The sequence below is a fragment of the Ranitomeya variabilis genome, chromosome 2, assembly GCF_051348905.1.
Source record: "Ranitomeya variabilis isolate aRanVar5 chromosome 2, aRanVar5.hap1, whole genome shotgun sequence".
In the NCBI taxonomy this organism is placed as follows: domain Eukaryota; kingdom Metazoa; phylum Chordata; class Amphibia; order Anura; family Dendrobatidae; genus Ranitomeya; species Ranitomeya variabilis.
The window spans coordinates 951,748,377-951,892,555 of NC_135233.1; the positions used below are offsets into that span (position 1 = coordinate 951,748,377).

Consider the following 144,179-nt stretch of genomic DNA (forward strand, 5'->3'; position numbering starts at 1 on the left):
GCTCCAAATTACCATTTTAAAAAATGCAATAGGCTTTTCCGGCCTACTAAAGGTGTCTGTCTGTGTGCCCCTGCCTGGTGTTGCCCTCAACTAAATAAAGCTGAGCTTCAACCTTCTGCTCCAAATTACCATTTTGAAAAATGCAATAGGCTTTTCCGGCCTACTAAAGGTGTCTGTCTGTGTGCCCCTGCCTGGTGTTGTCCTCAACTAAATAAAGCTGAGCTTCAACCTTCCGGCTCTCATTAAGTGGTTTTAAAAAAAAAAATGGTGGTTAGGGCCTACTAACGGCTTCTGCCCCTCCCTGGTGTTGCCCTCAACTAAATAAAGCTGAGCTTCAACCTTCTGCTCCAAATTACCATTTTAAAAAATGCAATAGGCTTTTCCGGCCTACTAAAGGTGTCTGCCCCTCCCTGGTGTTGTCCTCAACTGAACAAAGCTGAGCTTCCACATTCTGGCTTTCGCCCTATACTATCAGATATTAAACTGCATTTGGCCTACTAGTGTGGTTAGGCCCTTGAAACAGTGTCTGCTGCTCTTGGGTTTGCTACTCCACTGAACAAAGCAATGCCGCCTGTTTAGTCCTGTTACCAATTTTGAACTGCATGTAGCCTACTTTATTCTTTGGCCCTATATCTGTTTCCTCCTCATCCTGCCCATTGCCCAGCCACTGCTAAATGAGTCTGCTGGTACATTGACCTAGACCACTACATTCCCCTTGTACTCTACACAGCCAGAATCTGTCCCTGCTGAAAGTAAGGTTCCCCTTCCCGCATGTTATACCACCTTACACAGGGACAAAGAGGAAGGTGCAGATGAAAGTGCAGGTTCCTTCATCAGGTGGGGGGGCATACTCGTTGGCGACGTCACTGGCACAGGGCCCCTCAGAGTACGCAAAAGTGTCGCTGCTGGTGGGAGGCGCCCCCGCCATGCAAACACACCGCCGTACTTTGAGGGGCCCTGTGCCAGTGGCAATGCGAACGAGTGGGCCCCCCCCTGCTTGCTCAGGATCACAGCACTTGCAACTTTTAAATACTTACCTTTCCCTGCAACACCGCCGTGACGTAGTCCGCATTTCCTGGGCCCACGAAAAACTTGAGCCAGCCCTACTCCCCCCACAACTTTCCCCCAATTCCCTATGCCCAACTATTATTATACAGTTAATTAAGATTGGCAAGCTTCAGAAACAAGAATGGATGTTTTTGGCATTAAAATGGGCACTGTAGGTGTTTTCCTGGCCTCCACTCACTGCCGACTATGCTTCCCCATTGACTTGCATTGGGTTTCGTGTTTCGGTCGATCCCCGACTTTTAGCGATAATCGGCCGACTGCACTCGACTCGACTCTGGACAAAATCGGGTTTCCCAAAACCCTACTCGATCTTAAAAAAATGAAAGTCGCTCAACCCTAGTTTTAGCCAACAGATCAAAGACAGTCATAATTTGAAATTAATTTGGCCCTTTTTGACCGAAAAATCTGTGCTGATGAGGTTATGACCTCACTTTCTTTCCAAGATGCATACACAATCAGCAGGTATCATGCCATTGTCTTACTCTAATGAACGTGACATATGCCTTATACCTGCCAATTGTGCACATGTCTTGGCAGGTACAGTATGTGGGGCCTTAACAACATCTATTCAAAATGGAAGTGCGCGGCGCTGGACAAAGCCAGTGACAATGAACAAATATTTTAGGCAACAGATCACAGTCATCATTTGAAATTAAGTCAGCTCTATTTGCTTTTTAGGACCAAAAGATCTTCTGTTTAAAGAATGATTGGTAGGCTGTGAATTATCTTTTATTGGTAGAACTTTCCCTAAAATATCATTCATCCCCCGGGGTCACTAACTATGTATTGTCAGATTGAGCAGCTATAACGAGCAATATATGTATTAAATGTGTAGGGATACTTTGGCACTATTTATCAGAGAATCTGTCAGCAGGTTTATGCTATGAATCTGAGAATAGTATGAGGTAGTGGTGGAGACACGGATTTCAAGGATGTGCTACTTATTAGGCTGTGTGTTGTTGTTTCAATGCAATAAATGTTTTATCACTGTTAATAAGTACGTTGATGCAGCAAAGCAGAAAATGAGAAGACAGTGGTACTTAAACCAACAACTATTTATTTGAATTACACAAAGGGGTGCCTTGGGCACAATATCAGGGAACAATGTAAACGATGAAAAGGAAGCAAGTTATGTTACAAGGAGAATACAGTAATTAGGATAAACACACACAATGCAATTTACATACTATCATCCTATTATTATAACTAAACAACTGTTATGGCTAGTGAGGTCTTAGTACCCTAACCAGCAGGGTATCATTACAGGGCCCATCATCGTTGTCACTCTCCAGGCAACATAAAATGTCCCAAAGGCACTGACGGGGGTCGAAGACGCTGCTCGCTGGGCTACAAGTCCCATATTGGTGAGATACTCAGCACACTCGTCAGGCTGGCTGCCTTCATTCCCTGAAGCATTGGCCCAATCCCCTCTTTGCACAGTACATCTACACTGGAAGCAACAGCTCACGCGAACATCCCTCTGCTGTGGCCCAGTTGTTTCTCTCTCAGCCATGGATTTGCTCATTCGTCTCAGCTCCTCCAGCTCTGGTCTCTCTTGGGTCTTCACTCGGTCTGTTTTCTTGGTCCCTTTACTCAGGTTTGGTCTCAGGTTTTCACTCAGGTCTGGGCTCTCTGTTACTTTACTCGGGTCTGGTCTCTCATAATGGCGGCTATAAACCAGTTCCGCTGCTCACACGACCTACACAGCTACACAAGCCTACAGGTCCAGGCGCCGACTCCTCCTCTTCTCTGCCTTCCTGGGCCTTTTATAATTATCAACTGCACCACAGCTGTCATCTTACCTAGTGTCTCCTCAAATCTATTCCCTCAGGGGACGTGTACGTCAATCTTCAGTTCCTACTAATGTAGTTCTCTCTTCCTTCTACTTTCTTATCATGTTTGGTCAGCAGATGGTGATGTTCACTTGCAGACCCTCAGCTTAGGCATTACTGTGTGTGTGTCTTTTCACTCACTCATCTCCTTACATCATCAGAGGATTATCACTACCTAGACAACATGGCATGTGAGCTCTGGTCCGACCATGCCTCGTCCTATGATAAGCAGTTCGCTGTTAATAGATAATGTACACAGAAATATGTGGTGTGGGAGGAGGCAGCTTTCTCAGCTCTGCTACATATTACATCTAAAAAGTTGGTGTAGCAACAGCTCAGTAAACTAAGTGATACACTGTTAAATCAGGGCCTATATTCCCTACTTTCCCTACATTATGCTGCTCTCAGATGAGGTAGCAAAAACCTGGTGACAGATTCCCCTTAAACAATTGTTCAAGTAGCAACATGCTTTAATCTAATGTGTATAGGAGCCTCTAGTCCAATTCTTTAAAAGTAAAAAAAAGATAATTGTAAGAAATATTAGTATGTTGAATACAAAATGCAGCAATAGATATAATGAATGCACTTATTTCTTTTTTTACTGATGCATTGGAGCCATTCTTCTCTTCTGTCCTACTTAACAGTATACTAATCATGTATGAGATATATTTATACTTTTAGTGATTGCTCTATACAAATTAGCTTTACAACTAATAATCTTGCATTTCTAATTCCCAGAAAAGAATTTTGATGTAGATGATTACCACACTTGTCTCCTTAAGGTGTTGAAAGAATCACATTGCTATCAAATCCCCAGGCTTTCCTAGGAGGCAACACCTCTCTTGCTTCTGACATCAGGAATGTTTTCATCTTTCAGACCTTTAAATACTCCTGTCATCCAATTCTAACAAGAAGGAAGCCTGGATTTGTCATAACAAGCCAGATATCGGTATGTGATGGATTCCATTTGCCTTGCCCCTGCAAAATAAATTGCTCATAAACTTGTCCTCTGAAATGTAATAGCGTTCAGAATAGTCATGTATATTCCTTAGACAGGGGATAAATTCATTTTGCAACTGGAAAGTGATTTTTCACTCAAGGGGAGACCTGCAGTGAGTGCCCAAACTCAAGTCTATCTATTTACTTTCTTGTAATATTTCCTGGAGGAAGTATTTTTTTCATTCCGTCACCTAAAGGGTTAAGAAAACAGAAAGACATAGTTTTGAAGAGCTGTTGTTATGGATGTTACCATGGAAAGCATAATTGGAATGTTTAAAAGTTTTGTTTCTCCGCAAACCCACAGGGGTGTAGCCTGAGAGCCTCGACGCGTTTTAATCCTTGCAATTAGCTGTGATGTGGTAGGGCTTATAAGGCTTGATCAGATTAGGTGGTAGCCTGTAGTCATGTGGTGGCAGACTCACTATAATGTATGGGCTTATATGTATTCACATGACCAATAGACGGTCAAAAGTCGAAGGCACAATTTATTACATAACGCTTATATAAAAGGTACAATACTCTAAATTGGGCTGTTTCTGACTTCACTTTTAAAGTGAAGCTAAGGTCACATCAGGTTTCATCTTTGAATCAGATGACATTAGAACTGCATTGAGAAATTATGATCTGTTCTTAAAGCCCTAATTTATCCTACTCAGATAAAACTTTATAGCTTTAATTGTAACACTCTTAAAATAAAGTTACTGCACACAATTGCATACTATGACAGTTAGGAAAAGCTTAAATATAATCTAAAAAAAAGGAGTCTTTGGAAAAACAATGCTTGCCTTAAAATTACAACTTTCATCACTAAAAAAGTCATAATATTATATTTTGTATCACCCCCTTCTTCATGATAGATTGTAAGCTTGTGAGTAAGACCCTCTATCCCAGGAGCATACATAGAAATTATGGGGCCCATAGCAGAAATTCTAATTGCGCCCCCCCCCCAAAAAAAAATAAATAAATAAAAAAAATAAAAAAAAATAATTAATAATAATAATAAACAAAATAAATAATATTTGTTAGGATCATAGAAGAACATATCACAAAACTTTGCAGCTATCACAAAGTAATTTACCTTGCATTGAAGAATCTAGATTCCTCTTTCATTGCCCCCATAAAGTATGATGCCAACAAGTGTCCCCCAAACATAGTATGATACCCCAATGTGAATTCATCCACAGTACCCCCCACATGCACGGTATAAGAAGCCTACTGAACCCCATTGTCCAGGGCAAATCATGGAGACTAGAAATGGGCGGACACCTGGATGTTCGCGTCCGGTGGATTTGGCCGAACAGTTACAAAAAGTTTGGGTTTGGATACCAGAACAGTACCAGGATCTGAACCCGGATCCCATTCACTTGAATGGGGGGCAGGAACATCTAGTGTTTGCCACGCTGTCATGTGCAAACACCGCTTCTGATCAGCAGTGAAATCATTCCCACCGGTCAGAGAGCTGCAGTTCCCATGCTGTCAAAAGACAGCGTGATCGCTCAGCTGTGATTGGAGGTATACAGTTTACCTCCGTTTACTGGTGTCAGCGGATGGGACTACAGCTCCCATCATCCAACACCTGTGCCGCCAAATATAGCAAGAGCAGGAGTGGCTGATGGGTGTATTTAATAGCCAGCTCCTGTGCTGTAAATAAATAATTAAAAGAAAACTTGGCGTGGGTTCATCTGTATTTTTGATAACCAGCCAGGCAAAACTCACAGCTGGGGGCTGCAACCATCAGCTATCACCTTAAACAAGGCTGGATACCAAGAATAGAGGGGTCACCACACCATTTTTTTAAATTATTTAAATAATTTTATAAAATGGTGTGGGCCCCCATTTTTAACAACTAGCCTTGCTAAAGCAGACAGCTGGGGGCTGTTATTCTCAGACTGGTAAGGGGCCATGGATATTGCCCCCAGCCTAAAAATAGCAGCCCGCAGCTGCCCAGAAATAGCGAATCATTAGATGTGCCAGTTCTGGAGCTTTGCCTGGCTCTTCCCACTTGCCCTGTAGCGGTAGCAAGTGGGGTTCATTTTTGTGGGGTTGATGTCACCTTTGTATTGTCAGGTGACATCAAGCTCATGGATTAGTAATGGAGAGACATCTATAAGATACCTATCCATGACTAATCCTATAGTCTTTTATTAGAAATAAAACAAAACACACATTTCCATTTTTATTTAAAAATAACAAACAAAGTTATACTCACCAAACGCCTATGCCCTCGTTCTCCTGTAATAAACCATAAATAAAAAACAAAAATATCCCTCACCTATCTGTCGTTCTGTCCCACACCATAATCCATGTCTTGGGGAAAAATAGTTTTCAATGTGGACAGCGCCAAGATGCGACCGTCCAGGCTGAGAACCACTGGTGAATGAGCTGTTACAAGTGCAGACTCAGTGACCGGTGGTGATGTCATCAAGGATACCTCCAGTCACTGAGGCTGCGTTCCCAGCCAGGCTGAACTGCCGTGACCTCGATGAAATCCCCGCTAGCACCGTGTGAAAAACTCCATGCAGCATAATGGCCCCCCACACAGTCCTCTAAACAGTATGATGGACCCCACACAAACCTGATGCCCCAAATGTGACCCTAACTCCCTCTGCTGCATGCATACTCTATAATGGCCCCCATTAGCCCTCCAAACAGTATAAGAGTATGTGCACATGTTGTGGTTTTTGCTGCGGATCCGCAGCGTTTTTGACACTGCGGATCCGCAGCAGTTTTCCATGCGGTGTACAGTACAATGTTAACCTATGGAAAACAAAACCGCTGTGCACATGCTTTTTTTTCCGCAGCATGTCAATTCTTTGTGCGGAATCCACAGCGGTTTGACACCTGCTCCATATTAAAAAACAGCAGGTGTAAAACCACAGCAGAATCCGCACAAAAACCGCAGTAAATCCGTGGTAAAACCGCGATAAATCCGCAGGAAAAATGCAGTGTTTTTGCCCTGCGGATTTATCAAAATCAGTGCGGAAAAATCTGCACACCAGGACGCAATGTGTGCACATACCCTTATAGCCCTGACAATGTACTCATTGATTAAAAAAAGCAAAATGCTCACTTCTTGTACCCTTGCTGTTCTGATCTCAGCAGTGAGTGTTCTGAAGCTCTGCACTATTTGGTACAGTGGGCGTAATGTAGTGACATAATTGCATCTGCTGAGCTCAGACGCAGAGAAACAATGATGTAGGACGGCGCTTAGGAATCCCTATTTCAGCATAGCTTTCAGTGGATGCTGATACAGTTGAAAGTGCGATGCTGGGCAGCGTGGAATCTGGTGCCAGTGTTGGCACTGGGCCACCCCCCCAAATCATCGGCCTGATGGCAGCCATGTGGCCTGCCACTAGTGGCATTATGCCACTGTTCAATAATCTTGATATGTGTTGAATTATGTGTTACTCAATAATGTCCAATATTGTTTGTAAATGTCCCTCCTGAATTGTAATATGCTGTGGAATAAGGTGGTACTACTAATCACTCATCTCTAAGAGACTCATTTAAAGAGGATATTTCACCAGTTTTAGCCTGTTGAAAGGAATGTGTTAAATAATTTCACCCTCCAGCTATTTATATGTGCATGTAGCTATTTCAAAGACAAGTTCAACAATAACTTTATATGGCCAGTTCATTCCTCCATTACTGAGAAATCAGCTTGAAAATTGATTTGCAAATGAGACCAAATAATTATTTGTAGATCTGAAGCCTCCGTCACTTTAGCTCTATTCCCTGACCAGCGCCGCCTCTTCTTTCTTGACTGACAGCCTCCATACTCTGTAACTTCAGGCAAAGTCAAGCAGAAGTAGGCGGTGCTGGGTAGGCAATAGAGCTGCCAGAACAGATCTATTATTACTACCAGAGTATTTCAATGAATGAGAGATAAAAAAATATCCAGAGACTGTATTTACACCTAATATTAGCTTTCACTGCAGCCTCTTCTGATGATGTGAGGAAGAGTGCAGTAAACATTGGAAATGCATAATCCAATAACCTTGAATAAGATGCGACAACATGATTTTAATGGTCCACAAAATAATTACCAGTAATGTAATGCTATACACCCATGTACAAGGCAACTCGCTAAACTATGCTTAATCACGGAGAAAATCAAGTACAAAAGCCAATAATATAATACCAAAGTTTATTTGTATAAATAATATTGACACAATAAATCAAACAAAAAAGGGGAAAAATATATCATAATACAATACATGTTTTTTTTTTAATATCACTAGATGATTAGACCTAAGGTATGAAAAAGAGGCCGAAGTTAGGTCAGGACATATGTATAGGTATAGTGCAGCTATGGGGCAAATAATCTATCACTGAGGCTTGCAATATGACTCACATATCCAGCTAAATGTGCTTCAATCAGTTGCCATAACATGCAATGCAACAGACCCTGCTGCAGTATCCAAAATCAATATAAGATAGTATTAAGTAAAGCCGGGATAATTACCCATGATGGTGACTGGTCCTGCCTTTGCCTCGGCCACGTACCCCGATGCGCGTTTCGTGTTCAAAATACCGCTTCTTCGCGAAAACCGCGTTGGGGTATGTGGCTGAGGCAAAGGCAGGACCAGTCACCATCATGGGTAATTATCCCGGCTTTACTTAATACTATCTTATATTGATTTTGGATACTGCAGCAGGGTCTGTTGTATTGCATGTTATGGCAACTAATTGAAGCACATTTAGCTGAATATGTGAGTCATATTGCAAGCCTCAGTGATAGATTATTTGCCCTATAGCTGCACTATACATATACAGTACAGACCAAAAGTTTGGACACACATTCTCATTTAAAGATTTTTCTGTATTTTCATGACTATGAAAATTGTACATTCACACTGAAGGCACCAAAACTATGAATTAACACATGTGGAATTATATACTTAACAAAAAAGTGTGAAACAACTGAAATTATGTCTTATATTCTAGGTTCTAAGGTAGCCACCTTTTGCTTTGATGACCGCTTTGCACACTCTTGGCATTCTCTTGATGAGCTTCAAGAGATAGTCACCGGGAATGGTCTTCCAACAATCTTGAAGGATTTCCCAGAGATGCTTAGCACTTGTTGGCCCTTTTGCCTTCACTCTGCGGTCCAGCTCACCCCAAACCATCTCGATTGGGTTCAGGTCTGGTGACTGTGGAGGCTAGGTCATCCGGCGTAGCACCCCATCACTCTCCTTCTTGGTCAAATAGCCCTTACACAGCCTGGAGGTGTGTTTGGGGCCATTGTTCTGTTGAAAAATAAATGATGGTCCAACTAAATGCAAACCGGATAGAATAGCATGCCGCTGCAAGATGCTGTGGTAGCCATGCTGGTTCAGTATGTGTTCAATTTTGAATAAACAGTGTCACCAGCAAAGCACCTCCACACCATCACACCTCCGCCTCTATGCTTCACTTTGGGAACCAGGCATGTAGAGTCCATCTGTTCACCTTTTCTGCGTTGCACAAAGACACGGTGGATGGAACGAAAGATCTCAAATTTGGACTCATCAGACCAAAGCACAGATTTCCACTGGTCTAATGTCCATTCCTTGTGTTCTTTAGCCCAACAAGTCTCTTCTGCTTGTTGCCTGTCCTTAGCAGTGGTTTCCTAGCAGCTATTTTACCATGAAGGCCTGCTGCACAAAGTCTCCTCTTAACAGTTGTTGTAGAGATGTGTCTGCTGCTAGAACTCTGTGTGGCATTGACCTGGTCTCTAATTTGAGCTGCTGTTAACCTGCAATTTCTGAGGCTGGTGACTTGGATAAACTTATCCTCAGAAACAGAGGTGACTCTTAGTCTTCCTTTCCTGGGTTGGTCCTCATGTGAGCCAGTTTCTTTGCAGCGCTTGATGGTTTTTGCCACTGCACTTGGGAACACTTTCAAAGTTTTCCCAATTTTTCGGACTGACTGACCTTCATTTCTTAAAGTAATGATGGTCTCTTGTTTTTCTTTACTTAGCTGCTTTTTTCTTGCCATAATACAAATTCTAACAGTCTATTCAGTAGGCCTATCAGATGTGTATCCACCAGACTTCTGCACAACATAACTGATGGTCTCAACACCATTTATAAGGCAAGAAATCCCACTTATTAAACCTGACAGGGCACACCTGTGAATTGAAAACCATTTCTGGTGACTACCTCTTGAAGCTCATCAGGGGAATGCCAAGAGTGTGCAAAGCAGTCATCAAAGCAAAAGGTGGCTACTTTGAAGAAGCTAGAATATAAGACATAATTTTAGTTGTTTCACACTTTTTTGATAAGTATATAATTCCACAAGTGTTAATTCATAGTTTTGATGCCTTCAGTGTGAATGTACAATTTTCATAGTCATGAAAATACAGAAAAATCTTTAAATGAGAAGGTGTGTCCAAACTTTTGGTCTGTACAGTACATATGTCCTGACCTCACTTAGGCCTCTTTTTCATACCTTGAATCTAATCACCTAGTGATAATGATGCAAGTAATCATACAGTGTGAAGGTTTGTGTGGCGTCCATCATATTGTGTGGAGGGCTGTTTGGGGGCTATTATACAGTGTAGAGCCATTATACTGTATGTAGGCCCATTGTACTGCATGGAGAACTGTGGGGGGTCACAGTTGTGGGGGGATCATACTTCTTGGGGTCACAATAATTTTCCGGGGGAGTTGAGGAGTGGCGTACATACTGTGTGTGTGGACAGTACTGTGGAGAAATTCACTGTGGAGGTTTCTTAGACTGTTTATGGGGCACTTTTGTTGACATTATACTTTATGAATACAATGAAAGGGGAATCTAGGGCACTAGTAGGAGGAAAATTACTTTGTAAAGGCTGCAAAAATGTAAGGTATGCTCTACTGTGACATATGCACTGGCACTTTATGTCTAAATATTATTAAATGTGAAGGCCCTTCAATCTGTGTTCAAGCCTATGGGGTGACACCACTTTTTTGGTGCACCTTTGACCAGATTTGAATAGCTCTGTGAATGACTAATCTGCTGTGATTAGTGATGAGCAAGTATACTCGTTACTCGAGATTTCCCGAGCATGCTCAGGTGGTCTCCGTGTATTTCAGCGTGCTTGGAGATTTAGTTTATGTCGACACAGCTTCATGATTTGCGGCTGCTAGACATCCACACTTGATGCTCATCCACACTCAGGTGGCACAAATATCAGTTTTGTATATTACTATTGTCATAAAAATGTAAGGATACTAACACGGGTAGTGGACTCAAAGAGAGTGGAGGACGGCCGGTATCAAAAGCCTACTGCAACAGGCAGCACACATGAAGAAGACCCAACCAAGAATCTACACATTTACATACATTTATTGTCAGACAACAACAAAGTGACATCAATTTCACCACAGTAGAAATAGTAATAGGGACTGACAGTTCTTCCACTACACCAACCTAGCAGATTGACACCCAAGCAGGACTGTTCACAATTCCACAAATTAGTGTTAACATCTTCAGCAGCAACAGCAGGCACATAAGTCCCACTAAAATATCAGAGAATGCAATTACGTGAGAACAATGCAGCACACTAAAAACTACAACATCCTGTAACAGAAGTTGTCAGTTGTCTTTGGATAGGATGTCACGTTGTTGGTTCACTAGTGCTTTCAGAAACATTTACACCTACCCCACATATAACTTGAACACCAAGGCTAATCCCCCTTCCACCATGACCTTGCTTTTTCCCAGTCATAATGCTCAGATAGTGTGCCAGGAGCACAATATTAGCAATTTGATTTTTTTTTACTCTGCACAACCTCTGCACACAGCTGAACTTCAATGGCACAAAATTGGAAGGTGAAATATGGCATGATGAATCACGTTACTCACAGAAGAAATAATTGTTTCAGTGTGGATTAGGCCCGTATGACAAAACATATCCGCTCCAAAAATTTTTTAAAGTGACATGAGGCCGGGATAACATTGATTACATGTTCCAAATAATTTCTAGGTGAGATGTACCCTACTGTATTACATTAGTAACAGAAGAATTTTGAGGGGCCTGGTGATGAGGCCTGTGTAACATAGACAAGATGCACAAAACAATTTCAAACTGAGAGCTCCCCTTCTGTATCACATTAGTAATATAAAAAATATTTTTAGTGTGAATGAGGCTTGTATAATCTAGAAGATTGTCGGTGGACTTGGAACGCCCTCTTTCCTACAGCTGCTGCTGGTAAAGTGCAGGTTTGCTTGAGAAATATGGCCGATGTATCGTTAGATAAACTGATCAGGAAAAGGGACATGATGACAGTGGGAATGAAATCATACAACAGGATCTATAACAGCACGGCTATGGGAGGTATGAGGTCCATGATCCAGCCTACAATGATTACTCGTTTACCCAAACACCAGTTACCAGACAGCGTTTGATGCTCATCAGAAGATCGGTGTAACAGATGCGCATCTCAAGCTAGGCATAAAAGATGCCCATGATAAATTGGATGCCAATCATGCCCCTAATCTAGAAGATAGGCTAAAAACAATTTCAAACTCAGATATCGGCTGATGTATCACGTTTGTAAAAAAAATAAAATGAATTTTAATGTGCAACAGCTCTGCACACAGAACAATTTAATCGCCACTAAATGAAAAAGTTGGACATAGCGGGCTATATCATGTTTAGCAACAGAGAAAAATATATATTTTAATGAGCCTTAGGTCTGCAGACAGCTTCATATCACCGCACTAAAATTACAACGTGGGATACGAAGGGCTGTATCACCTTTTGCAACAGAAAAATTATAATTTTTTAATGTGCATTAGATCTGCAGACAGCTTCATATCACTGCCACAAAATGACAACATGGGATACGAAGGGGTGTATCCCATTTTGCAACAGGAAAAAATATAATTTTGTTTTTTGAAGGTGCCTTAGGTTTGCAGACAGCTTCATATCACTGCCACAAAATTACAACGTGGGCTACAGCAGGTTGTATCACATTTATCAACATAAAAAATTATATTTTTTTAATGTGCTTTAGGTCTACAGACAGATTCATATCACCGCAACAAAATGACAACGTGGAATACGGTGGGCTGTATGACATTTAGCAACAGAAACAATTTATATATTTTTTTAAATGTGCATGACTGATGCACACTGTTGAATTTTACCGTCATTAAAGTGAGATATGGCATTGTGAATCATGCTAACAACTGCCCCCAAAAATATTTCTTCATACACAACAGCTCAAAGCACATAACAATGTCACCACAGCACTAAATGACAAAGTGGAATATGGCATGCTGTTTCACATTTAGCTAGTGAAAAAATAAGATTTAGAACGCTATACTTGTGCATGGAGCACAATAGAAGCAGTGCACGGAGCACAATAGAAGCAGTGCACAACACACTTGTATGACATGTACCCTGCTGGTTTTGTCTGTAGACCTCAGCAATGGCAAAAAAATGCTGGAAGGTCAATTTCACAGCCACACAAGACAGGAACTAGCTAAACTTTCTGACTAATAAACAATTACCTAGCTTACTAGCAAAAATCTTGCTACTAACAGTGTCAGCATCAGGAGCAGCTTCTCTGCACTATTACAGTGTCAAAATGGCACTAAAACAAGATATCTGCTCTTTATATATAGAGGAACATGTGATTTCAGCAGCCAATGACACAAGCCGTTGTGTCAGGACATTGTGGATGTTTCCTGCGCCTTGATTGACTAGCTGCAATGTGCACACCTAAAGTTAGGGGAAAAAAATTACTGTTTACAAGAACATCACACCTCTGAACTCTGGAAACCTACTCCCCTCATCAAACATGTGACAAACGCTCATGACACACCACCATGCTAAAGTGCTGAAAATACTTTTGTGGCAGAGCAAATACCGTATTTTCCCGCACGTTTTCCCGAATGTCACCTGCTTTTTCCAATTTTGCAAAATTTTGCTCATGTTTCCGATCGCGAATCCAATTGTGCCATATTCATGCCAAATTTATGTTTGGCGATCGATTTCTGAACAAATTCGCTCATCACTTTTAAAGAGGACATCATTAGTGTTGAGCATTCCGATACCGCAAGTATCGGGTATCGGCCGATATTTGCTGTATCGGAATTCCGATACCGAGATCCGATACTTTTGTGGTATCGGGTATCGGTATCGAAACAACATTAATGTGTAAAATAAAGAATTAAAATAAAAAATATTGCTATACTCACCTCTCCGACGCAGCCTGGACCTCACCGAGGGAACCGGCAGCGTTCTTTACTTAAAATGCGCGCTTTTCCTTCCTTCCGTGACGTCACGGCTTCTGATTGGTCGCGTGCGGCCCATGTGGCTGCGACGCGACCAATCACAGCAAGCCGTGACGTAATTTTCAGGTCCTTCTAGGCATTCAGTAGTTTAAAATTACGTTCCGGCTTTGTGATTGGTCGCGTCGCGGTCATATGGGCGACGCGACCAATCACAAGCCGTGACGTCACGGGAGGCAGGACACGCGCGCATTTTAAAATGCGCGCGTGTCCAGCCTCCCGTGACGTCACGGCTTGTGATTGGTCGCGTCGCCCATGTGACCGCGATGCGACCAATCACAAGCCAGAACGTAATTTTAAAATCCTGAAGGACCTAAAATTACATCACGGCTTGCTGTGATTGGTCGCGTCGCGGCCACATGGGCGGCACGCGACCAATCACAAGCCGGGACTTCACGTAAGGAAGGAAAAGCACGAATTTTAAGCAAACAACGCTGCCGGTTCCCTCGGTGAGGTCCAGGCTGCGTCGGAGAGGTGAGTATAGCAATATTTTTTATTTTAATTCTTTATTTTACACATTAATATGGTTCCCAGGGTCTGAAGGAGAGTTTCCTCTCCTTCAGACCCTGGGAACCATCAGGAATACCGTCCGATACATGAGTCCCATTGACTTGTATTGGTATCGGGTATCGGTATCGGATTAGATCCGATACTTTGCCGGTATCGGCCGATACTTTTCCAGACGGTATCGCTCAACACTAGACATCATGGAATAGTGAACGCAGAGCAGAATAAAATGTATTTTTATTTGTTTATTTGGCATATTTGTTGCTGAAATTATAGCTTGCAAAGTTTAAGTTATAATGTTGTTTTCCCTGCAAGACGTTGAGGAATCATAAGCAAGGGACATCATGCAGGGTAAAAAAAAAGAACATGCCCCCAGAAGATTAGAAGAGCATGCACTTTCTCATTAGATGTAAAGATTTAAAACCCTGCTCTCATTCTTGTTCTCCTTACCTACTCTGTAGCATAGAGCAGATCTAAACAGGATTACGAGCACCTCTAGCAGCTTTTATGTCAAGAGACGCTTGGTGTTGAGGGAAGTAGGAGTAGAGCTGAACTATGAGCCATTTCAAACAACTACATTCCAGCTACAGCTCTCAGTTCACAGCTCTGTCAGCTCTTTCCCTCCCTCCACTAACTGCTATGAAAGCAAATCTGGAGATATTTGTGATCACATTCAGTTCTGCTGTACTCTACACAGTAGCTACAGAGATCAGGGCTGAGAGCATGACTGTGTCGATACATTTCACATTGCGAGGCATGTTTATCTGAGCATCTCTGAGGACACGTTCTTTTTTCGTGCATATTGTTGGCCAATCATAAGAAGAAGGCATCACGCACAGGAAAAAAGAACAAGCCCCTAAAGACAAACTTGTGGTAAGAACCTTTTGGACTTATCATAAATTATAACCTAAACTTTACAAACTAATATCTCTGCAATGGAGAGAAGAAATAAAATAACAAAACCTATCTTTTCTGCTCTGCAGCCCTTATTCCATGATGTAGTCAGTTTATCATGCTCACACTGGTGAAACATCTTCCTTCTTTAAACCATTCCGTTATGAGGAGCATTGCCACTCCCTTGAACCTTATTGGGAAGTTATATGCAAATTATTTGCATAAAATACTGTCATTTTAAGTTCTTACAACCAATTCATACGATCTGGAGCTGCCTTTTCCTGCTTGATTGGCATCTTCCAGGTTCAATTCTGACTTCATGTTCATAATCAAAATGCCTGGTTGCTAGGGAATCCCCACATGTACTTATGCTGGCTAACAGATGTAAATCATTCAGCTGCGTTAATAAAAACTAAATCTCCGAGCACTTAAAAATACTCGTAGGACACCCGAGCGTGCTCGGGAAATCTCAAGTAACGAGTATATTCGCTCATCACTAGTTGGTAGTAAACGGGGCTTTTTCAGAAATTAAAAGGCACAACATGTAGATTTTTTATTGTGCAGGGTAGTATACAATACAGCTTTCCTGTCCAGAACAGAGGGGCATGTGACCAGATGCATATATCCCCAGTCCATCAGTCCCCAATTACACTGCTCAGGAATGAGTGTGTGCATTACGTGTGGAGTGTTATCAAAGATGGCTGCTGATTGTTAGGTCTGGTCACAAACGGGGCTGATCTCAGATGGGTCGAGTCACATACCTCTCCATCAATGATCTTTTTCTGGACAGGAGCTCCATACTTGAGAGGCATAGCGGTTTCTATTAATCTTGGTAATGCGTTGTATTATGGAATCACTGTAGTAGTAATGGCAGTGGTCATGGTGTGGCAATATTATTTGGGCTTTACTTGGTATCTTTGGCTACACTGTTTTTGCAATGTAACAGTAATATTGCTCTTGGTATAGTGCTATTTTTTATAATGACATTTGTGTACAAGTTTTCATTGTTTTTGTGGAGGGTAGCATATAAATTAGGGTACATGCCCCTGATTTTGTAGGAGCATTCCAGGCACACCATCTAAATATACTTCTCACTGTCTAGTAGGGAAAAAAATGGATTCCAGCATCAGAGTCATGTACTAATGACTAAAGACAGTAGCGTGAAACACGCTTTTTAAGATTTCTATGTTTTTACATGATTTTCTGATTTTGTATGAATAAATTCATGTATTTTATCAGAAGACTCTGATGCTGGAATCCCTCTTGTTTCCTACTTATCTTACTTGTGGTGCTTCAAGTTTCCATGCAATGCAATTTCCTATGGGTGAGCTGACTCTTTTTATCTTTTTATCACTGTGTTGTAGGTACAATATTTCAGCATTTAGGCTCTACCTTCAATTTTGCACAGGACCACACTTTGTATTTAATTAAGCTTGCCAATACATTTATATTTGTTCTCATTTCTCAGCTCTGAATGGCACATGTGTGTACACAGACATATCAGCTAGATTGCAGCTGTGCCCTTAGCCATGAAAACACAACCCTTCATCCAAATCTTAATCAGTTTTACAGAGAAGCCAAGAATGGAGGCGGATATGGGTAACATACTATAACATTATACAATATTTATTTGGGACATAAAACCTTCATCATATTATATCGAGCTATCTGTCATATAGAAGAGCAGGCTACTGGTGATTTTAATAAGATGAGCAACATATTGCACTGTTGTTTTATTCAGCGAGCACTTAAGTACTCTAGATAAAACACAGCACACCTTTTCGTTTCAAGCTATGTGATGTGGAGAATAACCATGTGATGGCTTGTGCTGTTCTCCTGTTGTATAACAAAAAAATGTTTTTTTCAGTAAATTGCATAAATGTACTAATCAGTCCCTAGCATAGAGTAATTATTATTTTAGAGCTTCAAAGCACTCTGTTTGTAGCACAACCTGGTAATGATAGAATTATGTAGAACTTTTGATGCACTAATAACCCAAAAGATATATTTAGGGCACGATTCATTAGAGCTGTTATCCTGTTCTGTTGTAAAAAGTTTGAAAAAGTCTCAAAATGTTGGCACAACGCAAGGCTGCTCTAAAATTTTGCAACTTTTGGCATTCTCATGCCAATTTTGCCCAATTCTGACAAAGTAGGAGAAGTTGGGGTGGGATGGGGAGTAGAGACCCCCGATAGTCAAATTCATGACAAGTGGCAGCGTTTCTTATGTCACAAATCTTAAGGTACCTTCACACTAAGCGACGCTGCAGCGATATCGACAATGATGCCGATCGCTGCAGCGTCGCTGTGTGGTCGCTGGAGAGCTGTCACACAGACAGCTCTCCAGCAACCAACGATGCCGAAGTCCCCGGGTAACCAGGGTAAACATCGGGTTGCTAAGCGCAGGGCCGCGCTTAGTAACCCGATGTTTACCCTGGTTACCAGTGTAAATGTAAAAAAACAAACATACATACTTACATTCGCGTCCCCCGGCGTCCGCTTCCCTGCACTGTGTAAGCGCCGGCAGTACAGAGCACAGTGGTGATGTCACCGCTGTGCTTTGCTTTCCGGCCGGCACTGACACATTCAGTGCAGGAAGCTCTGAGCAGCAGCGCGGACGCTGTAGTGTTTTTTTTTTTACTTTTACAATGGTAACCAGGGTAAACATCGGGTTACTAAGCGCGGCCCTGCGCTTGGTAACCCGATTTTTACCCTGTTTACCATTGTAAAACATCGCTGGCATCGTTGCTTTTGCTGTCAAACACAACGATACACGCCGATCTGACGACCAAATAAAGTTCTGAACTTTCAGCAACGACCAGCGATATCACAGCAGGATCCAGATCGCTGCTGCGTGTCAAACACAACGATATCGCTAGCCAGGACGTTGCAACATCACGGATCGCCGTCGTTATCGCTGCAAAGTCATTTAGTGTGAAGGTACCTTTACTCAAATCACTGATAGAAGTGCACACCACTTGTCCAACAGTCGTCTCACTCAAGCACATACTCTTATCAAGACCAGCGTGAACAATGTCTGTCTTCTTGAATCGGGGCTTGTGTATATATAGGGTCGTATGTCCAGTAGTTCACTGTATCCTGGCTTGTATTCTATAAGTATACGTATATGAACTCTAGAAGTTGATTTGTTCTTAACCCACCTGATATATCTTTTATTGACACTTTAATGGACTCTGTCATCAGTATTGAGGAATCTAGACTGTTATAACTCCTGTGCAGATGCTGTAGAGACACATATTAGAGCCTATCCACATAAAGCAAATCTCTCGAAACGTATTGAACAATTGAACCATGTGCAATTTAGTTTTGAAGTGTCACTTAAAGAGGCAAGTCTCAATCTGGGCAGCAACCCCTTCCATCTGGGCTTGACTGACAGTGCTGGTGCTTCTATTGTCTCTACTGTTACCTTCAAAGGGATGTCAGTCCACCCTAGATGGTAGGGTTGTAGTAGAAATCTCTGTACACCTGCCTGCTGAGTATACAAACGTGTTCTTGGCCCTGTCTTATCAGCACTTTCAGTATGAGGTCGCTGTTTCCTCAGTAACTGCTGTGCGGGAATAAACATGTTATGTCACTAGTGCGAAAAACAATGGCTGCCCCACTTGTGATTTACAGGAAAAAGCTCCAAGCAGTGATTTGTTTTTTGAGGGATCTACTGCTGATATTTATCGAACACTTTGTGCTCAGTATGGAGAAAGTATTTTGTCACAGAAGTGTGTATGAATGGATTGAGAGGTTCAATGTCTGACCACAGGAGGTAGTAATGGCAGAAACCATAACAGCTTTTAAAAAAGGGCTGGACGATTTCCTTGATACACATAACATTGCGGGTTATAGCTAGATTAATGACGAAATGTACAGTTGGTGGAGAAAGGTTGGATTTTGATCGACCTAGGTCTTTTTCAACCTATGTAACTATGTAAGGTCTCACAAATGTCAGCCACGAAGAAGGAACCAAACGCCCGTCCACATCCACAAATGATGACAACAATGTGGGTGAATGTGAACTGATTTTTTGGGAATGGATGTTCTCCTGTTTCCTTCACTGATAGAAACCCTACGAGGACGAAGAAGTGAATACCATGGTGCATTTGTTGCTCACAACTCGGCCTAAAATAATTTAATGTAGGAATGCTAAAGTTTAGTTTAAAAAGTTTACAGCCAGAATGCAGATTTTTTTTACTCATCCTCACATATCTAGTAGACTCTGTTTGCATAACGCTATGTTCATGAATTTATGGGACTAATCATATCCATAGACGGATGTTACTTTTCTGTGTGGCGATGCATCTTGTGTATGTCCAATAGCAGACAGGAGCAGAAATTTCCTGACTACATAAATTGGAAACGACTAGTGCATGCTGTGCTTTTTTTTTTTTTTATTACGAACAAACATGAGGTCCACGTTGCTAATAACCAATTAGCTTTTTTTAAGTTTTTCTCACTTAGACTTCTTAATAGTAGTATAAAAATGGCAAAAAAATGTATTTTTGAAACAATAGAAAACCAAAAAAAATCTAAAAAGCTTGAAAAAAAAACAAAAGGAATGAAAAAGCTTAAAATTCATATTTTCCTAGTGTGTAAATACGTTGAGAGAAAATGTGTGTGGAAAAAATGTGTGGATGATACTTCTCTAGTTTGGATCATTTTCTCCTTTGTCTCCCCACCAGAAGTTTAGAATAGTGATCCAAGTAATCCATTCTATATTTAATTCTAACGCCAGGGATTAAACCACTTACTGTCGGCCTGTGAGCTTTAAGGGAAAGCATAAACCAATACATAGAGTCGCGTAATAGGTATTAGAAATAAATTTGCATTTTTCAGGTCTTAAACATCAGTGTGCTGCAAATCATTTAACCTCAGTACGCAGAACGAGGGAGAGCAGGTAAAACCCTAGAGAGGTTGTATAATAGTACACTTCAGCCAAAGCTAAAAAAAATAAAATAAATAACGTGGAAAATTGAGTTACAGTAGAAGCCTATGCTGTTTTATTTACTTCACAGTGTTTCCACCTTTCCCGAAAACATGTTAAATGAGGGCGAAAAACACAGAGCTCCATGTGGCGCATCCAAGTCAGGTGGTTGTTTGGACGCAAGGACTATACAAATGCGGTATGCTGGCTGCGGATATTTGTTTGCATAAGCTCTCAGAGTTCAATGAGGTCATTTTCTCATCTTCCTTGTGTTTTCCTGTATGTTCCACAAACCTGTCAGCCTTAAACAACAGCCTCTTTCTTCACATTGGAAATAGAAACACGTCCTCTGCAGGAATTTTCCACTTAATAGCTCCTGCTTTCCTAGCTGGTGCCTCTGAGCACCACCACTGCAATGCTGTATTTCTTTCCACTGCAGTTTGACATTTAGCAGCCAAGCACAAGGATGTGTATTCAGTCAACCTCTGTCTTAAAGGCATACACATTCGAGCAAAATCACAAAAAAAAAAGAAAAAAGCGAAGCGCGTGGCGATAGCAGACTACAGACGGATGCAGCAGAGTTGGACTGTATGAGGGTTTCCTGTTCCGTACAATCTGCAGACTGCATCAAATGAACGTATTAGGTTAATCTGCAGTCCCATGTAAAGTCAGAGGCCATAAATCACATCTCAGCTACATCTGTATGACATAACCATGTATGGTACTTCTCTATTTGTCCGAATCTCTGATTTCTGCTCTTTAAAAAATGAGAACTTTTACAACATTTACTTTGTGACTGTTTTTCCTTTTTCTATATTTATTTGCGTACGTTTGCGCTTTTTTGCTTCTCCTTTTGGTTTCATTTGTGTACATTTGCTATATTTTATATCAGATAACTGTAAGCAACCACATGCTTTTGCTGACAGATTAGGTGTGTTATCAAAACCTTACATTTTGCCCCAAAAGGGACAAATTGCCTAAACGCAGCGCATTTAGCAAACTGTTTCAGCTACCTAACTGTTGTTCTGTTCTCCCCGTGCGCCGTAAATGGGACTTTTCCATTGAGATGACAAAACTATAACCTTGGTATAATAAAGGCCTACAAAGGAACGCTTTGTGTTCTCATCTGAAGGATGATTTTAGACGAGGGTAGCAGCCGGGCTTCTACTTCAGCATGGTGTCAGAGTTCAAGGGAAACCTCTTTGGAAACCAAGGTTACCCCTGTCTGCACGTAGTGGTAGATTCTCAGACAGCTAGGTCCCACTAGGTCAGACAGACACGTTGTATTGTGTATCAAATGAAAGTAGGATTGGAGAGAAAGGAAAGGAGGGAGGGAGTTCAGTAGACATAGAGTGTGGGCTTCTCTATAAAGGAAAAAAAAGCCAAAAAAAAAAAGAAAACGATTGATGATTTGCAGGACACCTAGGGAATTTCTTTCAGTTGCAATGCTTCTACTTTTAGCTCTGAACAAGGGCTGGTAGGGGAAAAAATAAGAAGGGCTGACAGATTGTGCTGATCAAAGGATCAGCGTATTGAATGCTTTACTCAGCTCGCTATTTATTAGGATATGGGGAGGGATCCTTTGCTATTCTAATAAGGAAAGAAGGATTAAAGATCAGAAAAGCCTTGGAATGCCTCAACCGCTATTGTGAATCAGAATGTATTGCTTTATTTTTTTGGGGGGGTGCTTGCAATGTGATCTATTATTCTGCTTTCTAGCTATGGCCTTTGTGTCTGGTCTCTAGAGTTCAGAAGATGAACTATGGCATTTTTTTTATGTGGCCAAGTGGCCTCTTGGGAACCTAGTTAATTGTCTTTTAGCCTGATTAACCTGGCATATAAAGCATAACTATGCTGCAGGGATTCTCTCTGAATCATCAATTCACGTGGGTATAAAGGAGCTGGTGTGAAAAATATTATGTGGTGTTAGTCATCTCACATCCTAAAAATGATTATCCTCAGCAGCTTAAAGATTACAAGGTGAGATCTACATCAGAAATAAGGTTTTCAAGAACATTACTGCATAATATGTCATAATAACTAATCATGATGTAAGGGGTACACATGACCCATGAGCGCCTTCTCATCTTTTACCACCTAGAAAAATTCCCCCCCAAACAAATAAGACATGAAACTCCAATTGGATTAAATGGCCATAGCAGCCTTTTATTAAACATTAAATTACAAAAAATTCAACACTATCCACCCAGGAGGGGTGGTCCTCGAAGCACTGAAATAAAACACTGCAGATATGCAAATTCCACCATGGCCTCCAGGTTTAGTCTTAACCCCAGCTGCTATGCACCAGCTCGGAGGCAGAAAGTGACCAACCCCGCCAAACCAAAACCCATTAACAAGCCCCTTAATCATCCCTTCCACAGGATTATCTACCCCGTCCGCTCGAAATCCACCCAGTGGGAGTCCAGGACCATTAAAGATCCCCCCTCCAATCCTCCATTCCCCATTTCCACCAACATCGAGGACCTCACCCCATGCCATGAACATAAATGTTCTAACCCCTTAGACATTTATGTCCCTCCAAACTTTTAAACCGGTCTCAATACCCTCTTGTATGGCCAAGCTCCACATGTCAGTGCCAACAGCATACAGGTGAACACCATCCATTCTCCAAAATTCCCCCGTACACAATTCCAAGTCCACATTGCGTACCACGATGGCTCCATTTCTTGCCATAAAACGAGACATCGCCCTATTTACTTTAATTTTCACTTTGTTTACCCCTTCAATGGAATGAGCACCCCGCCAGACCTTCCTAGGGATAATATCTGACCAAATAAGCAAAACCCTTGAAAACATTGCCCACAGTGTTAACATATCAAATTTAACATCCTTGATTAACTCTCTACAAGGTCTCATGCCTATATCATTCCCACCCAGATGTACAATCACTACATCTGGTGCTTGGTCCAAACCTGCAAAACGGTGAAACTCAGGTAAAAATTGCCTCCAAACCATCCCACGTTTGCCAATCCAACGCAGAATTGCGGTCTTCCATGAGAAACCCAGCTGACGCCCATCCAGACGAACTGCTGCCCGCATTCCCACCCAGAAAACGAAAGAATGGCCCAATATCCAAACAAGCCTTTGCCCGCAGCCTGAAACAAAATAACAAAATTGTTAAGCCGTAAAAAGATTAACACACTGAATCATTGCACTAGATTTGGGCGGACATAAGAGTTAAACCTCACCGATTCCCACCGCCCAATCCTCTTCATCACTTCCTCCCCCAAACCCCTCCTGACCACCTCCGTGGCTTCACAGATCCTAAAAGAATGTCCAATGTAATCCACTGGCAAGATGCCCCCCAATCCCAAACAACACTTCAATACCACAATAAACTGAAAACGTGATAAAAATGAACCATCTACATGAATCAAAAAAGGATTAGTCAACACCCCACCTCGCCTCATAAAGTTATTTACCCATAGCACCGGACACAAAGGAGAACGTGTGACACCAAACAACACCACTTTATAACGTTTTCCACTCACATCCGTTTTGGAAGACCGAATAAACACCACCACTCTTTCACTATAAACATTCAAGTCCTCTCTCAACACTCCTCCCTTCTTTGACTTGGAGGGGCTAACTAATTCCCCCAAGCGAAAGGCTCCGAAGAAGGCTAAAGCAAAGCCACCTTAAAGAGATCCACCTCCCACTGTGATGAACACACTCCTGACAACTGATTACACAAAATTAATAATACTTCATACGAAACAGGATGTCTCGTGTCCACCACTCTCCAACCCTTTCTCCAGCCTTTTAACGCTTGAAGCACCAAAAAAGACTTAGTCACATCTCTGAGACCTCTAGCCTTGAAAACAAAAGCAAGACCTGCTAATAACTTATTCAATTTAGGTACTGACCAACCCGATTCCCTACAGTGCCCAACCAGCAACAACAATATTCTCTCATCCTCCAACCTCTCACATAAAGATGCCCTCCAATCTTCCCAAATACTCCATGCCTGACCATACTGCCTCCATGACCTAACCGACAATGACTTTGTAAACAAATGCTCTACTGCCCGCAAGGAAGACTCCACAATTCCACTGGACATTACAAGCCCGCTGAATCCGCTTGAGGTACCAGCTCCCGAAAACGATCCCCCTGTAAATGAGAAAGAGCAACAAAGACAGGATTAAACACCACTGACCTAACTTCTGCCACAATCCATAAGTTAAAAGATAACTCCAATAAAACAAGACGGTTTAACACTTTTACAACCGCTGGGAAAGCCGATGATAATGAATTTATCGCTTTCACCACCCCTTCCAGCACACATGGAAAAAGAATCTTCCTATTTTTTACTCTTCCGCCTCACAACGACAGTGCCACTACAATGGGAATCAAATGAAGCAAGACCTGATTTGGCAACAAACCCTGCTCCCTCCATAAACCGGGCCATTCTGCCACCAACCAACTGCCATGAATAAACAAGCCAAAACCGCGTCCATCCACAACATTTATAAGCAAAGCCAAGGTATCAGCATTCACTACCGGCTGGATCTAAATAGATTTTTCGTTATATTTCTTCAAAAAGATTGCCCATGCTGTCAAATCCTCCCGCAGTTCTTTTCTCAATCTAATGAAATGAACCAGTGATCGCACAACTGCTGTTGCCAATGATAACCTTCTCAAAATGTCTGGCCCATCGGCATTATTCTGCAAGCTAAATTCAGCTTGCCCAGTAAGGATCGCAACTCATGTAACATTATTTTCTTTGCACCACCTGCTCTCAACACCTCCTCATGTAAAGCGGTCACCTTCTCATCAGGTAATCTACACACCATCTCCAGAGTATCAATTTTGATATTCAAAAAACTCAAAGCAGTCACTGGCCCCATCGTCTTTTCAGCAGCTAGCAGAACCCCAAAACTCTTTGCTAACATTTCCATTGTATGCAATAACAAAGAGCAATCAGAACTCTAAGCCGGACCTATAAACAGAAAGTCATCAAGGTAATGAATACACGATTTCAGCCCTGACACATCTTTTACAGCCCATTCCAGAAATGAGCTGAAAGTCTCAAAATAAGCACAAGAGAGAGAACAACCCATAGGAAGTCAGCAGTCAATGAAAAATCCTCCATCCCAAAAACATCCCAACAAGTGCAAGCTATCAGGGTGCACCAACAGTAGCCGAAATGCCGCTTCTATGTCGGTTTTTGCCAACCATGCGCCTTTTCCACATAAACAGACCCAATCAATTGCTGCATCAAATGATGTATAAAGCACCGAACATAACTGAGGATCAATGCCATCATTCACCGAAGATCCTTTAGGAAAAGATAAGTGATTGAATAGCCTGAATTTATTGGGCTCCTTTTTAGGGACCACACCCAGTGAGTAAACCCTCAAATTATTGAGGGGAGCCACTGCAAATGGACCAACCATCCTACCGAGGCCAACCTCTTTCTTCAACTTATCAGCAACCACCTCGGGAAAATGCAAGGCCGACTTTAAATTTTTTGTGGAAATATGAACTGCTGTCTCAACAAATGGAATCTTAAAACCATCCCTAAAACCTTCCTCAAGCAGAGAAGCCTCCGCTGCGTCAGGGTACCTACTTAGAAATCGCACCATTGCATCCAGTCGAGCTGGCATCATTCCTTTTTTCAACTCCATTTCCCCCCCTTTGTCTGCCCCCTCTAAAACACTTTGAGGATCCATGTGTGCCCCCACAGGCTGAACATTCATGCTTGAATTTGCATTTTGGCCCGAATTTGCATGACCTCTCATTAAATGTGAAACACAGTCCTCTCTGCATAGCCACTGAGTGTCCTGACTGTCCCGAACCCCCAGTGCCTCCTAGAAAAGGCTGACTACTTTGACCCATCCTTGACGGAACCATAACCCTCATCCAAAGAGCTATGTCCTTGTGATCCCAACGAATGCTAGGCGGAACTGCCTTCTGCTGACGAAACTGCTCATCAGCCTAGAAGGAACCTTGGCAGGCTCTGTCACCGCCCCACAAGGCAGGCTGCTCACCGATTCTTGCAGCCATTCTGTGCCCTGAGTGTCCACCACGTCCCGTAGTCTCTACAGCAAGGCCTCCACCTCAATGCTTATAAGGTACCTCAGAGCTTCACATGCTCTCAATGATGTATGAGTATGATGGATATTCAAAAGCCATCAAACAAAGAAGAACTGCTTACATTTTTGTGCCAGAAGCAGTGTGAAAGACTGGTGGAAAGCATGCCAAGACACATGAAAGCTGTGATTAAAAATCATGGTTATTCCAAAAAATATTGATTTCTGAACTCTTCCTGAATTAAAACATTAGTACTGTTGTTTCTAAATGATTATGAACTTGTTTTCTTTGCATTATTTGAGGTCTCAAAGCACTGTTTGTTTGTTTTTTAATTTTGACCATTTTTCTTTGTCATAAAAAAAAGCAAAATGTATTGCTTGGAAATTCGGAGACATGTTGTCAGAAGAACAATTTACATTTTACTCAAAAATATACCTATAAAGAGAAAAATCAGACAAACTGAACATTTTGCAGTGGTTTCTTAATTTTTGCCAGAGCTGTATGTACATTTTATTATATACTGTATATGTACACATGCAGTATCTATATATTTATACATATAAAGCGAGAGAGAAATATAAATACAATTCAGGCCATCTCCAGGTTATAAACTAGATGCGTTTTGTAACTATGTTTTAAACTGGAAATGTATGTAAGATGGAACGTGACTGGGACAAAAAAAAATAGTACGTCACCACTTAGTGATCCGGTTGCCCTGCTACGCGCCATCCGTCCTCTTATTTCCATTGTTGGGTGCACTGCATCTCCAGGTCTCTTCACTGTAGGCCCAGAACTTATGACCAATTTGAGGTCTCAGGGGTAACTTTACATCATAAGGTTGCAATGCGTTTCAACTAGTTATGAATGAGCATGTTCGGATAAGATGTTATCCAGCACCCTCGAGTGCTCTTAGAGCATCTTCAGCATGCTGTAATACTACATTTGGGTAGCTGTGGCTGCATATCTCGCGGCTGTTGGGCAGTCCTTGCATGTGTTGCTGCTGTTGAACAGCCACGAGATATGCAGCCACAGTGACTCAAACATAGTATTAGAGCACGCTGAAGATGCTCTAAGAGCACTCGAGTGTGCTGGATATCATCATATCTGAGCATGCTCGCTCATCACTAGTTGCGACCTTATGACACACAGTGACTTCCGGGACCTGGCTTTAACTGGAAGTCTCAGAGATGTGAGGCGTTACAGCAGAAAGAAGAGGACTTTACAACGAGCAATAGGGCTGCTGGGCTGGTGAATATTATGGAGTTTTTTAACCTATAAATACCTATAAACCCTGCTGCTTGTTGTCTAGTGATGATGCTTTGTTTCAGGGAGGGGCAAGGGCTGCAGCTACATGCACTGGGATACTCGCATGAAGGGATGGAATAGCAGTTAGACAGTGTATTTATGAACAGTAGGGAATATTTAATGCAAGTATATTAGAAAATAGAGAAAACACACCGGCGCTAGAAGAAACACTAAAGCTGCTGATACCAAGACAAGCACTGTGCTGGCTATGTCCAGACCCAAAAGGGTCATACAATAAAACTCAAAAGAAACAGAATGGTACCGTGCTAAAAGTAATGGCCAATTATAAATTATTCCTGGGCCAGGAATAATTTATAATTGGCCATTACTTTTAGCGCGGTACCATTCTGTTTCTTTTGAGTTGTATGTTAGAAAATAGCTTATAAGCTTATATTATGAAATGTACTTTCACTTGGAGTTGTTGTTCTGCTGCAAAATAGATTTTGAACCAAACAGATCCTCCCAGATAGTATTATGTGATGAATAAGAATTTGCCTGCATTGAGGGCACTGTTTCTCAACATTGACGATATCATTACTAATGACCAAACTCCATTTGCTGAAATGGAGCCCCAAACTATTGACATACTGAAGGCAGCAAAGCCTCAAAGAAACACATAGGAGTAAACTAGAAGTTAAACCTTAGATTCCTCAAAGTACACTCTTTTACTCTGGTAAAAGCTTTACTCACCCTTGGTAACATCTCGAGCAGCTTCAGAAGGTAGTTACACGGAATGACGAACAATGAACAGGTATGCTTTGTTAAGAGTTCATTTGCAAAACTAACTTTCAGGAAGTGTTTGTGGACCTCAGGTGTGTTTTGTAGAGGAAATATTTGTGAAATATTGTGCTGAGGTAAATCTTGGGGCCCATCCAGCAAATAATTTTTTTAGTACATTTTTAAATTTACTAACAATTTTAATGCACCAATTCATTTTTAATAAACAGAGCAAAGATCAAATTTCATTAGAACCCAGAAAAGGTCATTCATTTCCATCTTAAGTGTAGAATAAAAAATGGATAATGGGGTGCTCACTGTGTATGGTTGTATATGGTTGATGCTCTGGAGCAAAAACCATAGTCAATAAGTCATAAAAGATCTCCGGCACTCGAAATTAAAGTTTTTAATGATACACAAATGTAAATTTGAGAAAGGCGATAGCCGAAACGTGCGTCGGGGGATACAGGGGTGAAGTGCCAATCCACGCCGTGACTTGTTTCCACATTACCTGGTATGTATAGTATTATATACTTAGTATGAAATATGCTTGTCAGCTAATCTTATGGACCTGTGTGTCCAATGCAGGCTTCTTTGAATCCTATGCACAGTCACTTTAATTTTCTGCTATACTAGCCTTGGCTATAATGTGGGCATATATATACTACAGGCACATACCCCCTGTTTCTGTAGGTGCGTGCTGAGTATAGCACGGGGACCACTTCCCTCTGCTCATTTTAAACCTGTAATAAATTGTTAATAAAGTTTGTTTACATGTGTTACATATTTATCTGGACTTTATGCTGCTTCTTTTTCCTTTGGTTGTTGATTAATTTAGGCAGTGGTCCTATATGTTCCTGCCCTTGGTCCCAGTTTTTCTGTACTGAATATACCCTATCTGGGTTTAAATACTATGTTGGTGACCTTATATTGTTCCACCTTAGTGTTTTACAAATGTAAATCCGCAGTTCCAGACCCAAATGAATACAACTATAAGCAATTCATCAGACCCAAGTGAGTACAGACATTTGCATTTCATCAACGTTTTGGCATTATGTCACCTTTCTCAAGATATATCTGTTAGGTCTGGGGTCCCCGATTTCCAGGATGAAGGGTCCAAGTGTGCGCTTAAGTGTAGGACAATATTTACTCATCTGTGTACCTGAAGCTTTTACTCAAGATTGTTCTACTATGATCAAGGGTTGACAAAAGCTAGCGGCAACTTACCTCTTCACTACTCCCACTGCCTGTTCTAGACAAAAATACAGTTGCCTTACCCGATCGCACAGATGCACCTCCTCTACAGTTCGTGAAGTCTCAAAAATACCCAACAACAGCTGAAACATCATTTCACTGCTGCCTGCCGTAATGTTCGCATTGAAGTTCCATTGCTCCATCTGACCTCCAATGTCAGACAGCTAGGCCAGCATGCTGATTGTAAATTTATGTCAATATCAAATCAATATTTTTAATTCATTCACAAAACACGTGGGATCCATAGGCTACTATGCCTAAATGTAATCCATCACTGCTGAGCTCAGCTGCACATAGAGTGTCTTCAGAGAGAAAGAAGGAAGGAGAAGGCACCTGCCCACTGCGTTGTGCATCCTCACTGACACCCAATGCGCATGGCTAAGCTTAGGCAATGTGCGGCGCGCCCCCACACCGCCGCAGGGCCGAGGGGTACCCGGAGCCGGGCCTCTAGTTCTCAGTCTCGGGGTTGTCACGGTGGCTAGACCCGGTCCGTGGCCCTGTCCGTCAGTGGGGGACGTCCGGTGTAATAGATGGTAGTAATGGTAGCGATGTAGCGGTGCGGTTGTGGGGTGTAAGTCGCGGTAAATAACGAGGACACCAGGTTGCAGTCTCTTTACCTCTTTACTGGAGATCTCTGAGTCCTCAGTCCAGAACACGGTTCACCAGGCTACGCAAGTCCGGCCGGTCCAATGGCACCTCCAGAGTTCTCCTCTCAGGTGGAAATCTGTGCCTTCCTTCTAGCGCTATGTGTTGTAGTCCTTCCCTGCTGTGCTCACGGAAAGTAACCCCACAACGGTTGTGTCTGTTTCTTAAGTTCCCTCACAACTCGATTTGATGTTCCTCTGTAATCCACCCCTTCCCTGTATTCAGGTTGGAATGGCACCCATTTGTCAGGTAGGCCTGGAGTTCTTCCGGGACCCTAGAGTCGCCCCTCTCCCGCAATTGCCCCCCAAGACTTCATAGGTGATATGTGGTAGACAGCCCGCCTGAGACCGACTGTCCTGCCGCTGTTTGGAGTATGGCTTGAAGCTGTATTCTAATCCACTCCCTCGGCGTTCCGGCCACCGGTATTGCGCCTCAGCAGGGTGCTGCCTCTTTCAACAAAACCCCTGCTGGTATTCTCCTTCTGCTTGATCTCGTTTCTCACTCAGCACAATCTATCTCGCTTCTAGTCCTTTCTTGAGTCCCGCCGCTTCCAGGAGCTTGCGCGGACCCGTTACGTTCTTTCAATGCCAAGCCTCTGCCAGGATCCCACCCCTGGCAGAGACCCTACAGTCTCTCCCTTCACAACACCCCCTGCCACAGGGTGTTGCTCCGTTCAATCCCGTCAGCGTTCTCTCTAACTTCCTGCCTGACCCCCAGTTTACCCACTATGGTGGGGAGTGGCCTAATGAATAGCACCCTTAGCTCCCCCCGGAGGCCCAGCTGTGAAACATATTGGTGTCTGTGATACCTGATTGGAGGAACCCCTTCGGTGCCATCGAACGTACCATGGCTCCCCTTAGCGGCGAAGCCACAGCACTGCAACGACCAGGACTCTGGGGCGCTGCACTCCCCCCTGGTTAAACACAGTACTCCGGGACTGGGAAGAAAAACAACAATACAGATTAGCAAAAAGACATACAATTTTGTTGAGTGCAAAACGATAAGTATACTTGAACAGGCTTCCCTTTATGGGAGGTGAGGACACTTTTAACGTTACAAACATAGTCAACTTTATAAATTACAGGCTATACATAACTCCTGTTACCCAACCGGGTATTCTACTTAGTGCAAATTCTGGAACAATAAATTAACATTGCCTTTAAGAAACATACACTCTTAGTTTACCAAAGGCCTTCCTATAATCACATTACAGGGTAAGGTAACTTCACATTCTCCTACTTTGAACCTGCAGGACCGCCTGTCCCTATGGCACCAGACCTACTGCCTCTCCTTTCTTTTACAGGACCGCCCCGTTCAGCCAGGGCCTACTGCCTTTCGCTACTATACATAGTATAGACATAACATTCCTTTCGTTTAAAGAACTCTGAGCCCGCTCTACTCGGCTCCTTTAAGGACTCACTCTCTAACCCCTACGGGTTCGCCTTCTGTCCTTAGTAACAAAGTAACTTTCTATGGGGACGCAGGGTTGACCTTCTATCCTCACCTTCATCATTACTTCCTTACTTTCAGCTATGCAGATCTCTATCTCTACCCCTACGGGCTCTCTGCATCTTTTCTTTCTGCAAAACATTATTTAGATTTCACATTTCAACAAATTCAACACATATAACTTAGCATGTAAAACAGTTACATTTCTTTTTCAAGCTTCATTATCACATTACTGTTCTGCAACAGTATCTTTCTCAAGTTCAATTTCACACATCCCCTTTAAGAGGGGACCAAGTCTTTCTGAGGTAGCTCGTCTTCTCAGCCTACCAGCCCACGCAAAGGTTCCGGTATGGTATCTTCGCAAAGTGTCTTTAACTAGAACCGGTAGGAAAGGTATCTTCACAAAGTGTCTTTGGCTCAAACCAATAGGGCAAATATCTTCGCAAAGTGTCTTTGGCTAAAACCAGTAGGGAGCACCTTTAAGAAGGTGCAAACTATTTACAAAAGAAAGTTCGAATCATGCACAGTCCATGATTACTGCAGTTTGTATAACTTTAAAACTTGTATAAACTTCAGGAAAACAACAGTGACCCCGGGTCAACAAAGGGGTCACCTATAACCCTGAACGGGTCTAGCAGCAACTTGGAAGAACAGTAACTATGTACATTTAGCAGTAATATTACTTTACCGTTGAGATGTGGCCGGGGGTCTTCTCTCCGGCCTCACCAAACCAACAGATCGTTCTGGTGAGCCAGGGCGTCGTTCCGGTCCCAGCAGCGCCAGAATCCCCCGCTGGGAGATCCTCGTTGTCGGCAACCGTACACGTTCCCCCGGGGCACGGTGAGGTCGAGCTTCTGATGGTTCCGCGGGACCGGGCTCTGCAGCTTTCCTCGCCGGAGTATCGTCTTCCGGTGCCCCTGCAGCAGCCTGGAAGGCAACGCATCGCTGCACGCCTCGGGCTATCCAGCCCGTCTCACCCGCGGCCCTCCTCCACCGCGTGTAGGTGACAGCATCACCTGGCTCTAAGTTGCAAGCGAACCTCCCGCTGCTTGGTTCCACCTCTATCCGATCCACACGGACCTGTATTGGCTCCCCAATCTCCTGGATTATTCCCCGTCCAGACTGGGGATTGAAGGCCACCACTACACCCCAGTGCGACGGTGGGATCTCTGGGGGGCTTACCAGGTCAATCTGCTCGGCGGGCTGGGGCCGGCTCCGCCAGGCTGCCATCAGACGCCGGAAGTGTTCCGCATCCGGAATTATTTTCAAGTCCGGCGTCGGTGGTGTATCTTTGGACGCGGCCAGGTGGGAAGGAGCAGGGGACACTGGGGACAGGCGGATTTCTGTTGGCTGCCCCATCCGAGCTAGCACACGGGTGTCATTCTTTAGGCGGCGTGCCAGCTGTCGGGTCTCGGCTGCAGCCGCACACTCCGCGGACATCGGCGGAGGGGGTCGTCCCATCGGTGGCCCTGCTAAGGCCGAACCCCGCAATGTGGGCGCCCCTGAGGCTACCTCAGGCTGCGTATCCTCAGGCCGAGCCGGGTCAGCTCCGCGTGGTACTCTGGATGTCGCCATCTTTTTCTCCTCTTCCACGTCGTCTTCCCGCGGTCTCTTCCGTGGGCGGCCCCGTCCCCATGGTCTCCACCCTCCGGCCAGAATCAGGAGGCGGACCTCGGCAGTTGACGGGCACGTCCTCAGGACACAGAAATATTTAGACTGGGCGGCCATTATTCTTCGCGCTCTCCAGCTCGTCTACGCCCACTCCACGCCCCTCTTCTCTTCCTGCACTTTCCTCAGCGCTGCAATGGCGGCGGATTTTGGCGGCAACTGGCGCAGCACAGTCTTTGTAATAAAGTACAGTCCAAGCACAACAAATCACAGTCTCTAGGCACACATGACCTGATTCTTCAGGCTTAAGTACATCCTGTTCGTGACGCCAAGACTGCGGCGCGCCCCCACACCGCCGCAGGGCCGAGGGGTACCCGGAGCCGGGCCTCTAGTTCTCAGTCTCGGGGTTGTCACGGTGGCTAGACCCGGTCCGTGGCCCTGTCCGTCAGTGGGGGACGTCCGGTGTAATAGATGGTAGTAATGGTAGCGATGTAGCGGTGCGGTTGTGGGGTGTAAGTCGCGGTAAATAACGAGGACACCAGGTTGCAGTCTCTTTACCTCTTTACTGGAGATCTCTGAGTCCTCAGTCCAGAACACGGTTCACCAGGCTACGCAAGTCCGGCCGGTCCAATGGCACCTCCAGAGTTCTCCTCTCAGGTGGAAATCTGTGCCTTCCTTCTAGCGCTATGTGTTGTAGTCCTTCCCTGCTGTGCTCACGGAAAGTAACCCCACAACGGTTGTGTCTGTTTCTTAAGTTCCCTCACAACTCGATTTGATGTTCCTCTGTAATCCACCCCTTCCCTGTATTCAGGTTGGAATGGCACCCGTTTGTCAGGTAGGCCTGGAGTTCTTCCGGGACCCTAGAGTCGCCCCTCTCCCGCAATTGCCCCCCAAGACTTCATAGGTGATATGTGGTAGACAGCCCGCCTGAGACCGACTGTCCTGCCGCTGTTTGGAGTATGGCTTGAAGCTGTATTCTAATCCACTCCCTCGGCGTTCCGGCCACCGGTATTGCGCCTCAGCAGGGTGCTGCCTCTTTCAACAAAACCCCTGCTGGTATTCTCCTTCTGCTTGATCTCGTTTCTCACTCAGCACAATCTATCTCGCTTCTAGTCCTTTCTTGAGTCCCGCCGCTTCCAGGAGCTTGCGCGGACCCGTTACGTTCTTTCAATGCCAAGCCTCTGCCAGGATCCCACCCCTGGCAGAGACCCTACAGTCTCTCCCTTCACAACACCCCCTGCCACAGGGTTTTGCTCCGTTCAATCCCGTCAGCGTTCTCTCTAACTTCCTGCCTGACCCCCAGTTTACCCACTATGGTGGGGAGTGGCCTAATGAATAGCACCCTTAGCTCCCCCCGGAGGCCCAGCTGTGAAACATATTGGTGTCTGTGATACCTGATTGGAGGAACCCCTTCGGTGCCATCGAACGTACCATGGCTCCCCTTAGCGGCGAAGCCACAGCACTGCAACGACCAGGACTCTGGGGCGCTGCACTCGTCAGTGCATATGTACAGATCCTTGAGTTCAGTTCAGGTAGCTTTCACTTTGGGCAACCAAGTAATGGCAATTAGAAGCAGGGAACGGCCTCAAACTGCAACTGAGGGGGCATCATGATGCACTGAGTCCTGATGGCCATGAAAAGATTGCACCAAGCATCCTTATTTGAATAGTAAAGGAACAGTGCTAGTATGATTGTTATAGCTGCCAAGTCCTCTAGATCACTGTTTAGTTACGTAGTTTAATGTCCATTTTGAGGTTTACAGACTTTAACTTCACTTATCCGGCATAAACATAGAGTTAAAGATAATCTGTCCCTAGCTTTTTGGTATTGCATCTGAGAGCAGCATAATGTAGCAAAATAGACCCAGAATCCAGCAGTGTATCACTTTGTGTCACAGCTGTTGCACCCAGTAAACTATCAGAGTTCTTAGATTTAGCATGAAGCACAGCTGAAAAAGCTAACACCACCCCCACCAGGTTCTATATGCACAAAGTCTATAGGCAGTGAGCTGCTTATCACAGGAGGTGGTGGAGTCTGTTTACCATGCACATACTGCAGTGGTCCAAATAATGATAATCACTAGGTGATAAACCTAAATAAAGTAAGTAAGTAAATAGCAGTACCAAGCCTGATATGTGACACGTTCTTGAATTGTGCTTTATCCCTTACCTCTGTGTCTTTAGAATACATAGGAAAAAACTGCTGACAAATTCCTTTTAAATAATACAATTCTGTATTCCTGAAGCCCCCACTAGAGGAAGTTAAGGAAGGAGTCTACCTGCTATACCTTTCAATTTAATATTCAAACCGCTTGCGATAGGCTTCTCAGCAGCACGCGAGCCATTAATTATGGCTGGCAATCATATAGACAGAGAAAATGTTTGTCTGATAGGTTTACTATATGTGAGCAGCCACACATAGGAGAGTAGTGGTAGCAGCTGAGGAGCAGGGACTGGCAAGTATGAATGGTGCCCTGTGTAGGCATCTGTGGATGACTCAAACATTAGGAGAATGGGCTCTAGCACACCAGAAAAAGAGCTTGTGAATTAGACAGGTGGCCTTTTGTACCTTTTGACTCTCTGCACTGCAGTTTATTGGAGTTCTATTAGGCACTAAGCAAAAAACCCATGATCTATTTTTGAGAGCCATGTCCATACTTGACCTCTTCCAAACTAACAATTTTGTTACAGGGATTTAGAAGCGGATTTTACTGCAAATCCACATAAAAAATTGTTTGAAATACTCTTTGAATACACTTCATATTAATTTTACTGTGAAATGTTCAAAATAATGTGAAAAAAACAGTACTGTTTGCACTAGAGGAGCTTTTCCCATTAAAGGGAAACTGTCAGAAAGTGAAAACCCAAAAGTCTTTATCTCAGTAAATTAGAATACTTTATAACACCAGCTTGAAAAATGATTTTAAAATCCAAAATGTTGGCCTACTGAAATGTGTATTCAGTAAATGCACCCAATACTTGGTCGGGGATTCTTTTGCATTAATTACTCCATCAATGCATGGAGGTGATCAACCTGTGGCATTGCTGAGGTGTTATGGAAGCCCAGGTTGCTTTGATAGCAGCCTTCAGCTTGTCTGCATTGTTGGGTCTAGTGTCTCCCATCTTCCTCTTGACAATACCCCATAGATTCTCTATGGGATTAAGGTTAGGTGAGGTTGCTGGCCAATCAAGCACAGTGATAATGTTGTTTTTAAACCAGGTATTGGTATTTTTGACAGTGTGAACATGTGCCCAGTCCTGCTGGAGAATGAAATTTCCATCCCCAAAAAGCTTGTCAGCAGAGGGAATCATGAAGTGATCTAAAATTTCCAGGTAGACGGCTGTGCTCACTTTGTTCTTGTTAAATCACAGTGGACCTACACCAGCAGATGACATGGCTCCCCAAGCTATCACTGATTATGGAAACTTCACATTAGACCTCAAGTCTAATTGGATTGTGTGCCTCTCCAATTTTCCTCCAGACTCTGGGACCTTGATTTCCTAATGAATTGCAAATTTACTTTCATCTGAAAACACCTTGGACCACTGAGCAACAGTCCAGTTCTTTTTCTCCTTGGCCCAGGTAAGACGCTTCTGGCATTTCTATTGGTCATGAGTGGCTTTACACAAGGAATGCGACACTTGTAGCCCATGTCCTGGATATGTCTGTGTGTGGTGGCTCTTGCAGCAATGACTCCAGCAGCAGTCCACTCCTTATGAATCTCCCCACATTTTTTGAAAGGCCTTTTCTTAACAATCCTTTCAACGCTGCGGTTATCCTAGTTGCTTGTGCAGCTTTTTCTACCACACTTACAGCACTCTGTGCTGCTTTACAAATGACCTATTGTGGCTTACCTTCCTTGTGGAGTGTGTCAATGACTGCCTTCTGGACATCTGTCAAGTCAGCAGTCTTCCCCATGATTGTGGAGCCTACTGAAACAGACTAAAGGACCTTTTGTAATTGTTCAGGAAGTTTCACAGGTGTTTTTTGTTAACTATTATAATTTACTGTGATTATGATTTTTGGGTTTTCATTGGCTGTAAGCCATAATCATCAACATTAACAGAAATAAACATGTGAAATAGATCACTCTGTTTGTAATGACTCTATACAATACATGCGTTTCACTTTTTGTATTAAAGAAATGAAATAAATTAACTTTCTGATGATATTTTAATTTTGTGAGAAGCACCTGTGTATACACTACCATTCAAAAGTTTAGGGTCACTTAGAAATGTCCGTATTTCCGAAAGAAAAGCACCAATGAAGCTAACATTATATGATTCAGAAATACACTCTATACATTATTAATATGGTAAATAGCTATTTTAGCTACAAACGTCTGGTTTGTAAAGCAATATCTTCATAGGTGTATAGAGGCCCATTTCCAACAACCACTCCAGTGTTCTGATGGTACTTTGTGTTTGCTAACTGTGTAAGTAGGCTAATGGATTGTTAGAATACCCTTGAAAACCCTTGTGAAAGTATGATAGCACAGCTGAAAACAGTTTGGCTGATTAGAGAACCTATAAACCTGACCTTCCTTTGAGCTAGTTGAGAATCTGGAGCATTACATTTGTTGGTTCCATTAAACTCTCAAAATGGCCAGAAAAAAAGAACTTTCATGTGAAACTCAACAGTCTATTTTTGTTCTTAGAAATTAAGGCTATTTAATGTGAGAAATTGCCAAGAAACTGAAGATTTCCTACAACGGTGTGTACTACTCGCTTCAGAGGAGAGCACAAACAGGCTCTAAGCAGAGTAGAAAGAGAAGTGGGTGGCCCCACTGCACAACTGAGCAACAAGACAAGTACATTAGAGCCTGTACCTTGAGAAACCGATGCCTCACAGGTCCTCAACTGGCAGCTTCATTAAATAGTACACGCAAAATGCCAGTGTCAACGTCTACAGTGAAGAGGTGACTCCAGGATGCTGGCCTTCAGGGCAGAGTGGCAAATAAAATGCCATATCTGAGACTGGCTATTAAAAGGAAAAGATTAATATGGGCAAAATAACACAGATATTGGACAGAAGAAGAATGGAAAATAGTGTTATGGACAGACAAATCCAAGTTTGAGGTGTTTGGATCACACAGAAGAACATTTGTGAGACGCAGAACAGCTGAAAAGATGCTGGAAGAGTGTCTGACGTCATCTGTCAAGCATGGTGGAGGTAATGTGATGGTCTGGGGTTGCTTTGGTGCTGGTAAAGTGGGAGATTTGTACAAGGTAAAAGGGATATTGAATAAGGAAGGCTATCACTCCATTTTGCAACGCCATGCCATACCCTGTGGACAGCGCATGATTGGAGCTAATTTCATCCTACAACAGGACAATGACCCAAAGCACACCTCCAAATTATGCAAGAACTATTTAGGGAAGAAGCAGGCAACTGGTATTCTATCTGTAATGGAGTGGCCAGTGCAGTCACCAGATCTCAAACCCACTGAGCTGTTGTGGGAGCAGCTTGACCGTATGGTACACAAAAAGTGCCCATCAGCCAAACCAACTTGTGGGAGGGGCTTCTGGAAGCATGGGGTGAAATTTCTCCAGATTACCTCAGCAAATTAACTGCTAGAATGCCAAAGGTCTGCAATGCTGTAATTGCTGCAAAGGGATCATTCTTTGACGAAAGCAAAAGTTTGAAGGAGAAAATTATTATTTCAAATTAAAAAAATTTTTTTGAACCTTGTCAATGTCTGGACTAGATTTTAAATTCATTTGGCAACTCATTTGATTAATAAAAGTATGAGCTTTCATGGAAAAGACAAAATTGTCTCGTGACCCTAAACTTTTGAACGATAGTGCATTTATTGAAAACTAAAAAAAACACCTGCAGCAGGCAGGCGCCTGTGCTGCAGCATGATCGCATGTGTAATGTGCAGTTCAATCTTTTATATCATTCTATAAAAAAATTAATCAGAAAAAAAAAGCTATCGGCAATCAGTATAATGGCGCCAACCTGGCAGTGTCTGTAGGTTTTGGAACGCCCCACCAGGGCAGTGGGGTACTCGGTACCAGGTCCGGTCTTTAAAGGGGATGTCACGGTGGCTGCGACCTGGTCCGTGGCCCTGGGCGTCCAATTAAAGGGGAAAGGTCTTAAGGAGAATTGTGGTAAATTCTGTCGTGACGCCACCTGTGGTGTTCGGTCAATAGTGGGACCGACGCTGCATTAAAGGGGTCCTCTGGGGGATGTTATCGCAGCAATGATGGAAACGCTTCCCACAGGTGAAGCGGGGTCCCCAGAGGTCCTGAAGTGTATGGCATTAATGGTGTAGGCCGGTAAAATGAGTAAAGGAAACAAGTTGTAAGTCTTTACCTGGTTTACTGTAGTTAGCAGGCCACAGTCCAGGGTACCAGGCATGGGTGATGGTGGTCCAGCCGGCTCAGAGGCAATGGGAGAATCTCCTTCCCAGTTGAGGTCCGTGAGCCTTTCCAACTAGCGCTTGCTAAAGTGAAGTCCCTGCTGCCTGAAGCTTTCTGCAGAGTCCTCTATTCCCCCTGTCCTGAGACAGGTACCTGCATGACGGGCACCTTGAGCCTTTTTACACGGACTCTATCATGCCCCGGTCTCCTGTGTCTCAGGCGTGGTGTGGGCCAATTACATACAGTTGTTGGCCCTCCGGTTCTGCTTTGTGTCTTAGAGTCTCACAAAAGCCTTGGGCTCCCGATTCCCAGGTACTGTGCTCTGGCTCAGAGGGTGTCCTCCCACTGTTCGCCTCTGAGCCCTTTCTCTCTCATCTGCTCCTTTTTTCTGTAGCTCCACCACATACAACAACCCTTCAGGTTCTCTTACTCCTTCCAGAGGCTGCAGCTCCCTCATGGCTGCCAGGCCTCTCTGTCTGCACTCAGTTCCAGACTTCCTTCTCCTTCAGTGTCTCTCCTAGACTGGCTAGCTCCTCCTCCAGGTCAGGATACATATAGCTTAGGGAAGCTCCCCTGAATCCGGGTCCTGAGCTCCCCCTCCTGGCCTGGATTTAGAGTATGTTGTGTGTGGGTACCTTATCTGGTGAAGAGAACTCCATTGCCTCTGAGCATGAGATTACTCTCCCCGAAGGAAAGGCAACATCACTGCAGCAGCCGGATACCTGGGGTGCTGCAGTTACTCAGCACAATCCTGCTGACAGGTTCCTTTAAAATCAGTTAGAAATTTATTCATAAAGTATTTTATCTAATTTTTTTATGTGGATTTAGGATCAGAATCTATTTCTAAATCCTTGTAAAAAAACCCCAGTGTGAACATATACCAGTAGAGTGCTGATTTTTGGAGGTAAGAGTCCTGTGAGTAGAATTTGTACCCCTCACACATTTATGGTACATACTTTCAGTATAGCACAAGTGTCACTGGTGTAGAGACTTTCTGTCTCTAAAGTCGGTTGAAGTTTAGCACCAGAAAACAGTGCTTCAAACACTAAAAGGAAACCAAAAATTGGCCAATGCAGATATTTGGACATTCTTTAAGATTTAAAAACAAAACACTGTGATCAAAGGTTGAAATTCACATTACATTTCCTGCATTCAAAACTAAAATGCCCGATCCTAGAAACATGAAGTCTAATTATGAGAGGATGACAACTAGATATAATAAACCTCAATCCGGTTCCCAGGAGAAGAGAAGTAAATATGGGTCTGAGGTAATAAATTTATCTAATCATATTTTGACCAAGGCACATTTAGAAGTACTCCAAAAGGGATTAACATTCTCCCCTACTAATAATTTTAATCTTTCTACAGCAACCAAAGACCTCTTCCTCTTCTCAAGGAAACTAGTAATGAAAAAACTCATGTCTCAGGATAGGACATTATTACCTATAACTGATCAGGCAGAACAGGAGGCATTGAGGGATCTCGAGTACCTCCTACAGGAACAGGAAACGGACAATATGGGTAAGTTTCCACAAAACATCTGTCCCAAATCAAGGACATTTCCCACCTTGTCGGCTGTTCCAGCTGTGGACATTTTTACACGCCTGGTGGCCCAGGATTTTAAGGAGATTACAACAAAACGTAGATATGATAACTTGACTGCCAGACAACGTCAAGCTTTACAAGAACTGCAATCTTTTGATGACATTGTTGCAGCGCCCCAGAGTCCTGGTCGTTGCAGTGCTGTGGCTTCGCCGCTAAGGGGAGCCATGGTACGTTCGATGGCACCGAAGGAGTTCCTCCAATCAGGTATCACAGACACCAATATGTTTCACAGCTGGGCCTCCGGGGGGAGCTAAGGGTGCTATTCATTAGGCCACTCCCCACCATAGTGGGTAAACTGGGGGTCAGGCAGGAAGTTAGACGGAGAACGCTGACGGGATTGAAAGGAGCAACACCCTGTGGCAGGGGGTGTTGTGAAGGGAGAGACTGTAGGGTCTCTGCCAGGGGTGGGATCCTGGCAGAGGCTTGGCATTGAAAGAACGTAACGGGTCCGCGCAGGCTCCTGGAAGCGGCGGGACTCAAGAAAGGACTAGAAGCGAGATAGATTGTGCTGAGTGAGAAACGAGATCAAGCAGAAGGAGAATACCAGCAGGGGTTTTGTTGAAAGAGGCAGCACCCTGCTGAGGCGCAATACCGGTGGCCGGAACGCCGAGGGAGTGGATTAGAATACAGCTTCAAGCCATACTCCAAACAGCGGCAGGACAGTCGGTCTCAGGCGGGCTGTCTACCACATATCACCTATGAAGTCTTGGGGGGCAATTGCGGGAGAGGGGCGACTCTAGGGTCCCGGAAGAACTCCAGGCCTACCTGACAAACGGGTGCCATTCCAACCTGAATACAGGGAAGGGGTGGATTACAGAGGAACATCAAATCGAGTTGTGAGGGAACTTAAGAAACAGACACAACCGTTGTGGGGTTACTTTCCGTGAGCACAGCAGGGAAGGACTACAACACATAGCGCTAGAAGGAAGGCACAGATCTCCACCTGAGAGGAGAACTCTGGAGGTGCCATTGGACCGGCCGGACTTGCGTAGCCTGGTGAACCATGTTCTGGACTGAGGACTCAGAGATCTCCAGTAAAGAGGTAAAGAGACTGCAACCTGGTGTCCTCGTTATTTACCGCGACTTACACCCCACAACCGCACCGCTACATCGCTACCATTACTACCACCTATTACACCGGACGTCCCCCACTGACGGGCAGGGCCACGGACCGGGTCTAGCCACCGTGACAACCCCGAGACTGAGAACTAGAGGCCCGGCTCCGGGTACCCCTCGGCCCTGCGGCGGTGTGGGGGCGCGCCGCAGACTTGGCGTCACGAACAGGATCTACTTAAGCCTGAGGAATCAGGTCATGTGTGCCTTGGAACTGTGATTTACTGTGCTTGGACTGTACTTTATTGAGAGACTGTGCTGCGCCATTTACCGCCAAAAGTTCCCGCCAAAACCGCCGCCATTACAGCGCTGAGGAGAGCGCAGGAGAAGAAGAAGGGCGTGGAAGTGGGCGTGAACAAGCTGAAGAGCGCAAAAGACAATGGCCGCCCAGTCTAAATATCTCGGCCCCTTGAGGACGTGTCCGTCAGCAGCCGAGATCCGCCTCCTGATCCTCAATGGTGGGCAGAGACAGAGAAAACGAAACCGCCCACGAAGGAGAGAGCGGGAAAAGGACCAGGAAGAAGAAGCGAGCGACATGGAGGACGCCATGGCCAGCTGCGCGGAGCCGGAGCGTGGGGTCGGAGCCGAGGACTCCCCCAGCTACCCGGAGAGGCACCGCAGCCAGACCTCCACAGTTGACGCTGATCCCCTGCAGACCGGAGCGGACAAGCTGATCCACCAACTCCTGCGGACGCAGCTGAGCACTGAGGCCGGGTGGAAGAAGACCATCATCGGGATCCTCGCCAGACGTCTGTCGGCAGCCTCGTCTGGTCCGGAGCAAGAAAGACGTTCCAGCGCTCCGAAGCCGGAAAGCGAGGTGCTGCAAGCAGAGATGACAGCGTCGCAGCACAAGGCCCCGCAGCCAGCGTTCCAGACCCCAGCGGAGACGGAGCAGACCGGCACCGGAGGAACCGCATCTGGAGCAGGTATGAAGGACGACCCTGCCCTGACGACCGACACCCCTCCAGTGACTGCTAGTGCCACAGCTGCTGACTCCGTTCCAGTGACTGATCTTGCAGCGGCCGCTACCTCTGCTGCAGCAAATGCCCATACTCAAGCTGCGCAGACCTCCATCGCTGCGCATGATTTAATCGTACATGAAAGACGGATTAACGGCGTTTGTCCAGCACTGGGTGTAACCCTGGACCTCACTTTGCCCAGGCCAAGAAGGGTTAAGTGCCAGGTGCAGCCCTGGAAGCCGTCCAACTAAGCCTCGGAAACCTGAAACTGTAAATAGTTAACTGTTTATTTCCTTGCTATTTTGCTGCTAAAACCCGTCCTGGGTTAACTCTTAAAGGGATCCCTTTGTTTACCCGGGATCTCTATTGCTTTTTATTTTTGCTTTCACTTTCATTTTTGCTTTTTTGTTCCACAATGTTATAAAAACTGCTGAATCATGAACAGTGCATGATTCGAACTTCCTTTGTAAATAGTTTGCACCTTCTTAAAGGTGCTTCCTACTGGTTTTAGCCAAAGACACTTTGCGAAGATACTTTTCCTACTGGTTTTAGCCAAAGACACTTTGCGAAGATATCAATGCTGGAACCTTTGCATGGACTGGTAGGCTGAGAGAACGAGCTACCTCAGAGAGACTTGGTCCCCTCTTAAAGGGGATGTGAAGAATTGAACTTGAGAGAGATACTGTTGCAGAACAGTAAAGCTATAATGATGCTTGAAAAGAATGTAACTGTTTTCCATGAAAAGTTAAATGTGTTCAATTTGTTTGAAATGTGAAACCTGAATAATGTTTTGAAAGGTGCAGAGAGCCCGTAGGGGTAGATGTAGAGATCTGCATAGCTGAAAGTAAAGAAGTAATGATGAAGGTGAGGATAGAAGGTAAACCCTGCGTCCCCATAGAAAGTTACTTTGTTACTAAGGACAGAAGGCGAACCCGTAGGGGTTAGAGAGTGAGTCCTTAAAGGAGCCGAGTAGAGCGGGCTCAGAGTTCTTTAAATGAAAGGAATGTTATGTCTATACTATGTATAGTAGCGAAAGGCAGTAGGCCCTGGCTGAACGGGGCGGTCCTGTAAAAGAAAGGAGAGGCAGTAGGTCTGGTGCCATAGGGACAGGCGGTCCTGCAGGTTCAAAGTAGGAGAATGTGAAGTTACCTTACCCTGTAATGTGATTATAGGAAGGCCTTTGGTAAACTAAGAGTGTATGTTTCTTAAAGGCAATGTTAATTTATTGTTCCAGAATTTGCACTAAGTAGAATACCCGGTTGGGTAACAGGAGTTATGCATAGCCTGTAATTTATAATGTTGACCATGTTTGTAACATTAAAAGTGTCCTCACCTCCCATAAAGGGAAGCCTGTTCAAGTATACTTATCGTTTTGCACTCAACAAAATTGTATGTCTTTTTGCTAACCTGTATTGTTGTTTTCTTCCCAGTCCCGGAGTACTGTGTTTAACCAGGGGGGAGTGCAGCGCCCCAGAGTCCTGGTCGTTGCAGTGCTGTGGCTTCGCCGCTAAGGGGAGCCATGGTACGTTCGATGGCACCGAAGGAGTTCCTCCAATCAGGTATCACAGACACCAATATGTTTCACAGCTGGGCCTCCGGGGGGAGCTAAGGGTGCTATTCATTAGGCCACTCCCCACCATAGTGGGTAAACTGGGGGTCAGGCAGGAAGTTAGACGGAGAACGCTGACGGGATTGAACGGAGCAACACCCTGTGGCAGGGGGTGTTGTGAAGGGAGAGACTGTAGGGTCTCTGCCAGGGGTGGGATCCTGGCAGAGGCTTGGCATTGAAAGAACGTAACGGGTCCGCGCAGGCTCCTGGAAGCGGCGGGACTCAAGAAAGGACTAGAAGCGAGATAGATTGTGCTGAGTGAGAAACGAGATCAAGCAGAAGGAGAATACCAGCAGGGGTTTTGTTGAAAGAGGCAGCACCCTGCTGAGGCGCAATACCGGTGGCCGGAATGCCGAGGGAGTGGATTAGAATACAGCTTCAAGCCATACTCCAAACAGCGGCAGGACAGTCGGTCTCAGGCGGGCTGTCTACCACATATCACCTATGAAGTCTTGGGGGGCAATTGCGGGAGAGGGGCGACTCTAGGGTCCCGGAAGAACTCCAGGCCTACCTGACAAACGGGTGCCATTCCAACCTGAATACAGGGAAGGGGTGGATTACAGAGGAACATCAAATCGAGTTGTGAGGGAACTTAAGAAACAGACACAACCGTTGTGGGGTTACTTTCCGTGAGCACAGCAGGGAAGGACTACAACACATAGCGCTAGAAGGAAGGCACAGATCTCCACCTGAGAGGAGAACTCTGGAGGTGCCATTGGACCGGCCGGACTTGCGTAGCCTGGTGAACCGTGTTCTGGACTGAGGACTCAGAGATCTCCAGTAAAGAGGTAAAGAGACTGCAACCTGGTGTCCTCGTTATTTACCGCGACTTACACCCCACAACCGCACCGCTACATCGCTACCATTACTACCACCTATTACACCGGACGTCCCCCACTGACGGGCAGGGCCACGGACCGGGTCTAGCCACCGTGACAACCCCGAGACTGAGAACTAGAGGCCCGGCTCCGGGTACCCCTCGGCCCTGCGGCGGTGTGGGGGCGCGCCGCATTGTCATCAAACCAGCTGACAAGGGGGAAATATGTTGTTCTTTGGCCTCGATCCATGTATGAATGAGAAGCCAGCAAACATTTGAGGGATGGCAATACCTATGTCAGATTAGATAGTAATCCTGTTAGTAAATTCCCAAGCCAACTTGAAGAAATCCTTGAGAGGGCTCTAGAACAAGGTATTATCCCTAAAAAAGTGTTTGATGGGCTTTTGACTAAATTTCCAAAGATACCTACACTTTACTTTTTTCCTAAAGTACACAAGGACCCAATAAATCCTCCGGGACGTCCCATTGTCTCTGGCATGGGAGGGTTGAGCGACCCGGTATGCAAATTTATTGATTTCTATCTAAAGCCACTAGTTGAGTCGCTTCCCTCCTATGCCAGAGACACGTCTGATGTCCTGACCAGAATTAATTGTATACAATTAGAGGGAGACATGATCTTGGTAACCGCAGACATCGAAACCCTTTATACATGCATTCGTCATGAAGATGGCTTGGAGGCGGTCCGCTTCTTCCTGGGAACCAGCAACTGGGATGGCCAAACATGTGAACTTATCATGGAATTGTTAGATTTTATTTTAACCAAAATTTTTTTTATTTAAAGATGTTTTTTATTTGCAGAAACGCGGCACTGCCATGGGCGCGGCCTGTGCGCCATCCTTTGCTGGCCTCTTCCTGGGATATTGGGAGCGGGGGGTGTTCGGCAGGGGCGCGGACGGCGCCCGGGGCGCAGACCATGTACAGTGCTGGTTACGTTATATCGATGATTTGTTTATTATTTGGCAAGGTACAGAAATACAATTACAAGATTTCATGCAGCAATTGAATCTCAATAATTTTAATATCAAATTGACATATATTGCCAGCAAAAGTTCAATTAATTTTTTAGATATCAACGTTCAAGTTGATCAATATCTTTTTCTACAAACTGATGTTCACAGAAAGCCTACGTCAACTAATTCATTGCTGCATGCAAATTCTAGTTATCTTTACAGTACTATTAAGGCCATCCCAGTTGGTCAGTTTCTCAGGATGAGGCGGATCTGTTCCTCCGAGTCCAAATTCCAATCTCAGGCCAATGACCTTCGTACAAGATTTTTAGAGAGAGGGCACTCTAAAAAGTGTGTCAAGGCGGGATACAATCGTGCCAAGTTGTGTGTCAGAGAGGATTTACTAAGCCCAAAGGTCAAACCAAATAAAATGGAAAACAAAATTCGGTATATATCAACATACAACGGACAATGGCAGTACATGAGAGCCTGCATTCAAAAACATTGGAATGTATTAAAAACTGATGCGACACTAGCCAAGAATCTAACTGATGTTCCCCTTATGACTTCGAGACGTAGTAAAAATCTGCGAGATTTATTGATGAGCAACCACTATGTCCCGGCCATAGATTGCAGTGGTACCTATTTTCGCTCAGGTGGTCCTATCAAAGGATGCTTTTCCTGCGGGAATTGCATAGCATGTAAAAATATTTTCCGTTCCACGACTTTTCAATCAGTTGACGGAAAAAAACTAATTAATATTAGACAGCACATTACTTGTAATACAACACAGGTAATTTACTATGCAACATGTACTTGCCCAAAAATATATGTTGGTTTGACCTCAAGGCGTTTGGGCACTCGTACACGCGAGCATGTCCGAGACATTATGGCTGCGGAATTAGAAACTAAAATCTCACTCCTCAAAACCCTACCCCATCGTTTTCGGTTATTTCATAACTGTAATCCAAAACATCTTTTTGAAAGGGGCATTGAACACGTTCAATGTGGTATAAGGGGAGGTGACATTAAACGTCTCTTGGCACAAAAAGAATGCAGATGGATTTTTATCCTTGGCACAATGGTGCCGGATGGATTAAACAAAACCACAGGCTACTCTTCTTTCTTATAAATTCTAAATACCCTGGTTGCCCAGACTTGGTAGTAGTTGGACCCTTCTCTAGATATACCATCTCCTGTTAATTGGTCTCCTTTTTTAAAATATTATGTTTTAAAAAAAAATTGTTAACTCTTTTTCTCTTGCTTTCTTATTCTATTTTAGCTTTATATTTCATTGTGATCTGAATATACAGTGATTTTGAATGACGGTTGAACATCCACTTGTGCAAGCAATTACTTCCAGGAAAGTTCATCTAAATATTCCCAACACAAGCCACCATTTAATTTTTTCATCATTAGTATTAATATTAATGTGTAATACTTATGTAATTATATCTATGTGTCACGTTTTTATGTTCTATATATGGAGATTTCACTATATTATTGTATGTTATAAATCTGTATGTGATGGCACTTTATATCCAGTCTTATTGTATAACATATATACTGTATGTGTAGCACTTTATATAATATTTACAAACAAGCTATAACACTTTTATATCACATTTTTCCACATGAGGCACTTTTTTAATGCCTCATTATAGATCATAAAATTATTATAACAGTTTTAGTTATTTGCATAACATGTCACTATAGTCTTTGTTAGGTATTTTTCTTGTGTATATGTTATTTATATGTTTTTTTAATTTCTTGATATGCTGGTATTTGCTTCAATTACGTGCTCGCTATGGTCTGGGTCCATTTATGCCCCTTGTGCCTCTGTGTCTCATGTCGGGTATCATGCGGCTAGGCGCCGGCCGCTGTATCCGGCATGTGCATTGGTGACACGGGTTACAATTACAGGACCCGGAGATAGTGTCCACGCATGATCAAAGGCAGGAGATGCTATAGGCTCGTTTCTGGTCATATGACCGGAACGGCCGTGTATTTAATGCTGACGTCTATCCATTTGAGACCACGCCCCCTTGAGGAAGCGAGAATCAGTCTCGCGAAAGGCGCGTCGGGGAGAGTGGTCGTTCAATGGACTGAACTTAATACACTATGGGTAACTAACCTTTTATTTCATTATTCTTTTGGGCAGCATTTTTTTGCATGATATGTGTGGCATTTACTCTTGGCCGAAACTACCCGAATCTTTATAAGGGAAGAAATTTCTTTCCTTTTTAGCACATGCGTGGTAAGGGACTATTTTGTTTCATGTCTATAGCTATGGCCATTTGGAAGTAAAATTTTTTTCTGCTGTCTAATCAGCCCAGGATAGCGACCACTTTGCGTTTGCACCTATTAGGATCACACTATTTTCCATGCTAATATATAATTTATTTAATGTGATATATGTAAAGAAATTCTTTTGTCTTTTGATGTTTTATATTCAAAAAATTGTATTTTTATACAAAAAACTCTAGTTCTCCTATATTCAAAAATGCTATAATTGAGTTAGTATATGTGTTATAATTTGCACATTGCTGGTTTTTTCTATATGTCCTGCATTCATGTAAACAAATGAGTGTTTATTTGTGATTTATCTAATAATTACTTTTTATACTGTCCCTTTGAAAATTTACTTGCTTTGACCATCTTTTTTTTTCATCCAAAGAAATGAAGCCATTCATGCACTAACCTGTCAAAAGTCCTTCTTAGCGGGTCTATAGACCTGATACCACATTGTGAGTTTTTGACATAATCATCAGTCAACATGGCAGGATAGGCATTTTTCTATCAAATAAATTCACTGGGCCTTAAGGTGGAGTAGACTACATTATTTTCCACTCTCTTATGCCGGGGTCACACTTGTGAGTGTGATGCGAGAAAGTCGCACAAGTCTCTTGCATCAATTCCTGGCACTGCCGCCGGCACTTGTGACCGGAGTGTGCGGCTGCATAGAAATACATGCAGCCGCACACTCCAGTCCCGAGTGCCGGCGGCTGTGCCGGGTATTGATGGGAGAGACTTGAGCGAGTTTCTCGCATCACACTCGCAAGCGTCACCCGGCCTTAGGTCAACTGAGATTATTGTATAAGATAACGCAAAAATCGGAAACAATTTGCACATGGTGCAATTTCAATGACTATAACCTGAGCATTAAACAAAAGAAGCCCATACCTGCTTTCAATCATCTAGCATTATGTGCTTGTATGACTCTCATGGTGCTCACTGTAGTTGATAGATAATCAAATCAATGTTGTATATAATTACTTTACTAAATATACTCGTTAAAGGGAATATGTCAGCAGGTTTTTGATAACTCATCTGAGGGCAGCATAATGTAGGCAAAGAGACCCTGAATCCAACTCTGTATCATTTAGATTACTGGGTGCAGCTGTTCTTACACAATCAATGTTTTGAGATTTAGCAATGCAGCAGAGCTGAGAAAACTAGCCCGTCCACACCAGGCTTTGTATGTACAATGTCTATAGATAACGAGGTGATTATCACAGAAGGGATGTGTTGGACTATCAGGCACATGCTGCTTTAGTCCAGCAATGATAGACGTCTGGGTGCTAAAACATTCAATGAAAGTAAACAGCACTGAGCTTGATGAGAGAGGCATCACTAAATGTGTGTGAACCCCTACAGCATGATGTCTTTAGATTACATATCAAATACTTGCTGACTGATTTCTTTTAAGCTATTTATTATATTCAATAGAATATATTTTGATACTAAGAGTCATTGAAGATGTGTTTAACCCCTTTCTGTCCTCGGACAGAATAGTACGCCCGAGGATAGAACCCTCGCTTTGATGTGGGCTCCGGCGGTGAGCCCGCATCAAAGCCGGGACATGTCAGCTGTTTTGAACAGCTGACATGTGCCTGCAATAGGCACGGGCAGAATCATGATCCACCCGCGCCTATTAACTAGTTAAATGCCACTGTCAAACTCTGACAGCGGCATTTAACAAGCGCTTCCGGTTGAAAATGTGCACATCGGTGACCCCCATCACATGATCGTCGGCATAAAAGCCAGAGGTCTCCTCTATGGTTGTTGATGGCGGATTGCTAAGAGCACCACCCTGTGGTCGGCTCTCATAGCAATGCAGTAATTCTATTACATAGAGGCGATCTGAGCATTGCATCTCTGTAGCAGAGGCAATCGAGTTATAGCAGCTTCTAGCCTCCCATGGAGCCTATTGAAGCATGGCAAAAGTAAAAAAAAAGTTTTAAAAAATATGAAAAAAAATATATAAAAGTTTAAATCGCCCTCCTTTCACCCCATTCAAAATAATAGCAAACTTCTGAATTTTTTTTCACCACTTAGATTAAAAAGATCCTCGACATAGACATGTTTGGTGTCTATGAACTTGTAATGACCTGGAAGATCATAATGGCATTTAGTGAACCTAGCAAAAAAAACAAACAAAAAACACTTGTGAGCTTGCACTTTTTTTGCAATTTCACCACACTTGGAATTTTTTTCCTGTTTTCGAGTACACGACATGCTAAAACCAATGATGTCGTTCAAAAGGACAACTTGCCCCGCAAAAAATAAGCCCTCACATGGCCATGGTGATGGAAAAATAAAGAAGTTATGGTTCTGAGAAGAAGGGGAGTGAAAAACGAAAACGCAAAACCGCAAAAAAAGCTGAGGTCATTAAGGGTTAAAGTACAATAACATATCCAGAATTTAAAACACTTGTTCTGTATATAACATGTAAATTATTATATATACTGAATCACTAGTAGGGTCAAAGTTTTCATTAAACAAATCTAAGAAATTTGGTACTGTTTCACTAAATTGCTGACAGTGCCAAACTTTGATGTTGTGCTCCATTCACATATGTACTTGTTAGCAGAGCAGTTTCATGGTTGTAGTGTCAGTTTGATGAGAGCTGTTTCTTGTCCTTTGACCACAATTTATAGTATTGTTGCTTTAGCCTTCCTGGTGGCCTATATTGTATTCTTTATTCTACTGACAAGTCTTCATTGGCTTCACTATAAAATATTGTCTGTATTGCCGGTTACAGTTTTCCTTTTTTATAATATTTGTTCAACTAATTTTCCATATTGAATAGTATTTGTGTTCACTAACATAATCCTCACCCACAAAGGGCATAATGCTGTTGTTCTGCATCAGCTCTAGCGACGACGATTTTGCATTCACCCGTAAAACAATGCATACTGTATGTGTAAGGGTAATACATTGCCCAGAACACGATTTATATCCTAAATCTTAATATATGTTTGAAACGGTTTTGTACTGCTGGGCACATGAGTCATCTTGGCTATAAATCAACTTTACAAGTATAAATAAACTGGAATAATGTATACTATATGTAATGTAGACACAGTATGTAACAAATGTAAAATGACATAGGAGTCTTGCCTCTGGCTTCCACGGTGTTACAGATGCACTTGAAAAAAAAACCATATGAAAATATCCATTTTCTTTCATTCTGTCCATGTAGGTATATATATATATATATATATATATATATATATATATATATATATATATATAGATATATACACTCACCGGCCACTTTATTAGGTACACCTGTCCAACTTCTTGTTAACACTTAATTTCTAATCAGCCAATCACATGGCGGCAACTCAGTGCATTTAGGCATGTAGACGTGGTCAAGACAATCTCCTGCAGTTCAAACCGAGCATCAGTATGGGGAAGAAAGGTGATTTGAGTGCCTTTGAACGTGGCATGGTTGTTGGTGCCAGAAGGGCTGGTCTGAGTATTTCAGAAACTGCTGATCTACTGGGATTTTCACGCACAACCATCTCTAGGGTTTACAGAGAATGGTCCGAAAAAGAAAAAAAATCCAGTGAGCGGCAGTTCTGTGGGCGGAAATGCCTTGTTGATGCCAGAGGTCAGAGGAGAATGGGCAGACTGGTTCGAGCTGATAGAAAGGCAACAGTGACTCAAATCGCCACCCGTTACAACCAAGGTAGGCCTAAGAGCATCTCTGAACGCACAGTGCGTCGAACTTTGAGGCAGATGGGCTACAGCAGCAGAAGACCACACCGGGTACCACTCCTTTCAGCTAAGAACAGGAAACTGAGGCTACAATTTGTACAAGCTCATCGAAATTGGACAGTAGAAGATTGGAAAAACGTTGCTTGGTCTGATGAGTCTCGATTTCTGCTGCGACATTCGGATGGTAGGGTCAGAATTTGGTGTAAACAACATGAAAGCATGGATCCATCCTGCCTTGTATGGAGCATCTTTGGGATGTGCAGCCGACAAATCTGCGGCAACTGTGTGATGCCATCATGTCAATATGGACCAAAATCTCTGAGGAATGCTTCCAGCACCTTGTTGAATCTATGCCACGAAGAATTGAGGCAGTTCTGAAGGCAAAAGGGGGTCCAACCCCTTACTAGCATGATGTACCTAATAAAGTGGCCGGTGAGTGTATATATACAGTGGGGCAAAAAAGTATTTAGTCAGTCAGCAATAGTGCAAGTTCCACCACTTAAAAAGATGAGAGGCGTCTGTAATTTACATCATAGGTAGACCTCAACTATGGGAGACAAACTGAGAAAAAAAAATCCAGAAAATCACATTGTCTGTTTTTTTATCATTTTATTTGCATATTATGGTGGCAAATAAGTATTTGGTCAGAAACAAACAATCAAGATTTCTGGCTCTCACAGACCTGTAACTTCTTCTTTAAGAGTCTCCTCTGTCCTCCACTCATTACCTGTAGTAATGGCACCTGTTTAAACTTGTTATCAGTATAAAAAGACACCTGTGCACACCCTCAAACAGTCTGACTCCAAACTCCACTATGGTGAAGACCAAAGAGCTGTCAAAGGACACCAGAAACAAAATTGTAGCCCTGCACCAGGCTGGGAAGACTGAATCTGCAATAGCCAACCAGCTTGGAGTGAAGAAAATCAACAGTGGGAGCAATAATTAGAAAATGGAAGACATTCAAGACCACTGATAATCTCCCTCGATCTGGGTCTCCACGCAAAATCCCACCCCGTGGGGTCATAATGATCACAAGAACGGTGAGCAAAAATCCCAGAACCACGCGGGGGGACCTAGTGAATGAACTGCAGAGAGCTGGGACCAATGTAACAAGGCCTACCATAAGTAACACACTACGCCACCATGGACTCAGATCCTGCAGTGCCAGACGTGTCCCACTGCTTAAGCCAGTACATGTCCGGGCCCGTCTGAAGTTTGCTAGAGAGCATTTGGATGATCCAGAGGAGTTTTGGGAGAATGTCCTATGGTCTGATGAAACCAAACTGGAACTGTTTGGTAGAAACACAACTTGTCGTGTTTGGAGGAAAAAGAATACTGAGTTGCATCCATCCAAAACCATACCTACTGTAAAGCATGGTGGTGGAAACATCATGCTTTGGTGCTGTTTCTCTGCAAAGAGGCCAGGACGACTGATCCGGGTACATGAAAGAATGAATGGGGCCATGTATCGTGAGATTTTGAGTGCAAACCTCCTTCTATCAGCAAGGGCATTGAAGATGAAACGTGGCTGGGTCTTTCAACATGACAATGATCCAAAGCACACCGCCAAGGCAACGAAGGAGTGGCTTCGTAAGAAGCATTTCAAGGTCCTGGAGTGGCCTAGCCAGTCTCCAGATCTCAACCCTATAGAAAACCTTTGAAGGGAGTTGAAAGTCCGTGTTGCCAAGCGAAAAGCCAAAAACATCACTGCTCTAGAGGAGATCTGCATGGAGGAATGGGCCAACATACCAACAACAGTGTGTGGCAACCTTGTGAAGACTTACAGAAAACGTTTGACCTCTGTCATTGCCAACAAAGGATATATTACAAAGTATTGAGATGAAATTTTGTTTCTGACCAAATACTTATTTGCCACCATAATATGCAAATAAAATGATAAAAAAACAGACAATGTGATTTTCTGGATTTTTTTTTCTCAGTTTGTCTCCCATAGTTGAGGTCTACCTATGATGTAAATTACAGACGCCTCTCATCTTTTTAAGTGGTGGAACTTGCACTATTGCTGACTGACTAAATACTTTTTTGCCCCACTGTATATATATATATATATATATATATATATATATATATATATGTTTCTATTTATATCTATTTATCTATCCACCCATTCATCCATCCATGCATCCATCTATTTATCTTTGAATGGATATGTATACCATTGCCTACACTTAATCTTTTATTTTATAGTACACTATGCTGGCTTGTTCTTCGCACTGTAACTACGGTATGCACCTTATAATAATTTTGGAGACTATGGAGTGCTAACATTGGTCAACTGTTCAGTGTTCAGGTCGGAGTCTGCTCTGCAACTTACACTTTTGTCAATTTGTTTTTGTATATTTCTCCCCAAATTATTCCTCTGCTTAGGTTAGTACCCAAAGAAAAGGCCCTTTTGATCTGTGCTGCTGGAAAAAACACGATATGTGAATAGCACCATAGATTATAATGAGTGCATGATCTATCTTTGAAAAAATGGTTGCAACACATACAGTACAGACCAAAAGTTTGGACACACCTTCTCATTTAAAGATTTTTCTGTATTTTCATGACCATGAAAATTGTACATTCACACTGAAGGCATCAAAACTATGAATTAACAAATGTGGAATTATATACTTAACAAAAAAATGTGAAACAACTGAAATTATGTCTTATATTCTAGGTTCTTCAAAGTAGCCACCTTTTGAATCTTTAAATGAGAAGGTGTGTCCAAACTTTTGGTCTGTACTGTATGTGCCACACGAATGCCTTAATTAAGCATAGAACACATACCCATTATTATCTTTGGTGTGATTTACATATCCGTGTTTTTTTTAATGGACCATAAATGATGAGTGAATACATTCGGCACTATTCATTACTTGCTCAAATAGTACGATATTCGGGCTATTTGTTACTAGAAATGAGCAAATTTGTTCAGAAAATGATCGCCAAACATAAATTCGGCACAAGTATGGCACATTCGGATTCGTGATTGTAAATCCAAGTAAAATTTTATAAAATTGTTAAAAAGATCAGCATCATTCGGTAAAAGTGCGGAATAATATTTGCATTGCCACTAAATTATTTTCCTCACTTTAGCAATGATAATGGTGGTGTATCGTAAGCATTTGGCACCTGTTTGATAAGGGAAAAGGGTTTGCAGAGCTCAGAGGAATCACAGCACAGCAGTAATTTTTTTTCCCTAATTTTATGTCTGCACATTGTGGCTAGCCAATCAGGGCGAAGGAAACACGCACAATGTCCAGACACCATTGCTTGTGTCATTGGCTGCTGAAATCACATGTCCCTCTCCATATAAATAGCGGACATGTTGGTTTAGCGCCATTTTGACACTGTAACAGCACAGAGAGGCTGCTCCTGACGCTGCCACTGTTACTATGCAGCTGTCTTTTTGTGAGTAGTGCATCTAAAAGAAAAATTCTACTATGCAGCTGTCACTTTCCCATTTGTGGTCCAAGAAGCCTCTGTTTGTATTGCACCAAAAAGCGTCTGGGTGTACTGTGCAAAAAAGCCTTTGTTTCTACATTACTAAAAAGCCTCCGGTAGGACTGTGCAAAAAAGCCTGTGTGTGTATTGTGCCAAAAAGTCTTTGTTTCTTCTGTACCAAAAAGCCTCTGGGAGTACTGTGCCAAAACCCCTCTGTGTATACTGTGCCAAAAAAAGCCTTTGATTTTACTTTCCCCAAAAGCCTCTGTCTGTACTGTACAAAAAACATCTGTTTCTACTTTGCTAAAAAGCATTTGAAAGTATTGTGCCAAGTAACCTTTGTTTCTATAATGACAGTGAGCTTTTTTGGTTGCCACCCTGCTGTGAACATGGTTGTTCCTAATCCTCCAAAACTGTTCCCTGGCTGGACATTTGTGTACCTGGCCACTATTGGTACAGGAAACCATTCTCTAAGACATGTGTATGACTGGCCTGATAATGGTGTGAATGTTTCATGTTCCTTCTACCTTTCCTCCTGTTTCACCACCTCATTCATCCTCACCGGAAATTTTTTTTCTAGGAGGCATACAAGTGGGATAATAATGCTGATGATGGTGTCATCAGCAATGGCCATGTTCTTGGAGTACTCTAAACAGCACAACACTGGACACACGTCATGCGACATACCTCCTTGATGGTATGTCGCATATGAGGTGGGTGACACTGCACCGCAGACAGGAGAGCAGCAGCAGGGTGAGAATGGCAAAAACGCATACAAATGGCCTGCACTTTCTGACTGGATGAGGAGATTAAGGAGGAAACGTGGAGAGAGAAAAAGTGCTTCATTTGGGCATGTAGTAGGCACAGGTTGACCACAGCATCTCTCTTACTGCAGCACCTACACCATCACCAGCAACACAGACACATCCCCTACTTGATGCTCACCTCATTGTTTTCAACCCAAAAAAGTGCAGAGTATTACCCTGCCTGTATACACAGAGAGAGTGGACAGCAGTTTATTACACTACCTGGTTATTTTTATTTAAAAATTAAAAAAAACACAAAAAGATAGATACCTCCTTCTCCTATGCCTTTTCCACCCTCACTGCCACTTCCTCCTCCTTTTATCCTGTGTTATTTTATGTCATTTACTTTATCCAAATTTAATTGCAGGACAATTGTCCTGCTCTTACCCCTATGTAACTTCCTTTTGCAGCCCCCTAGCCTTTATTTTGAACACTTTACAGCCATTTTAAAGAGCCGAAGATCGGATTCCCATTGACTCCTATTGGGTTCAGGTTCGGAGTCAAGTTCGTATACCAAACTGAACTTTTAACTCTAGTTTGCTGCACCCGAAGAACCTGAACATCCACGATTCAATCATCCCTACCGGTCTGCATCACTTATGACTGTCACAGAAGACTGACCAAATATAGAAAATAGCTGACAGCACTCACAGTATTGAGGTGCCCGTTCCAGATCCAAGGAACCCTCTTAGAATATCCAAACATTTTCTGCTCCACAAAATATTTCGGAACAAGTAATTCCGTGAGTCCCATTCGTATTGTACTCTTATGCTTGCTAATGCGGGCCCTAACCTCCATAGTGGTCTCCCCCATGTAAATCATACCGCAAGGACACACAATCATGTAAACTACTTAGCTAGAAGCACAGGTGTATCTCTCTTTCAAAGATTTTTTTTGCTGGTATGGGGATGATAGAACATTTCACCCTTAAGCATATTGTTGCAAAAGGCACACCCAAGACATGGAAAATTTCCATGCCTTGGAGTGCTCAAAGTGCGTTGGATAGGGAATTTGGAAGTACTATAGTCTGACTTAACCAATTTATCCTTCAGATTGTGACCTCTTCTAAAGGACAATAAAGGCTGAGAATCAAACTCTGGAACAGATGGTACGCCCCGATGTAATAGAGCCCGATGTTTCCTTAGGATTGTACCAATCTTCTTACTAGAGGGATTATAAGTAGACCCAAATGGAATGTGTTTGAACATTTGTCCAGTAAATACTTTATTTCCGGTTTCTTCCCTTGAAGATTCAAAGCTCTATCTTTATACCTAAGAAACTCTTTCCTGGGATAGCCTCTAGCTATAAATTTATGACACATCTCGTTGAGTCTCAAATCTACAATCTCCTCATCTGACACTATCGTCCTATCCTCCTCCTGTTGACAGTGGAATTCCAGTGTATCACATGATTGCATGATGTATTATGGTCTGAGGGTGCTCTTTGATGAGGTATTTGTGATCTGACTCTCTGATTCTGGTATGATGCAGTGGATAGGTTTCTTTATAGACGCCGACATGGTTTTAAATGAAAGAAGCTCTGTGATTGGTGAAACTCTCCTCTCATGAAAGGTCAGGCGCCTTTTTGTTTAGCTTCATGATTGGATCTCTATGAGGCAAGTATTTGCATTAATTAGGACTCGACCTGATTCGGCAATGGTCTCCATGGAGACGATTATGCTTTTTCTCCATTTGTTATTGTTAAATGAATGTATTGGTGAAAGAGGTGAAGGGATGATATTTTTTTAACTATGCTTATGATTGATCAATGTACTATGACAGATATGGACCCTAAATGTATCTGATGACTGTTATTTGTAAATCTCTTTTGTATATTTCTTAATATGGGACGTGGCCAGATGGTGATTGGTGCTTGCTGTAGCTCCACACTATTTAAAGCCCGCCCTTTGTACTGTTATGTATACTTGACAAAGATCCATTTTGGATCGAAACGTTGTATTATACTATTACAGAATAAAGTTTTTCTTTTTTCTACTACACCTGGATGGAGTGCTGTTCCTTTATTTTCTGCTGTCACGGAAGACTGATTCTGCAGCTAGACGGCCGGGGCACAGCAAGTAAAAAAGGCTGGTTTTCTCACCCTCATTTTCCTCTTTGTCAGACTGGCAGAGGGTAAACTCGCAGCTGGGGGTGCAGGAGGAACAAATCAAATTGACATGCTGTTTCCCCACTGCGCCCCCTCAAAAGTCTGGTGGCTGGCAAACTGTTCTACCGCACCAGTCGCACATAGGTAAAGCCGGCCATGGATGTAATGTTAGGTCTAATTTATGCAGAAATATGGAAAACTCTGAAGGGATCAAGCACCACTGTGTCTGGTATAATATTTACACAGTAAAGGGAAAATTTTGCTATTTTTTTATTAGCATTATTCACTAATTCTGCTCAGTAATTTAAGTATTTTGTGGTGTCTTTCTATTCTTTCTTGATCACAGAGATTTGGGCATAAATAGCATTTGAGGGTCTGAGAGCGCTGGCTGGGGAGGAGATGTGAGTGCCTTGCTTGATTAATAATCTTTAGTTTTTATACAGCACTAAAATATTCTGCAGCTCTTTACAGTTTTCACACATTATCATCACTGTCCCTGATGGGGCTCGCAATCTAAATTCCCTATCAGTATGTCTTTGGAATGCGGGAAGAAACCCATGCAAACACAGGGAGAGCATACAAACTCCTTGCAGATGATGTCCTTGGTGGGATTTGATCCCAGGACTCCAGCGCTGCAAGGCTGCTGTGCTAACCACTGAGCCACCATGCTGCCTCACAGATTGTATGTCTATCAACTCATGCAAAGAGTTAAAAGAAAAAAAGGAAGCAGGCAATAGGATTTATACACACACATACACACATACTGTATGTACACACACGCAAATCTTGGTGACTGCTTTATCTTTGTTTTTCAACTCCATACTGAACTGGAGTACTTGAGACAGTACAACTTAACACTTTCATGTTTCCTTCTTAAGGTACCTTCACACGAAGCGACGCTGCAGCGATAGCGACAACGATGCCGATCGCTGAAGCGTCGCTGTTTGATCGCTGGAGAGCTGTCACACAGACCGCTCTCCAGCGACCAACGATGCCGAGGTCCCCGGGTAACCAGGGTAAACATCGGGTTGCTAAGCGCAGGACCGCGCTTAGTAACCCGATGTTTACCCTGGTTACCAGCGTAAAAGTAAAAAATAAAAAACAGTACATGCTCACCTGCGCGTCCCCCAGCGTCTACTTCCTGACACTGACTGAGCTCCGGCCCTAACAGCACAGCGGTGACGTCACCGCTGTGCTTTCACTTTCACTTTAGGGCCGGCGCTCAGTAAGTGTCAGGAAGCAGACGCTGGGGGACGCGCAGGTGAGTATGTGCTGTTTGTTTTTTTTACTTTTACGCTGGTAACCAGGGTAAACATCGGGTTACTAAGCGCGGCCCTGCGCTTAGCAACCCGATGTTTACCCTGGTTACCAGTGTAAAATATCGCTGGTATCGTTGCTTTTGCTTTCAAACACAACGATACACGGCGATCGGACGACCAAATAAAGTTCTGGACTTTATTCAGGGACCAGCGACATCACAGCAGGATCCTGATCGCTGCTGCGTGTCAAACGAAACGATATCGCTATCCAGGACGCTGCAACGTCACGGATCACTAGCGATATCGTTACAAAGTCGTTTCGTGTGAAGGTACCTTTACATACAAAGGTCTCAATAGACCAAATGCAAATCCTCTATTTTTAGCCAGCTTGCATGATACCCTGGAGTGTAAATTCTGCTTATTCTGTAAAGCAAGTGAAATTAATATGTCTTTAGTAGTCATTTTTATTTAGGATCTAAGTGGGATCAGAGCAGAATGTTTAAGAACTGGTTATTGCTCTCACATGTTAAATGCTGTGTAACATTTTGTTGTGTAGAAATACTTCAGGGAATTGTATGAAAGATAGATTAGCTCATCCAATTAATCTTTAATTTCTTTGCACTAAGTTTGAAATTTGTAGAAAATGTTGTACTACCAAGGATTGTGTGACCTTCATAAAAGTTTAATGCTTTCACACTTGAATATTTTACTTGTTAGCAGTTTGATGCAGGTTTAGCTGTCTATGAAGGCTTTGTGGCTATCTGTGGAGCTGACATACCAAAACTCATCATCATAGGTCCTCATTAAGCTTTCATGAGATTCCATCACACTGAAACATACTTTTTTGATATCGTAAACAATTCCATTCTGCAGAACATTATTCACTAAGAACAGATGGATTACTTATAGCTATGTAGAGTGAGTGTCTACTCGCATTGGAGGCAGCTGTCACATACATCATGCCTCAGTGATGTTTTAGTCTCTAGCAAATTGATAAGCTAATTATGCTCATTTTTTACTATTATTTCTAGGTGACATAACTGCTGTAAAGAGTACTTATCACCAAAAATATAAAAAATTAATATATACATATATTTTTAATTATATGTGTGCGCTTACTTATTTTATTTTAGATGGTGACAGTTTTGAAAGTCATTATCTATCTGAAAACCTTTCTTTTTTTGTACTTTATTTTTCAGTGGAAGCATTCTACCATTCTGTGGCTAGCCTGGCTTCTCACTGATACCTTTGCACTATACATGCTTGTAATGCACATGCGCAGCCTGAAAGTCCAGAAGCCTCCTTCCCTGAACAATGAGACCTGACTGATCAGAACAGATACGTCACTCCTGTGCTACAGCGTAACATAGCGCTGCTAGATGTCAGGAAATAACGGCGACTTTTGACTGATAGTCAGATTAGTATATCATTTGCATATCCATTCCCATGGCAATAAATGCTATTTCTTCACTGTCTTTTTAATAACGTAAAATTTATGGGGTTCTTTGTGTGTGTTTTTTATTATTTTTATCAGTTGTATATTAAAATAAAAAAGTATTGTATAACTGTACGTAGCTACATGGACTCACTGTGCATTTTGAAAAATGCTATGCTCCAGTATAAATGTATAACAATGCAATAAGGATTTCTAAATGTTTTTGGTTGACAGCCTCATCAGGACAAAGTTTAAGGGGTTGTCCAGGTCTTAGATATTAATGAGCTCACCTTAGCTTACATTGAAGTTCAGCTGCAGTACCTAAGAATTGCCACTACAAAGCGTATGGAGCAGTAGCTACCAGGAGTGCAGACAGTGCGGCTGCCCCAGGCCCCGTAGTCCCGTAGTCTGTGAGGCACCCACAGAGCTAACGCTACTCTTAATTACATCAGCATTCACAGTGTAATGATATAGTTAAGCTGTGCAGTACTGCAGGATCACCCTGCACGACCGTTCTCCATTAGTGATGCAGTGTCAGAGGCGCCACGTGTTATCACTTTCCCATAGATAGCTAATGACTTACCCAATTTGATGGTTTCAGGCAGCAAAGTACACTAAACTACACTAGGATGAGGTCAGTAGGTCTAGTATAAATGGGGCATTTCTTATCGGCACTAAAGCATTCATTTATTTATAGCGGTGGAGGGTGAGAAAATCCCTTTCAGTAGTTTAGTATTTTATGCGTCACATTCATGAGCAATCTTATTAACACAATATACAAGCTTCTGTCAAGCATTTTGTTTGTAAGTGACTTCATACACCTGTCTCACTGAAATTCTCTTTTGGAAGCTGTTCTAAGAAGCAGAAGGCCAGGATCAGGATGTGGAACCAGTATGTCAGAACTCCGTACTACTGTGTTTATAAAGTAATCTTACTGGGCACTGGCATCAGCTTTTGTATATATCATATATAAAGTTTATATATACAGTACAGACCAAAAATTTGGACACACCTTCTCATTTAAATTTTTTTCTGTATTTTCATGACTATGAAAATTGTACATTCACACTGAAGGCATCAAAACTATGAATTAACACATGTGGAATTATATACCATATTTTCTGGTGTATAAGACGACTGGGCGTATAAGACGACCCCCAACTTTTCCATATAAAATATGGAATTTGGGATATGCCAGCCGTATAAGACGGGGGTCATCTTATACGCCCAGTCATCTTATACGGCGTGTGGTTCCCAGGGTCTGAAGGAGAGGAGACTCTCCTTCAGGCCCTGGGATCCATATTCATGTAAAAAATAAAGAATAAAAATAAAAAATATGGATATACTCACCCGTCCGAGAACCCTGGCTGTCACCGCTGCAAGCGTCTGCCTCCGTTCCTAAGAATGCAGAGGGTGAAGGACCTTCAATGACGTCGCGGTCTTGTGATTGGTCCGTGACCGCTCATGTGACCGGTCACCTGACCGCAATGTCATCGAAGGTCCTTCACGCTCTGCATTCTTAGGAACGGAGGCAGACGCTTGCAGCGGTGACAGCCAGGGTTCTCGGAGGGGTGAGTATATCCATATTTTTTATTTTTATTCTTTATTTTTTACATGAATATGGATCCCAGGGCCTGAAGGAGAGTCTCCTCTCCTTCAGACCCTGGGAACATCCAGGATCGCTCCCTGCACATGCCGTACCCGGCCTATAAGACGACCCCCGACTTTTGGGACAATTTTTAGGAGTTAAAAAGTCATCTTATATGCCGGAAAATACGGTACTTAACAAAAAAGTGTGAAACAACTGAAATTATGTCTTATATTCTAGGTTCTTCAAAGTAGCCACCTTTTGCTTTGATGACTGCTTTGCACACTCTTGGCATTCTCTTGATGAGCTTCAAGAGGTAGTCACCGTGAATAGTTTTCAATTTACAGGTGTGCCCTGTCAGGTTTAATAAGTGGGATTTCTTGCCTTATTAATTGGGTTGGGACCATCAGTTGTGTTGCGCAGAAGTCTGGTGGATACACAGCTGATAGTCCTACTGAATAGACTGTTAGAATTTGTATTAAGGCAAGAAAAAATCAGCTAAGTAAAGAAAAGCAAGAGGCCATCATTACTTTAAGAAATAAAGGTCAGTCAGTCCAAAAAATTGGGCAAACTTTGAAAGTGTCCCCAAGTGCAGTGGCAAAAACCATCAAGCGCTACAAAGAAACTGGCTCACATGAGGACCGCCCCAGGAAAGGAAAACCAAGAGTCACCTCTGCTTCTGAGGATAAGTTTATCCGAGTCACCAACCTCTGCTTCTGAGGATAAGTTTATCCGAGTCACCAGCCTCAGAAATCGCAGGTTAATAGCAGCTCAGATTAGAGACCAGGTCAATGCCATACAGAGTTCTAGCAGCAGACACATCTCTACAACAACTGTTAAGAGGAGACTTTGGGCAGCAGGCCTTCATGATAAAATAGCTGCTAGGAAACCACTGCTAAGGACAGGCAACAAGCAGAAGAGACTTGTTTTGGCTAAAGAACACAAGGAATGGACATTAGACCAGTGGAAATCTGTGCTTTGGTCTGATGAGTCCAAATTTGAGATGTTTGGTTCCAACCACCGTGTCTTTGTGCAATGCAGAAAAGGTGAACGGATGGACTATACATTCCTGGTTCCCACCATGAAGCATGGAGGAGGAGGTGTGAAGGTGTGGGGGTGCTTTGCTGGTGACACTGTTGGGGATTTATTCAAAATTGAAGGCATACTGAACCTGCATGGCTACCACAGCATCTTGCCATCATTTACTTTTCAACACGACAGTGACCCCAAACACACCTCCAGGCTGTGTAAGGGCTATTTGACCAAGAAGGAGAGTGATGGGGTGCTACGCCAGATGACCTAGCCTCCACAGTCACCAGACCTGAACCCAATCGAGATGGTTTGGAGTGAGTTGGACCGCAGAGTGAAGGCAAAAGGGCCAACAAGTGCTAAGCATTTCTGGGAACTCCTTCAAGATTGTTGGAAGACCATTCCCGGTGACTACCTCTTGAAGCTCATCAAGAGAATGCCAAGAGTGTGCAAAGCAGTCATCAAAGCAAAAGGTGGCTACTTTGAAGAACCTAGAATATAAGACATAATTTCAGTTGTTTCACACTTTTTTGGTAAGTATATAATTCCACATGAGTTAATTCATAGTTTTGGTGCCTTCAGTGTGAATATACAATTTTCATAGTCATGAAAATACAGAAAGATCTTTAAATGACAAGGTGTGTCCAAACTTTTGGTCTGTACTGTATTATATATAAAGTATATATATATATATATATATATATATATATATATACAGTTAGGTCCATATATATTTGGACAGAGACAACATTTTTTCTCATTTTGGTTATAGACATTACCACAATTTAATTTTAAACAAAACAATTCAGATGCAGTTGAAGTTCAGACTTTTAGCTTTCATTTGAGGGTATCCATATTAAAATTGGATGAAGAGTTTAGGAGTTTCAGCTCCTTAACCTGTGCCACCCTGTTTTTTAAAGGGACCAAAAGTAATTGGACAATTGACTCCAAGGCTATTTCATGGACAGGTGTGGGCAATCCCTTCATTATGTCATTCTCAACTAAGCAGATAAAAGGCCTGGAGTTGATTTGAGGTGTGGTGCTTGCATTTGGAAGGTTTTCCTATGAAGTAAACATGCGGTCAAAAGTGCTCTCCATGAAGGTGAAACAAGCCATTCTTAAGCTGTGAAAACAGAGAAAAAACCCATCCGAGAAATTGCTACAATATTAGGAGTGGCAAAATGTACAGTTTGGTACATCCTGAGAAGGAAAGAAAGCACTGGTGATCTCATCAATGCAAAAAGACCTGGGCGCCCACGGAAGACAACAGTGGTGGGTGACCGCAGAATAATCTCCATGGTGAAGAGAAACCCCTTCACAACAGCCAACCAAGTGACCAACACTCTCCCGGAGGTCGGCGTATCAATATCCAAATCTATCATAAAGAGAAGACTGCATGAAAGTAAATACAGAGGGTTCACTGCACGGTGCAAGCCACTCATAAGTGTCAAGAATAAAAAGGCTAGACTGGACTTTGCTAAAAAACATCTAAAAAAGCCAGCACAGTTCAGGAAGAACATTCTTTGGACAGATGAAACCAAGATCAACCTCTACCAGAATGATGGAAAGAGAAAAGTATGGCGAAGGCTTGGTACAGCTCATGATCAAAAGCATACCACATCATCTGTAAAACACGGCGGAGGCAGTGTGATGGCTTGGGCATGCATGGCTGCCAGTGGCACTGGGTCACTAGTGTTTATTGATTATGTGACACAGGACAGAAGCAGCCAAATGAATTCTGAGGTATTCAGAGCCATACTGTGTGCTCAGATCCAGCCAAATGCAGCAAAACTGATTGGTCGTCGTTTCATGCTACAGATGGACAATGACCCAAAACATGAAGCCAAAGCAACCCAGGAGTCTATTAACCCCTTCCTGACATCTGACGTACTATCCCGTCGAGGTGGGGTGGGCCCGTATGACCACCGATGGGATAGTACGTTATACGCGATCGGCCGCGCTCACGGGGGGAGCGCGGCCGATCGCGGCCGGGTGTCAGCTGCATATCGCAGCTGACATCCAGCACTATGTGCCAGGAGCAGTCACGGACCACCCCCGGCACATTAACCCCCGGCACACCGCGATCAAACATGATCGCGGTGTACCGGCGGTATAGGGAAGCATCGCGCAGGGAGGGGGCTCCCTGCGGGCTTCCCTGAGACCCCCGGAGCAACGCAATGTGATCGCGTTGCTCCGAGGGTCTCCTACCTCCCTCCTCGCCGCAGGTCCCGGATCCAAGATGGCCGCGGCATCCGGGTCCTGCAGGGAGGGAGGTGGCTTACCGAGTGTCTGCTCAGAGCAGACACTTGGTAAGCCTGCAGCCCTGCACAGCAGATCGCAGATCTGGCAGAGTGCTGTGCACACTGCCAGATCAATGATCTGTGATGTCCCCCCCTGGGACAAAGTAAAAAAGTAAAAAAAAAATTCCCCACATGTGTAAAAAAATAAATAAAAAAAATATCCTAAATAAAGAAAAAAAAAAAATATTATTCCCATAAATACATTTCTTTTGCTAAATAAAATAAAAAAAACAATAAAAGTACACATATTTAGTATCGCCGCGTCCGTAACGACCCAACCTATAAAACTGCCCCACTAGTTAACCCCTTCAGTAAACACCGTAAGAAAAAAAAAAAAAAAACGAGGCAAAAAAACAACGCTTTATTATCATACTGCCGAACAAAAAGTGGAATAACACGCGATCAAAACGACTGATATAAATAACCATGGTACCGCTGAAAACGTCATCTTGTCCCGCAAAAAACGAGCTGCCATGCAGCATCATCAGCAAAAAAATAAAAAAGTTATAGTCCTGAGAATAAAGCGATACCAAAATAATTATTTTTTCTATAAAATAGTTTTTATCGTATAAAAGCGCTAAAATATAAAAAAAATGATATAAATGAGGTATCGCTGTAATCGTACTGACCCGACGAATAAAACTGCTATATCAATTTTACCAAACGCGGAACGGTATAAACGCCTCCCCCAAAAGAAATTCACGAATAGCTGGTTTTTGATCACTCTGCCTCACAAAAATCGGAATAAAAAGCGATCAAAAAATGTCACGTGTCCGAAAAAGTTTACCAATAAAAACGTCAACTCGTCCCACAAAAAACAAGATCTCACATGACTCTGTGGACTCAAATATGGAAAAATTACAGCTCTCAAAATGTGGTAACGCAAAAAATATTTTTTGCAATGAAAAGCGTCTTTCAGTGTGTGACGGCTGCCAATCATAAAAATCCGCTAAAAAACCCGCTATAAAAGTAAATCAAACCCCCCTTCATCACCCCCTTAGTTAGGGAAAAATAAAAAAATTAAAAAATGTATTTATTTCCATTTTCCCGTTAGGGTTAGGGCTAGAGTTAGGACTAGAGTTAGGACTAGAGTTAGGACTAGAGTTAGGGCTAGGGTTAGGGCTAGGGTTAGGGCAAGGGTTAGGGTTAGGGTTGGGGCTAGGGTTGGGGCTAGGGCTAGGGTTGGGGCAAGGGTTAGGGCTAGGGTTAGGGCTAGGGTTGGGGCTAGGGTTAGGGCTAGGGTTAGGGCTAGTGTTACGGCTAGTGTTAGGGCTAGTGATAGGGCTAGGGTTATTGCTAGGGTTAGGGCTAGGGTTAGGGCTAGGGTTGGGGCTAGGGTTGGGGCTAGGGTTGGGGCTACAGTTAGGGTTGGGGCTAAATATAGGGTTAGGGTTTGGATTACATTTACGGTTGGGAATAGGGTTGGGTGTGTCTGGGTTAGAGGAGTGGTTAGGGTTACTGTTGGGATTAGGGTAAGGGGTGTGTTTGGATTAGGGTTTCAGTTATAATTGGGGGGTTTCCACTGTTTAGGCACATCAGGGGCTCTCCAAACGGGACATGGCATCCGATCTGAATTCCAGCCAATTCTGCGTTGAAAAAGGAAAACAGTGCTCCTTCCCTTCAGAGCTCTCCCGTGTGCCCAAACAGGGGTTTACCCCAACATTTGGGGTATCAGGGTACTCAGGACAAATTGGACATCATCTTTTGGGGTCCAAGTTCTCCTGCTACCCTTGGGAAAATACAAAACTGGGGGCCAAAAAATAAGTTTTGTGGGAAAAAAAAGATTTTTTATTTTCACGGCTCTGCGTTGTAAACTGTAGTGAAACACTTGGAGGTTCAAAGTTCTCACAACACATCTAGATAAGTTCCTTGGGGGGTCTAGTTTCCAATATGGGGTCACTTGTGGGGGGTTTGTACTGTTTGGGTACATCAGGGGCTCTGCAAATGCAACGTGACGCCTGCAGACCAATCCATTTAAGTCTGGTTTCCAAATGGCGCTCCTTCCCTTCTGAGCTCTGTCATGCGTCCAAACAGTGGTTCCCCCCCACATATGGGGTATCAGCGTACTCAGGACAAATTGGACAACAAATTTTGGGGTCCAATTTATCCTGATACCCTTGTGAAAATGCAAAACTGGGGGCTAAAAATCATTTTTGTGAAAAAAAAAAGAATTTTTATTTTCACGGCTCTGCGTTATAAACTGTAGTGAAACACTTGGGGGTTCAAAGTTCTCACAACACATCTAGATAAGTTCCTTGGGGGGTCTAGTTTCCAATATGGGGTCACTTGTGGGGGGTTTGTACTGTTTGGGTACATCAGGGGCTCTGCAAATGCAAGGTGACGCCTGCAGACCAATTAATTTAAGTCTGCATTCCAAATGGCGCTCCTTCCCTTCCGAGCTCTGTCATGCGCCCAAACAGTGGTTCCCCCCACATATGGGGTATCAGCGTACTCAGGACAAATTGGACAACAACTTTTGGGGTCCAATTTATCCTGATACCCTTGTGAAAATACAAAACTGGGGGCTAAAAATCATTTTTGTGAAAAAAAAAAAGAATTTTTATTTTCACGGCTCTGCGTTATAAACTGTAGTGAAACACTTGGGGGTTCAAAGCTCTCAAAACACATCTAGATAAGTTCCTTAGGGGGTCTACTTTCCAAAATTGTGTCACTTGTGGGGGTTTTTAATGTTTAGGCACATCAGGGGCTCTCCAAACGCAACATGGCATCCCATCTTAATTCCAGTCAATTTTGCATTGAAAAGTAAAATAGCACTCCTTCCCTTCCGAGCTCTGCTATGCGCCCAAACAGTGGTTTACCCCCACATATGGGGTATCGTCGTACTCAGGACAAATTGCACAACAACTTTTGTGGTCTAATTTCTTCTCTTACCCTTGGGGAAATAAAAAAATGGGGGCGAAAAGATCATTTTTGTGAAAAAATATGATTTTTTATTTTTACGGCTCTGCATTATAAACTTCTGTGAAGCACTTGTTGGGTCAAAGTGCTCAACACACATCTAGATAAGATCCTTAGGGGGTCTACTTTCCAAAATGGTGTCACTTGTGGGGGGTTTCAATGTTTAGGCACATCAGGGGCTCTCCAAACGCAACATAGCGTCCCACCTCAATTCCAGTCAATTTTGCATTGAAAAGTCAAATGGCGCTCCTTCCCTTCCGAGCTCTGCCCTGCGCCCAAACAATGGTTTACACCCACATATGGGGTATCAGCGTACTCAGGACAAATTGCACAACAATTTTTCGGGTCCAATTTCTTCTCTTACTCTTGGGAAAATAAAAAATTGGGGGTGAAAAGACCATTTTTGTGAAAAAATATGATTTTTTATTTTTACGGCTCTGCATTATAAACTTCTGTGAAGCACTTGTTGGGTCAAAGTGCTCAACACACATCTAGATAAGATCCTTAGGGGGTCTACTTTCCAAAATGGTGTCACTTGTGGGGGGTTTCAATGTTTAGGCACATCAGGGGCTCTCCAAATGCAACATGGCGTCCCATCTCAATTCCAGATAATTTTGCATTGAAAAGTCAAATGGCGCTCCTTTCCTTCCGAGCTCTGCCATGCGCCCAAACAGTGGTTTACCCCCACATATGGGGTATCAGCGTACTCAGGACAAATTGTACAACAAATTTTGGGGTCTATTTTCTCCTGTTACCCTTGGTAAAATAAAACAAATTGGAGCTGAAATAAATTTTGTGTGAAAAAAAGTTAAATGTTTATTTTTATTTAAACATTCCAAAAATTCCTGTGAAACACCTGAAGGGTTAATAAACTTTTTGAAAGTGGTTTTGAGTACCTTGAGGGGTGCAGTTTTTAGAATGGTGTCACACTTGGGTATTTTCTATCATATAGACCCCTCAAAATGACTTCAAATGAGATGTGGTCCCTAAAAAAAAATGGTGTTGTAAAAATGAGAAATTGCTGGTCAATTTTTAACCCTTATAACTCCGTCACAAAAAAAAATTTTGGTTCCAAGATTGGGCTGATGTAAAGTAGAGATGTGGGAAATGTTACTTATTAAGTATTTTGCGTGACATATGTCTGTGATTTAAGGGCATAAAAATTCAAAGTTGGAAAATTGCGAAATTTTCAAAATTTTCGCCAAATATTCGTTTTTTTCACAAATAAACGCAAGTTATATTGAAGAAATTTTACCACTATCATGAAGTACAATATGTCACGAGAAAACAATGTCTGAATCGCCAAGATCCGTTGAAGTGTTCCAGAGTTATAACCTCATAAAGGGACAGTGGTCAGAATTGTAAAAATCGGCCCGGTCATTGACGTGCAAACCACCCTTGGGGGTGAAGGGGTTAAAGCAAAGAAGTGGAATATTCTTGAATGGCCAAGTCAGTCACCTGATCTCAACCCAATTGAGCATGCATTTCACTTGTTAAAGACTAAACTTCAGACAGAAAGGCCCACAAACAAACAGCAACTGAAAACCACCGCAGTGAACGCCTGGCAGAGCATCAAAAAGGAGGAAACACAGCGTCTGGTGATGTTCATTAGTTCAAGACTTCAGGCAGTCATTGCCAACAAAGGGTTTTTAACCAATTACTAGAAATGAACATTTTATTTAAAATTATTTAATCTGTCCAATTACTTTTGGTCCCTTTAAAAACAGGGTGGCACATGTTAAGTAGCTGAAACTCCTTAACCCTTCATCCAATTTTAATGTGGATACCCTCAAATGAAAGCTGGAAGTCTGAACTTCAACTGCATCTGAATTGTTTTGGTTAAAATTCATTGTGGTATTGTCTATAACCAAAATTAGAAAAATGTTGTCTCTGTCCAAATATATATGGACCTAACTGTATATATATATGTATATACAGTATACGCACATATATATTAATACAAAAAGCTCTACAATTGGCAGTTCTTTGTAATCTGCAGTAATGGTGTCTACATTTTCTCTTATAATTTCAGCTGTTTGTGCTCTACAAGTGGGAAAGGAAGTGACTGACTGGATGACAGCAATTATTACATGTTACCATCACTAGGTCAATCACAATGTTTTCTTCCAATCATTTATTGGTTTCCTCTGGGAGTCAATTAAAGGGAATTTGTCACCCCCTTAGATGCACCTAGCTGATTAATATGGGCATATAGGTTCTAGTTGCTTAAAATAGTCCTACCTGTATGCCTCATATCAGATGTCTTGTTATGACGAAATTGTCTATTATCTTTATGTTAATACTTCTTCCAAGCTCTGGGATGTGTGGTGCCTGGTGTCTTCATTATCGTACCTGTCGCCTTCCATCAGCGTCACAGTGCCCTGTGACATGTAGTAGTTTTCCCGCACCTGTGCCCTGCAATTGCGACATTCCACATAACTTTTCTGCCATTCTATTTGCATTGGCTTCTTTCCTCTGCGCAAGCATCTGGAAGGTTACAACATCATGACAGCTTGACGTTTGCCGTGACCATATGTCTGAGACATGTAACTAGCACAGAACAGTAGACCTGAACTTTTCTCATAGCAAACACATCAGAAGCTGCAGCTCTCACAGCTCTGCTGTAATAATATTAAGACACTACCTGCCTGTGAGGTGCAAGCTGAACCACTGAGAGGAACATACAGATGTATCAGTAATAGTCACAGCTCTGCAGTGAGATTAGGAGAGCAGAGAGTGGCCATTACACATCTCACTGGTGACGCCCCTTTAATTTATACTAAGCTCTGGCGGCAGATTCTCAGTTAGGTCAGTGTCCAGCCCATAGTCATGAAGACTGAAGAGCTAATTTTAAAAAAACAAACAAAAAACATGGATTTCTTTGGAATCTCATGGAATCTCTTTCTGTGACCTACATGGAGGGTTGGTCCTGCTGGCAGATGCCCTTTAAAAGGGTATGAAAAATAAGAAATCCACATAATATTAGGATGCTATTGGGTTGATACTACTGACAGATTCACTTTAATGGCCCTATAGAATTCAAAGTGAATTACAAAAAAAATCTGTATTTTGACGAATGTGGATATTTCTAACATTCAAGTAGAACTAAATTCTACATATTCACTCTGCTATAGTAAAATGCATTTTTTGTGTATACAAGTACATTTTTTAATTGTTGCTGGTTGGTCTTGCAGTAGAAACTGTCTGAGCATGAAATAACAGATATGACAATATACATCTGTATTTGCAGGTGGTGTTCTGTCCAATAGGAAATTGTTTTTGGAAGTCTTACTCCTCAATTCAAGCTGGAAGATTCTCTTGAATTAAATCAAGGCAATCCACCATATTGATCTTAATGATATTAAACTAATGACTTTAATGGTCTCACTACATGTAGGTTTGTACTTGGTCTGCTGGAGATTGGTCCTGTCATCTGGCACTCATCAGAGCCATTGCTATCCATCTGTGGTTATTGCTGAAGATTTCAGAGCATGTTTTCTCCATAAGCACAGGATACTATTACCAGAACAACTCATGTTCTGTAAGGGATTCATAGAGTGTCTCAGATCTGACTGCAAGAAAATCTAGGGCACTGCCCTTTCCCATGACCTTGACTAAAATTCCTGTCTACATTGACCAACAGAATGAAAACATAAATGAAACCTGTTTTTCTTTTAACATCCAAGTTCCCTACCGCCATCCTGCACGGAAGGAATTAGCTATTTCTAACAATCTTCTTTTGTGCAGTGCAAATATTTTTTCTTGATCCTAGAATTAAGGCTTATGAATTTCTGTAACATTTTTTTCCTGTCAAACATTGTATTCCGTATAAGCAGTGACTAAAATTGTACAAATTCGTATGCCTGTTGTGAATACTGGATAAAGAACAAGACATCACCAAGTAGCAATCCATAGCCTCATTTTGCCAGAAGTGACTTACAGTATAGATTAAAGCCATGCAAGCGTATTACTTTATATTCGGGGTAATTATATTTGGATTGCAATTTTGCAATCTCGTTGATTACACAAAGACGTAAGTACAGCATTGTATAATTGCCATCTCTAAAATACTAAATCCTGTAATAAACAACCAGTTTTATGGAGGAATGTTTCTATTTTATCTATTTATCCATAATGGGGAAATTGAGATAAAGCCTCCTAGAAATATACCCAGTTTGTCCACTTCGATATAGCAAAAAAATAAGAGGCAGCACTCAATTAGTTTGTGCAAAAAAATGGACTTTATTAGTCCATGTGGCTGCATTTCATTCCCATCACAGAACCTTTTTCAAACAATTATTATTATTGATACATTTTTTATCTATGTTCTATCTATCTTCTATCTATCTATCTATCTATCTTTCTACAGTGGGGGAAATAAGCATTTGATACACTGTCAATTTTGCAAGTTTTCCCACCTACAAAGAATGTAGTGGTCTATAATTTTTTATTGTAGGTACACTTCAACTGTGAGAGACAGAATCTAAAAATCAAAAAATCAGAACATTCTGTGATTTTTAAGATTGCAGTTCTAATGATAACTAATGCAGGAAAAAGAGACTCTCTGTTTCTACATAGAGCTAAGAAGGATTTGACGAGTCTGTTCTTAATCATGTGATGTCATTGACCTAATGGAAAAGAGGAGAATTAAGTGTGTAGAAAGTCAAAATGAGCAATTCTAAGTACACCGTGCTATATAATATGATGATTTGAATTTTTAAAAGGATAAAAACTTTGATGGGATTGCTTCTTTAAAGAAATATTATTTCATTATTTTTTTTACATATCTAAGATTCATAGTATTTCAGTAAACATGTTGACTGTAATAATTTTGTATACGCTGATCAGAAAAATAGATAATATTTGCACTTTGCAAATTCAACATATCACTTAAAAAAATAATACACGTGTGCATTACATAATAAACTGTGTATCCAGTTGATACATTTGTTTTTCCAGATATTTTACATCTCCTCTCATTCCTTTCCCTGTTTTGATGCATTGAAAAGTAATCTACTATACTGTCTAAAAGAAATGTGACTTGATCACAGCATGAATATGTTTGGATGAGGCAGACAGCCGTGTTACTCTGACAATCCATATTTTTTGGGCATTTTATCACCTGCTGTATGTGGAAGTGATGAAGCGTAAAACATTATTTTTAGCTTGTTTTTTTCCTATGTGTAGCACTCATTCAATGACTTCATACTAGGGACTGGTGGAGCCTAGTAACACCACAGATATGCCGTGGCAATTGTGAGTTCATGTAGCATGACTAAAAATACAGCATTGAATCATGTCCTGGCTCCATGGCTCCTGGATGTTTCAGGACAGCTGATCCCGACCAACGGCCAGGTGGTCACTCCCAGATGAGCAGGAGAAACTGAACAATCTTGTTTGGCTACTTAAATAATAATTTTAAACACTAATATGACTAATAATAATAAATATCAGAACTATGTATCTTGTAAATATAGAGTATGTTACTACATATTTATTTATCTTAATATTTTGTTTTATTTGATAGAAATATAGAATTAATCTGTATAATTGCCAGCTGCACTTATAGCTTCACTAGCATTACTAATGTCTTACCTCCTACATGATACTGTTCCATTCTTTCCTAATCTAACCCTGATTTCTTAATTGTTAAAGGGAATATGTCAGCAGAAACAACCCTACTAAGCTGTCTATATGGACTTGTAGGTCGTAGGAAGCTGAATAAAATGATACATTGTTTTCTGTAATCCGAAGTCTTAGTCCAGAGGGAATCTACACTTTTCTTATACAGGTGCTTCTCACAAAATTAGAACATCATCAAAATGTTAATTTATTTCTGTTCTTCAATACAAAAAGTGAAACTCATATATTATATGGAGTCATTACAAACAGAAGGATCTATTTCAAGTGTTTATTTCTGTCAATGTTGATGATTATGGGTTACAGTCAATGAAAATCTAGTCATTCTCTCTGTAAATTAATTAAGTATGAGGAGAACTTGAGTCGTACTGAATCTCAAAATATAAACATTTTATTAAAGGTAGGTATTTACCACATAGACTAAATGCAAATACTGTATAATATATAATAAAGGCATTTTTAGTTACATTATTTTAATATTATTTTTTAATTCTTTGATAAGTAGCATAAAGTATGCATCAATAAATCAAGCGATAATTACCCATATTGTGTCTCCTCTTGCCTATGATGTGACCGCAAACTCGACGCGCATTTCGTGAGTATAAGCACTCACTTCCTCATGGGGGCATGGGGAAGCAAGTGTTTGAGGAAGCAAGAGTTTATACTCACGAAACGCGCGTCGGGTTTGCGGTCACATTGTGGACAAGAGGAGACATAATATGGGTAATTACCCCTTGATTTATTGATGCATGTTTTATGCTACTTATGTTTGATACATTGTAATAGTTTTTAGCAATGCATGTTAGTGCTAAACATAGTGATAGTTATAGGTGGAACTGATTAGTCTTGGTTCCAAATAGTGACTAACCAATTGTCCTACCAGTTTAAGTTACATTGCGTATATGCATTGATTTCTACATGTGTATCTAATTCTTTAGCATAATATGTTGTCCTGATCCACCCTGTGACTGTTACTCCATTTTTTTGGGGGGGATCACACTATTTTATCATATCCAAATATATGTATTTCTATTTAGTCTATGTGGTAAATATCCAACTTTAATAAAATGTTTATATTTTGAGATACAGTACGACTCAAGTTCTCCTCATACTTAATTGATCTTTTTGAGTTTGTATTTTTTTATATTTTTGATTGTGTATGTATACTGGTGACATATATAATCTCTCTGTAAATTAGAATATTTTATAACACCAGCTTGAAAAATTATTTTAAAATCTGAAATGCTGAGCTACTGAAATGTATGTTCAGTAAATCCACTCAATAATTTGGTTGGGCTCCTTTTGCATCAATTACTGCATCAATGTGATGTGGCATGGAGGCAATCAGCCTGTGGCACTGCTGGGGTGTTATGGAAGCCCAGGTTGCTTTGATAGCAGCCTTCAGCTTGTCTGCATTGTTGGGTCTGGTGTCTCTCATCTTCCTCTTGACAATAGGATTCTCTATGAAGTTAAGGTCAGGCGAGTTTGCTGGCCAATCAAGCACAGTGATGCTGTTGTTTTAAACCAGGTATTGGTACTTTTGGCAGTGTGGACAGGTGCCAAGTCCTGCTGGAGAATGAAATTTCCATCTCCAAATAGCTTGTCAGCAGAGGGAAGCATGAAGTGCTCTAAAATTTGCCTGGTAGACGACTGTGCTGACTTTGGCCTTTATAAAACACAGTGGACCTGCACCAGCAGATGGTATGGCTCCCCAAACCATCACCGATTGTGGAAACTTCACACTAGACTTCAAGCAGCTTGGATTGTGGCCTCGCTACTCTTCCTCCAGACTCTGGGACTTTGATTTCCAAATGAAATGCAACATTTACTTTCATCTGAAACAATACCATGGACCACTGTGAAAGCTACACTTGTAGCCCATGTCACGGATACATCTGTGTGTGGTGGCTCTTGAAACAATGACTCCAGCAGCAGTCTACTCCTTGTGAATCTCCCCCAAATTTTTGAATGGCCTTTTCTTAACAATCCTTTCAAAGCTGCGGTTATCCCGGTTGCTTGTGCACCGTTTTTTATCACACATTTTCCTTCCACTCAACTTTCCATTAATATGCTTGGATACAGCACTCTATGAACAGCCAGATTCTTTATCAGTGACCTTTTGTGGCTTACCCTCAATATGGAATGTGTCAATGACTGCTGACTTGACAGATGTCCAGAAGGCAGTCTTCCCCATGATTGTGGAAACTGACCAAGGGACCTTTTTAAATGCTTAGGAAGCCTTTGCAGGTGTTTTTTGTTAACTATTCTAATTTACTGAGATAATGATTTTTGGGTTTTCAGTGGCTGTAAGCCATAATCATCAACATTAGCAGAAATAAATACTTGAAATACATCACTCTGTTTGCAGTGACTCTATATAATATACGAGTTTCACTTTTTTGTATTGAAGAACTGAAAAAAATTTACTTTTTAGTTATATTCTCATTTTGTGAGAAGCACCTGTATATATGTAAGACTTTGGGCAAGATGCTGATCCTCATGAGAATCTGCCTCCAGAGGTTATTTCTCTGAAATAAGACATCAGACCACAGATGTCAAGGAAGTTTGAGCCTATTGACAGATTACCTTTAAAATTGTATTTACAAAATCACAAGCTATCCTCTATCATTAAACCCTTTCTGACATTAGACGTACTATCCTGTCAAGGTGGGGTGAGCCCGTATGACCACCGACGGGATAGTACGTCCAGCGCGATTGGCCACGTTCACGGGTGGAGCAGCCGGGTGTCAGCACGGACCGCCCCCAGCACATTAACCCCCGGCACACTGCGATCAAACATGATCGCAGTGTTCCGGCGGTATAGGGAAGCATCGCACAGGGAGGGGGCTCCCTGCGGGCTTCCCTGAGACCCCCGGAGCAACGCGTTGCTCCGAGGGTCTCTTACCTCCTCCTCCCTGCAGCAGGCCCGGATCCAAGTTGGCCACGGCATCCGGGTCCTGTAGGGAGGTGGCTTCACTGCGCCTGCTCAGAGCAGGCGCTGGGAAGCCTCCTGGAGCTGTGCACGTCAGATCGCCGATCTGACAGTGCACAGCAAAGTGTCAGATCGGCGATCTTACACTATAACATCATGCCCCCCCGGGGCAATGTTATAGTGTAAAAAAAAAATTTTCACATGTGTAAAAAAAAAATATATATATATTTATTTATTTTATTTATTTATTATTATTTATATATACACTATGTTCCAAATTATTATGCAAATTACATTTTTCTCAGATTTTCCTAAAAGGTCAGGGCAAATGACAGTCAGTCTAATAAAAGTCATCACCCGTTAGATTATACATTGAATTTTATTGAGAAACCTAACAATGATAACAGTATTATCTCCAAAATGAATAAAAACTCAAAATGCACTGTTCCAAATTATTATGCACAGTAGAATTTCTAAACATTTGATATGTTTTAAAGATCTGAAAATGCTCAATTGTGGAATTTGCAGCATTAGGAGGTCACATTCACTGAACAAAAAAGCTATTTAACTCCAAAACATACTAACAGGCCAAGTTACATGTTAACATAGGAACCCTTCTTTGATATCACCTTCACAATTCTTGGATCCATTAAACTTGTGAATTTTTGGAGAGTTTCCGCTTGTATTTCTTTGCATGAAGTCAGAATTGCCTCCCAAAGCTGCTGTTTTGGTGTGAACTGCCTCCCACCCTCATAGATCTTTTGCTTGATGATACTCCAAAGGTTCTCTATAGGGTTGAGGTCAGGGGAAGATGATGGCCACACCATGAGTTTATCTCCTTTTATGCCCATAGGAGCCAATGACTCAGAGGTTTTCTTTGCAGCTTCAGATGGTGCGTTGTCATGCATGAAGAAGATTTTGCTCCTGAAGGCACGTTTCTCCTTTTTATACCATGGAAGAAAGTTGTCAGTCAGAAACTTTATGTACTTTGCAGAGGTCAATTTCACACCTTTAGGAACCTTAAAGGGCCCTACCAGCTGTTTCCCCATGATTCCGGCCCAAAACATGACTCATCCACTCCTTGCTGACATCGCAGCCTTGTTGGGACATGGTGGCCATCCACTACTCCATCCATCTGGACCATCCACAGTTGCTCGACACTCATCAGTAAACAGGACTGTTGGAAAATTAGTCCTCACGTATGTGTGGGCCCACTACAACCGTTTCTGCTTGTGATCACTGTTTAGGGGTGGCTGAATAGTAGGTTTATGCACCACAGCAAGCCTTTGAAGGATCCTACACCTTGAAGTTCGAGGGACTCCAGAGGCACCAGCAGCTTCAAATATCTGTTTGCTGGTTTGTAATGACTTTTTAACAGCTGCTCTCTTAATCCGATTAACTTGACTGGCAAAAACCATCCTCATTCTGCCTTTATCAGCACGAACACGTCTGTGCTCAGATTCAGCCACAAATCTCTTCACAGTATGATGATCACGCTTAAGTTTTTGGGAAATATCTATTGTTTTCATCCCTTGACCAAGGCATTGCACTATTTGATGCTTTTCAGGAAGAGAGAGATCCTTTTTATTTCCGATATTGCTTGAAACCTGTGACCTGCTTAATAATGTGGAACATCATTTTTAAGTAGTTTTCCTTTAATTAGAATCACCTGGAAAACTAATTATCACATGTGTTTCAGATTGATTTCAGTGATCCATTGAGCCCTGAGACACAATACCATCCACAAGTTTATTTGAAAAACAAAACAATTAAATCTTTACGACACTGAAATCTAATTTGCATAATAATTTGGAACACAGTGTATATATATATATATATATATATATATATATATATATATATATATATATTGTTCCTATAAATACATTTCATTATCTAAATAAAAAAAAACAATAAAAGTACACATATTTAGTATCGTCGCGTCCGTAGTGAACCGACCTATAAAACTGTCCAACTAGTTACCCCTTCAGTGAACACCGTAAAAAAAAAAAAAAAACGAGGCAAAAAACAACGCCTTATTATCATACCGCCAAATAAAAAGTGGAATAATACGCGATCAAGACAGATATAAATAACCATGATACCGCTGAAAATGTCATCTTGTCTTGCAAAAAACTAGCCACCATACAGCCTCATCAAAGAAAAAATAAAAAAGTTATAGTCCTCAGAATAAAGCGATGCAAAAATAATTATTTTTTCTATAAAATAGTTTTTATCATATAAAAGCACCAAAACATAAAAAATGATATAAATGAGGTATCGCTGTAATCATACTGACCCAAAGAATAAAACTGCTTTATCCATTTTACCAAACGTGGAACGGTATAAACGCCTCCCCAAAAGAAATTCATGAATAGCTGGTTTTTGGTCATTCTGCCTCACAAAAACTGGAATAAAAAGTGATCAAAAAATGTCACGTGCCCGAAAATGTTACAAATAAAAACGTCAACTCGTCCCGCAAAAAACAAGTCCTCACATGACTCTGTGGACCAAAATATGGAAAAATTATAGCTCTCAAAATGTGGTAACGCAAAAAATATTTTTTGCAATAAAAAGCATCTTTCAGTGTGTGACGGCTGCCAATCCTAAAAATCTGCTAAAAAACCCACTATAAAAGTAAATTAAACACCCTTCATCACCCCCTTAGTTAGAGAAAAATTAAAAAAATGTATTTATTTCAGTTTTCCCATTAGAGTTAGGGTTAGGGCTAGGGTTAGGGCTAGGGTTAGGGCTAGGGTTAGGACTAGGGTTAGGGCTAGGGTTAGGGTTAGGGCTAGGGCTGGAGTTAGGGTTAGGGCTAGGGCTAGGGTTAGGGCTAGGGTTAGGGTTAGGACTAGGGTTAGGGCTAGGGTTAGGGCTAGGGTTAGGGTTAGGGCTAGGGTTAGGGCTAGGGTTAAGGCTACAGTTAGGGTTGGGGCTAAAGTTAGGGTTAGGGTTGGGGCTAAAGTTAGGGTTAGGGTTTGGATTACATTTACGGTTGGGATTAGGGTTGGGATTAGAGTTAAGGGTGTGTCAGGGTTAGGGGTGTGGTTAGGGTTACCTTTGGGATTAGGGTTAGGGATGTGTTTGGATTAGGGTTTCAGTTATAATTGGGGTTTTTTCACTGTTTAGGCACATCAGGGGCTCTCCAAACGCGACATGGCATCCGATCTCAATTCCAGCCAATTCTGCGTTGAAAAAGTAAAACACTGCTCCTTCCCTTCCGAGCTCTCCCGTGTGCCCAAACAGGGGTTTACCCCAACATATGGGGTATCAGCGTACTCAGGACACATTGGACAACAACTTTTCGGGTCCAATTTCTCCTGTTACCCTTGGGAAAATACAAAACTGGGGGCTAAAAAATAATTTTTGTGGAAAAAAAATAATTTTTATTTTCACGGCTCTGCGTTATGAACTGTAGTGTAACACTTGGGGGTTCAAAGCTCTCACAACACATCTAGATGAGTTCCTTAGGGGGTCTACTTTACAAAATGGTGTCACTTGTGGGGGGTTTCAATGTTTAGGCACATCAGGGGCTCTCCAAACGCAACATGGCGTCCCATCTCAATTCCTGTCAATTTTGCATTGAAACGTCAAACGGCACTCCTTCCCTTCCGAGCTCTTCCATGCGCCCAAACAGTGGTTTACACCCACATATGGGGTATCGGCATACTCAGGACTAGGGTTGAGCGACTTTCATTTTTTTAAGATCGAGTCGGGTTTTGCGAAACCCGACTTTGTCCAAAGTCGAGTCGAGTGAAGTCGGCCGATTATCGCGAAAAGTCGGGGATCGACCAAAATGAAACCCAATGCAAATCAATGGGGAAGCATAGTCGGCAGTGAGTGGAGGCCAGGAAAACACCTACAGTGCCCATTTTAATGCCTAAAACATCCATTCTTGTTTCTGAAGCTTGTCAATCTTAATTAACTTTATAATAATAGTTGGGCATTGGAAATTGGGGGTCATTTGGCAAAAGTTGTGGGGGGTAGGGCTGGTTCAAGGTTTTAGTGGGCCCAGGAAACGTGGACTACGTCACGGCGGTGGAGCAGTGAGAGGTATTTCAACTTTGCAAGTGCTGTGATCCTGAGCAAGCAGGGAGGCCCACTCGTTCGCATTGGCACTGGCACAGGGCCCCTCAAAGTACGGTGGTGTGTTTGCACGGCGGGGGCGCCTCCCACCGGCAGCGACACTTTTGCGTACTCTGAGGGGCCCTGTGCCTGTGACGTCACCAACGAGTATGCTTCCCTACCTGTTGAAGAAACCTGCACTTTCATCTGCACCTTCCTCTTTGTCCCTGTGTAAGGTGGTATAGTATGCGGGAAGGGGAACCTGACTTTCAGCAGGGTCAGATTGTGTCTGTGTAGCGTGCAAGGGGAATGCAGTGGTCTGGGTCAAAGTACCACAAGACTCATCTAGCACCGGCTGGGCAATGGGCAGGATGAAGCGGAAACACTGATATAGGCCCAAATAATAAAGTGGGTAAAATGCAGGTCAAAATTGGTAACAGGACTAACCAGGTGGCATTGCTTAGTTCAGTGGAGTAGAAAACCCAGGAGCGGCAGACAGACACCATTAGTAGGGCCGAACCACACTAGTAGGCCCTATGCAGTTTAATATTACAAATGAAGGCCGAAAGACTGAAGATTAAAGGTCAGGAAAATGACACAGGACAACACCAAGGTGCGGCACACACCGTTACTAGGCCCAACCAAAGTAGTAGGCCAACTGCAGTTTAATTATTTAAAATGTAAGCCGAAAGCCTGAACATTGAAGGTCGGGACAACAAAACAGGAGAAAACCCAGTAGCGTCAGACACCGTTTTAAGGGCCCAACCACACATTTTAAAAACAACTACTTAACGAGAGCTTTAAGATTGAAGCTCAGCTTTATACAGTGGAGGACAACACCATGGAGCGGCACACACCGTTAGTAGGCCCCAACCACCAATTTTTACCAACAAATACTTAATGAGAGCCAGAAGGTTGAAGCTCAGATTTATACAGTGGAGGACAACACCAGGGAGCGGCAGACACCGTTAGTAGGCCCCAACCACCAATTTTTACCAACAGATACTTAATGAGAGCCAGAAGGTTGAAGCTCAGACAAGGAAACCTGGAGGAGAACACCAAGGAGGAGGAGAACACCAAGGAGGAGGAGAACACCGTTTCTGGGCCCCAACCCAAGTAGTATGGCAACTGTAGTGTTACATTTAAAAATACTTAATAAGAGCCAGAAGGTTGAAGCTCAGACAAGGAAACCTGGAGGAGAACACCAAGGAGGAGGAGAACACTCAGGAGGGGGAGAACACCCAGGAGTGGCACACACCGTTAGTAGGCCGCAACCACCAATTTTTACCAACAAATACTTAATGAGAGCCAGAAGGTTGAAGCTCAGATTTATACAGTGGAGGACAACACCAGGGAGCGGCAGACACCGTTATTAGGCCCCAACCACCAATTTTTACCAACAAATAATTAATGAGAGCCAGAAGGTTGAAGCTCAGATTTATACAGTGGAGGACAACACCAGGGAGCGGCAGACACCGTTAGTAGGCCCCAACCACCAATTTTTACCAATAAATACTTAATGAGAGCCAGAAGGTTGAAGCTCAGATTTATACAGTGGAGGACAACACCAGGGAGCGGCAGACACCGTTAGTAGGCCCCAACCACCAATTTTTATCAACAAATACTTAATGAGAGCCAGAAGGTCGAAGCTCAGATTTATACAGTGGAGGACAACACCAGGGAGCAGCAGACATCGTTAGTAGGCCCCAACCACCAATTTTTACTAACAAATACTTAATGAGAGCCAGAAGGTTGAAGCTCAGATTTATACAGTGGAGGACAACACCAGGGAGCGGCAGACACCGTTAGTAGGCCCCAACCACCAATTTTTACCAACAGATACTTAATGAGAGCCAAAAGTTGAAGCTCAGACAAGGAAACCTGGAGGAGAACACCAAGGAGGAGGAGAACACCAAGGAGGAGGAGAACACCCAGGAGCGGCAGACATCACTAGTAGGCCCCAACCAAACTAGTAGCCCAAATGCAGTTTCCTATTTTTTAAAAAAGCCCGAAAACCTGAATTGAGGACAATTTTAATTAGGGACTGCAGACAGACTTAGTAGGCTGTCCCCTGTGGACCATGCATCCACCACATTAACCCATTGCGCCGTAATGGACACTTAACCTTCCGTGGCCATGCCTACAGGTCCATGCGTCTGTTGTCAGGTGCACCTTTGTACTCACAGATTGCCAGAGTGCATGGACAATGCGGTCTTTTACATGCTGGTGGAGGGTTGGGATGGCTTTTCTCGCAAAAGAAGTGTCGACTGGTTAGCTTGTAGCGTGGTACAGCGTAGTCCATCATGGCTTTATTAATATTAAATAAAATATATAAATAGGCTCTATGAACTTTTAAATAGGTTCCAGGGGTACACGGGCAGCATTGGTGTGGTCAGCGGAGGACGATTGCAAGGAGGGACCGCAGACAGGCTTACTGGGCCTAAAATAAATAAAAATAGGCTCTATGCAGTTTTAAATAGGTTACATGGGTACACAGGCAGCATTGTTGTGGTCAGTGGAGGAGGATTGCAAGGAGGGACCGCAGACAGGCTTACTAGGCCTAAAATAAATAAAAATAGGCTCAAGGCACTTAGAGTTATCTCGCAGGGGTACACAGGCAGCATTGGTGTGGTCAGCGGAGGACGATTGCAAGGAGGGACCGCAGACAGGCTTACTAGGCCTCAAATAAATAAAAATAGGCTCTATGCAGTTTTAAATAGGTTACATGGGTACACAGGCAGCATTGTTGTGGTCAGTGGAGGAGGATTGCAAGGAGGGAATGCAGACAGGCTTACTAGGCCTAAAATAAATAAAAATAGGCTCAAGGCACTTAGAGTTATCTCGCAGGGGTACACAGGCAGCATTGGTGTGGTCAGCGGAGGACGATTGCAAGGAGGGACCGCAGACAGGCTTACTGGGCCTAAAATAAATAAAAATAGGCTCTACGCAGTTTTAACCCCTTCGTACCATGCACCGTACTAGTACGGCGCTGCCGGCACTGCATTAGTGCCAGCCGCAGTACTAGTACGGCGCATCGATCACCGCGGTCTCACGCTGAGCGCTGCGGTGATCGGGTGCGGGTGTCAGCTGTATATGACAGCTGACACCCCGCAGCAATGCCCACGATCGGCGCTATCGCCGATCGCGGGCATTTAACCCCTCTGATGCCGCTGTCAATAGGGACGGGGGCTCCCTGCGCTCTCCCACCGGAGCAACGCGATGAGATCGCGCTGCTTCGGTGACCTGGAAGGAGTCCCCGGATCCAAGATGGCCACGGGACTCCTTCCGGGTCATGAGATGACCCTGCTTGCCGGTGTCCTCATAGCAGGCGCCGGCAAGCCTCTGTAACGTGCCTCTAAGCTCGGTGATCTGACAGAGTGCTGTGCACACTGTCAGATCATCGATCTGTGATGTCCCCCCCTGGGACAAAGTAAAAAAGTAAAAAAAAAAATTTCCACATGTGTAAAAAAAAAATAAAAAAAAATTCCTAAATAAAGAAAAAAAATATATATATATTCCCATAAATACATTTCTTTATCTAAATAAAAAAAAAACACACAATAAAAGTACACATATTTAGTATCGCCGCGTCCGTAACGACCCCACCTATAAAAATATATATCACTAGATAACCCCTTCAGTGAACACCGTAAAAAAAACCAACAAAAAATGAGGCAAAAAACAACGCTTTATTCTCATACCGCCAAACAAAAAGTGGAATAACACGCGATCAAAAAGACGGATATAAATAACCATGGTACCGCTGAAAACGTCATCTTGTCCCGCAAAAAAAAAGCTGCCATACAGCATTATCAGCAGAAAAATAAAAAAGTTATAGCTCTCAGAATAAAGCAATGCACAAACAGTTATTTTTTTATATAAAATAGTTTTTATTGTGTAAAAGTGCCAAAACATAAAAAAATTACATAAATGAGGTATCGCTGTAATCGTACTGACCCGAAGAATAAAACTGCTTTATCCTTTTTACCAAACGCGGAACGGTATAAACGCCCCCCCTAAAAGAATTTCAGGAATTGCTGGTTTTTGTTCATTCCGCCTCCCAAAAATCGGAATAAAAAGCGATCAAAAAATGTCATGTACCCGAAAATGGTACCAATAAAAATGTCAACTCGTCCCACAAAAAACAAGATCTCACTCTGACTCTGTGGACCAAAATATGGAAAAATTATAGCTCTCAAAATGTGGTGATGCAAAAACTATTTTTTGCAATAAAAAGCGTCTTTTAGTGTGTGATGGCTGCCAACCATAAAAATCCGCCCAAAAAACGCTATAAAAGTAAATCAAATCCCCCTTCATCACCCCCTTAGTTAGGGAAAAATAATAAAATTTAAAAAAATATATTTATTTCCATTTTCCCGTTAGGCTACTTTCACACTACCGTCGGTACGGGGCCGTCGTGCTGCGTCGGCCCGACATACCGACGCATACTGTGCAAGCGCCACACAACGGGGTCAGCGGATGCTGTTTTTCCACGCATCCGCTGCCCCATTGTGAGGTGCGGGGAGGTGGGGGCGGAGTTCCAGCCGCGCATGCGCGGTCAGAAATGGTGGACCGTCGGCACAAAAAAAGTTAACGTTTTTTGCTGCCGGCGGTCCGCCACAACACGACGCAACCGTCGCACGACGCTTGAGACGTGTGTCAATATGTCGCTAATGTTAGTCTATGGGGAAAAAATGCATCCTGCAGATCACTTTGCAGGATGCGTTTCTTCGCCAAAACGACGCATTGCGACGTATGCAAAAAAACGCTAGTGTGAAAGTAGCGCTAGGGTTAGGACTAGGGTTAGGGCTAGGGTTAGGGTTGGGGTTAGGGCTAGGGTTAGGGCTGGGGTTAGGGTTGGGGTTAGGGTTTCAGTTAGAATTGGGGAGTTTTCACTGTTTAGGCACATCAGGGGCTCTCCAAACGCGACATGGCGTCCGATCTCAATTCCAGCCAATTCTGCTTTGAAAAACTAAAACAGTGCTCCTTCCCTTCGAGTTCTCCTGTGCGCCCAAACAGTGGTTCCCCCCAACATTTGGGGTATCAGCGTTCTCAGGACAAGTTGGACAACAACTTTTGGGGTCCAATTTGTCCTGTTACCCTTTGGAAAATAAAAATGTGGGGGCTAAAATATAATTTTCGTGGAAAAAAAAATATTTTTTATTTTCACGGCTCTGTGTGATCAACTGTAGTGAAACACTTGTTGGTTCAAAGTTCTCACAACACATCTAGATAAGTTCCGTGGGGGGTCTAGTTTCCAATATGGGGTCACTTGTGGGGGGTTTCTACTGTTTAGGTACATCAGGGGCTCTGCAAATGCAACATGACACCTGCAGACCAATCCATCTAAGTCTGCATTTAAAACGGCGCTCCTTCCCTTCCAAGCTCTGCCGTGCGCCCAAACAGTGGTTCCTCCCCATATATTGGGTATCAGCGTACTCAGGACAAATTGGACAACAACTTTTGTTGTCCAATTTTTCCTGTTACCCTTGGGAAAATAAAAACGTGGGGGCTAAAATATAATTTTCGTGGAAAAAAAATATTTTTTTATTTTCACGGCTCTGCGTGATAAACTGTAGTGAAACACTTGTTGGTTCAAAGTTCTCACAACACATCTAGATAAGTTCCGTGGGGGGTCTAGTTTCCAATATGGGGTCACTTGTGGGGGGTTTCTACTGTTTAGGTACATCAGGGGCTCTGCAAATGCAACATGACACCTGCAGACCAATCCATCTAAGTCTGCATTTCAAACGGCGCTCCTTCCCTTCCGAGCTCTGCCGTGCGCCCAAATAGTGGTTCCCCCCCATATATGGGGTATCAGCGTACTCAGGACAAATTGGACAACAACTTGTGTTGTCCAATTTCTCCTGTTACCCTTGGGAAAATAAAAACGTGGGGGCTAAAATATAATTTTCATGGAAAAAAAAATATTTTTTATTTTCACGGCCCTGCGTGATAAACTGTAGTGAAACACTTGTTGGTTCCAAGTGCTCACAACACATCTAGATAAGTTCAGTTGGGGGTTTAGTTTCCAATATGGGGTCACTTGTGGGGGGTTTCTACTGTTTAGGTACATCAGGGGCTCTGCAAATGCAACATGACACCTGCAGACCAATCCATCTAAGTCTGCATTTCAAACGGCGCTCCTTCCCTTCCGAGCTCTGCCGTGCGCCCAAACAGTGGTTCCCCCCAATGTATGGGGTATCAGCGTACTCATGACAAATTGGACAATAACTTTTTTGGTCCAATTTCTCCTGTTACCCTTGGGAAAAAAATAATTGCGGGCTAAAACATCATTTTGTGGAAAGAAAAAATGATTTTTTAATTTTCACAGCGCTACATTCTAAACTTTAGTGAAACAATTGGGGGTTAAAAGGGCTCACCACACATCTAGATAAGTTCCTTAGGGGGTCTTCTTTCCAAAATGGTGTCACTTGTGGGGGTTTTCACTGTTTAGGCACGTCAGGGGCTCTCCAAACACGACATGGGTTCCGATCTCAATTCCAGCTAATTTTGCATTGAAAAGTCAAATGGCGCTCCTTCCCTTCCGAGCTCTGCCATGCGCCCAAACAGTGGTTTATCCCCATATATGAAGTATCAGCGTACTCAGGACAAATTGCACAACAACTTTTGGGGTCCAATTCATCCTGCTACCCTAGGGAAAATAAAAAATTTGGGGCAAAAAATCATTTTTTGTGAAAATTAATATTAATTTTTTTTTATGGCTCTACATTATAAACTTCTGTGAAGCACTTGGAGGTTCAAAGTGCTCACCACACATCTAGATTAGTTCCTTAGAGGGTCTACTTTCCAAAATGGTGTCACTTGTGCGGATTTCCACTGTTTAGGCATGTCAGGGGCTCTCCAAACACGACATGGGTTCCGATCTCAATTCCAGCCAATTTTGCATTGAAAAGTCAAATGGCGCTCCTTCCCTTCCGAGCTCTGCCATGCGCCCAAACAGTGGTTTACCCCAACATGTGGGGTATCGGCGTACTCAGGACAAATTGTACAACGACTTTTTTGGTCCAATTTCTCCTGTTACCCTTGGTAAAATAAAACAAATTGGATCTGAAGTAAAAATTTTGTAAAAAAAAAGTTAAATGTTCAATTTTTTTTAAATATTCCAAAAATTCCTGTGAAGCACCTGAAGGGTAAATGAACTTTTTGAATGTGGTTTTGAGTACCTTGAGGGGTGCAGTTTTTAGAATGGTGTCACTTTTGGGCATTTTCTGTCATATAGACCCCTCAAAGTCACTTCAAGTGTGAGGTGGTCTGTAAAAAAAATGGTTTTGCAAATTTTGTTGCAAAAATGAGAAATCGCTGGTCAACTTTTAACCCTTATAACGCCCTAACAAAAAAAAATTATGTTTCCAAAATTGTGCTGATGTAAATCAGACATGTGGGAAATGTTGTTTATTAACTATATTATGAGATATACCTCTCTAATTTAAGGGCATAAAAACTAAAATTTGAAAATTGCTACATTTTCATAATTTTCGACAAAATTTTGCTTTTTTCACAAATAAATGCAAGTCATATTGAAGAAGTTTTACCACTATCATGAAGTACAATATGTCTCGAGAAAACAATCTCAGAATCAGCAGGATCCGTTGAAGCGTTTTAGAGTTATGACCTCATAAAGTGACAGTGGTCAGAATTGTAAAAATTGGCCCTGTCACTTAGGTGAAAACAGGCTTTGGGGTGAAGGGGTTAAATAGGTTACATGGGTACACAGGCAGCATTGGTGTGGTCAGCGGAGGACAATTGCAAGGAGTGTATGACACAGTTAGTACTCCCAAAAAATAAATAGATGTTAATGTCTCGCAAAACAACAAAACAAAAAAACAAAAGTGTGGCATACTTAGGTACAGGGGTGGGCTCATCTGCTGAGTTTCTGACAGTAATTTGGCAATATTTACTGGTGTCAATATAGGACACTGACCCAGACTATTTTAACTAGCATCATAGATGTCAACAAATTGGTAGTCAGTGCCAGGCATTGAATGATGTCAGCGCATAGACTAAACATTGGTGGAGCTGTGAGAGATAATTTTGCACGTGGTAGAGCACAGTTTGAGCTGGGGGGGTGAACTCTCTTGTGGCCGGCAGTACAGGCCCAGGGCCCCTCATGTTACAACGGTGTGTCTGACATTGGGTGCACGCCACCACCGCCAGAGACACTTTATTGTACTATGAGGGACCCAGTGGCAGTGCCGTCGACCAAAAGCGGGCACACCCACCTCTTCAGACAAACGGCACTCTAACGGGTGCTTGCGCCAAGTGGCGAGACCACGGCCCCGTGGGGGGAGTTTTCCCATTTTGGGAGGTGAAAACATGTTGTATGCTGGACAAACAGCTGCTGCAAATTAAGAGATTGGAACACTCAGTAAGACCAGTCCACAAGCAAGACCTTTTTATAGGAAAGCTAGGTGTCAGCCGGGAAAGGTATGGCAAAATAATTTGAAATCCAGGAGTGGTTCATTTTAATGAAGGTTAGATCATCCACATTTTGGGTAGCCAGACGAGTCCTTTTTTCGGTTAATATTGAACCAGCAGCACTGAATACTCTTTCTGATAGCACACTAGCTGCTGGGCAAGCAAGCTCCTGCAATGCATATTCTGCCAATTCAGGCCAGGTGTCTAATTTGGATGCCCAGTAATCAAATGGGAATGACGGTTGAGGGAGAACATCGATAAGGGATGAAAAATAGTTAGTAACCATACTGGACAAATGTTGTCTCCTGTCACTTTGAATAGATGCTGCAGTGCCTGTCCTGTCTGCGGTCATTGCGAAATCACTCCACAACCTGGTTAGAAAACCCCGCTGTCCAATGCCACTTCTGATTTGTGCACCTCTAACACCTGCCCTGTAGCCCCCTGCAGCTCATGTGAGAACCATCACCGGCGCTGTGTGCTGGGAATGCCTGAATCAAACGGTCTACAAGAGTTGCTTGTTTGGTTGCTAATATTTGTTCGAGGTTCTCATGTGGCATAATATTTTGCAATTTGCCTTTATAGCGAGGGTCAAGGATGCAGGCCAACCAGTAATCGTCATCGGTCATCATTTTAATAATGCGTGGGTCCCTTTTGAGGATATGTAAGGCATAATCCGCCATGTGGGCCAAAGTTCCAGTTGTCAAATCTGCGGTTGTGCTGGGTTGAGGGGCAGTTACAGGCAAATCTACGTCACTTGTCCCCCTCCAAAAACCAGAACCCGGCCTTGCAACGCCACTAATTTCTGTTGGCCCAGGAGAAGCTTCCTCATTAAAAAAATACTCATCCCCATCATCCTCCTCGTCCTCCTCCTCCTCTTCGCCCGCTACCGCGTCCTCTACACGGCCCTGACCAGACAATGGCTGACTGTCATCAAGGCTTTCCTCTTCCTCGGCTGCAGACGCCTGCTCCTTTATGTGCGTCAAACTTTGCATCAGCAGATGCATTAGGGGGATGCTCATGCTTATTATGGCGTTGTCTGCACTAACCAGCCGTGTGCATTCCTCAAAACACTGAAGGACTTGACACAGGTCTTGTAGCTTCGACCACTGCACACCTGACAACTCCATGTCTGCCATCCAACTGCCTGCCCGTGTATCCTCCCACAAATACATAACAGCACGCCTCTGTTCGCACAGTCTCTGAAGCATGTGCAGTGTGGAGTTCCACCTTGTTGCAATGTCGATGATTAGGCGATGCTGGGGAAGGTTCAAAGACCGCTGATAGTTCTGCATACAGCTGGCGTGTACGGGCCAACGGCGGATATGCGAGCAAAGTCTGCGCACTTTGAGGAGCAGGTCGGGTTTTCAGGAAGCACTGCACCACCAGGTTTAAGGTGTGAGCCAGGCAAGGAATGTGTTTCAGTTGGGAAAGGGCTATGGCAGCCATGAAATTCCTTCCGTTATCACTCACTACCTTGCCTGCCTCAAGATGTACAGTGCCCAGCCATGACTGAGTTTCTTTCTGCAAGAACTCGGACAGAACTTCCGCGGTGTGTCTGTTGTCGCCCAAACACTTCATTGCCAATACAGCCTGCTGACGCTTGCCACTAGCTGTCCCATAATGGCACACCTGGTGTGCAACAGTGGCAGCTGCGGATGGAGTGGATGTGCGACTGCGGTCTGTGGACGAGCTCTCGCTTCTGCAGGAGGACGAGGAAGAGGAGGAGGGGGGCGAACGCCTACAGCCAACTGTTTCCTTGACCGTGGGCTAGGCAGAACTGTTCCAATATTGCTGTCCCCTGTGGACCCTGCATCCACCACATTCACCCAGTGTGCCGAGATGGACACGTAACGTCCCTGGCCATGCCTAATGGTCCATGCATCTGTTGTCAGGTGCTCCTTTGTAGTCACAGACTGCCTGAGCGCATGGATGATGCGGTCTTTAACATGCAGTTGGAGGGCTGGGATGGCTTTTCTAGAAAAGAAGTGTCGACTGGGTAGCTCGTAGCGTGGTACAGCGTAGTCCATCAGCGCTTTGAAAGCTTCGCTTTCAACTAACCGGTAGGGCATCATCTCTAATGAGATTAGTCTAGCAATGTGGGCGTTCAAACCCTGTGTACGCGGATGCGAGGATGATTACTTCCTTTTCCTAACAAGAGTTTCATGTAGGGTGAGCTGGACTGGAGAGCTGGAGATTGTGGAACTAGCGGTGGTGCCGGTGGACATGGCAGACTGAGAGAGGGTTGGAGATGGTATTCTTGCCGGTGCCCTACATGCAGTGTTTCCTACTACGAACCTGGTGATTCCCTGACTGCTTTAGCCTGGAGACAAAAGCTGCACAGATACTGCAGGTGTTGCGGGAAATGGTGGGCTTACAGTGAGGGAAGGGATGTAGCATTGCTGACTAGCTCCATTGGCCGAGGGTGCTGCAACCTTTAGGCACGTTTGGTAGTTAGTCCAGGCTTGCAAATGCATGGTGGTTAAATGTCTATGCATGCAACTTGTATTTAGACTTTTAAGATTCTGACCTCTGCTTAAGGTAGTTGAACATTTTTGACAGATGACTTTGCGCTGATCATTTATATGTTGTTTAAAAAAATGCCAGATTGCACTCTTTCTACTATCGGATACCTTTTCAGGCATTGCAGACTGAGCTTCTTTAACCGGATGGCCACGCTGTCCTCCAACTGGTTTTGGTTTTGCCACGCGTTTTTGGCCAGATACGGGCCCGGCAGATGGAACCTGTTGTGATGTTGATGCCTGCTGTGGCTCCTCCTCCTCCTCCACTTCAGAACTACTGCCGCCTGCACCCTGTTCCCCCAATGGCTGCCAATCGGGGTCAACAACTGGGTCATCTATGACCTCCTCTTCTATCTCGTGTGCAACTTTGTCTGTGTCACCGTGTAAAGCGGTGGTATAGCGTTCGTGACGGGGCACCATAGTCTCAGCTGGGTTTGATTCTGGCTCAGTACACTGCGGGGGCAATGTTCTGGTCTGAGTCAAAGGAACAGCATAGTAATCTGGCTGTGGCTGTGCATCAGTGCACTCCATGTCCGATTCAACTTCTAATGGACATGGCCTGTTAACTGTTTCACTGTCTAACCCAGGAACGGTATGTGTAAAGAGCTCCATGGAGTGTTGTGAAATTGGATTCTGGGCTCCCCCTGTGGCCACTTGTGGAATTTAACTTGTGTGCATCATCCCCTCTGTTCACCTGCTCCTATCAGGATGTGGGAGTCGCTATATAACCTTGCTCCTCTGTCAGTTTCAGGCCGGTCAACAATGTAATCAGTAGCCTTTCTGTGCATGTTCCTGCTACTAGACAACTCCCAGCTAAGTTGGACTTTTGTCCTTGTGTGTTTTTGCATTTTGTTCCTGTTCACAGCTGCTGTTTCGTTACTGTGTCTGGAAAGCTCTTGTGAGCGGAAATTGCCACTCTGGTGTTATGAGTTAATGCTAGAGTCTTAAAGTAATTTCTGGATGGTGTTTTGATAGGGTTTTCTGCTGACCATGAAAGTGCCCTTTCTGTCTTCATGCTATCTAGTAAGCGGACCTCGATTTTGCTAAACCTATTTTCATACTACGTTTGTCATTTCATCTTAAATCACCGCCAATATATGTGGGGGCCTCTGTCTGCCTTTTGGGAAAATTTCTCTAGAGGTGAGCCAGGACTGTCTTTTCCTCTGCTAGGATTAGGTAGTTCTCCGGCTGGCGCTGGGCATCTAGGGATAAAAAAACGTAGGCATGCTACCCGGCCACTTCTAGTTGTGCGGCAGGTTTAGTTCATGGTCAGTATAGTTTCCATCTTCCAAGAGCTAGTTCTCATATATGCTGGGCTATGTTCTCTCGCCATTGAGAATCATGACAATGGAGTAACCCGTTGTGTCTCCTGACGCATCCTTCTCTTTTGTTCTGGGTGAAGAAGACAAGGAAGCGACTTGTCCCTGACCGTGAACATCCACTAACGACGCGCTGCTTTTACATTTAGCACTTTCAGAAGAGGAGGCAAAAGAGCTAGAGGCTGAGTCAGCAAGGAAAGCCAAAACTTGTTCTTGCTGCTCTGGCTTTAAAAGCGGTTTTCCTACTCCCAGAAAAGGGAGCGTTTGAGGCCTTGTGTAGCCAGATGACGAACCTGGCTCAACAACTCGAGACTTAGGTGCTGTACTGCTTTTACCACGACCACCTGATGCTCCACCACCACTACCATCATTACCAGCTGACAATGACCGCCCACGGCCACGACCTCTTCCACCAGACTTCCTCATTGTTTGCAAAACGTAACCAAAGTAACGGTATTTGTTACTGTAAAACAACTTATAAGGTGAAGTCTAACTTCTGTAGGATTTATATACACCTTTATAGGTGGCTGACACTGAAAGGAAAACCAGGCCCAATGTTACACACTAGGTTTTCTGTGCCCCAATAATTTGAGACAGATGGCACACACACGACCGGCACTCAAGCAGAAATGCCAATCTTAATCTTCCACTATTTTTTGTTTTCAGGGAGAATTTAAAAAAAAAAAAAAATTAACAGTATGACACACTAGGTTTTCTGTGCCCCAATAATTTGAGACAGATGGCACACACAGGATCGGCACTCAAGCAGAAATGCCAATCTTAATCTCCCACTTTTTTTTTTTTTTTCAGGGAGAATTAAAAAAAAAAATGGCCCAGTATTACACACTAGGTTTTCTGTGGCACACAATGAGAGACAGATGCCCACACACAGCACTGGCACAGAGGCAGACTTGCCAATCTTTATCTCCCACTATTTTTTTTTTTCAGGGAGAATTAAGAAAAAAAAAAATGGCCCAGTATTACACACTAGGTTTTCTGTGGTACACAATGAGAGACAGATGCCACACACAGCACTGGCACAGAGGCAGACTTGCCAATCTTTATCTCCCACTATTTATTTATTTTTTTTCAGGGAGAATTAAAAAAAAAAGAAAATGGCCCAGTATTACACACTAGGTTTTCTGCGGCATACAATGAGAGACAGATGCCACACACAGCACTGGCACAGAGGCAGACTTGCCAATCTTTATCTCCCACTATTTATTTTTTTTTTTCAGGGAGAATTTAAAAAAAATGGCCCAGTATTACACACTAGGTTTTCTGTGGCACACAATGAGAGACAGATGCCACACACAGCACTGGCACAGAGGCAGACTTGCCAATCTTTATCTCTCACTATTTTTTTTTTTTTCAGGGAGAATTAAAAAAAAAAAATGGCCCAGTATTACACACTAGGTTTTCTGTGGCACACAATGAGAGACATATGCCACACACAGCACTGGCACAGAGGCAGACTTGCCAATCTTTATCTCCCACTATTTTTTTTTTTTTTCAGGGAGAATTAAAAAAAAAAGAAAATGGCCCAGTATTACACACTAGGTTTTCTGTGGCACACAATGAGAGACAGATGCCACACACAGCACTGGCACAGAGGCAGACTTGCCAATCTTTATCTCCCTGCAGTAATCTCAGAAAAGTATGGCAGGTGGCTATAAAAAGGACTGCTGCACACAAAAGTGTGGACAAACAAACAAGATAGCTGTGCAGAAAGGAAGGAACAACAGGATTTGTGCTTTGAAAAAAGCAGTTGGTTTGCATAGCGGCGTACACACACAGCAACGCAGCTATCAGGGAGCCTTCTAGGGCAGCCCAATGAGCTACAGCGCTGAGGAAAAAAAAATGTAGCTTCCACTGTCCCTGCAAACAAAAGGTGGTGTTGGACAGTGGAAATCGCTACAGCACAAGCAGTTTGGGGGTGAATGTACCCTGCCTAACACTATCCCTGCTTCTGACGAAGCGGCAGCAACCTCTCCCTACGCTCAGATCAGCAGCAGTAAGATGGCGGTCGGCGGGAACGCCCCTTTATAGCCCCTGTGACGCCGCAGAAAGCAAGCCAATCACTGCAATGCCCTTCTTTAAGATGGTGGGGACTGAGATCTATGTCGTCACGCTGCCCACACTCTGCGTCTACCTTCATTGGCTGAGAAATGGCGCTTTTTTTTGTAAGTACTCTAATCCAGTGTCTTGGGATAGTCCTGAGACTCCTTGCTTGCGCTCTTGGTGCGGTACTGCGGCCCTGTGATGCAACAGGGTTTGCTTCCTTCACACAGGGTGAAGTTAACCCGTGTGTGTATCCACATTGTACCGCCATATAGTCCGTCATTACTCAGCAGCAGGTTCCATCTCTGCACAGTGGACCCCGGGCTGCGAACGCACCTTATACCATCTCTCTTATAATTTGGTGCGTTCCACTAGCCCTAACATTACACTAGTGCCAGGGTCTGGCTAGTAATGACGGACAAACAGCAATCCTTGCTGTACATCCAGCAGCTGGAGGGTAGTTGGCGGCTCTCGAGCGCACAACCTCAGCTGTGGATGTAACCGCAGTTGCTGCTCAGGCTGCTAGCGTGGCTGCAGCAACCTTGTCCACTGTCACCCCTGTTCCGACTCTATCTCGGCTCCCGCTGCCAGAAAAATTTTCTGGTGATAGTAAGTCTTGTAGGGGTTTCGTGAGTCACTGCTCTATACATCTCGAGCTTCTGGCCGCACGTTTCCCCACAGAGTGGGCTAAGGTGGGATTTATTGTGCCTCTCCGGTTGGACAGGGCGTTGGAGTGGGCTACGCTGCTGTGGGAGCGTGGCGATCATGTGGTGCAGAGTGCCTCGTTGTTCCTGAGCACTCTGAAACAGGTCTTTTTAGGACCTCGTGTCACCCATGATACGGCGCTCCAACTGTTGGCATTGACTCAGGGCTCGTCCTTGGTCAGCCATTTTGCACCCTAGCGTCTGAGCTGGAGTGGTCGGATAAAACCCTTATTCCAATATTTTGGAGGGGGCTGGCTGACCATGAGAAGGATGCTCTGGCCACTAGGGAGATTCCCGCCACACTGGAGGAGTTAATAGCAGTGTCCACTCGTATTGACCTCCATTTTCATGAGCAGAGGTTAGAGCGAGCTCAGTGTAGGCAGAGGTTTCGGCTGGCTCCCACCTTCGCCAAACCTTTGGAATCTCCAGTCCAGGCCTCTGAGTCGCATGAAGCCATAGAAGTGTCACGAGCAGGATCTAAGTCCCGGACCGCTCGTGCACTCCAGGTTTGTCATGTTTGCCAGCAGTCAGGACATGTTGCCACCAGATGTTCCCAGCGGTCAAGGAAACGTCAGCGTCTAGTGGTAGTAGGTGGCGGTACACTAGACACGGTGACGTTTGCCTCCAAATTGTCCTTTAAGGGGACAATTACTATAGGTCCATTTTCCCACTCGGTAGAGCTCTGCATGGATTCTGGGGCGGAGGGCAATTTTATGTCATCTGCCTTCGCCCAACGTCACGCAATTCCCCTGGTAATGTTAACTCAACCAGTGACCGTACGAGTGGTAAATGGGTCGACACTGCCCTCACAGATAACACACCAGACCATCCCTCTCACTCTGTCCATGTCGCCATCTCATCAGGAGATTATATCCCTGCTCGTCATTCCTGAGGGAATCGACGAGATCCTGTTAGGGATGCCTTGGCTACGGGTACCATTCTCCTGATATTGAGTGGTCCACAGGCAGAATTTTGGGATGGGGTGAATCTTGTGGGGGTATATGTCAGAGGGAATGTTTTCAGGTTGCTACTACTGAGGTACACGCAGATCTATCCTCTCTCCCCAAGCAATATTGGCCCTATGCAGACGTGTTCTCCAAAAGAGCTGCGGAGACCCTTCCGCCTCACCGCCCCTATGACTGTCCTATTGACCTCTTGCCTGGTGCTGAGCCTCCCCGGGGTCGAGTCTATCCGTTATCTCTCCCGGAGACGGAGGCAATGTCACAGTACATCCAGGAAAATCTGGCAAGAGGATTCATTAGGAAGTCAGTGTCACCTGCAGGGGCTGGGTTCTTCTTCGTGCAGAAGAAGAATAGAGAACTACGTCCATGCATAGATTACAGGGGTCTTAACGCCATCACCATTAAGAATAAGTATCCGCTGCCCCTGATATCTGAGCTCTTTTATAGGCTTCGGGGAGCAATGGTAATTACAAAATTAAATCTGCGGGGTGCTTACAACCTGATTCGCATCCGTGAGGGGGACGAATGGAAGACTGCTTTTAACACCAGGGATGGGCACTATGAATACCTGGTGATGCCCTTCGGGCTCTGTAATGCCCCAGCTGTTTTCCAAGACTTTGTGAATGACATCTTCCGGGATATGCTCTCCACCTCAGTCGTAGTCTATCTGGATGTTATTCTCATCTACTCTCCAGATATTGACTCCCATCGGAGAGATGTTTGCAGAGTCTTCGACCTCTTGCGGGCAAATTTCCTCTACGCAAAGTTGGAGAAATGTGTGTTTGAGCAGGAATCCTTACCTTTCCTGGGCTACATCATCTCTGCCCAGGGTTTGGCTAGGGATCCTGCCAAACTACAGGCTGTGATGGACTGGCAGGAACCCCATTCTCTTAAAGCGGTGCAGCGCTTTATGGGGTTCATTAATTACTATCGCCAGTTCATTCCACACTTCTCAACTTTGGTAACTCCCTTGGTTGCCCTCACCAAGAAGGGAGCAAATCCCAAATTGTGGTCTGAGGAGGTCTCCAAGGCCTTTAACTCCATTAAGTCACACTTCGCTAGCGCTCCCATCCTACATCGCCCTGATGTAGATAAGCCATTTATAATGGAGGTGGATGCCTCATCTGTTGGTGCTGGAGCAGTCCTTTTCCAAAAGGATGCTCAAGGTCGGAAGCATCCTTGCTTCTTCTTTTCTAAGACCTTCTCACCAGCAGAGAGGAATTATTCCTTCGGGGACAGGGAGTTGCTAGCCATGAAGTTGGCCTTCTCGGAGTGGAGACATCTCTTGGAGGGAGCTCGTTTTCCCTTCCAAGTCTTCACAGATCACAAGAATTTGGTGTACCTGCAGACAGCCCAGCGGTTAAATTCTCGTCAGACAAGGTGGTCCTTGTTCTTCTCCCGGTTCCATTTCACCCTCCATTTTCTTTCCGGGGAGAAGAACATTTGTGCTGACGCTCTTTCTCGCTCCGTTGTATCATCTGAGGAGGAGGAAGAGGAGCCTCGGCTTATTGTCCCCACCGAGAGTCTGAGAACTGTGGCCCCGGTTTCGCTCGAGTCTGTGCCTCCTGGCAAGACTTTTGTACCATCCAATCTGCGTCCGGAGGTTCCCTCTTGGGCTCACTCGTCCAGGGTGGGTGGACATTTTGGGTCCAAAAGGATATCTGAGCTACTGGTGAGGACATATTAGTGGCCGCATATGGCTCGCGACGTATGCAGACTATGTTCGGACGTGTGTCTCTTGCATCAAAAACAAGTCTCCTCGGCAACGGCCAGCTGGGTTGCTTTACCCCCTGCCGGTGGGGACAGGCCCTGGGAGATAATCGGGATGGACTTTGTGGTGGGCTTACCCAAGTCTCGTAACTGCACCATTATATGTGTGATCACCGACCATTTTTCCAAGATGGTGCACTTGGTGCCTCTTCCACGGCTACCTTCTGCACGGGCTCTGGCAGTGTTGTTTATCACACATATTTTTCGCCTACACGGTATGCTGGACAAAATTGTCAGTGACCGGGGTCCCCAGTTTGCGTCTCGATTCTGGAGAGAGCTTTGTCGTCTTCTCAGTATTGAGTTCAATCTCTCCTCAGCTTATCATCCCGAGACGAATGGGTTGGTTGAGAGGGCCAATCAGACCCTAGTCACATATTTACGACATTTTGTTTCTGCCAGGCAGGTTGACTGGGCATCTTTGCTACCGTGGGCAGAGTTTGCGCTTAACAACGCTGTAGCAGACTCCACCGGTCAGACTCCATTCCTCCTAAATTACGGCCAGCATCCACGTGTCCCTGTGCCTTCCTCTGACTCCAGGGTAGCAGACTGGGCTGTGGAGGCACGGGACATTTGGGACCACACTCAGGATGCCATTCAGGCCTCCAAGGAGAGAATGAGGTCCTCCGCCGATGCTCATCGGCGCCCCGCTCCGACCTTTGCTCCTGGCGACTTGCTGTGGCTCTCTGCCCGTAACATCAGGCTGCGAGTTGAGTCCACTAAGTTTGCACCTCGCTACTTGGGTCCCTTCAAGGTCCTTGAACAGGTTAACCCTGTGGTCTACCGTCTGGCCCTTCCTCCACGCCTGGGTATCACCGAAACCTTTCATCTGTCCTTCTTGAAGCCCGTATACATGTCCCGGTTTTCCGAGTCATCTGCCTGGACATCGGGTTTGTCTACGGACGATTACGAGGTGAACGCTATTTTGGGGTGCAAGGTGGTACATGGCAAAGAATTCTATTTGGTGGATTGGAAGGGTTATGGCCCAGAGGACAGGTCCTGGGAGCCTGCTGAACACATTCGAGCTCCATAGCTCATTGCTGCCTTCGAGCGTAGCGAGGTCCAAGGAGGGGGGGGCCCTAGGAGGGGGGGTAATGTTAGGTGTCGAGTTCCCGCCTCTGCACAGGGGGAATCTCGAACCATCTCCGCTGCAGTCTCCCATTCTTCTCCAGCCGCAGTGGAGTCTGCTCAGCAGAGACGTCGGTCCAGGCGTCTTGCTCAGTCTCACTCTGTGCATAGAGTTACTGCTGCTTTTCCAGCTTCTACCATTAAAGCCAATTCTGGGCAGCGGCGAGCAGACGCTTTTGGGACTAAGTCTTGCTTTTCCCCTTCTGAGCATGCCCAGGGCAAGATCTCCCATTGGAGATCGAAGGTCACATGCTCAGATACTGCAGCTGATCCAATTGGTCCTCCAGGTAGGTTCTGAAGGTGCTGAACTTCTGTGGCAGCTTTCCATTGGTCCTTTTTGGAAGGTCCTGTACGTGCTGCAGCTATATAAGCTTCGCATGACCGCACGGCCATGCGCTAGTGTACATTTGTATACGTGTGTGTGTTGATGAGTGCAAGTCGTTCTTTAATATCCCCTCCCTTGTGTATGACTGCTTGCGAAAGGTGGATGCTTGCTGTCTAGCGCCCGACTAGCTGTCAACATAAAGACACACGATACAGCATCTACTGCTGTAGCCGCCAGTGCGGTGCTGTGCACTTATAGAGCGCTTTCCTATCCCAAGTCTGGGTGGTTAGTGGCGTCCGCCAAAGCGGCACAGCACACACTCTTGTGCTTTAAGTTATTCTGTTACTTTGACACCCCAGTTGCGCTCTTGGTGCGGTACCGCGGCCCTGTGACGCAACAGGGTTTGCTTCCTTCACACAGGGTGAAGTTAACCCGTGTGTATCCACATTGTACCACCATATAGTCCGTCATTACTCAGCAGCAGGTTCCATCTCTGCACAGTGGACCCCGGGCTGCGAACGCACCTTATACCATCTCTCTTATAATTTGGTGCGTTCCGCTAGCCCTAACATGATCCATCTCTTTAGACCAAAAGAGAGGTGCTCTGCAGCCCAGTCTTAAATGGACCAGAGGTGCGCATGCTCGACTTTCACTCCATTCATTATTTATGGGACAGCCAGGAAAAGCCAAGAACTATAATAATAATTTTATTTCTATAGCACCAACATATTCCTCAGAACTTTACAATTCAGAGGGGAAACGTACAGACAATAAACACATAACAGATTAACATTTCACTCATACTAAGAGGAGTGAGGGCCCTGCTGCTCGCAAGCTTACAAACTATGAGGAAATAGGGGGACAAAAAGGTAAATGTTAAAAAGTGCTTGTATTTTATGGTCCATTGTACATCAATATAATAGAGTACTCAAACAAAGCTGCATGAACCGGTCACTAGTCAGTATCTGTTAAAATATAGATGCAGAGTGCTATTAAGTGCATGAAAAGTCTGTAAATTGATGATACGAGGGACCAAATTCTGAGGAAAACCTAGGAAAGGCAAAAGGGAATAGTTAGATTAGTGAGGTGAGCTGATTGGTCATTCTAAAGAAATGTGTTTTTACGGTTTGCTTAAAACTGGACACTGGGAATTAATACAATTGTCCTGGTTAGTGCATTCCAGAGAACTGGTGCAGCACGAGACAAGTCTTGCAGATGGGAGTGAGAGGTTCGGATTATTCAGGTTCTTAGTATTAGGTCATTAGTTTAATGGAGAGCATGGGTAGGGTAGTAGACAGAGATGAGGGATGAGAAGTAGGGTGGTGCTTTAGTTGGCTATATCTGGCAGTAATATTGACAATGAATGAGACAGAGGCTGAGAATGAACACCTTTGCCCAATTCCAGAGATCTGATCATGTGGCCGTCAGTGATCAGGAAGCTATGCCCTATTCCAAGTGGAGCGCCCCCAGATGCAGGGCCGCGGGGTACTCGGTACCGGGTCTCTCAGTCTCAGTCCTGGGGTTGTCACGGTGGCTAGACCTGGTCCGTGACCCTGCTAAGGGGCGTCCAATGAAAGGTGTGATGAGGGTGCGTGGTGCAGGTCGCAATGAATGACGAGGACACAGGGTTGCAGTCTCTTTACCTCTTTACTGAAGGCTTCAGGGTCCGCAATCCAGAGTACTGCTAACAGGGCTGGCTGAGACCGGCCGGTCCGAAGGCACATCCAGAGTTTCCTTTGCAGGTGGAAATCAGTGCCTACCTTCTAGCACCTGTGTGTTGTAGTTCTTCCCTGCTGAGCACCACGGGATAGTCCTCACAACTGTTGTGTCTATTTCTGATGTTCTTTCTCACAACTCGTATCTGTTCTGATGTTCTTTCTCTGTCCCCCAGATGATATGGCTAGGACGCACCAGTATGATGGGTAGGCCTGGAGTTCTTCCGGGACCCTAGAGTCGCCCCTCTCCCACAATTGCCTCCTATGTCTGCTTAGGTGATTTAGGTGAGACAGCCAACCTAAAGTCAACTGCCCTGTCGCTGTTTGAAGTAATGCGTGGAGCCCAATACTTCCTCGGCGTTCCGGCCACCGGCTACGCGCCTCATTAGGATGTTGCCGATCTCAGGGCACGACTCCTACTGGTTCTATTATCCTTTGTGCTGTGATCTCGTTTCTCACTTCTCCACAATAAACCTCGCTTCGTTTCCTTTCTTAAGATACCGCCGCAATGAAGTGCAGTCGTGGTTCCGTAACGATCTGTCCTGTTCGCTAGGTCACTGTCAGGATCCCACCCCTGACAGAGACCCCCCTGAATCTTCCCCGCAACACCCTCTGCCACAGGATGTTGCCTGGATCCAATCCAGTCAGCTTCTGACTAACTTCCTATCCAGCCCCAGTTGTACCCAAGTGTGAGGAGTGGCCTAATACATAGAACCCTTTGCTCCCCCTGGTGGCCAGAGTGTGAAGTGTAATGTGTGACTGTGATACCTGGTGAGGTGAACTCTGTAGGTGCCATCAGACGTACCATCACTCCCCTTAGTGGCAAAGCATCAGTACTGCAACGACCAGGACTCTGGGGCGCTGCACTCCCCCCGGTTAAATCCAGTACTTCTGGACTGGGAAGAAGAACAACAATACATGTTAGCAAAAGACATACAAAATTTTGAAATGCAATGAACAAGTAGATTTAACAGTGCTTCCCTTTATGGGAGGTGAGGACTCTTGAACGTTACAAACAGAAACATGTTTAAATATTTTAAATAACATACTATAAATAACTTCTATTACCCAGCCGGGTATTCTATCTATCAAGTGCAAAAATTCTGAACAATAATTTAACTTCCCTTTAAGGGCGTATAGGCTGAACCCACTAAAGGCGTACTATAAAACTCTAAAATATAAATTAACTTTTTCTTTATTTCTCTTTTTCTAAGTGCAACATTTTTCTTTTGACTCTCTGATTTCTCATATGCAGGACCGCCTGTCTATCTGCCCAGGCCTACTGCCTCTTTTCTTAGTACAGGATCAATTAACCATCTCTCTATGGCTTTCAGGAGGACTCACTAACCAACCCCCACAGGTTCACTTTATTGAAATTCGGCTTTCAACTCTTTCCTGTCCCCAATCTCTAGTAACATCATTAAACATTTTCTATAACTATCTAGCTAACTACATACTACTTTTATGTAAAACATTATCACTATTCAACATTCTTAAGCAACATTATACTCAGGTGCAACAAGTGGACATTCCCTTTAAGAGGAAACCAAGTCTCTTCAAGGTAGTGCAGACTCTCTATCTGCAAGTCCGTTTAAGGAAAGAGCTTCCGTGCTGTATTCAGGAACAGTCTCTTCAAAAAGCTCTCCTTTTTGTAAAACCAGTAAAGGGCACCTTAAAGAAGGTGCGAACTATTTACAATACAGTTTGTGAACCATTCACCATCCATGATTCGGCAGTCTTTGTAAACATTGATGAACTTGGTGCAAAAACAGACAAAAGCAAAAGCAATAGGGATCCCGGGTAAACAAAGGGATCCCTTTAAGAAATAACCCTAGTCGGGTATTAGCAGCAAAAAGCAGGGAAACAAACAGTTAATTATTTACAGTTGCAGAGCATCGGAGCTTACTCCGGTTCCGGCGGCCTCCACCGGGGCTTTACCTGACAGGTGGCCCTCTGTGGTCCAGGCAGGCTTCACTCCAAGTCTACTCCCGGTGCCAGGTACACCCCATGGGTTTGGGTCTTCTGCACGACCAGGTCGTGCTCCGCGATGAGTGTCTGCGTGGGCCGGTGGATAATGCCAGCAGTGGCAGAGGCTGCTGCAGCTGCTTCAGCAGCAAGCTCCTCCCCCTCAGTTCTGGATACCGCCAGGATGGCTGTACAGCGCTGCATGTCCCGGGCCCACCAACTTCTTTCCTTTAGATGCCGGCGATACGTCACCACATCTCCTGGCTTCAGGAGGGACTTGGCGCCATCTCCACACAGGCAGGGCTCCACCTCGTCCCGGGTGATGCGGACTCTCAGGGCCGCTCCAATTTCTTGGACGAAGCCTTTCCCTTCCTGGGGCTGGTAGACGATCATAACGCCCCATTTCGGCAAGGAGCCCTCCAGCAGCTCGCCTCGCGCTTCCCGCTCCACTTCCCGCTGGAACTCCGCTATTAGGTGGTTCCGGTATTCTCCCCAAGAGAAGGGCCCGAGGTCGTGCCCCCCCGGTAATTTGGGGCCAGGCAGCGGGGACACTGGGGCGCCAGTGGTCGCGGTGGTAACTGGCTCAGGTGCGGAGGTGAGGCGTCCTCCCTGGGAGTCGCAGCACCGAGTACCTACGCTTGAGGTAACTCCTCCGGTGCCACTCCACTCTCCTAAGGGAGGCGCACGGGCTGGGGACCGTTCAGGCATGGTATGACCCGTCGGCAGCTCCCATGGATCCAAATCCTCCAACGGGGGCTTGTCGGAGTAATCCGCCGGTGACGGGGGTCAGTGCGGGGCCATTCTTTTCCGTAGGCCTTCTCTGGTCTCCAGTCCCACCTCATCTGGGTCATAGTTTCATTTCTTCGGTCTCCGCCCGCCATAGAAGATCAGGAGGCGGGTCTCAGCTGCTGACGGACACGTCCTCAGGACACAGTAATATTTAGACTGGGCGGTCATTGTCTTTTGCGCTCTTCAGCTTGTCTACACCCACTTCCACGCCCTTCTTCTTCTCCTGCGCTCCTCTTGGCACTGTAATGGCAATGGTTTTGGCGGGAATCGGCAATGCACAGTCTTTGCAATAAGTCACAGTTCAAGCACAATTCAATCACAGTTCCAAGGCACACATGACCTGATTCTTCAGGCTTAAGTAGATCCTGTTCGTGACGCCAAGTTGGAGCACCCCAGACGCAGGGCCATGGGGTACTCAGTACCGGGCCTCTCAGTCTCAGTCCTGGGGTTGTCACGGTGGCTAGACCTGGTCCGTGACCCTGCTAAGGGGCGTCCAATGAAAGGTGTGATGAGGGTGCATGGTGCAGGTCGCAATGAATGACGAGGACACAGGGTTGCAGTCTCTTTACCTCTTTACTGAAGGCTTCAGGGTCCGCAATCCAGAGTACTGCTAACAGGGCTGGCTGAGACCGGCTGGTCCAAAGGCACATCCAGAGTTTCCTTTGCAGGTGGAAATCAGTGCCTACCTTCTAGCGCCTGTGTGTTGTAGTTCTTCCCTGCTGAGCACCACGGGATAGTCCTCACAACTGTTGTGTCTGTTTCTGATGTTCTTTCTCACAACTCGTATCTGTTCTGATGTTCTTTCTCTGTCCCCCTGATGATATGGCTAGGACACACACGTATGATGGGTAGACCTGGAGTTCTTCCGGGACGCTAGAGTTGCCCCTCTCCCACAATTGCCTCCTATGTCTGCTTAGGTGATTTAGGTTAGACAGCCAACCTAAAGTCAACTGCCCTGCCGCTGTTTGAAGTAATGCGTGGAGCCCAATACTTCCTCAGCGTTCCGGCCACCAGCTACGCGCCTCAGTAGGATGTTGCCGATCACGGGGCATGACTCCTACTGGTTCTATTCTCCTTTGTGCTGTGATCTCGTTTCTCACTTCTCCACAATAAACCTTGCTTTGTTTCCTTTCTTAAGATACCGCCGCAATGAAGTGCAGGCGTGGTTCCGTAATGATCTGTCCTGTTCGCTAGGTCACTGTCAGGATCCCACCCCTGACAGAGACCCCCCTGAATCTTCCCCCGCCACACCCTCTGCCACAGGATGTTGCCTGGATCCAACCCAGTCAGCTTCTGACTAACTTCCTATCCAGCCCCAGTTTTACCCAAGTGTGAGGAGTGGCCTAATACATAGAACCCTTTGCTCCCCCTGGTGGCCAGAGTGTGAAGTGTAATGTGTGACTGTGATACCTTGTCAGGTGAACTCTTTAGGTGCCATCAGACGTACCATCACTTCCCTTAGTGGCGGAGCATCAGTACTGCAACGACCAGGACTCTGCGGCGCTGCACAAGGATTTAGGAAATAACTTTTTAGTCAAATGAAGAAATTTATTTTATAATACATATACCAACTGCTGTGAAAACTGTTGAAAAGAAAAATTGTTTCCAGAAATGCTCCTCCTCAAAGAATTTCTGCAGCAGCTGAGAAATGCATTTCTTTTTGTTCTGTCAATTTAAAATGCTGAATGGGCTGTCTGATAAAAACATCCTTCTATTTGTCTTTCTGTATCTTTTTTCTTTCTTTATTACCATCCATCTTGGATAAAGAAACATTGTTTCAGAACGATTGCACTTTTAGAAGTCAGAATAATAACATGACTGTGATATATTTATCTGACTTGACTCTGCTCGGCCTAAGTTTGCGGTTGTGCAACATTTTCAATCACTGGAACTATAAAAAAATAGCTCACAGTTTATAGTAACAAAATACGTATTTTTCTCTTCAAGTGCTTGTGTGTAATTCACTTTAATGATGCTTTAGTTTTCTATAGTTCTCTTGTGCCTACAGGGTAGAAGCTATTGACTGATTTTCTTTGTACAGTAAGTTCCAATAACAAAAAAACACATAAAATAGGAAATAGGAATCAAATAGGAAAACTGAAATTTCCTTTTATTAAATATAACTAGTAAAATAAAACATTTAAAGAATAAAGAGCGCAAAGTAAAGGGATAATGGCTTGGCTTCAGATCATCAATGTTCTTTACCTGAAGGAGTAACTTTATAATAATTAATGAAGGCTAACCATGAATATTCATCACCATTGCTGACAAAACAAATACAATATTTGACTGTATAATAAAAATATTAATTATAATATAATTAACATATAACGTTACTATAACAATGTGACTATATTATACATCAAAATATATGAAAAACAATACAGTAAAATGGACAGAGAGACAACAGACAATGCAATAAAGAAAGCGGAACAATACAAGAAGATAAAGCCAAATGATTCCTGGAGTTGACTGAAGAAATAAAGGTCTCGCGAGCAATTGTGACATCCTCATTATGTGATTGCGGTGTGCCGATGCACTGTCAAGACAGTTTGGGGTCTGTTGAAGACTCCCAATGATGTTATAACGATACTCCTGTGATATGACTGGCATTCATAGGAGACTTTGAATTTTGCTACATAGCATAGCATATGAAAAACAGTATCAGACAATCGAAGAATCAAATCCCCTGAGGGCACTACAAGATACCAGTATAAAGTAAAAAAATATATTTTAAAAAATATGACAAAATAAATATAAAAACTTCAAATTACACACTTTTACCACATTGAATATAATGAAATAAAAAAAACACATATATAGCATCGCTGTGTCTGTAAAAGTCTAATCTATCTAAACATAAAAGTAATTAACCCAATCTGTAAACGGCGCAATGAGAAAGAAAATCCAAATACAAGAATTGTGTTTTTTCAGTTGCTTCAACACCTGAAAATAATGCAATAAGAGGAGATTAAAACGTATCTGTTCCAAAATGGTATCAATAAAAACATCAGCTAAGGTGCAAAAAACAAGCACTTACACATCCACAACAATATAAAATGTTTGCAGGTCTTCAAAAGGGAATACGTAAGCCAATTTTTTTTTTTTTTAACAAAATTCTGAATTTTATTTCACCACTTAAATAAAACAAAAACCATGGATGTTTGGTATAGCCACAATTGGATTGACCTGTGTAATCATCCTGCAAGGTGATTCCTACGGCGTAGTGAATGCTGAAAAACATACAGTGACTTGCAAAATTCACCCTCCTAGTCATTTTTACCTCACAACCTGGAATTTTACTGTTTTCTTTGAGGGTTTGAGGGTTCATGTAAAAAGCATGCCTACAACTGTGAACATTTGGTTTTCTTTTTATTATGAAGCAAACAACAAATAGGACAAAATAACGGAAAACTTCAGTATGGATAACTATTCACCACCCTTAAGTCAGTACTTTTCTAGAGCCTTCTTTTGGGGTTATTACAGCTGCAAGTCACTTTGGATAAAACTCTATGAGCTTTCCATATCTGGCCACTAGGAATTTTGCCCAATTCCTCAAGGCAAAATTGCTACAGCTCCTTCAAGTTAGATGGTTTCCTCTGGTACTCAGCAATAGGGTTGAGCGACTTTCATTTTTTTAAGATCGAGTAGGGTTTTGGGAAACCCGATTTTGTCCAGAGTCGAGTCGAGTGCAGTCGGCCGATTATCGCTAAAAGTCGGGGATCGACCGAAACACGAAACCCAATGCAAGTCAATGGGGAAGCATAGTCGGCAGTGAGTGGAGGCCAGGAAAACACCTACAGTGCCCATTTTAATGCCAAAAACATCCATTCTTGTTTCTGAAGCTTGCCAATCTTAATTAACTGTATAATAATAGTTGGGCATAGGGAATTGGGGGAAAGTTGTGGGGGGAGTAGGGCTGGCTCAAGTTTTTCGTGGGCCCAGGAAATGCGGACTACGTCACGGCGGTGTTGCAGGGAAAGGTAAGTATTTAAAAGTTGCAAGTGCTGTGATCCTGAGCAAGCAGGGGGGGGGCCCACTCGTTCGCATTGCCACTGGCACAGGGCCCCTCAAAGTACGGCGGTGTGTTTGCATGGCGGGGGCGCCTCCCACCAGCAGCGACACTTTTGCGTACTCTGAGGGGCCCTGTGCCAGTGACGTCGCCAACGAGTATGCCCCCCCACCTGATGAAGGAACCTGCACTTTCATCTGCACCTTCCTCTTTGTCCCTGTGTAAGGTGGTATAACATGCGGGAAGGGGAACCTTACTTTCAGCAGGGACAGATTCTGGCTGTGTAGAGTACAAGGGGAATGTAGTGGTCTAGGTCAATGTACCAGCAGACTCATTTAGCAGTGGCTGGGCAATGGGCAGGATGAGGAGGAAACAGATATAGGGCCAAAGAATAAAGTAGGCTACATGCAGTTCAAAATTGGTAACAGGACTAAACAGGCGGCATTGCTTTGTTCAGTGGAGTAGCAAACCCAAGAGCAGCAGACAATGTTTCAAGGGCCTAACCACACTAGTAGGCCAAATGCAGTTTAATATCTGATAGTATAGGGCGAAAGCCAGAATGTGGAAGCTCAGCTTTGTTCAGTTGAGGACAACACCAGGGAGGGGCAGACACCTTTAGTAGGCCGGAAAAGCCTATTGCATTTTTTAAAATGGTAATTTGGAGCAGAAGGTTGAAGCTCAGCTTTATTTAGTTGAGGGCAACACCAGGGAGGGGCAGAAGCCGTTAGTAGGCCCTAACCACCATTTTTTTTTTTTTTAAAACCACTTAATGAGAGCCGGAAGGTTGAAGCTCAGCTTTATTTAGTTGAGGACAACACCAGGGAGGGGCAGAAGCCGTTAGTAGGCCCTAACCACCATTTTTTTTTTTTTTAAAACCACTTAATGAGAGCCGGAAGGTTGAAGCTCAGCTTTATTTAGTTGAGGACAACACCAGGGAGGGGCAGAAGCCGTTAGTAGGCCCTAACCACCATTTTTTTTTTTTTTAAAACCACTTAATGAGAGCCGGAAGGTTGAAGCTCAGCTTTATTTAGTTGAGGACAACACCAGGGAGGGGCAGAAGCCGTTAGTAGGCCCTAACCACCATTTTTTTTTTTTTTAAAACCACTTAATGAGAGCCGGAAGGTTGAAGCTCAGCTTTATTTAGTTGAGGACAACACCAGGGAGGGGCAGAAGCCGTTAGTAGGCCCTAACCACCATTTTTTTTTTTTAAACCACATAATGAGAGCCGGAAGGTTGAAGCTCAGCTTTATTTAGTTGAGGACAACACCAGGGAGGGGCAGAAGCCGTTGTTAGGCCCTAACCACCATTTTTTTTTTTAAAACCACATAATGAGAGCCGGAAGGTTGAAGCTCAGCTTTATTTAGTTGAGGACAACACCAGGGAGGGGCAGAAGCCGTTAGTAGGCCCTAACCACCATTTTTTTTTTTAAACCACATAATGAGAGCCGGAAGGTTGAAGCTCAGCTTTATTTAGTTGAGGACAACACCAGGGAGGGGCAGAAGCCGTTAGTAGGCCCTAACCACCATTTTTTTTTTAAAACCACTTAATGAGAGCCGGAAGGTTGAAGCTCAGCTTTATTTAGTTGAGGACAACACCAGGGAGGGGCAGAAGCCGTTAGTAGGCCCTAATCACCATTTTTTTTTTAAAACCACATAATGAGAGCCGGAAGGTTGAAGCTCAGCTTTATTTAGTTGAGGACAACACCAGGGAGGGGCAGAAGCCGTTAGTAGGCCCTAACCACCATTTTTTTTTTTTTTAAAACCACTTAATGAGAGCCGGAAGGTTGAAGCTCAGCTTTATTTAGTTGAGGACAACACCAGGGAGGGGCAGAAGCCGTTAGTAGGCCCTAACCAACATTTTTTTTTTAAAACCACTTAATGAGAGCCGGAAGGTTGAAGCTCAGCTTTATTTAGTTGAGGACAACACCAGGGAGGGGCAGAAGCCGTTAGTAGGCCCTAACCACCATTTTTTTTTTTTTTAAAACCACTTAATGAGAGCCGGAAGGTTGAAGCTCAGCTTTATTTAGTTGAGGACAACACCAGGGAGGGGCAGAAGCCGTTAGTAGGCCCTAACCACCATTTTTTTTTTTTTTAAAACCACTTAATGAGAGCCGGAAGGTTGAAGCTCAGCTTTATTTAGTTGAGGACAACACCAGGGAGGGGCAGAAGCCGTTAGTAGGCCCTAACCACCATTTTTTTTTTAAAACCACTTAATGAGAGCCGGAAGGTTGAAGCTCAGCTTTATTTAGTTGAGGACAACACCAGGGAGGGGCAGAAGCCGTTAGTAGGCCCTAACCACCATTTTTTTTTTTTTTAAAACCACTTAATGAGAGCCGGAAGGTTGAAGCTCAGCTTTATTTAGTTGAGGACAACACCAGGGAGGGGCAGAAGCCGTTAGTAGGCCCTAACCACCATTTTTTTTTTAAAACCACTTAATGAGAGCCGGAAGGTTGAAGCTCAGCTTTATTTAGTTGAGGACAACACCAGGGAGGGGCAGAAGCCGTTAGTAGGCCCTAACCACCATTTTTTTTTTTTTTAAAACCACTTAATGAGAGCCGGAAGGTTGAAGCTCAGCTTTATTTAGTTGAGGACAACACCAGGGAGGGGCAGAAGCCGTTAGTAGGCCCTAACCACCATTTTTTTTTTTTTTAAAACCACTTAATGAGAGCCGGAAGGTTGAAGCTCAGCTTTATTTAGTTGAGGACAACACCAGGGAGGGGCAGAAGCCGTTAGTAGGCCCTAACCACCATTTTTTTTTTAAAACCACTTAATGAGAGCCGGAAGGTTGAAGCTCAGCTTTATTTAGTTGAGGACAACACCAGGGAGGGGCAGAAGCCGTTAGTAGGCCCTAACCACCATTTTTTTTTTAAAACCACTTAATGAGAGCCGGAAGGTTGAAGCTCAGCTTTATTTAGTTGAGGACAACACCAGGGAGGGGCAAAAGCCGTTAGTAGGCCCTAACCACCATTTTTTTTTTAAAACCACATAATGAGAGCCGGAAGGTTGAAGCTCAGCTTTATTTAGTTGAGGACAACACCAGGGAGGGGCAGAAGCCGTTAGTAGGCCCTAACCACCATTTTTTTTTTTTAAACCACATAATGAGAGCCGGAAGGTTGAAGCTCAGCTTTATTTAGTTGAGGACAACACCAGGGAGGGGCAGAAGCCGTTAGTAGGCCCTAACCACCATTTTTTTTTTTTAAAACCACTTAATGAGAGCCGGAAGGTTGAAGCTCAGCTTTATTTAGTTGAGGACAACACCAGGGAGGGGCACACAGACAGACACCTTTAGTAGGCCTGAAAAGCCTATTGCATTTTTCAAAATGGTAATTTGGAGCAGAAGGTTGAAGCTCAGCTTTATTTAGTTGAGGGCAACACCAGGGAGGGGCAGAAGCCGTTAGTAGGCCCTAACCACCATTTTTTTTTTAAAACCACTTAATGAGAGCCGGAAGGTTGAAGCTCAGCTTTATTTAGTTGAGGACAACACCAGGCAGGGGCACACAGACAGACTCCTTTAGTAGGCCTGAAAAGCCTATTGCATTTTTCAAAATGGTAATTTGGAGCAGAAGGTTGAAGCTCAGCTTTATTTAGTTGAGGGCAACACCAGGGAGGGGCAGAAGCCGTTAGTAGGCCCTAACCAAAGTTGAAGGCCAAATGCAGTTTAATTTCTGATACTATAGGCCGAAAGCCAGAAGGTGGAAGTTCCGATTTAGACAGTGGAGGACAATTTGAATTAGGGACTGCAGACAGACTTAGTAGGCTGTCCCCTGTGGACCATGCATCCACCACATTAACCCATTGCGCCGTAATGGACACGTAATCTTCCGTGGCCATGCCTACAGGTCCATGCGTCTGTTGTCAGGTGCACCTTTGTACTCACAGATTGCCAGAGTGCATGGACAATGCGGTCTTCTACATGCTGGTGGAGGGTTGGGATGGCTTTTCTCGCAAAAGAAGTGTCGACTGGTTAGCTTGTAGCGTGGTACAGCGTAGTCCATCATGGCCTTATTAATAGTAAATAAAATATATAACTAGGCTCTATGAACTTTTAAATAGGTTCCAGGGGTACACGGGCAGCATTGGTGTGGTCAGTGGAGGAGTATTGCAAGTAGGGGCTGCAGACAGGCTATCAAAGGCCTAAAATAACAAACAGTAGGCAGTCATGGCAGTTTTACATCGGTTACATGGATACACAGGCAGGCACTCCAGGCAGCATTGTGCTCAGTGGAGGAGTATTGCAAGTAGGGGCCGCAGACAGGCTATCAAAGGCCTAAAATAACAAACAGTAGGCAGTCATGGCAGTTTTACATCGGTTACATGGATACACAGGCAGGCACTCCAGGCAGCATTGTGGTCAGTGGAGGAGTATTGCAAGTAGGGGCCGCAGACAGGCTATCAAAGGCCTAAAATAACAAACAGTAGGCAGTCATGGCAGTTTTACATCGGTTACATGGATACACAGGCAGGCACTCCAGGCAGCATTGTGGTCAGTGGAGGAGTATTGCAAGTAGGGGCCGCAGACAGGCTATCAAAGGCCTAAAATAACAAACAGTAGGCAGTCATGGCAGTTTTACATCGGTTACATGGATACACAGGCAGCTAGGTGGTGAGTGGAGGAGTATTTAAAGTAAGGACCGCAGACAGGCTATCAAAGGCCTAACATAACAAACAATAGGCTCATGGCAGTTTTACAGCGGTTACATGGATAGACGGGCAGGCAGCTTGGTGGTGAGTGGAGGAGTATTTAAAGTAGGGACCGCAGACAGGCTGTCAAAGGCCTAACATAACAAACAATAGGCTCATGGCAGTTTTACAGCGGTTACATGGATACACGGGCAGGCAGCTTGGTGGTGAGTGGAGGAGTATTTAAAGTATGGACCGCAGACAGGCTTCGAAGGCCTAACACAATAAAATGGGCTGGCTGTAGGCACTTTAAAATTGGTTCCAGGGGTACACGGGCAGCAGTGGTCTGGTCAGTGGAGGCCTAGTGGAAGGAGGGACCGCAGACAGGCTTCGAAGGCCTAACACAATAAAATGGGCTGGCTGTAGGCACTTTAAAATTGGTTCCAGGGGTACACGGGCAGCAGTGGTCTGGTCAGTGGAGGCCTAGTGGAAGTATGGACCGCAGACAGGCTTCGAAGGCCTAACACAATAAAATGGGCTGGCTGTAGGCACTTTAAAATTGGTTCCAGGGGTACACGGGCAGCAGTGGTCTGGTCAGTGGAGGCCTAGTGGAAGTATGGACCGCAGACAGGCTTCGAAGGCCTAACACAATAAAATGGGCTGGCTGTAGGCACTTTAAAATTGGTTCCAGGGGTACACGGGCAGCAGTGGTCTGGTCAGTGGAGGCCTAGTGGAAGTATGGACCGCAGACAGGCTTCGAAGGCCTAACACAATAAAATGGGCTGGCTGTAGGCACTTTAAAATTGGTTCCAGGGGTACACAGGCAGCAGTGGTCTGGTCAGTGGAGGACTAGTGGAAGGAGGGACCGCAGACAGGCTTCGAAGGCCTAACACAATAAAATGGGCTGGCTGTAGGCACTTTAAAATTGGTTCCAGGGGTACACAGGCAGCAGTGGTCTGGTCAGTGGAGGACTAGTGGAAGGAGGGACCGCAGACAGGCTTCGAAGGCCTAACACAATAAAATGGGCTGGCTGTAGGCACTTTAAAATTGGTTCCAGGGGTACACGGGCAGCAGTGGTCTGGTCAGTGGAGGCCTAGTGGAAGGAGGGACCGCAGACAGGCTTCGAAGGCCTAACACAATAAAATGGGCTGGCTGTAGGCACTTTAAAATTGGTTCCAGGGGTACACGGGCAGCAGTGGTCTGGTCAGTGGAGGCCTAGTGGAAGTATGGACCGCAGACAGGCTTCGAAGGCCTAACACAATAAAATGGGCTGGCTGTAGGCACTTTAAAATTGGTTCCAGGGGTACACGGGCAGCAGTGGTCTGGTCAGTGGAGGCCTAGTGGAAGTATGGACCGCAGACAGGCTTCGAAGGCCTAACACAATAAAATGGGCTGGCTGTAGGCACTTTAAAATTGGTTCCAGGGGTACACGGGCAGCAGTGGTCTGGTCAGTGGAGGACTAGTGGAAGGAGGGAGCGCAGAAAGGCTTCAAAGGCCTAAAATAACAAACAATAGGCTCATGGCAGTTTTACAGCGGTTACATGGATACACGGGCAGGCAGCTTGGTGGTCAGTGGAGGAGTAGGGACCGCAGACAGGCTATCAAAGGCCTAAAATAACAAACAATAGGCTCATGGCAGTTTTACAGCGGTTACATGGATACACGGGCAGGCAGCTTGGTGGTGAGTGGAGGAGTATTTAAAGTATGGACCGCAGACAGGCTTCGAAGGCCTAACACAATAAAATGGGCTGGCTGTAGGCACTTTAAAATTGGTTCCAGGGGTACACGGGCAGCAGTGGTCTGGTCAGTGGAGGCCTAGTGGAAGGAGGGACCGCAGACAGGCTTCGAAGGCCTAACACAATAAAATGGGCTGGCTGTAGGCACTTTAAAATTGGTTCCAGGGGTACACGGGCAGCAGTGGTCTGGTCAGTGGAGGACTAGTGGAAGGAGGGAGCGCAGAAAGGCTTCAAAGGCCTAAAATAACAAACAATAGGCTCATGGCAGTTTTACAGCGGTTACATGGATACACGGGCAGGCAGCTTGGTGGTGAGTGGAGGAGTATTTAAAGTATGGACCGCAGACAGGCTTCGAAGGCCTAACACAATAAAATGGGCTGGCTGTAGGCACTTTAAAATTGGTTCCAGGGGTACACGGGCAGCAGTGGTCTGGTCAGTGGAGGCCTAGTGGAAGGAGGGACCGCAGACAGGCTTCGAAGGCCTAACACAATAAAATGGGCTGGCTGTAGGCACTTTAAAATTGGTTCCAGGGGTACACGGGCAGCAGTGGTCTGGTCAGTGGAGGACTAGTGGAAGGAGGGAGCGCAGAAAGGCTTCAAAGGCCTAAAATAACAAACAATAGGCTCATGGCAGTTTTACAGCGGTTACATGGATACACGGGCAGGCAGCTTGGTGGTGAGTGGAGGAGTATTTAAAGTATGGACCGCAGACAGGCTTCGAAGGCCTAACACAATAAAATGGGCTGGCTGTAGGCACTTTAAAATTGGTTCCAGGGGTACACGGGCAGCAGTGGTCCGGTCAGTGGAGGCCTAGTGGAAGTATGGACCGCAGACAGGCTTCGAAGGCCTAACACAATAAAATGGGCTGGCTGTAGGCACTTTAAAATTGGTTCCAGGGGTACACAGGCAGCAGTGGTCTGGTCAGTGGAGGACTAGTGGAAGGAGGGACCGCAGACAGGCTTCGAAGGCCTAACACAATAAAATGGGCTGGCTGTAGGCACTTTAAAATTGGTTCCAGGGGTACACAGGCAGCAGTGGTCTGGTCAGTGGAGGACTAGTGGAAGGAGGGACCGCAGACAGGCTTCGAAGGCCTAACACAATAAAATGGGCTGGCTGTAGGCACTTTAAAATTGGTTCCAGGGGTACACGGGCAGCAGTGGTCTGGTCAGTGGAGGCCTAGTGGAAGTAGGGACCGCAGACAGGCTTCGAAGGCCTAACACAATAAAATGGGCTGGCTGTAGGCACTTTAAAATTGGTTCCAGGGGTACACGGGCAGCAGTGGTCTGGTCAGTGGAGGCCTAGTGGAAGTATGGACCGCAGACAGGCTTCGAAGGCCTAACACAATAAAATGGGCTGGCTGTAGGCACTTTAAAATTGGTTCCAGGGGTACACGGGCAGCAGTGGTCTGGTCAGTGGAGGCCTAGTGGAAGTATGGACCGCAGACAGGCTTCGAAGGCCTAACACAATAAAATGGGCTGGCTGTAGGCACTTTAAAATTGGTTCCAGGGGTACACGGGCAGCAGTGGTCTGGTCAGTGGAGGACTAGTGGAAGGAGGGAGCGCAGAAAGGCTTCAAAGGCCTAAAATAACAAACAATAGGCTCATGGCAGTTTTACAGCGGTTACATGGATACACGGGCAGGCAGCTTGGTGGTCAGTGGAGGAGTAGGGACCGCAGACAGGCTATCAAAGGCCTAAAATAACAAACAATAGGCTCATGGCAGTTTTACAGCGGTTACATGGATACACGGGCAGGCAGCTTGGTGGTGAGTGGAGGAGTATTTAAAGTATGGACCGCAGACAGGCTTCGAAGGCCTAACACAATAAAATGGGCTGGCTGTAGGCACTTTAAAATTGGTTCCAGGGGTACACGGGCAGCAGTGGTCTGGTCAGTGGAGGCCTAGTGGAAGGAGGGACCGCAGACAGGCTTCGAAGGCCTAACACAATAAAATGGGCTGGCTGTAGGCACTTTAAAATTGGTTCCAGGGGTACACGGGCAGCAGTGGTCTGGTCAGTGGAGGACTAGTGGAAGGAGGGAGCGCAGAAAGGCTTCAAAGGCCTAAAATAACAAACAATAGGCTCATGGCAGTTTTACAGCGGTTACATGGATACACGGGCAGGCAGCTTGGTGGTGAGTGGAGGAGTATTTAAAGTATGGACCGCAGACAGGCTTCGAAGGCCTAACACAATAAAATGGGCTGGCTGTAGGCACTTTAAAATTGGTTCCAGGGGTACACGGGCAGCAGTGGTCTGGTCAGTGGAGGCCTAGTGGAAGGAGGGACCGCAGACAGGCTTCGAAGGCCTAACACAATAAAATGGGCTGGCTGTAGGCACTTTAAAATTGGTTCCAGGGGTACACGGGCAGCAGTGGTCTGGTCAGTGGAGGACTAGTGGAAGGAGGGAGCGCAGAAAGGCTTCAAAGGCCTAAAATAACAAACAATAGGCTCATGGCAGTTTTACAGCGGTTACATGGATACACGGGCAGGCAGCTTGGTGGTGAGTGGAGGAGTATTTAAAGTATGGACCGCAGACAGGCTTCGAAGGCCTAACACAATAAAATGGGCTGGCTGTAGGCACTTTAAAATTGGTTCCAGGGGTACACGGGCAGCAGTGGTCTGGTCAGTGGAGGCCTAGTGGAAGGAGGGACCGCAGACAGGCTTCGAAGGCCTAACACAATAAAATGGGCTGGCTGTAGGCACTTTAAAATTGGTTCCAGGGGTACACGGGCAGCAGTGGTCTGGTCAGTGGAGGACTAGTGGAAGGAGGGAGCGCAGAAAGGCTTCAAAGGCCTAAAATAACAAACAATAGGCTCATGGCAGTTTTACAGCGGTTACATGGATACACGGGCAGGCAGCTTGGTGCTGAGTGGAGGAGTAGTGCAAGGAGTGTCTGTCCCAGTACTCCCAAAATATAAATAGATGTTAATGTCTCGCAAAACAACCAAAACAAAAAAAAAGGTGGCATACTTAGGTACAGGGGTGGGCTCATCTGCTGTGTTTCTGACATAGTAATTTGGCAGTAACTATTTAATGGTGCCAATATAGGACACAGACACAGACTACTTTAAGTTGCATCATAGATGTCTACAAATTTGTATTGTCAGTGCCAGACATTGAATGATGTCAGCGAATAGACTAAAGATTGGTGGAGCTGTGCGACATAATTTTGCACGTGGTAGAGCCCAGTTTGAGCTGGGGTAGGGGGGAACTCTCTTGAGGCCGGCGGGACCGCCCCAGGGCCACTCATGTTACAACGGTGTGTCTGACGTTGGGTGCGCACCACCACCGCCAGAGACACTACATTGTACTATGAGGGACCCAGTAGCAATGCCGTCAACCAAAAGCGAGCACACCCACCTCTTCAGACAAACAGCAGTCTCACGGGTGCTTGCGCCAAGTCGCGATACCACGGCCCCGTGTGGGGAGTTTGGCCATTTAGGGAGGTGTAAACATGTCGTATGCTGTACAATCTGCAGCAGCAAATTAGACATTAGAAAAGTAATTCACAGGCAAGAGCTTTTCATAGGAAAGCTAGGTGTCGGCCGGGCAAGGTGGGGCAAAAGATTTTGAAATCCAGTTGTGGTTCATTTTAATGAATGTTAGATCGTCAACATTTTGGGTAGCCAGACGAGTCCTTTTTTCGGTTAATATTGACCCTGCAGCACTGAATACTCTTTCTGATAGGACACTTGCTGCCGGGCAAGCAAGCTCCTGCAATGCATATTCTGCCAATTCTGGCCAGGTGTCTAATTTGGAGGCCCAGTAATCAAATGGGAATGACGGTTGAGGGAGAACATCGATAAGGGATGAAAAATAGTTAGTAACCATACTGGACAAATGTTGTCTCCTGTCACTTTCAATTGATGCAGCAGTACCTGTCCTGTCTGCGGTCATAGCAAAATCACTCCACAACCTGGTCAGAAAACCCCTCTGTCCAACGCCACTTCTGATGTGTGCACCCCTAACACTCCTAGTCTGCTGCCCCCTGGAGCTCGTGTGAGAACGATCACGTGCGCTGTGTGCTGGGAATGCCTGAAGCAAACGGTCAACAAGAGTTGATTGTTTGGTTGCTAATATTAGTTCCAAGTTCTCATGTGGCATAATATTTTGCAATTTGCCTTTATAGCGTGGATCAAGGAGGCAGGCCAACCAGTAATCGTCATCGTTCATCATTTTCGTAATGCGTGTGTCCCTTTTTAGGATACGTAAGGCATAATCCGCCATGTGGGCCAAAGTTCCAGTTGTCAAATCTCCGGTTGTGATTGGTTGAGGGGCAGTTGCAGGCAAATCTACGTCACTTGTGTCCCTCAAAAAACCAGAACCCGGCCGTGACACGCAACCAATTTCCTGTGCCCCCGTGAAAGTTTCCGCATTAAAAATATACTCATCCCCATCATCCTCCTCGTCCTCCACCTCCTCTTCGCCCGCTACCTCGTCCTGTACACTGCCCTGACCAGACAATGGCTGACTGTCATCAAGGCTTCCCTCTTCCTCTGGTGCAGACGCCTGCTCCTTTATGTGCGTCAAACTTTGCATCAGCAGACGCATTAGGGGGATGCTCATGCTTATTACGGCGTTGTCTGCACTAACCAGCCGTGTGCATTCCTCAAAACACTGAAGGACTTGACACATGTCTTGTATCTTCGACCACTGCACACCTGACAACTCCATGTCTGCCATCCTACTGCCTGCCCGTTTATCCTCCCACAAATAAATAACAGCACGCCTCTGTTCGCACAGTCTCTGAAGCATGTGCAGTGTTGAGTTCCACCTTGTTGCAACGTCTATGATTAGGCGATGCTGGGGAAGGTTCAAAGACCGCTGATAGGTCTGCATACGGCTGGCGTGTACAGGCGAACGTCGGATATGTGAGCAAAGTGCACGCACTTTGAGGAGCAGGTCGGAGAACCCAGGATAAGTTTTCAATAAGCACTGCACCACCAGGTTTAAGGTGTGAGCCAGGCAAGGAATGTGTTTCAGTTGGGAAAGGGAGATGGCAGCCATGAAATTCCTTCCGTTATCACTCACTACCTTGCCTGCCTCAAGATCTACTGTGCCCAGCCACGACTGCGTTTCTTGTTGCAAGAACTCGGACAGAACTTCCGCGGTGTGTCTGTTGTCGCCCAAACACTTCATAGCCAATACAGCCTGCTGACGCTTGGCAGTAGCTGGCCCATAATGGGACAACTGGTGTGCAACAGTGTCATCTGCCGATGGAGTGGTTGGCCGACTGCGTTCTGTGGAAGAGCTGTAGCTTCTGCAGGAGGACGAGGAGGAGGAGGAGGAGGGGGTGCGAACGCCTACAGCCAACTGTTTCCTAGACCGTGGGCTAGGCACAACTGTCCCTAAATTGATGTCGCCTGTGGACCCTGCATCCACCACATTCACCCAGTGTGCCGTGATGGACACATAACGTCCCTGGCCATGCCTACTGGTCCATGCATCTGTAGTCAGGTGCACCTTTGTACTCACAGATTGCCTGAGTGCATGGACGATGCGCTGTTTAACATGCTGGTGCAGGGCTGGGATGGCTTTTCTGGAAAAAAAGTGTCGACTGGGTAGCTCGTATCGTGGTTCAGTGTACTCCATCAGGGCTTTGAAAGCTTCGCTTTCAACTAACCGGTAGGGCATCATCTCTAACGAGATTAGTCTAGCTATGTGGGCGTTAAAACCCTGTGTACGCGGATGCGAGGATAAGTACTTCCTTTTTCTAACCAGAGTCTCATGTAGGGTGAGCTGGACTGGAGAGCTGTAGATCGTGGAACTTTCGGGTGTGCCGGTGGACATGGCAGACTGAGAGACGGTTGGAGACGGTATTGTTTCCGCCGGTGCCCTAGATGCAATATTTCCTCCTACAAAACTGGTGATTCCCTGACCCTGACTGCTTTTGGCTGGCAAAGAAACCTGCACAGATACTGCCGGTGGTGCGGAAAATGGTGGCCTTACAGTGACGGAAGGGATGTTGCGTTGCTGACTAGCTTCATTGGCCGAGGGTGCTACAACCTTGAGGGACGTTTGGTAGTTAGTCCAGGCTTGAGAATGCATGGTGGTTAAGTGTCTATGCATGCAACTAGTATTTAGACTTTTCAGATTCTGACCTCTGCTTAAGCTAGTTGAACATTTTTGACAGATGACTTTGCGCTGATCAGTTGGATGTTGTTTAAAAAAATGCCAGACTGCACTCTTCCTAGACTCTGATCCCTTTTCAGGGATTGCAGACTGAGCTTTAACCGGATGGCAACGCTGTGCTCCAACAGGTTTTGGCTTTGACACGCGTTTTGGTCCAGATACGGGCCCGGCAGATGGAACCTGTTGCGATGTTGATGCCTGCTGCGGCCCCTCCTCCACCTCCGCTTCTGAACTACTGCCGCCTGCACCCTGTTCCCCCAATGGCTGCCAATCAGGGTCAATAACTGGGTCATCTATTACCTCCTCTTCGAGCTCGTGTGCAACTTCGTCTGTGTCACTGTGTCGGTCGGTGGTATAGCGTTCGTGGCGGGGCAACATAGTCTCATCAGGGTCTGATTGTGGATCTGTACCCTGAGAGGGCAATGTGGTGGTCTGAGTCAAAGGAGCAGCATAGTACTCTGGCTGTGGCTGTGCATCAGTGCACTCCATGTCAGAATATACTTGTAATGGGCATGGCCTGTTAAATGTTTCACTTTCTAAGCCAGGGACGGTATGTGTAAAGAGCTCCATGGAGTGACCCGTTGTGTCGCCTGCTGCATCCTTCTCTCTTGTTGTAGTTTTTGCTGAGGAGGACAAGGAAGCGACTTGTCCCTGACCGTGAACATCCACAAGCGACGCGCTGCTTTTACATTTACCAGTTTCGGAAGAGGAGGCAAAAGAGCTAGAGGCTGAGTCTGCAATGTAAGCCAAAACTTGCTGTTGCTGCTCCGCCTTTAAAAGCGGTTTTCCTACTCCCAGAAAAGAGAGCGTTCGAGGCCTTGTGTAGCCTGACGACGAAACTGGCTCCACAGCTCCAGACTTAGGTGGAATATTTTTATCCCCACGACCACCTGATGCTCCACTACCACTACCATCATTACCAGCTGACAATGAACGCCCACGACGACCTCTTGCACCAGACTTCCTCATTGTTTTAAAATCTTAACCAAAGTAACTTTATTTGTTGCTATCAAACAACTTACACGGTGAGCTATAACTTCAGTATGATTTCAATATCCCTTAACAGGTTGGTGAGACCACAAGGAAAATCAGGCACAATGTTACACACTCTGTTTTCTGTGGCACAAAATCACAGAGATGACACACACGCAGGACTGTCACTCAAGCACTAATGTCAATATTAATCTCCCACCTAATTTATTTTTTTTTTTTTCTCAGGGAGACTTTAGAAACCAAATAATATTAAAAAAAAAAAAAAAAGGCTTTCTATGGCCCACAATTAGAGAGAGAGAGGTGGCACAACCAGGAGTCAAGACTGGCGCACAAGCTGAAAGGGCAATATTACTCTCCCACTGTTTTTTATGTTTTTTTTGTTTTTTTCAGGGAGACTTTAGAAACCAAATAATATTAAAAAAACCAAAAAAAAAAAAGGCTTTCTATGGCCCACTGAATGAGAGGGAGAGAGGTGGCACACCCAGGAGTCAAGACTGGCACACAAGCTGAAAGGGCAATATTACTCTCCCACTGTTTTTTTATGTATTTTTTGTTTTTTCAGGGAGACTTTAGAAACCCAATAATATTTTAAAAAAAAAATAAATAGGCTTTCTATGGCCCACTGAATGAGAGGGAGAGAGGTGGCACACCCAGGAGTCAAGACTGGCACACAAGCTGAAAGGGCAATATTATTCTCCCACTGTTTTTTTAGGTTTTTTTTTTTTTTTTCAGGGAGAATTAGAAACCAAATAATATTAAAAAAAAAAAAATAAATAGGCTTTCTATGGCCCACTGAATGAGAGGGAGAGAGGTGGCACACCCAGGAGTCAAGACTGGCACACAAGCTGAAAGGGCAATATTACTCTCCCACTGTTTTTTTATGTATTTTTTGTTTTTTCAGGGAGACTTTAGAAACCCAATAATATTTAAAAAAAAAAATAAATAGGCTTTCTATGGCCCACTGAATGAGAGGGAGAGAGGTGGCACACCCAGGAGTCAAGACTGGCACACAAGCTGAAAGGGCAATATTACTCTCCCACTGTTTTTTTATGTATTTTTTGTTTTTTCAGGGAGACTTTAGAAACCCAATAATATTTAAAAAAATAAATAAATAGGCTTTCTATGGCCCACTGAATGAGAGGGAGAGAGGTGGCACACCCAGGAGTCAAGACTGGCACACAAGCTGAAAGGGCAATATTACTCTCCCACTGTTTTTTTAGGTTTTTTTTTTTTTTCAGGGAGACTTTAGAAACCAAATAATATTAAAAAAAAAAAAAAAAATAGGCTTGCTATAGCCCACTGAATGAGAGATAGCACACACAGCAGTGGCACACAAGCCCTGACTGAGGCCAATATTTTTCTCCCACTGATTGATGTAGTGTTTTTGTGTTGAGGTAGATTTTAGAACACAAATCACGGAAAAAATAAATAGGCTTTCTATGGCCCACTGAATGAAAGGGAGAGAGGTGGCACACCCAGGAGTCAAGACTGGCACACAAGCTGAAAGGGCAATATTACTCTCCCACTGTTTTTTTATGTATTTTTTGTTTTTTCAGGGAGACTTTAGAAACCCAATAATATTTAAAAAAAAAAAAAAATAGGCTTTCTATGGCCCACTGAATGAGAGGGAGAGAGGTGGCACACCCAGGAGTCAAGACTGGCACACAAGCTGAAAGGGCAATATTACTCTCCCACTGTTTTTTTAGGTTTTTTTTTTTTCAGGGAGACTTTAGAAACCAAATAATATTAAAAAAAAAAAAAAAAAAAAAAAAATAGGCTTGCTATAGCCCACTGAATGAGAGATAGCACACACAGCAGTGGCACACAAGCCCTGACTGAGGCCAATATTTTTCTCCCACTGATTGATGTAGTGTTTTTGTGTTGAGGTAGAATTTAGAACACAAATCACGGAAAAAATAAATAGGCTTTCTATGGCCCACTGAATGAAAGGGAGAGAGGTGGCACACCCAGGAGTCAAGACTGGCACACAAGCTGAAAGGGCAATATTACTCTCCCACTGTTTTTTTATGTATTTTTTGTTTTTTCAGGGAGACTTTAGAAACCCAATAATATTTAAAAAAAAAAATAAATAGGCTTTCTATGGCCCACTGAATGAGAGGGAGAGAGGTGGCACACCCAGGAGTCAAGACTGGCACACAAGCTGAAAGGGCAATATTACTCTCCCACTGTTTTTTTAGGTTTTTTTTTTTTTCAGGGAGACTTTAGAAACCAAATAATATTAAAAAAAAAAAAAAAAAAAAAAAAAAAAATAGGCTTGCTATAGCCCACTGAATGAGAGATAGCACACACAGCAGTGGCACACAAGCCCTGACTGAGGCCAATATTTTTCTCCCACTGATTGATGTAGTGTTTTTGTGTTGAGGTAGAATTTAGAACACAAATCACGGAAAAAATAAATAGGCTTTCTATGGCCCACTGAATGAAAGGGAGAGAGGTGGCACACCCAGGAGTCAAGACTGGCACACAAGCTGAAAGGGCAATATTACTCTCCCACTGTTTTTTTATGTATTTTTTGTTTTTTCAGGGAGACTTTAGAAACCCAATAATATTTAAAAAAAAAAATAAATAGGCTTTCTATGGCCCACTGAATGAGAGGGAGAGAGGTGGCACACCCAGGAGTCAAGACTGGCACACAAGCTGAAAGGGCAATATTACTCTCCCACTGTTTTTTTAGGTTTTTTTTTTTTTCAGGGAGACTTTAGAAACCAAATAATATTAAAAAAAAAAAAAAAAAAAAAAAATAGGCTTGCTATAGCCCACTGAATGAGAGATAGCACACACAGCAGTGGCACACAAGCCCTGACTGAGGCCAATATTTTTCTCCCACTGATTGATGTAGTGTTTTTGTGTTGAGGTAGAATTTAGAACACAAATCACAGAAAAAATAAATAGGCTTTCTATGGCCCACTGAATGAAAGGGAGAGAGGTGGCACACCCAGGAGTCAAGACTGGCACACAAGCTGAAAGGGCAATATTACTCTCCCACTGTTTTTTTATGTATTTTTTGTTTTTTCAGGGAGACTTTAGAAACCCAATAATATTTAAAAAAAAAAATAAATAGGCTTTCTATGGCCCACTGAATGAGAGGGAGAGAGGTGGCACACCCAGGAGTCAAGACTGGCACACAAGCTGAAAGGGCAATATTACTCTCCCACTGTTTTTTTAGGTTTTTTTTTTTTTTTCAGGGAGAATTAGAAACCAAATAATATTAAAAAAAAAAAAAAATAGGCTTTCTATGGCCCACTGAATGAAAGGGAGAGAGGTGGCACACCCAGGAGTCAAGACTGGCACACAAGCTGAAAGGGCAATATTACTCTCCCACTGTTTTTTTATGTATTTTTTGTTTTTTCAGGGAGACTTTAGAAACCCAATAATATTTAAAAAAAAAAATAAATAGGCTTTCTATGGCCCACTGAATGAGAGGGAGAGAGGTGGCACACCCAGGAGTCAAGACTGGCACACAAGCTGAAAGGGCAATATTACTCTCCCACTGTTTTTTTAGGTTTTTTTTTTTTTTCAGGGAGAATTAGAAACCAAATAATATTAAAAAAAAAAAAAAATAGGCTTTCTATGGCCCACTGAATGAAAGGGAGAGAGGTGGCACACCCAGGAGTCAAGACTGGCACACAAGCTGAAAGGGCAATATTACTCTCCCACTGTTTTTTTATGTATTTTTTGTTTTTTCAGGGAGACTTTAGAAACCCAATAATATTTAAAAAAAAAAATAAATAGGCTTTCTATGGCCCACTGAATGAGAGGGAGAGAGGTGGCACACCCAGGAGTCAAGACTGGCACACAAGCTGAAAGGGCAATATTACTCTCCCACTGTTTTTTTAGGTTTTTTTTTTTTTTCAGGGAGACTTTAGAAACCAAATAATATTAAAAAAAAAAAAAAAAAAAAAAAAATAGGCTTGCTATAGCCCACTGAATGAGAGATAGCGCACACACAGCAGTGGCACACAAGCCCTGACTGAGGCCAATATTTTTCTCCCACTGATTGATGTAGTGTTTTTGTGTTGAGGTAGATTTTAGAACACAAATCACGGAAAAAATAAATAGGCTTTCTATGGCCCACTCAGTGAGAGATGGCACACACAGGGATGGCACTGTAGCAGAAATGCCAATCTTAATCTCCCACAAAAAAAAAACAAAAAAAAAAAAAAACTGTCCTACAATTACTATCTCCCTGCAGTAATGTAAGCCAGGTATGGCAGGCAGCAATAGGAGTGGACTGATGCACAAATTAAATAAAAAGTGTGGACAAACAAAAAAGATAGCTGTGCAGAAAGGAAGGAACAAGAGGATATGTGCTTTGAAAAAAGCAGTTGGTTTCCACAGTGGCGTACACACAGCAATACAGCTATCACGGAGCCTTCTAGGGCAGCCCAATGAGCTACAGCGCTGAGGGGAAAAAAAAAAAAAAATAGCTTCCACAGTCCCTGCACACCGAAGGTGGTGTTGGACAGTGGAAATCGCTGCAGCACAAGCGGTTTGGTGGTTAGTGGACCCTGCCTAACGCTCTCCCTGCTTCTGATGAAGCGGCAGCAACCTGTCCCTAAGCTCAGATCAGCAGCAGTAAGATGGCGGTCGGCGGGAACGCCCCTTTATAGCCCCTGTGACGCCGCAGACAGCAAGCCAATCACTGCAATGCCCTTCTCTAAGATGGTGGGGACCAGGATCTATGTCATCACGCTGCCCACACTCTGCGTTCACCTTCATTGGCTGAGAAATGGCGCTTTTCGCGTCATTGAAACGCGACTTTGGCGCGAAAGTCGCGTACCGCATGGCCGACAAGCACAGGGGTCGGATCGGGTTTCATGAGACGCCGACTTAGCCAAAAGTCGGCGACTTTTGAAAATGATCGACCCGTTTCGCTCAACCCTACTCAGCAATCTTCAATTCGGATTACAGATTCTCAACTGGATTAAGGTCTGGGCTTTGACTAGGCCACTCCAAAACATTTACACATTCCCCTTGAACCACTCAAGTGTTGCTTTAGCAGTATGCTTTGGGTCATTTTTTTGTTGGAAGATGAACCTCTGTCCCAGTCTCAAATCCCTGACAGATTGAAACAGGTTTTGCTCAAAAATATCCATGTATTTTGCGCCATCCATCTTCCCCTCAACTTGGACCATTTTCCCTGTCCCAGCTATCTACAAACATCTCTTCACCATGATGCTGCCACCACCATGTTTCACTGTGTGGATGGTGTTCTTGGGGTGATGAGCTGTGTTGGTTTGGTGCCAGAAATATCATTTATCTTCGTGGCCAAAAAGTTTCATCTGACCCCAGCACCTTCCTTCAAACATTTGGGGAGACTCCTACAATTGCTTGGGCAAACTCAAAATAAGCTTTACAATTTTTGTGTATAAGTAAAAGCTTTTTTTCTGCCCACTCTTCCATAAAGGCCACCTCTATGAAGTATATGGCTTATTGAGGTAGCATGGCAGATACTCCTGTCTCTGCTTGGGAACTCTGCAGCTCCTTCATAATTACCTATGGTCTCTGTGCTGCCTCTTTGATTAATGCATTCCTGGCCCAGGGTGAGAGTTTTGGTGGGTGAACCTCTGTTGGCAGGTTTATTGTGGTATCATGTTCTTTCCATTTGATGATAATTGATATGACGGTGCTCCATGGAATAATCAGAGATTGGGTTATGTTTTTTTATAACCCAACCTTGACTTGTACTTCTCAACAACTTTGTCCATTACTTGTTTGGAGATCTCCTTGGCCTTTTTTGCTCTTTCTTTAGTGATGCCTCCTGCTTAACCCTTTCCCAACCTGTGACACAGCGTATGCATCATGAAAGTCGGTGCTAATCCGACCTGTGACGCATATGCTGAATCACAGAATGATAGCATTCCTGCAGATCGGGTGAAAGGGTTAACTCAAATTTCACCCGACCTGCAGTGACAGGGGGAATGGTACTTCAGCTACGATCGCTCTGATTGGCTGTTCAAAGTGAAACAGCCAATCGGAGCAATTTGTAATTTTTCACCTATGAAACTTGGTGAAATATTACAGTCCAGCCATGGCCGATGCTGCAATATCATCTGTCATGGCTGGAGACCCCGATCTGCCCCCCACTGACTGACCGGCGATCTGCCGCCACCTTCACTCTTTCCTCCCCTCAGTCCTGTCCTCCGCTGCCCTCCTCTCCCCTCCGCCCACCATCCTCCCCTAGGGTTAGAATTAGGCTATGTGCACACGGTGTGGATTTGGCTGTGGGTCCGCAGCAGATTGGCCGCTGTGGATTCGTAGCAGTTTTCCATCACATTTACAGTACAATGTAAATCTATTGAAAACCAAATCCGCTGTGCCCATGGTGCGGAAAATACAGCTCGGTAATTTCTGCAGCATGTCAATTCTTTGTGTGGATTCTGCAGCGTTTTACACCTGTTCCTGTATAGGAATACACAGGTGAAATCCGCACAAAAAAGTGGAAATCCACAGTAAACGCACTGCGTTTTACCTGCGGATTTTTCAAAAACGGTGAGGAAAAATCTGCACACAAATCCGCAATGTGGGCACATAGCCTTAGGGTTAGGGTTGGAATTAGAGTTAGGGTTGAGATTAGGGTTAGGGTTGGAATTAGGGTTAAGATTAGGGTTAGGGGTGTGTTGGGGTTAGGGTTAGGCTTGTGGTTAGGTTTATGGTTAGGGTTGGGATTAGGGTTAGTGGTGTGTTGGCGTTAGGGTTAGAGTTGGGATTATGGCTAGGGGTGTGTTGGGATTAGTGTTTGAGTTAGAATTGAGGGGTTTCCACTGTTTAGACACATCAAGGGGTCTCCAAATGTGACATGGCGCCACCATTGAGTCCAGCCAATCTTGCATTCAAAAAGTCAAATGGTGCACCCTCCCTTCTAAGCCCCGACGTGTGCCCAAACAGTGGTTTACCCCCACATATCAGGTATCAGCGTACTCAGGACAAACTAGACAACAGCTTTTGTGGTCCAACTTCTCTTGTTACTCTTGTGAAAATAAAAAATTGTGGGCTAAGAAAACATTTTTTTGAGGAAACAAAGATTTTTCATTTTCACGGCTCTGCGTTATAAACTTCTGTGAAGCACTTGGGGGTTCAAAGTGCTTAACACACATCTAGATTAGTTCCTGGGGAGGTCTATTTTCCAAAATAGGGTCACTTGCGGGGGAGCTCCAATGTTTAGGCACACAAGGGCTCTCCAAATGCGACATGGCGCTCCTTCCCTTCCGAGCCCTGCCTTGCGCCCAAACAGTGGTTTACCCCCACATATGAGGTATCAGTGTACTCAGGAGAAATTGCCCAACAAATTTTACAATCCATTTTATCCTGTTGCCTGTGTGAAAATGAAAAAATTGAGGCTAAAAGAACATTTTTGTGAAAAAAATGACTTTTTCAAATTTACGGATCAATTTGTGAAGCACCTAGGGGTTTAAAGTGCTCACTATGCATCTAGATAAGTTCCCTGGGGAGCTAGTTTCCAAAATGGGGTCACTTGTGGGGGAGCTCCAATCTTTAGGTACACAGGGATTCTCCAAACGCAACATGGTATCCGCTAAAGATTGGAGCCAATTTTTCATTCAAAAAGTCAAATGCGCTCCTTCCCTTCCAAGCCCTGTCGTGTGCCTAAACAGTGGTTCCCCCCCCCCCCACATATGGGGTTTCAACGTTCTCAGGACAAATTGGACAACAACTTTTGGGGTCCAATTTCTCCTTTTACCCTTGGAAAAATAAAAAAATTGTTGCTATAATATCATTTTTGGGACTAAATAGTTAAATGTTCATTTTTTCCTTCCATGTTGCTTCTGCTGCTGTGAAACACCTGAAGCGTTAATAAACTTCTTGAATGTGATTTTGAGCACCTTGAGGGGTTCAGTTTTTAGAATGTTGTCACTTTTGGGTATTTTCAGCCATATAGACCCCTCATACTGACTTCAAATGTGAGGTGGTCGCTAAAAAAATGGTTTTGTACATTTTGTTGTAAAAATGAGAAATCGCTGGTCAAATTTTAACCCTTCTAACTTCCTAGCAAAAAAAAAATTTGTTTCCAAAATTGTGCTGATGTAAAGTAGACATGTGGAAAATGTTATTTATTAACTATGTTGTGTCACATAACTCTCTGGTTTAACAGAATATAAATTCAAAATTTGAAAATTGCAAAATTTTCAAATTTTTTGCCAAATTTCCATTTTTTTCACAAATAAACACAAAAATTATCGACCTAACTTTATGACTAACATGAAGCCCAATATGTCACGAACAACAATCTCAGAATCAGTGGGATCCGTTGAAGCGTTCCTGAGTTATTACCTCATAAAAGGACAGAATGGGAAAAAATGGCCAGGTCATTAAGGTCAAATAGGCTGGGTCATGAAGGGGTTAATGGTGTTGCAGCCTCTGTGGCTTTTCAGAAAAGGTGTGTAAATACTGACAGACATATGACACTTAGGCCGGAGTCACACTAGAGAGTTTTACGGACGTATGAGAGGTGGAAAAACTATGCATTGCACACGGACCAATGTTTCCCTATGGGGCAGCTCCTATCTGCCGTATATTTCTCTGCTGTATTTTACGGGCATAGAAAATCGCAGCATGCTGCATTTGTCAGCGTATTGCGCAAAAAATCCGCCAATGAAAGTCTATGGGGGCGAGAAAAATACTTATTACACACGGACCATCAGTGTGACTTGCGAGAAATACGTATTGGTGTTCTATAGAAAAGCCGGCAATTCAGAGCGGTGTACAGTAAAATCACACTGACAGGTTAGAATAGAATAGATAGAATAAATGTCTACACATAGTATATATATATATATATATATATATATATATATATATATATATATATATATATATGTCATTGAGGCACACATATATATATATTTATATTTAATACAGCGCTAGATAGCAGAAAAGCCGGTAATTCAACTGCCCAAAGACTTCCCAAACCCGACAGGATATGAGACATGGTTACATACAGTAAACCATTTCATATCTGTTAAGTTTTTAAATATCCCTCACTACTAATGTTAGACGTGTCTGTGTGTAAAATTTTGTGGCTCTAGCTGTTAAAATAAAGGGTTAAATCACGGAAAAAATTGGCGTTGGCTCCCACGCAATTTTCTCTGCCAGAGTGGGAAAGCCAGTGACTGAGGGCAGATATTAAAAGCCTAGAGAGGGACCATGGATATTGCCCCCCCCCCCCCTGGCTAAATACATCTGCCCCCCAGCCACCCCAGAAAAGGCACATTTGTAAGATGCACCTATTCTGGCACTTAGCCACTCTCTTCCCACTCCCCTATAGCGGTGGGATATGTGGTAATAAAGGGTTAATGTCACCTTGCTGTTGTAAGGTGACATTAAGCCTGGTTAATAATGGAGAGGTATCAATAAGACACCTATCCATTGTTAATCCAATATTAATAAAGGGTCAAAAAACACACATACATTTGGAAAAAAGTATTTTAATGAAATAAATACACATGGTGTTGTAATATCTTTATTATACGCTCAATCCAATTAAAGACCCTTGTCACCTTAAACAAAGTTAAAATAAAAAAACAACAGTATCCCATACCTTTCCGGCGACCAGTCATGTCCCACGCTGTAAATCCATCTGAAGGATGCGTTCCCCTGCTTTCCATTCATTCACCAGTTTTTACAGGCAGGGGCAACAGCTGCATTAGCAGGCCCCTGCTTGTAAAATTATTTAACCCTTCAGATGGATTTACAGCGTGGGACTTGACTGTAACACCGGAGAGGTATGGGATACTATTGTTTTACAATAGCAAGGTGACATTAACCCTTCATTACCCCATATCCCACCACTACAGGGGAGTGGGAAGAGAGAGGCTAAGTGCCAGAATAGGCGTATCTTACAGATGTGCCTTTTCTGGGGTGGCTGGGGGCAGATGTTTTTAGCCGGGGGGGCCAATATCCATGGTCCCTCTCTAGGCTATTAATATCTGCCCTCAGTCACTGGCTTTCCCACTCTGGCAGAGAAAATTGCACAGGAGCCCATGCCAATTTTTTCCATGATATAACCCTTTATTTTAACACCTAGAGCCACAAAATTTTGCACACATACACTTCTAACATTAGTAGTGATAAATATGTTAAAAAATGGGATATGAAATGGTTTACTGTATGCAAACCATGTCTCATATCTATGAGACGAAATACAAAAAGAAAGTGGCACTCACCCAGAAGTTGCTGAAACAGTAGTTCGTCCTTTATTAGACTTTACATGGAGAGGCGGCTGGTGAATAACGAGGGTGCGGGGAGTGAACAGAGGACTACGGCCGTTTCACGCTTATGCGCTTCTACGGGTCCATGTCTCATATCTAGTGTTGAGCATTCCGATACCGCAAGTATCGGGTATCGGCCGATACTTGCGGGTATCGGAATTCCGATACCGAGATCCGATACTTTTGTGGTATCGGGTATCGGTATCGAAACAACATTAATGTAAAAATGTGTAAAAGAGAGAATTAAAATAAAAAATATTGCTATACTCACCTCTCCGACGCAGCCTGCACCTTACCGAGGGAAGCGGCAGCGTTCTTTGTTTAAAATTCGCGCTTTTCTTTCCTTTACGTGAAGTCCCGGCTTGTGATCGGTTGCGTCGCAGTCACATGGGCGACGCAACCAATCACAGCAAGCCGTGACGTAATTTCAGGTCCTTAAGGATTTTAAAATTACGTCCCGGCTTTGTGATTGGTTGCGTCGCAGTCACATGGGCGACGCAACCAATCACAGCAAGCCGTGACGTAATTTCAGGCCCTTAAGGATTTTAAAATTACGTCCCGGCTTTGTGATTGGTTGCGTCGCAGTCACATGGGCGACGCAACCAATCACAAGCCGTGACGTCACGGGAGGCTGGACACGCGCGCATTTTAAAATGCGCGCTTGTCCAGCCTCCCGTGACGTCCCGGCTTGTGATTGGTTGCGTCGCGGTCAACCAATCACAAGCCGGGAGGCTGGACACGCGCACATTTTAAAATGCGCGCGTGTCCAGCCTCCCGGCTTGTGATTGGTTGACCGCGACGCATCCAATCACAAGCCGGGACGTCACGGGAGGCTGGACATGCGCGCATTTTAAAATGCGCGCGTGTCCAGCCTCCCGGCTTGTGATTGGTTGACCGCGACGCATCCAATCACAAGCCGGGACGTCACGGGAGGCTGGACAAGCGCGCATTTTAAAATGCGCGCGTGTCCAGCCTCCCGGCTTGTGATTGGTTGACCGCGACGCAACCAATCACAAGCCGGGACGTCACGGGAGGCTGGACAAGCGCGCATTTTAAAATGCGCGCGTGTCCAGCCTCCCGTGACGTCACGGCTTGTGATTGGTTGCGTCGCCCATGTGACTGCGACGCAACCAATCACAAAGCCGGGACGTAATTTTAAAATCCTTAAGGACCTGAAATTACGTCACGGCTTGCTGTGATTGGTTGCGTCGCCCATGTGACTGCGACGCAACCAATCACAAAGCCGGGACTTCACGTAAGGAAAGAAAAGCGCGAATTTTAAGCAAACAACGCTGCCGGTTCCCTCGGAGAGGTGAGTATAGCAATATTTTTTATTTTAATTCTTTCTTTTACACATTAATATGGTTCCCAGGGCCTGAAGGAGAGTTTCCTCTCCTTCAGACCCTGGGAACCATCAGGAATACCATCCGATACTTGAGTCCCATTGACTTGTATTGGTATCGGGTATCGGTATCGGATTGGATCCGATACTTTGCTGGTATCGGCCGATACTTTCCGATACCGATACTTTCAAGTATCGGGCGGTATCGCTCAACACTACTCATATCCTGTCGGGTTTGGGAAGGAGATAGCAAAAGCCGGCAATTGAATTATACTATACTCACCCTCGGACGCGCCCTGCTTCTTTCCGGCAGCCTTCCTTCCTAAGAATGAGCGCGTGAAGGACCTTAGATGACGTCGCGGCTTGTCCATGTGACCACTCGCGACCAATCACAAGCCGCGACGTCACCGCAGGTCATTCACGCGCTCATTCTTAGGAAGGAAGCCTGCCGGTTAGTACCAGGGCGCGTCCGAGGGTGAGTATATCAATATTTTTTATTTTGATTCTTTATTTTACACATTAATATGGATCCCAGGGCCTGAAGGAGAGTTTCCTCTCCTTCAGACCCTGGGAACCATAGTATCCCATTGCACTGCATTGGGTTTCGTGTTTCGGCCGACCCCGACCCCGACTTTTTTATAGGATCGGCCGATTTTACTCGACCTGACTTTTGAGAAAGTCGGGTTTCGTGAAACCCGACCCGATCCTATAAAAATAAAAGTCGCTCAACCCTATTCAGGAGCTTTTCTGCGTTTTACGGCCGTAATAAACAGACCGTATTTCCCTACGCTAAGTGTGACGCTGGCCTTAGACTGCACACATCATGTGATTTATGAAAGAAATTGCTTGCACCAGAAATTTTCAAGGGCTTCACCGCAAAAGGGATGAATGCATATGTACATGCCAATGTTTATTTATTTGATCCCATAAATTTAATTTTTGCCTATATTTTTCTCATTTCACTTCATCAACTAAGATTATATAATGAACACAGAATTGGATTAAAAGAATATTTAAACAGAGTTTGTTATATAACAAATAGGTAAAAAGCCAAGGGGGTGAATGCTTTCACAAGCCACTGTAAGCCAAAAAACAATTGTCACAATTTTGCCACAGTTGGAATTTTTTTTCTGCTGTATAGTACATCACATGATAAAATGGATTTCTTCAAAAGTACAACTCATCCTGCAAAAAAGCAACCCATGACATGGCTATGTCAATAAAATAATAAAAAAGTTGTGGCTCTTGGAAGAATGTGAAGAAAGAACAAAACTACAAAAATGGAAAATTATCTTACAGATTAAAGCAATCTAAAACATCCTTTCAGGCAAGTTAAAGTTCTGAACTGATGGCCCTACTGAACAGCTTCCGATTTTGAAGGGAAGTAAGCAAGATGTGTCTTTCATTTGCTCCACTAAGTTTCCTTGGCCAATCAAAACATCCATGGTCCACAATGTTGCAAATTTCCTGATGTTTTTAATACTGAGAAATATGGGCAGATACTTATCCATCATGCAATATCATCAGGGAGGCGTCTGGCTCCAAATTTACTCTGCAGTAGAACAATAATCCCAATCATACAGCCAATGTCATTAAGAAAATAAAAGAAGAAACAAGGAGTCCTGGAGGTGACATAACACAGAGCCCTGATCTCAACATCATCAAATCATTGTGGGATTACATGAAGAACAGAAGGATGTGTTCAAGCTGAAATCTGCAGAAGTCACTGGTCAACAAAATTTGATTTTTTTTTCCTGTTTAAAAATATGTTGTCTTCTTGTGGTTTGAGCTGCTCATTTCATAGATATATAATCAGACTTTCTATAGCACATAGCATTCTCAAGAAATGTTCATTTAACACTTATAAAAACAAGGACTGTACAAAATGTCCAATAAATTCAGGGTAATTTGTTTTAGGTAGAAATCATACGTTTGACCGCAATAATTGTAAATAACAGAATATATAGGACTGATGCCAAGTCTAATCTGGCATCACATTGATCACTCACTTCCAGACATGATTAAGGTTTGGCCTGTTTCCATGACAATGCAGCCTATTATATATGATCAGTAATGCCATATCAGTCTTTCTTGGTGATGTCTGTCTCAATGATCGTTTACTAGGCAGGAAAACAGTTTAATAAATGCACTGTAATTAGATAATAAGCTGTAGAATGTTGCACCAATGCTGCAATTGCAGTGACACTTTTTGTAATATATGTGTTATTGAGTATACCAAGTAAACCCAGAAATGGAGCCTGACTGGAGTTGTTAAGTAGGTATTTGAGTCATACTTCAGATGCAAACTTGGCTACCAGACAAACCATGGGCTCCTCATATTTTTTTTACATCTTGTGCTACCAGTTTATGATCTTGGCTGAAGGTTGTGAGACTACCCATGCTGATTGCCATCCCAATGATCTGGACAAAGCTGTTTGTTTTTTCTTCTGCAAGAATGTGCCAGGATTTTCTTCAAAGAATATTAGACTTATTGAATATCTCAACCTTGCCTCAGCAATGAGACTTGTGCCACATGATGAAAGTCACTCAATTATGAAACCATCATGGGTTTGGACAATAGAGAACGAGTATGAGGAGGCTATAAAGGCTGAGTCTATAGACATGAAAGCTGCTGCTGGTGCCGACTTTGAGAGATCAACAGCAATCGGTCCTCATATAATATCTCAAGCAAAGCTCATGATTTTGTTCAGAGATTGTGTGGTTATCAAAGAGTCAGGCAGCAGTTCTTGGATCAGGCTACAAAGGTGGAATCTGTTGTAATCAGGTACAAAAAAGTTAGTATTTAACCAGCAGTATGAGGAGCTGACAAAATATTTTGGGCAAGTTATAAGCATTAGTATTTTTTTAGCTTTGCTTATGTGGCACCCCAGACGTTCAGGTACCACAATGGTATTGCCTTTCTTTTGCCTGGAAACGAGGAGGATCCATTTAACACATAATCTGTACATTCAACATGTTCTGACTCCAGGCCAGAAGAGGGAGCTCTAGACCCAGTTTCAGGGGAACTCCTTTATACACTACCGTTCAAATGTTTAGGGTCACTTAGAAATGTCCTTATTTTTTTAAAGAAAAGCAGTTTTTTCCAATGAAGCTAACATGAAATGATTCAGAAATACACTCTATACATTGTTAATGTGGTAAATGACTATTCTAACTGCAAAAGTCTAGTTTGTAATACAATATCTTCATAGGTGTATAGAGGCCCATTTCCAACAACCATCACTCCACTGTTCTTATGGTACTTTGTGTTTGCTAACTGTGTAAGAAGGCTAATGGATGGTTAGAATACCCTTGAAAACCCTTGTGCAAGAATGCTAGCACAAGTGAAAACAGTTTGGCTGATTAGAGAACCTATGAACCTGACCTTCCTTTGAGCTAGTTGAGAATCTGGAGCATTACATTTGTTTGTTCCATTAAACTCTCAAAATGGCCAGAAAAAAAGAACTTTCATGTGAAACTCTGCAGTCTATTCTTGTTCTTATAAATGAAGGCTATTCCATGCGAGAAATTACCAAGCAAATGAAGATTCCCTACAACGGTGTGGACTACTTCCTTCAGAGGAGAGCACAAACAGGCTCTAACCAGAGTAGAAAGAGAAGTGGGAGTCCCGGCTGCACAACTGAGCAACAAGACAAGTACATTAGAGTCTGTAGTTTGAGAATTTGACGCCTCACAGGTCTTCAACTGGCAACTTCATTAAATAGTACACACAAAATGCCAGAGTCAACGTCTACAGTGAAGAGGCGACTCCGGGATGCTGGCCTTCAGGGCAGAGTGGAAAAGAAAAAGCCTTATCTGAGACAGGCTAATAAAAGGAAAAGATTAAAATGAGCAAAAGAACACAGACATTGGACAGAAGAAGAATGGAAAAAAGTGTTATGGACAGACAAATCCAAGTTTGAGGTATTTGGACCACACAGAAGAACATTTATGAGACGCAGAGCAACTGAAAACTTGCTGGAAGAGTGCCTGATGCCATCTGTCAAGCATGGTGGAGGTAATGTGATGGTCTGGGGTTGCTTTGATACTGGTAAAGTGGGAGATTTGTACAAGGTAAAAGGGATATTGAATAAGGAATGCTATCACTCCATTTTGCAACACCATGCCATACCCTGTGGACAGTGCTTGATTGGAGCCAATTTCATCCTACAGCAGGACAATGACCCAACCACACCTCCAAATTATGCAAGAACTATTTAGGGAAGATGCACGCAGCTGGTATTCTATCTGTAATGGAGTGGCCAGCGCAGTCACCAGATCTCAACCCCATTGAGTTGTGGTGGGAGCAGCTTGACCGTATGGTATGCAAAAAGTGCCCATCAAGCAAAATCAACTTGTTGGAGGGGCTTCTGGAAGCATGAGGTGAAATTTCTCCAGATTACCTCAGCAAATTAACTGCTAGAATGCCACAGGTCTGCAATGCTGTAACTGCTGCAAAGGGAGCATTGTTTGACGAAAACAAAGTTTGAAGGAGAAAATTATTATTTCAAATAAAAATCTTGTTTTCGATCCTTGTCAATGTCTGGACAAGTTTTTCATTTCATTTAGCAATTCATTTGATTAATAAAAGTATGAGTTTTCATGGAAAACACAAAATTGGGTGACCCTAAACTTTTGAAGGGGAGTGTATATGTTCTGGCTTGGAGGAGGAGTTAAGTAGTCTGTAGCAGACAGTGAAGGAGGAAGGAGCAGAGGAGAAGTGAGGAACTGGAGGGGAGCTGCGATTGGGCTCCCTCCACACTGAAACGCAGGAACCGGACACCGTGAATCCGAGGCTGTGTGGGACTCTATGCCCCACAGCAGAAACCGGAAGGCAGGAGATTGAAAGTTACTTGCCCACATCTACATTCGAAGGCACATCAGCACCCAGAGTGCGGAGTCACAGTAAATACAGACACCTGTAAAAAGGCTTGCGCTGCCTGCCATGCGGGTACTGTCCTAGGACACAGAGAGAGAGAGAACCTTGTGAGAAGCCATCGGCAGCAAGGGATGCACCTTACAGCGCAGTAAGGAAAGCTCCTAATTCCACCTGGCTAAGGGGATCCCTAATCGATTCCAGGCTGCCTGGACCTCACCATCACCTGTTACCGATTCCCTGGATTGTGGCCGTAAAACACATGCAACCTTGTGTTCTTTGATTCTTTCTGGCACCACACCATCTTTGTGTATTACACTGGGAGCCATGGGGACCCAGCTTCACCTGTGGGAAACCATACCATCCTTGCTGCAGTGCCATTACCCCCAGAGGACCCCTTTAAGCAGTGTCGATTATCTCTGACCGAATACCACAGGTGGCGTCACGAACACTATTTATTCAAATAACCCCTGTAAAGTCATTTCCTTTCACTTGGATGCCCAGGGCCATGGACAGGTCACTGCCACTGTGACCACCCTGAAAACGACCACCGGACCCGGCTCGAGCACCCCAGGTCCCTATCGGGCCCTCCAAACTTGGCATCTCGAACAGGATATGTACCACAGCATCGCTGGGTAATGTGTGCCATAGACTGCGTTAAGTTTGTGTGTAAGCCGCCATTGTCTGGAATGCAAGGAGAAGAAGGAGGCATGCCTTCATGGGCGGATCCTGAAAAAAGTGCAGAAAGGAAGCGGCGCTCCGTACTGAAGGATACACGAGTGAAGAAGCAGGAAGCCCCGGACAGAGAACCGGAAGGAGCACCGTACCGAGCGCCAGTGGAACCGCTGCAGATTCTGGTGACGGAACATGAGGCATGCTTGAGGTTAGCACAAGGGAAGGGATATGTTTGACCCAGGAGGAGATCCAGCGGCGGTTGCAGCCGCAGGCCCCATGATGCCACCTGGCCCCTGGTGGCCGCAGCCCCTGTAAACCGGCCGGACCCAGCCGCAGCTAAAGCCCCCATAATGCCATTATCCATGTCCTATATACCGGGAGTGGCCTGGCTGCCACAATACTTCGGGGAGTCCCACACACTGAGTGACTTTAAATCGAGACTCTGCAGCCTATTTAAAGTGTACCCCCTGAGAGAACATCAAAAGGGCAGCATCCTAACTGGCCAATTAATTGGTGTAGCACAAGAAGAAGTAAAATCCTGGTTGCGTATTGAAAAAGGAACTGTGGAACAGATATTAGCCAAACTGAAAAACACTTTTAACACCCCCACTGCTGCAGAAATCAAGATGAGGTTCTTTGGATACAAACAAAGGGTGCAGGACAGTATACGGGACTATGCCCTAAATCACCAGGAGGCACTGCAGGCCATTAAACAGGTTGACCCGCACAGCGTGCAGGATGAGGACAAATTGTTAAAGGAGCAGTTTATTGAAGGACTTCTGTCCAGCACCCACAGGACACAGTAGCGCAACCTGGCCCTGCAAAATCCTGACCTGGACTTTGCACACTTTAACCCCTTTTGCAATTCTGACCAGTGTCCCTTTATGAGGTAATAACTCAGGAACGCTTCAACGGATCCTAGCGATTCTGAGAATGTTTTTTCATGACATATTGGGCTTGATGTTAGTGGTAAATTTAGGTCGATAATTTCTGCGTTTATTTGTGAAAAAAATGGAAATTTGGTGAAAATTTTGATAATTTCGCAATTTTCACATTTGAATTTTTATTCTGCTAAATCAGAGAGTTATGTGACACAAAATAGTTAATAAATAACATTTTCCACATGTCTACTTTACATCAGCACAATTTTGGAAACAAATTTTTTTTTGCTAGGAAGTTATAAGGGTTAAAATTTGACCAGTGATTTCTCATTTTTACAACAAAATTTACAAAACCATTTTTTTTAGGGACCACCTCACATTTGAAGTCAGTTTGAGGGTTTTATATGGCTGAACATACCCAAAAATGACACCATTCTAAAAACTACACCCCTCAAGGTGCTCAAAACCACATTCAAGAAGTATGTTAACCCTTCAGGTGTTTCACAGCAGCAGAAGCAACATGGAAGGAAAAAATGAACATTTAACTTTTTAGTCACAAAAATGATATTATAGCAACAATTTTTTTTTTTTTCCAAGGGTAAAAAGAGAAATTGGACCCCAAAAGTTGTTGTCCAATTTGTCATGAGAACGTTGAAACCCCATATGTGGGGGAGGGAACCACTGTTTAGGCACACGACAGGGCTTGGAAGGGAAGGAGCGCATTTGACTTTTTGAATGAAAAATTGGCTCCAATCTTTAGCGGATACCATGTTGCGTTTGGAGAGCCCCCGTGTGCCTAATCATTTTAGCTCCCCCACAAGTGACCCCACTTTGGAAACTAGACCCCACAAGGAACTTATCTACGTGCATAGTGAGCACTTTAAACCCTCAGGTGCTTCACCAATTGATCAGTAAAAATGAAAAAGTACTTTTTTTCACAAAAAATTTCTTTTAGCCTCAATATTTTCATTTTCACATGGGCAATAGGATAAAATGGATCCTAAAATTTGTTGGGAAATTTCTCCTGAGTACGCCGATACCTCATATGTGGGGGTAAACCACTGTTTGGGCGCACGGCAAGGCTTGGAAGGGAAGGCGTGCCATTTGACTTTTTGATTGGAAAATTAGCTCCAATCATTAGTGGACACCATGTCGCATTTGGAGAGCCCCTGTGTGCCTAAACATTGGAGCTCTTCCACAAGTGACCCCATTTTGGAAACTAGACTCCCAAAGGAACTTATCTAGATGTGTGGTGATCACTTTGAACCCCCAAGTACTTCACAGAAGTTTATAACGCAGAGCCGTGAAAGTAATAAATATGTTTTCTTTCCTCAAAAATAATTTTTTAGCCCAGAATTTTTTATTTTCCCAAGGGTATCAGGAGAAATTTGACCCCAAAAGTTGTTGTCCAATTACTCCTGAGTACATTGATACCTCATATGTGGGGGTAAACCACTGTTTGGGCACATGCCGGGGCTCGGAAATGAAGTAGTGATGTTTTGAAATGCAGACTTTGATGGAATGCTCTGCGGGCATCACATTGCGTTTGCAGAGCCCCTGATGTGCCTAAACAGTAGAAACCCCCCACACGTGACCCCATTTTGGAAACTAGACCCCCAAAGGAACTTATCTAGATGTGTGGTGAGCACTTTGAACCCCCAAGTGCTTCACAGAAGTTTATAACGCAGAGCCATGAAAATAAAAAAATTATTTTTCTTTCCTCAAAAATAATTTTTTAGCCCTCAATTTTTTATTTTCCCAAGGGTTACAGGAGAAATTTGACCCCAAAAGTTGTTGTCCAGTTTCTCCTGAGTATGCTGGTACCCCATATGTGGGGGTAAACCACTGTTTGGGCGCACGTTGGGGCTCGGAAGGGAGGGAGCACCATTTGATTTTTTCAACGCAAGATTGGTTGGAATCAATGGTGGCGCCATGTCGCGTTTGGAGACCCCCTGATGTGCCTAAACAGTGGAAACCCCTCAATTCTAACTCCAACACTAACCCCAACACACCTTTAACCCTAATCCCAACCCTCGGAGGGGAGAGGAAAGCGCTTAGGACAGGACGGAGGGGTAGGGAACAATGACGGCGGCTGCAGATCGCCGTCGTCAGTCGGTGGGGGGGCCAGATCGGGGTCTCCAGCCATGGCCGATGCTATTGCAGCATCGGCCATGGCTGGATTGTAATATTTCACCAATTTTCATAGGTGAAATATTACAGATTGCTCTGATTGGCTGTTTCACTTTCAACAGCCAATCAGAGCGATCGTAGCCATGGGGGGGCGAAGCCACCCTGTTATGACCCCAATGGCAGAGGGTCTCAGAAATAATTACTAAGTCTGCAAACACAAAAAACCAGCTCATAGGGCAGTGGTAACTGAGCTGACCATATATCTAATCCTAGCACCACAAATAGCAGCAGCCGGGGAACGTGCCTACGTTGGTTCTAGACGTCTCGCGCCAGCCGGAGAACTAAC

The 144,179-nt window shown here is 44.0% G+C and overlaps 1 long non-coding RNA gene across 2 annotated transcripts; it reads left to right on the forward strand.

Moving 5' to 3' along the window:
- Positions 1-37,090: 37,090 nt before the first annotated feature.
- Positions 37,091-74,770, forward strand: LOC143810058 (uncharacterized). 2 transcript variants are annotated; one of them, XR_013222630.1, is made up of 4 exons: positions 37,091-37,112; positions 41,264-41,416; positions 57,003-57,135; positions 61,793-61,924. It is a non-coding gene; the product is annotated as an uncharacterized LOC143810058 (long non-coding RNA). The 2 variants fall into 2 exon arrangements; XR_013222631.1 differs by lacking the exons at positions 57,003-57,135; positions 61,793-61,924 and adding an exon at positions 73,115-74,770.
- The last annotated feature ends 69,409 nt before the right edge of the window (positions 74,771-144,179 follow it).